At 46.4% G+C, this 139,738-nt stretch overlaps 55 non-coding genes across 55 annotated transcripts; all 55 read right to left on the reverse strand.

The window, feature by feature from the left end:
• Positions 1 to 40,565: 40,565 nt before the first annotated feature.
• trnaq-cug (transfer RNA glutamine (anticodon CUG)) lies at positions 40,566 to 40,637 on the reverse strand. Its single transcript has one exon. It is a non-coding gene; the product is annotated as a tRNA-Gln (tRNA).
• A 1,275-nt stretch (positions 40,638 to 41,912) lies between these two features.
• trnaq-cug (transfer RNA glutamine (anticodon CUG)) lies at positions 41,913 to 41,984 on the reverse strand. The gene has a single exon. It is a non-coding gene; the product is annotated as a tRNA-Gln (tRNA).
• Positions 41,985 to 44,618: 2,634 nt separating this feature from the next.
• On the reverse strand, positions 44,619 to 44,690 carry trnaq-cug (transfer RNA glutamine (anticodon CUG)). The gene has a single exon. It is a non-coding gene; the product is annotated as a tRNA-Gln (tRNA).
• A 1,277-nt stretch (positions 44,691 to 45,967) lies between these two features.
• On the reverse strand, positions 45,968 to 46,039 carry trnaq-cug (transfer RNA glutamine (anticodon CUG)). The gene has a single exon. It is a non-coding gene; the product is annotated as a tRNA-Gln (tRNA).
• Positions 46,040 to 46,643: 604 nt separating this feature from the next.
• Positions 46,644 to 46,715, reverse strand: trnaq-uug (transfer RNA glutamine (anticodon UUG)). The gene has a single exon. It is a non-coding gene; the product is annotated as a tRNA-Gln (tRNA).
• A 597-nt stretch (positions 46,716 to 47,312) lies between these two features.
• trnaq-cug (transfer RNA glutamine (anticodon CUG)) lies at positions 47,313 to 47,384 on the reverse strand. Its single transcript has one exon. It is a non-coding gene; the product is annotated as a tRNA-Gln (tRNA).
• Positions 47,385 to 47,990: 606 nt separating this feature from the next.
• On the reverse strand, positions 47,991 to 48,062 carry trnaq-cug (transfer RNA glutamine (anticodon CUG)). Its single transcript has one exon. It is a non-coding gene; the product is annotated as a tRNA-Gln (tRNA).
• Positions 48,063 to 48,669: 607 nt separating this feature from the next.
• trnaq-cug (transfer RNA glutamine (anticodon CUG)) lies at positions 48,670 to 48,741 on the reverse strand. Its single transcript has one exon. It is a non-coding gene; the product is annotated as a tRNA-Gln (tRNA).
• A 3,982-nt stretch (positions 48,742 to 52,723) lies between these two features.
• trnaq-cug (transfer RNA glutamine (anticodon CUG)) lies at positions 52,724 to 52,795 on the reverse strand. Its single transcript has one exon. It is a non-coding gene; the product is annotated as a tRNA-Gln (tRNA).
• A 1,277-nt stretch (positions 52,796 to 54,072) lies between these two features.
• On the reverse strand, positions 54,073 to 54,144 carry trnaq-cug (transfer RNA glutamine (anticodon CUG)). Its single transcript has one exon. It is a non-coding gene; the product is annotated as a tRNA-Gln (tRNA).
• A 2,634-nt stretch (positions 54,145 to 56,778) lies between these two features.
• On the reverse strand, positions 56,779 to 56,850 carry trnaq-cug (transfer RNA glutamine (anticodon CUG)). Its single transcript has one exon. It is a non-coding gene; the product is annotated as a tRNA-Gln (tRNA).
• Positions 56,851 to 58,127: 1,277 nt separating this feature from the next.
• trnaq-cug (transfer RNA glutamine (anticodon CUG)) lies at positions 58,128 to 58,199 on the reverse strand. The gene has a single exon. It is a non-coding gene; the product is annotated as a tRNA-Gln (tRNA).
• A 604-nt stretch (positions 58,200 to 58,803) lies between these two features.
• Positions 58,804 to 58,875, reverse strand: trnaq-uug (transfer RNA glutamine (anticodon UUG)). Its single transcript has one exon. It is a non-coding gene; the product is annotated as a tRNA-Gln (tRNA).
• Positions 58,876 to 59,472: 597 nt separating this feature from the next.
• On the reverse strand, positions 59,473 to 59,544 carry trnaq-cug (transfer RNA glutamine (anticodon CUG)). Its single transcript has one exon. It is a non-coding gene; the product is annotated as a tRNA-Gln (tRNA).
• Positions 59,545 to 60,829: 1,285 nt separating this feature from the next.
• trnaq-uug (transfer RNA glutamine (anticodon UUG)) lies at positions 60,830 to 60,902 on the reverse strand. Its single transcript has one exon. It is a non-coding gene; the product is annotated as a tRNA-Gln (tRNA).
• A 1,268-nt stretch (positions 60,903 to 62,170) lies between these two features.
• On the reverse strand, positions 62,171 to 62,242 carry trnaq-cug (transfer RNA glutamine (anticodon CUG)). Its single transcript has one exon. It is a non-coding gene; the product is annotated as a tRNA-Gln (tRNA).
• Positions 62,243 to 64,876: 2,634 nt separating this feature from the next.
• On the reverse strand, positions 64,877 to 64,948 carry trnaq-cug (transfer RNA glutamine (anticodon CUG)). Its single transcript has one exon. It is a non-coding gene; the product is annotated as a tRNA-Gln (tRNA).
• Positions 64,949 to 66,225: 1,277 nt separating this feature from the next.
• trnaq-cug (transfer RNA glutamine (anticodon CUG)) lies at positions 66,226 to 66,297 on the reverse strand. Its single transcript has one exon. It is a non-coding gene; the product is annotated as a tRNA-Gln (tRNA).
• Positions 66,298 to 66,901: 604 nt separating this feature from the next.
• trnaq-uug (transfer RNA glutamine (anticodon UUG)) lies at positions 66,902 to 66,973 on the reverse strand. The gene has a single exon. It is a non-coding gene; the product is annotated as a tRNA-Gln (tRNA).
• Positions 66,974 to 68,248: 1,275 nt separating this feature from the next.
• On the reverse strand, positions 68,249 to 68,320 carry trnaq-uug (transfer RNA glutamine (anticodon UUG)). Its single transcript has one exon. It is a non-coding gene; the product is annotated as a tRNA-Gln (tRNA).
• A 1,953-nt stretch (positions 68,321 to 70,273) lies between these two features.
• trnaq-cug (transfer RNA glutamine (anticodon CUG)) lies at positions 70,274 to 70,345 on the reverse strand. Its single transcript has one exon. It is a non-coding gene; the product is annotated as a tRNA-Gln (tRNA).
• A 1,283-nt stretch (positions 70,346 to 71,628) lies between these two features.
• Positions 71,629 to 71,700, reverse strand: trnaq-cug (transfer RNA glutamine (anticodon CUG)). Its single transcript has one exon. It is a non-coding gene; the product is annotated as a tRNA-Gln (tRNA).
• Positions 71,701 to 72,984: 1,284 nt separating this feature from the next.
• Positions 72,985 to 73,056, reverse strand: trnaq-uug (transfer RNA glutamine (anticodon UUG)). The gene has a single exon. It is a non-coding gene; the product is annotated as a tRNA-Gln (tRNA).
• Positions 73,057 to 73,654: 598 nt separating this feature from the next.
• Positions 73,655 to 73,726, reverse strand: trnaq-cug (transfer RNA glutamine (anticodon CUG)). The gene has a single exon. It is a non-coding gene; the product is annotated as a tRNA-Gln (tRNA).
• Positions 73,727 to 74,331: 605 nt separating this feature from the next.
• trnaq-uug (transfer RNA glutamine (anticodon UUG)) lies at positions 74,332 to 74,403 on the reverse strand. The gene has a single exon. It is a non-coding gene; the product is annotated as a tRNA-Gln (tRNA).
• A 598-nt stretch (positions 74,404 to 75,001) lies between these two features.
• Positions 75,002 to 75,073, reverse strand: trnaq-cug (transfer RNA glutamine (anticodon CUG)). The gene has a single exon. It is a non-coding gene; the product is annotated as a tRNA-Gln (tRNA).
• A 605-nt stretch (positions 75,074 to 75,678) lies between these two features.
• Positions 75,679 to 75,750, reverse strand: trnaq-uug (transfer RNA glutamine (anticodon UUG)). Its single transcript has one exon. It is a non-coding gene; the product is annotated as a tRNA-Gln (tRNA).
• A 3,304-nt stretch (positions 75,751 to 79,054) lies between these two features.
• trnaq-uug (transfer RNA glutamine (anticodon UUG)) lies at positions 79,055 to 79,126 on the reverse strand. The gene has a single exon. It is a non-coding gene; the product is annotated as a tRNA-Gln (tRNA).
• Positions 79,127 to 79,724: 598 nt separating this feature from the next.
• On the reverse strand, positions 79,725 to 79,796 carry trnaq-cug (transfer RNA glutamine (anticodon CUG)). The gene has a single exon. It is a non-coding gene; the product is annotated as a tRNA-Gln (tRNA).
• Positions 79,797 to 81,065: 1,269 nt separating this feature from the next.
• On the reverse strand, positions 81,066 to 81,137 carry trnaq-cug (transfer RNA glutamine (anticodon CUG)). Its single transcript has one exon. It is a non-coding gene; the product is annotated as a tRNA-Gln (tRNA).
• A 606-nt stretch (positions 81,138 to 81,743) lies between these two features.
• On the reverse strand, positions 81,744 to 81,815 carry trnaq-uug (transfer RNA glutamine (anticodon UUG)). The gene has a single exon. It is a non-coding gene; the product is annotated as a tRNA-Gln (tRNA).
• A 598-nt stretch (positions 81,816 to 82,413) lies between these two features.
• trnaq-cug (transfer RNA glutamine (anticodon CUG)) lies at positions 82,414 to 82,485 on the reverse strand. The gene has a single exon. It is a non-coding gene; the product is annotated as a tRNA-Gln (tRNA).
• A 2,633-nt stretch (positions 82,486 to 85,118) lies between these two features.
• trnaq-cug (transfer RNA glutamine (anticodon CUG)) lies at positions 85,119 to 85,190 on the reverse strand. The gene has a single exon. It is a non-coding gene; the product is annotated as a tRNA-Gln (tRNA).
• Positions 85,191 to 85,795: 605 nt separating this feature from the next.
• On the reverse strand, positions 85,796 to 85,867 carry trnaq-cug (transfer RNA glutamine (anticodon CUG)). Its single transcript has one exon. It is a non-coding gene; the product is annotated as a tRNA-Gln (tRNA).
• A 606-nt stretch (positions 85,868 to 86,473) lies between these two features.
• Positions 86,474 to 86,545, reverse strand: trnaq-cug (transfer RNA glutamine (anticodon CUG)). Its single transcript has one exon. It is a non-coding gene; the product is annotated as a tRNA-Gln (tRNA).
• A 1,278-nt stretch (positions 86,546 to 87,823) lies between these two features.
• Positions 87,824 to 87,895, reverse strand: trnaq-cug (transfer RNA glutamine (anticodon CUG)). The gene has a single exon. It is a non-coding gene; the product is annotated as a tRNA-Gln (tRNA).
• A 606-nt stretch (positions 87,896 to 88,501) lies between these two features.
• Positions 88,502 to 88,573, reverse strand: trnaq-uug (transfer RNA glutamine (anticodon UUG)). The gene has a single exon. It is a non-coding gene; the product is annotated as a tRNA-Gln (tRNA).
• Positions 88,574 to 89,171: 598 nt separating this feature from the next.
• On the reverse strand, positions 89,172 to 89,243 carry trnaq-cug (transfer RNA glutamine (anticodon CUG)). Its single transcript has one exon. It is a non-coding gene; the product is annotated as a tRNA-Gln (tRNA).
• Positions 89,244 to 91,876: 2,633 nt separating this feature from the next.
• Positions 91,877 to 91,948, reverse strand: trnaq-cug (transfer RNA glutamine (anticodon CUG)). The gene has a single exon. It is a non-coding gene; the product is annotated as a tRNA-Gln (tRNA).
• A 605-nt stretch (positions 91,949 to 92,553) lies between these two features.
• trnaq-cug (transfer RNA glutamine (anticodon CUG)) lies at positions 92,554 to 92,625 on the reverse strand. Its single transcript has one exon. It is a non-coding gene; the product is annotated as a tRNA-Gln (tRNA).
• Positions 92,626 to 93,231: 606 nt separating this feature from the next.
• trnaq-cug (transfer RNA glutamine (anticodon CUG)) lies at positions 93,232 to 93,303 on the reverse strand. Its single transcript has one exon. It is a non-coding gene; the product is annotated as a tRNA-Gln (tRNA).
• Positions 93,304 to 93,908: 605 nt separating this feature from the next.
• trnaq-cug (transfer RNA glutamine (anticodon CUG)) lies at positions 93,909 to 93,980 on the reverse strand. The gene has a single exon. It is a non-coding gene; the product is annotated as a tRNA-Gln (tRNA).
• A 606-nt stretch (positions 93,981 to 94,586) lies between these two features.
• On the reverse strand, positions 94,587 to 94,658 carry trnaq-uug (transfer RNA glutamine (anticodon UUG)). Its single transcript has one exon. It is a non-coding gene; the product is annotated as a tRNA-Gln (tRNA).
• Positions 94,659 to 95,256: 598 nt separating this feature from the next.
• trnaq-cug (transfer RNA glutamine (anticodon CUG)) lies at positions 95,257 to 95,328 on the reverse strand. Its single transcript has one exon. It is a non-coding gene; the product is annotated as a tRNA-Gln (tRNA).
• Positions 95,329 to 95,932: 604 nt separating this feature from the next.
• Positions 95,933 to 96,004, reverse strand: trnaq-cug (transfer RNA glutamine (anticodon CUG)). Its single transcript has one exon. It is a non-coding gene; the product is annotated as a tRNA-Gln (tRNA).
• Positions 96,005 to 96,609: 605 nt separating this feature from the next.
• trnaq-uug (transfer RNA glutamine (anticodon UUG)) lies at positions 96,610 to 96,681 on the reverse strand. Its single transcript has one exon. It is a non-coding gene; the product is annotated as a tRNA-Gln (tRNA).
• Positions 96,682 to 97,279: 598 nt separating this feature from the next.
• On the reverse strand, positions 97,280 to 97,351 carry trnaq-cug (transfer RNA glutamine (anticodon CUG)). Its single transcript has one exon. It is a non-coding gene; the product is annotated as a tRNA-Gln (tRNA).
• Positions 97,352 to 97,955: 604 nt separating this feature from the next.
• On the reverse strand, positions 97,956 to 98,027 carry trnaq-cug (transfer RNA glutamine (anticodon CUG)). The gene has a single exon. It is a non-coding gene; the product is annotated as a tRNA-Gln (tRNA).
• Positions 98,028 to 99,302: 1,275 nt separating this feature from the next.
• On the reverse strand, positions 99,303 to 99,374 carry trnaq-cug (transfer RNA glutamine (anticodon CUG)). The gene has a single exon. It is a non-coding gene; the product is annotated as a tRNA-Gln (tRNA).
• A 1,277-nt stretch (positions 99,375 to 100,651) lies between these two features.
• Positions 100,652 to 100,723, reverse strand: trnaq-cug (transfer RNA glutamine (anticodon CUG)). Its single transcript has one exon. It is a non-coding gene; the product is annotated as a tRNA-Gln (tRNA).
• Positions 100,724 to 101,328: 605 nt separating this feature from the next.
• On the reverse strand, positions 101,329 to 101,400 carry trnaq-uug (transfer RNA glutamine (anticodon UUG)). The gene has a single exon. It is a non-coding gene; the product is annotated as a tRNA-Gln (tRNA).
• A 1,952-nt stretch (positions 101,401 to 103,352) lies between these two features.
• On the reverse strand, positions 103,353 to 103,424 carry trnaq-cug (transfer RNA glutamine (anticodon CUG)). Its single transcript has one exon. It is a non-coding gene; the product is annotated as a tRNA-Gln (tRNA).
• Positions 103,425 to 104,029: 605 nt separating this feature from the next.
• Positions 104,030 to 104,101, reverse strand: trnaq-cug (transfer RNA glutamine (anticodon CUG)). The gene has a single exon. It is a non-coding gene; the product is annotated as a tRNA-Gln (tRNA).
• A 606-nt stretch (positions 104,102 to 104,707) lies between these two features.
• Positions 104,708 to 104,779, reverse strand: trnaq-uug (transfer RNA glutamine (anticodon UUG)). The gene has a single exon. It is a non-coding gene; the product is annotated as a tRNA-Gln (tRNA).
• A 6,298-nt stretch (positions 104,780 to 111,077) lies between these two features.
• trnaq-uug (transfer RNA glutamine (anticodon UUG)) lies at positions 111,078 to 111,149 on the reverse strand. Its single transcript has one exon. It is a non-coding gene; the product is annotated as a tRNA-Gln (tRNA).
• Positions 111,150 to 139,738: the final 28,589 nt, after the last annotated feature.

The raw sequence follows: 139,738 nt of genomic DNA on the forward strand, positions 1-139,738 counted from the left end.
GACTCACACACTCTCTCACACACTGTCTCTCAGACTCACTCTCTCACACACTGTCTCTCTCAGACTCTCTCACACACATTCTCTCTCAGACTCATGCTCAGACTCTCTCTCCGACTCAATCTCTCAGACTCTCTCAGACACACTCTTTCACACACGTTTTCTCTCAGACTCGTTCTCTCACACACTGTCTCTCTCACACTTTTCCTCTCTCAGACTCACTCTCTCACACACCATCTCTCTCAGACTCACTCTCTCACACACTCTCTCTCAGTCTCACTCTCTCACACACTCTCTCTCAGTCTCACTCTCTCACACACTTTCTCTCTCAGACTCACTCTCACACACACTGTCTCTCTCAGACTCAATTCAATTCAATTCAATTCAATTCAAATGCTTTATTGGCATGAAAGTTTACAGAGAACCATATTGCCAAAGCTTACATAGCAAAAAGGTACAGTTTTCCAACATTCTGTAGGTGTCAATCGATTTGACATTTGTTGGGTACATACAATATTACTTTTAACAATATTAATTTTAAACAGTCTTACTTTTAAACAGTCCTCAGGTTGTGACATGTTGTTACATATTTGGCCCCAAGGTATGGTCTGTCTCCTTCTCCCAGGACTAATCTCAATTTTGACAGGTCATCCAATTCCTTGAAATCTGGGGTTGTTTGGCTTAGCTTGTTGAATAATATGTTTCTTGATGTGTTGAATTTTTCGCATTTTAGGAGGAAATGCATTTCTGTTTCAACCTCGCCGGCCAGACATTGATCGCATATTCTATTCTCTCTAGGCTGCCAGGATTTCTTGTATCTGCCTTTTTCAATTTCCAGTTGGTGGTCGCTTAGTCTGTACCTGGTGAGGGTCTGTCTCTGTTTTGTGTCTCTGATGGTCGTGAGGTAGTCTGCCAGTTTATAATCTCTTTTTAGGGCCCGGTAACATTCTAATCTGCTTTGGCTTTCGGTTATTTTCTCACACACTGTCTCTCTCAGACTCACTCTCTCACACACTGTCTCTCAGACTCACTCTCTTGCACACTGTCTCTCTCAGACTCACACTCTCACACACTGTCTCTCTCAGACTCTCACTCTCACACACTGTCTCTCTCTGACTCACCCTCTCGCAGACAGTCTCTCTCAGACTCACTCTCTCACACTATGTCTCTCTCAGAGTCTCTCTCACACACACTGTCTCTCTCAGACTCACTCTCTCACACACTGTCTCTCTCAGACTCTCTCTCTCACACAATGTCACTCTCAGACTCACTCTCTCACACACTGTCTCTCTCAGACTCACACACTCTCTCACACACTGTCTCTCAGACTCACTCTCTCACACACTGTCTCTCTCAGACTCTCTCTCACACATTGCCTCTCTCAGACGTGCTCTCTCACACAATGTCTCTCTCAGACTCACTCTCTCTCACACATTCTCTCTCAGACTCATGCTCAGACTCTCTCCGACTCAATCTCTCAGACTCTCTCAGACACACTCTCTCACACACTGTCTCTCTCAGACTCACTCTCTCACACACTGTCTCTCAGACTCACTCTCTTGCACACTGTCTCTCTCAGACTCTCACTCTCACACACTGTCTCTCTCTGACTCACCCTCTCGCAGACAGTCTCTCAGACTCACTCTCTCACACTATGTCTCTCTCAGAGTCTCTCTCACACACACTGTCTCTCTCAGACTCACTCTCTCACACACTGTCTCTCTCAGATTCACTCTCACACACTGTCTCTCTCAGACTCACACACTCTTTCACACACTGTCTCTCAGACTCACTCTCTCAGACTCTCTCTCTCCGACTCACTCTCTCAGACTCTCTCAGACACACTCTCTCACACACGGTTTCTCTCACACATTTCCTCTCTCGGACTCACTCTCTCACACACCATCTCTCTCAGACTCCCTCTCTCACACACTGTCTCTCTCACACTCACTCTCTCACACACTGCCTCTCTCAGACTCTCTCTCTCTCTCTCAGACTCACTCTCTCTCTCACACGCGGTCACTCTCAGACTCACTCTCTCACACACTGTCTCTTTCAGACTCACTCTCACAAACTCTCTCAGACTCACTCTCACAGATTCACTCTCTCACACACTGTCTCTCTCAGACTCCCTCTCTCTCTCACTATCTCTCTCACTCTCTCACACGCTGTCTCTCAGACTCACTCTCTCACACACTGTCTCTCTCAGACTCACTCTCACACATTGTCTCTCTGACTCACTCTCTCTCACACACTCTCTCTGACTCACTCTCTCACACACACTCTCTCTCAGACTCACACTCTCAGACTCTCTCTCTCCGAATCTCTCAGACACAATCTCTCACACACGGTCTCTCTCAGACTCATTCTCTCACACACTGTCTCTCTCAGACTCTCTCTCTCAGACTCACTCTCTCACACACTGTCTCTCTCAGACTCAGTCTCACACACTCTCTCACACACTCTCTCACACACTGTCTCACTCAGACTCATAGATACATAGATACATAGAAGATAGGAGCAGGAGTAGGCCATTCGGCCCTTCGAGCCTGCTCTGCCATTCAATGAGATCATGGCTGATCATCCAAGTTCAGCACCCGGTCCCTGCCTTCTCCCCATATCCCTTGATCCCTTTAGCCTTAAGAAATATATCCAACTCTTTCTTGAATATACTTAATGAACTGGCCTCCACTGCCCTCTGTGGCAGAGAACTCCACAGGTTCACCATTCCCCAGTCCCGGACGAGATGTATCCCAGGCTGCTGTGGGAGGCAAGGGAGGAGATTGCAGGGGCTCTGACACTAATTTTCAGAACCTCTCTGGCCACAGGGGATGTACCAGAGGACTGGAGAACAGCTAACGTAGTACCATTATTCAAGAAGGGTAGCAGGGATAAACCAGGGAATTACAGGCCAGTGAGTCTAACATCTGTGGTGGGGAAATTATTGGAAAAAATTCTGAGGGACAAAATTAATCTCCACTTGGAGAGGCAAGGATTAATCGGGGATAGTCAGCATGGCTTTGTCAAGGGTAAATCATGTCTAACAAATCTGATCGAATTTTTCGAGGGGGTGACTAGTGGGGTGGATGAGGGAAATGCTGTGGATGTGGTTTACATGGACTTCAGTAAAGCTTTTGACAAAGTCCCGCATAGGAGACTGGTCAAGAAGGTAAGAGCCCATGGGATCCAGGGTGCCTTGGCGCGTTGGATCCTAAACTGGCTGAGTGGCAGGAGGCAGAGGGTGATGGTCGAAGGTTGCTTTTGTGACTGGAAGCCTGTGTCCAGTGGGGTACCTCAGGGATCGGTGCTGGGTCCCTTATTGTTTGTGATCTACATAAATGATTTGGATGAGAATGTAAAAGGTATGATCAGTAAGTTCGCAGATGACACGAAAATTGGTGGGGTGGTAAATTGCGAGGAGGAAAGCCTCCGGCTACAGGACGATATAAACGGGTTGGTCAGATGGGCGGAAAAGTGGCAAATGGAATTTAACCCTGAAAAGTGCGAGGTGATGCATTTTGGACAGACAAATAAGGCAAGGGAATACACAATGAGTGGTAGGACCCTAGGAAGTACAGAGGGTCAGAGGGACCTTGGTGTACATGTACATAGATCCCTGAAGGCAGCGGAGCAGGTAGATAAGGTGGTTAAAAAGGCATATGGGATACTTGCCTTCATTAGCCGAGGCATAGAATATAAGAGCAGGGAGGTTATGATGGAGCTGTACAAAACGCTGGTGAGGCCACAGCTGGAGTACTGTGTGCAGTTCTGGTCGCCTCACTATAGGAAGGATGTGATTGCTTTGGAGAGGGTGCAGAGAAGATTCACCAGGATGTTACCTGGGATGGAGCGCCTCAGCTATGAAGAGAGGCTGGACAGGCTGGAGTTGTTTTCCTTGGAGCAGAGAAGGCTGAGGGGGGACCTGATTGAGGTGTACAAAATAATGAGGGGCATAGATCGGGTAGATAAAGAGGAACTTTTCCCCTTAGTGGGGGGGTCAATAACAAGGGGGCATAGATTCAGGGTAAGGGGCAGGAGATTTAGAGGGGATTTGAGGAGGAACTTTTTCACCCAGAGGGTGGTTGGAATGTGGAACTCAATGCCTGAAAGGGTGGTGGAGGCAGGAACCCTCACAACATTCAAGAAGCATTTGGATGAGCACTTGAAATGCCATTGCATACAAGGCTATGGACCAAATGCTGGAAAATGGGATTAGACTGGACAGGGATGGATGGGCGGCGCAGACACGATGGGCCGAAGGGCCTCTTTCTGTGCTGTAAAACTCTATGACTCTATGACTCTCTGGGTGAAGAAATTCCTCCTCATTTCAGTCCTAAATGGCTTACCCCTTATCCTGGACTATGACCCCTGGTTCTGGACTCCCCGGCCATCAGAAACATCCTTCCTGCACCTAGTCTGTCCTGGCCTGACAGAATTTTATAGGTTTCGATGAGATCCCCTCTCAATCTTCTAAACTCCAGTGTGTATAAGCCCAATCGACACAATCTCTCCTCATACGTCATTCCTGCCATCCCAGGTATCAGCCTGGTGAATCTTCGCTGCACTCCTTCCATGGCAAGTACATCCTTCCTCAGGTAAGGCGACCAAAACTGCACACAATACTCAAGGTGTGGTCTCACCAAGGCCCTGTACAACTGCAGCAAGACATCCTTGTTCTTGTACTCGAACCCTCTTGCTACGAAGGCCAACATACCATTTGCCTTCTTTACCGCCTGCTGCACCTGCATGCTTACCTTCAGCGACTGGTATACAAGAATACCCAGGTCACTCTGCCTTCCCCTTCTCCCAATCTATTACCATTCAAATAATAATCTGCCTTCCTGTTTCTGCCACCAAAGTGGATAACATCACATTTATCCACATTATAGTGCATTTGCCATGTTTCTGCCCAATCACCCAACCTGTCCAAATCGTGCTGGAGTTTCACGACATCCTCCTCGCAGCTTACCCTCCCGCCCAGCTTTGTGTCGTCTGCAAATTTGGAGATATTACATCCAATTCCCTTGTCCAGATCATTAATATATATTGTGAACAACTGGGGTCCTAGGACCGATCCTTGAAGTACCCCACTAGTCACTGCCTGCCACTCGGAAAACGACCCGTTTATTCCAACTCTTTGCTTTCTGTCCGCCAACCAGTTCTCTATCCAAGTCAATACCTTGCCCCCAATCCCATTTGCCTTTATTTTGCACGCTAATCTCTTATGCGGGACCTTATCAAAAGCTTTCTGAAAGTCCAAATACACCACATCCACTGGTTCCCCCTTATCTATTTTGCCAGTTACATCCTCAAAAAATTCCAGTAAATTAGTCAAGCATGATTTACCTTTTGTAAATCCATGTTGACTTTGTCCGATCCAGTCACTGCTTTCCAAGTGCTCTGCAATTACATCTTTTATAATGGACTCTAGCATTTTCCCCACTACCGATGTCAAGCTTACCAGTCGATAATTCCCCGCCTTTTCTCTACCACCTTTTTTGAATAGTGGGGTAACATCAGCTACCCGCCAATCCATGGGTACCGTTCCAGAGTCTATCGAGTTTTGGAAGATGACCAGCAATGCATCTACTATTTCTAGGGCCACTTCCTTAAGTACCCGGGGATGTAGATTATCAGGCCCTGAGGATTTATCGGCCTTCAGTCCCATCAATTTTCCTAACACCATTTCCCTACAAATACTGATTTCTTTCAGTTCCACCCTTTCATCAGACCCTATGTTCCCCGGCATCTCTGGGAGGTTATTTGTGTCCTCCTTTGTGAAGACAGAACCAAAATATGTATTTAGTTGGTCTGCCATTTCTTTGTTCCCCATTATAAATTCCCCCGATTCTGACTGCAAGGGACCTACGCTTGACTTCACCAATCTTTTTCTCTTCACTTATCTATAAAAGCTTTTACAGTCAGTTTTTATGTTCTCTGCAAGCTTACTCTCATATTCTATTTTCCCTTTCTTAATTAATCCCTTTGTCCTCCTTTGTTGAATCCTAAACTGCTCCCAATCCTCAGGATTATTGCTTTTTATGGCCAATTTATATGCCCTCTCCTTGGACCTTATGTTACCCCTAATTTCCCTTGTTAGCCACGGTTGGGTCACCTTTTTAATTTTATTTTTATGCCAAAGTGGGATGAACAAATTCTGTAGTTCATCCATTCGGTCTTTGAATGTTTGCCATTGCCTATCCACCGTCAACCCTTTGAGTGCCATTCCCCAATTAATCCTACCCAACTCGCTCCTCAGACCATCATAGTTTCCTTTATTTAAATTGAGGACCCTAGTCTCCGAGTCAACTACTTCATTCTCCATCTTAATGAAGAATTCGATCATATTATAATCGCTCCGACCCAAGGGGCCTCTTACAACAAGATTGCTGATTAATCCTTTCTCGTTACATAATACCCAGTCTAAGATGGCCTGATCTCTGGTTGGTTCCTCGACATATTGGTCCAGGAAACCATCCCGTAAACACTCCAGGGATTCCTCCTCCACAGTATTGTTACTCATTTGGTTGGCCCAATCTATATGTAGATGAAAGTCACCCATGATGACTGCTGTTCCCTTATTGCACGCTTCTTTAATTTCTCTTTTAATGCCATCCCCAACCTCCGCCTTACTGTTTGGAGGTCTATAAACCACTCCCACTAACGTTTTTTTCCCCTTAGTATATCTCAATTCTACCCATACAGATTCCACCTCTTCAGAGCTAATATCCTTCATTAAAATAGTGTTAATCCCTTCTTTAACCAGTAATGCTACCCCACCTCCCTTTCCTTTTTGCCTATCTTTCCTGAATATCGAATACCCCTGGATGTTGAGTTCCCAGTCCTGGCCTTCCTTGAGCCACGTTTCCGTAATCCCAACCAAATCGTATTTGTTTACTTCTATTTGCGCAGCCAATTCATCCACCTTATTACAAATGCTCCTCGCATTAAGACACAAAGCCTTCAGGCTTGTTTTTTTAACGCTCTTAGACCTAATAGAATTATTATTTACTGTGGCCATGTTTGATTTAAACCGTTGATTTCTCTGACTGCCACTTTTGTTTTTCACAGAAATCACAGAAACCCCACAGTGCAGATAGAGGCCATTTCGGCCCATCGAGCCTGCACCGACACATATCCCACCCGATCCCCGTAACCCCTACACCAACACATATCCCACCCTATCCCCGTAACCCCACGTATTTAATCCCCCTAACACTAAGGGTCAATTTATCATAGCCAATCAACCTAACCCGCACATCTTTGGACTGTGGTTTTTCTCCTTCCTATCTTTTGCTTTTATCCTTGTTTCCCTTTCCTCTGTCTCCCTGCTCAGGTTCCCAACCTCCTGCCATTTTAGTTTAAACCCTCCCCCACAGCACTAACAAACACTCCCCCTAGGACATTGGTTCCAGCCCTGCCCAGGTGCAAACCGCCCGGTTTGAACTGGTCCCACCTCCCCCAGAACCGGTTCCAATGTCCCAGGAACTTGAATCCCTCCCCCTGGCACCATTCCTCCAGCCACGTATTCATCTGAAGTATCCTTCTATTTCTACTCTGACTAGCACGTGGCACTGGTAGCAATCCTGAGATTACTACCTTTGAGGTCCTGTTTTTTAATTTATCTCCTAACTCCCTATATTCCGCTTTTAGGACCTCATCCCGCTTTTTACCTATATCGTTGGTGCCTATATGCACCACGACAACTGGCTGTTCACCCTCCCCTTCCAAGATGTTCTGGAGTCGCTCGGAGACCTCCTTGACCCTTGCACCAGGGAGGCAACACACCATCCTGGAGTCTCGTTTGCGGCTGCAGAAACGCCTATCTATTCCCCTTACAATAGAATCCCCTATTACTGTAGCTCTACCCCTCTTTTTCCTCCCATTCCGTGCAGCAGAGCCACCCCTGGTGCCAGGAAGTTGGCTGCTGCTGCCTTCCTCTGATAAGCCATTCCCCCCCCCCCCCCCAACAGTACTCAAAGTGGTGTATCTGTTGGAGAGGGGGATGGCCACAGGGGACTCCTGCACTACCTGCCTGCGCCTAGTACTCTGCCTGTTGGTCACCCGCTCCTTTCTTCCTGTCCAACCTCTACCAGCGGTGTGTCCAACTCCGTAAATGTGCTATTCACATTGTCCTGAGCATCGTGAACGCTCCAGTATGTGTCCAATCGCAGCTCCAGCGCCGCAATGCGGTCTGTCAGTAGCTGCAGCTGGATGCACTTCCTGCACATGTAGTTGTCAGGGACACAGGAAGTGTCCCTGAGTTCCCACATATCGCAGGAGGAGCAGATCACGGGGCCCGGCTGTCCTGCCATGACTTACCCTTTAATTAATTGAATTTAAATTAAATCAATCAATCCCACTAATTACACTACAGTTAACTGGTTTACATAGAAACATAGAAGATAGGAGCAGGGGTAGGCCATTCGGCCCTTCGAGCCTGCCCCGCCATTCAATGTGATCATGGCTGATCATCCAATTCAGTAGCCTGTCCCTGCCTTTTCCCCATATCCCTTGATCCCTTTAGCCTCAAGAAATATATCCAACTCTTTCTTGAATATATTTAATGAACTGGCCTCCACCGCCCTCTGTGGCAGAGAATTCCGCAGGATCACCACTCTCTGGGTGAAGAAATTCCTCCTCATTTCAGTCCTAAATGGCTTACCCCTTATCCTTAGACTATGACCCCTGGTTCTGGACTCCCCGGCCATCAGAAACATCCTTCCTGCATCTAGTCTGTCCAGACCTGACAGAATTTTATAGGTTTCGATGAGGTCCCCTCTCAATCTTCTAAACTCCAGTGAGTATAAGCCCAATCGACACAATCTCTCCTCATACGTCATTCCTGCCATCCCAGGTATCAGCCTGGTGAATCTTCGCTGCACTCCCTCCATGGCAAGAACGTCCTTCCTCAGGTAAGGTGACCAAAACTGCACACAATACTCAAGGTGCGGTCTCACCAAGGCCCTGTACAACTGTAGCAAGACATCCTTGTTCCTGTACTCGAACCCTCTTGCTACGAAGGCCAACATACCATTTGCCTTCTTAACCGCCTGCTGCACCTGCATGCTTACCTTCAGTGACTGGTGCACAAGGACCCCCAGGTCTCTTTGCACTTCCCCTTCTCCCAATCTATTGCCATTCAAATAATAATCTGCCTTCCTGTTTTTGCCACCAAAGTGGATAACCTCACATTTATCCACATTATAGTGCATTTGCCATGTTTCTGCCCAATCACCCAACCTGTCCAAATCGTACTGGAGTTTCCCGACATCCTCCTCACAGCTTACCCTCCCGCCCAGCTTTGTGTCGTCTGCAAATTTTGAGATATTACATCCAATTCCCTTGTCCAGATCATTAATATATATTGTGAACAACTGGGGTCCTAGGACCGATCCTTGCGGTACCCCACTAGTCACTGCCTGCCACTCGGAAAACGACCCGTTTATTCCAACTCTTTGCTTTCTGTCCGCCAACCAGTTCTCTATCCAAGTCAATACCTTGCCCCCAATCCCATGTGCCTTAATTTTGCACGCTAATCTCTTGTGTGGGACCTTATCGAAAGCCTTCTGAAAGTCCAAATACACCACATCCACTGGTTCTCCCTTATCTATTTTACCAACAGTCGCTACGACACCAGAGAGACCTTAGAAACTATAAACCAGAGTTAAAGTTTAAAAAAAAAGAGATACACTCACCAACCAAATACTCACCAACCAATCACTTACCTGCTTCCTGGTGACGTTACACTTTGATTACTTTTTACCTCTCTCCCCTGCTCCTGACTCACTGCCACCGGTTTGAACTGCCGCCGATGCTGTGTTCCCACACAGGCCCACTCTAGTCGGGCTGCTCCTGACTCACTGCCACCGGTTTGAACTCACTCTCTCACACACGGTCTCTCTCAGACTCACTCTCTCACACACTATCTCTCAGACTCTCTCTCACACATTGCCTCTCTCAGACTCACTCTCTCATACAATGCCGCTCTCAGACTCACTCTCTCTCACTCTGTCTCTCTCAGACTCACCCTCTCACACACTGTCTCTCTCAGACTCACTCTCTCACACACTGTCTCTCAGACTCTCATTCACACACTGTCTCTCTCAGACTCACTCTCTCACACGCTCCCTCTCAGACTCACTCTCTCACACACTGTCTCTCTCAGACTCACCCTCTCACACACTGTCTCTCTCAGACTCACTCTCTCACACACTGTCTCTCTCAGACTCACTCTCTCACACGCTCCCTCTCAGACTCACTCTCTCACACACTGCCTCTCTCAGACTCACTCTCTATAAACACTGTCTCTCTCAGACTCACACACTCTCTCACACACTGTCTCACTCTCTCCCTCAGACTCACTCTCTCACACAGTCTCTCTCAGAGTCACCCTCTCACACACTGTCTCTCTCAGACTCACTCTCTCACACACTCTCAGACTCACTCTCACACACTGTCTCTCTCAGACTCACTCTCTCACACACTCTCAGACTCACTCTCACACACTGTCTCTCTCAGACTCTCACACACTGTCTCTCTCAGACTCACTCTCTCACACACTCTCAGACTCACTCTCACACACTGTCTCTCTCAGACTCTCACACACTGTCTCTCTCAGACTCACTCTCTCACACACTCTCAGACTCACTCTCACACACTGTCTCTCTCAGACTCTCACACAATGTCTCTCTCAGACTCACTCTCTCACACACTGTCTCTCTCCGACACTCTCTCTCACACACTGTCTCTCTCAGACTCACTCTCTCACACACTGTCTCTCTCAGACTCACTCTCTCACACACTCTCAGACTCACTCTCTCACACACTCTCAGACTCACTCTCACACAATGTCTCTCTCAGACTCTCACACAATGTCTCTCTCAGACTCACTCTCTCACACACTGTCTCTCTCAGACTCACTCTCTCACACACTGTCTCTCTCCGACACTCTCTCTCACACACTGTCTCTCTCAGACTCACTCTCTCACACACTGTCTCTCTCAGACTCACTCTCTCACACACTCTCAGACTCACTCTCACACACTGTCTCTCTCAGACTCTCACACACTGTCTCTCTCAGACTCACTCTCTCACACACTCTCAGACTCACTCTCACACACTGTCTCTCTCAGACTCTCACACAATGTCTCTCTCAGACTCACTCTCTCACACACTGTCTCTCTCAGACTCACTCTCTCACACACTGTCTCTCTCAGACTCGCTCTCTCACACACTGTCTCTCTCAGACTCACTCTCTCACACACTGTCTCTCAGACTCACTCTCTCACACACTGTCTCTCTCAGACTCGCTCTCTCACACACTGTCTCTCAGACTCACTCTCTCACACACTGTCTCTCTCAGACTCACTCTCTCACACACTGTCTCTCTCAGACTCGCTCTCTCACACACTGTCTCTCTCAGACTCACTCTCTCACACACTGTCTCTCAGACTCACTCTCTCACACACTGTCTCTCTCAGACTCACTCTCTCACACAATGCATCTCTCAGACTCACTCTCTCACACTCTGTCTCTCTCCGACTCACCCTCTCACACACTGTCTCTCTCAGACTCACTCTCTCACACTCTGTCTCTCTCAGACTCACTCTCTCACACAATGCCTCTCTCAGACTCACTCTCACACACTGTCTCTCTCAGACTCACTCTCTCACACAATGCCTCTCAGACTCACTCTCTCACACACTGTCTCTCTCAGACTCACTCTCTCACACACTGTCTCTCTCAGACTCACTCTCTCACACACTGTCTCTCTCAGACTCACTCTCTCACACACTCTCTCTCAGACTCACTCTCTCACACACTGTCTCTCTCAGACTCACTCTCACACACACTGTCTCTCAGACTCACTCTCTCACACACTGTCTCTCAGACTCACTCTCTCACGCACTGTCTCTCTCAGACTCACTCTCTCACACACTGTCTCTCTCAGACTCACTCTCTCACACACTGTCTCTCTCAGACTCACTCTCTCACACACTGTCTCTCTCAGACTCTCACACACTGTCTCTCTCAGAGTCACTCTCTCACACACTGTCTCTCAGACTCACTCTCTTGCACACTGTCTCTCTCAGACTCACTCTCTCACACACTGTCTCTCTCAGACTCACTCTCTCACACACTGCCTCTCTCAGACTCACTCTCTCACACACTGTCTCTCTCAGATTCACTCTCACACACTGTCTCTCAGACTCACACTCTCACACACTGTCTCTCTCAGACTCACACTCTATAAACACTGTCTCTCTCAGACTCACACACTGTCTCCCTCAGACTCTCTCTCTCACACACTGTCTCTCTCCGACTCACTCTCTCACACATTGCCCCTCTCAGACTCACTCTCTCACACATTATCTCACTCAGACACTCTCTCACACTGTCTCTCCAGACTTCCTCTCTCACACACGGTCTCTCTCAGACTCACTCTCACACACTGTCTCTCTCAGACTCTCACACACTGTCTCAGACTCAATTCAATTCAATTCAAATCGCTTTATTGGCATGATAAGGTACATCTTATGTTGCCAAAGCATCGATAAACATTTATGGTTGAACATATAAACGCAGATCTATCCATACAGTGTATAAACAGATATATCCCTGAGTGTATAAATATACATTCGTATAATTTGTATATACTCTTTTCTTAGGTTTACTGGTTGTCCCTCTGTTTATGGCAAGCTGTAACATAGTGTGCCGCTAAGGTTACACAATTTCTCTGTTCCCCTAGTAGGTATGGGAGTTTTTGGTCGTCATTCAAATTTCTGAATTCAGGGCATATTTTTGTGAATTTTGGGTAGAAATTCTCCCTGATGCCCTGATATTTTCCACAAGCTGTGAGGAAGTGCATCTCTGTCTCCACCACTCCCTGACTGCAGTGAGAGCATATCATGTCCTCTCTTGGCAGCCGGGTCTGTCTGTGTCTGCCTTTTTCGATGGCCAGGCTATGTTCACTAAGTCTGTACCTTGTCAAGGTTTTTCTCAGTTTGCTATCCTTTACCATGGTCAGGTATTCAGCCATGTTGTATTGTCAGTTTAGGGCCAAGTAGCAAATGAGTGTTTTGGGTTTTTGTTGTTTCTGCCCAAAATGACAGGTATTTTTCCTTTTGCTTAGTGACAATTGTGTTGGGTTGAATTCTCTGTGCTACGATGTCACTCTCCTGGGGCTGGTTATTGTTAGTAGTGTTAGTAGTTACTTCACTGAGTCCCAGGACTAGTTGACTGAGGGTATTCTTCTTTATGGTCCTCTCTTGGCATTTCAGGGCTTCGTAATGATAGCAGTGGGAGTTGCTCATTTTTAGGCGTTTCCAAAATTTGGTGGCTCTTTTTTGGATAGTAATTATTAATGGATATTGGCCTAGTTCTGCCCTGCATGCATTGTTTGGTGGCTCTTTTTTGGATAGTAATTATTAATGGATATTGGCCTAGTTCTGCCCTGCATGCATTGTTTACGGTTTTCCTTTGAGTCCGGAGGATACTTTTACAGAATTCTGCATGTAGGATCTCAATTAGGTGTTTGTCCCATTTTGCAAATTCTTGTTGTGTTAGCGGTCCCCACACCTCACTGCCATAGAGTGCAATTGGTTCAATTACTGATTTAATAATTTTGAGCCAAATGCTAATCGGGATTTCTATTTGGATTGATTTTTTTATGGCATAGAAAGCCCTTCTAGCTTTCTCTTTCAGTTCATTCACAGCCAGATGAAAATTTCCCGTAAAGCTGATTTTTAAGCCCAAGTATGTGTAGTTAGTGGTTTGTTCAATTTTAGTTGTTCCTAGTGTGAAATTTATTCTGGGTCCCTGATGTCTGGATCTTTGCTGGAACACAAGGACTTTGGTTTTTGGGGGTTTATTGTCAGGGCCCAGGTCTGACAGAATGACTCTAGCAGATCCAGGTTCTGCTGTAGACCCTCCTTAGTTGGTGAAAGCAGAACCAGGTCATCTGCATAGAGGAGGAATTTAACCTTGGATTCATATAGGGTGAGGCCGGGTGCTGTAGATTGTTCAAGTAGTTTTGCCAATTCATTTATGTAAATATTAGAGTGTCGGTGAGATGGGCGAGCCCTGCGTCACACCACGCCCCTGTGGGAAGTATTTTGTTTGTTTGTCTCCAATTTTAACTGCACATTTATTGTTTGTATACATTGATTTAATTACATCATATGTTTTTCCCCCTACACCACTTTCAATAAGTTTCAAGAATAGACCGTCGTGCCAGATGGAATCGAAAGCCTTCTGGAAATCTATAAAGCAGGCAAAAATTTTGCTTTTGTTTTGATGAACATGTTTGTCAATTATGGTCTGCAGGGTGAAGATGTGATCTGATGTTCTATAGTTTGGTAGGAATCCAATTTGGCTTTTACTCAAGACATTGTGCTCCTCAAGGAAGTTTATAAGTCTTTTGTTTATGATACTACAGAAAACCTTCCCCAGGTTACTGTTTACACAGATGCCTCGATAGTTATTTGGGTCAACTTTGTCTCCACTTTTGTATGTGGGCGTTATGAGTCCTTTGTTCCAGATATCAGGGGATGTAACCGACACTCAGAACCAAGTTGAAGAGTTTCAGTCTAGCCAATTTCATTTTATCGTCCGTGTGTTTAATCATCTCGCTTAGGATGCCGTCTGCACCGCAAGCTTTTCCTGGTCACAGGTCCTTGAGTTTTTCAAATAGCTCTTTTTCAGATATTATGGGGTCTATCGGGTTTTGGTTATCTTTTATGGCAAATTCGAGCTTTTCCAGTTTTTCGCATATTTGGTATTGCTCTGGGCTTAGTGTGTTTTTCTGGTATAATTTTTCAAAATGGTTTTCCCATGTGTCTCCATTTTGAATGGCCAATTCGTCGTGTTGTTTTTTGTGTAATGTATTCCAGTTGTCCCAGAAACAATTGGAATCAATGGATTCCTCAATGGAGCTGAGTGTATTCTTAATATACTGCTCTTTCTTGGTTCTGAGTGTGTTTTTGTATTGTGTTAGTGCCTGACAATAAGTAAGGCGTAATTCCTCGTTTTCTGGTTGTCTGTGTTTTTGGTTTGATATTTTTCTGAGTTTTTTCCTCGTGTTCTGGCAATCGGAGTCAAACCATTTTTCGTTGTTTTTTGTTTTGGGTTTGTTCTTGCGAACTTTCAAGTTTGACATTGATGCCAAATTATCAAAAATATTTTTTAGGTCATTCACTGCCCGGTTTACGCCTTCTTTATTGTGTGTGTATGTATTTTCCAGAAAGGTGTCCAAGAGAGCTTGAGTTGATTGATTGCTAATTACTTTCTGGTATTTTTCCGTGCTGTTTTTGGCCCATCTGTAGGATTTTTTTAATGTTGTACAGCTTACTGGGTTGTGTTTCTGTGTTGGTTGTTTCTGTCCTTTTAAGATATGCAGTAATTTGACTGTGATCTGACAGTGTTGTTTGTGGTTTGACTGTGAATGCTTTGAAAGAGGATGGGTCCAGATCCGTAATCATATAGTCTACGGTGCTGAAGCGAAGAGGTGAGCAATAGTTGGATCTTCCTAGGTAGTCTCCCATGAACCTACCATTGACAATGTACAGACCCAGGCTTCGACAGAGCTGCAGGAGCTGTTTTCCATTAGCATTTGTCTGTTTGTCGCAGTTATGCCTGTGTGGATGGGAAGGGAGATCAAAGTGGTTATTCCCAAATATGTAATTATTCCCCTGTCTCTCAGACACACTCTCTCTCTCACACTGTCTCTCTCAGTCTCACTCTCACACGCTGTCTCTCTCAGACTCACTCTCTCACACACTGTCTGTCTCCGACTCACTCTCTCACACACTGTCTCTCTCTCAGACTCTCTCTCTCAGACTCTCTCTCTCAGACTCACTCTCTCACACTCTGTCTCTCAGACTCATTCTCTCACACACTGTCTCTCTCAGACTCACTCTCTCACACTCTGTCTCTCTCAGACTCACTCTCACACACTGTCTCTCTCAGACTCACTCTCCCACACTGTCTCTCTCAGACTCACTCTCTCTCACACTGTCTCTCTCAGGCTCATTCTTTCAAACACGGTCTCTCTGAGATTCACTCTCACACACACTGTCTCTCTCAGACTCACTCTCGCACACACTGTCTCTCCAGACTCTCTCTCACACACTGTCTCTCTCAGACTCGCTCTCACACACAATGCCTCTCTCAGACGCACTCTCTCACACACTGTCTCTCTCAGACTCACTCTCGCACACACTGTCTCTCCAGACTCTCTCTCACACACTGTCTCTCTCAGACTCGCTCTCACACACTGTCTCTCTCAGACTCTCTCTCACACGCTGTCTCTCTCAGACACACTCTCTCACACAATGCCTCTCTCAGACGCACTCTCTCACACACTGTCTCTCTCAAACTCACTCTCTCACATACTGTGTCTCAGACTCTCGCACACACTCTCTCAGACTCACTGTGACACACACACTGTCTATCTGACTCACTCTCTCACCCGCTGTGTCTCTCTGACTCACTCTCTCAGACTCACTCTCTCACACACTGTCTCTCTCATACTCACTCTCTCATATACTGTCTATCTCAGACTCATGCTCTAACACCCTGTCTCTATCAGACTCACTGTCTCACTCAGACTCACTCTCTCACACTCACTCTCGCACACACTGGCCCCGATTTTCGGGCAGCTGTCGGGCGGCTTTTCATGCGGCCGTGGTCCGAAAATCGCGGAAAAAGCGAGTCGGGACCCCTCCCCCGTCTGATTCCACGCCCCTTCTGAATTTCGGACCGCCGTTTCCACGCACCCCGCTTCAGTCCCGCCCGCCGCTGGCGGGACTGCTCGTCGGAGCACTAATCACCAATGATCACCTTGTTAAGGACGATTTTCCCGTGCCGTTGCGACTTTGGGGCTTTCCCCACCTGAAACCCGCCTGCGGGGAACCCCGCCGATGAGAGCTGGCGTGAAAACAGCTGGCTTGCTTGCTTGCAGCAGCAGGTCGCTGAGGGCTGAAGATATTTAAAGAGGCAGCATTTGCAGGCTGCAGGACCTTGTTGATCAAAGCTTGGGGAAACTATTTGAAGCCTTAGGAGCAGCTGCAGAAAGTTGGAGCCTCACACACTTCTCCAGTGTGAGCTCCTGGAAAGCCGCTCTCACCACCCTAACTCAGGACCTCCTCAACCGAGGCATCTGCTAGAAGCATGGGAGGCCTTTGGCACCTTCCCTTCCTGGCATTAGAGGATCTCCAACAGCAGAGGTGGCAGCAGCAGAACCAGGAACAGCAGGATGAGCACCAGGAGCCTGCTCACTCACCTGAAGCTGCACAATCCAGAAGGGGCCAGCGCTTGGAAGTGGCTTGAGAGCACCTTGCTGCGCTTTAGGGGGCCAGTGGGACCCGTTTCTGCACTGGCAGTCCTACTCAGAAGGACTTCCATGAAGATCTGGTTTCTCTGTTCAACAGATGGCCAACGCTCCTCAAGAGATGTCATTCTCTTATGAGCACTCACCATGTTTTCCGTATGAAACATCGAAACGTAGAAACTAGGAGCAGGAGTAGGCCATTCGGCCCTTCGAGCCTGCTCCGCCATTCAACGAGATCATGGCTGATCATCCAAACCCTAGCACCTGGTCCCTACACCGACAGCCATCCCACCCAAGCCCTATCCCCGTAACCCCATAACCCCACATATTTAATCCCCCCTAACACTAAGGGCCAATTTTTATCATGGCCAATCAACCTAACCCGCACATCTTTGGACTGTGGGAGGAAACCAGAGCACCCGGAGGAAACCCACGCAAACACGGGGAGAATGTGGAAACTCCACACAGACAGTCACCCGAGGCCGGATTTGAACCCGGGTCCCTGGCGCTGTGAGGCAACAGTGCTAACCACTATGCTGGCGAGTTATCTCCTCCATGGAGGTTGCCAACCTTTCCATGGTGCTGCGTTCATGCACCAGTGACTCCACAAAGGCTCTGCTCATGGTCGCTATGGACTCCTCCATTCGCTCCACATTCGCAGCGACCCTGGAGACAAAACCTGCCAGAGACTCCTGCATCTGTGCATGGAGATCCATCAGCTCTTCTCTTGTGGATGGACCCAGAGGCAGAGGGTCGAGATGCAGCGCAGCTGAGCTGAGCTGGCAGAGCCCTGCGCCCTCCGACGAGGACTCTCCACTGCTGTCCCTGTCTCCAGAATCTGCTGAGGCTCACTTGTCAGCTGTGAAACACCAGGTGACAACACTACTCTATGTCCCAAAGGTCCTCCCGAGGTGTGAGTGTCTGCGCTGGTGCTGGGTGCGCTTACTTCTGCTGACGCTGCACCCTCAGAGGTTGGAGCTTCCTCTGAGGAATCTGGCTGCACAGCCTCTTCCTCCTCCACAGTGAGGACGGGGGCTCTGGATGGTACTGTGGGGGAGTCAAGGAAGGAGTTACAGATGTAATGCCAAGGTTCCTCTGGTGACTCCCAGCGAGTTGGCATCTGCTGACACCTGCATCCATGCAGCATTGGTCTCAGTGGGAGGCCTCTTCCTCCCTGACCTAGGGAAGAGGACCTCCCTGTGGGCCCTAGCCCCATCCAATAATGCCTGCAGTGAAGCCTCCTCGAATTTTATGGCAGCTCGGGGTCTGGCACTGGCCACAGCTGCTGCAGGCTCCTCTGCCATCCTGTATGGTTCATTTGGAAGCCTTCAGAGGATGCAGTGCTTGCCATGGACCTTGAAAGCACCACGAATGATGACATCATACTGTGGGGATTTCTGACTCGATTTAGACAATTAGCAAGGCTTCCCACATGCTTGGAATTAATTGGCCAATTGAGGGAAAATTGCATGGGGCGGGCTGACACTTTATTATGTGTGTCAGAAACCCCACATTTGGGGAAATCCGACCATTTCCCACAAGCCGAAAATCGGGGCCACTGTCTCTCTCAGACTCACTCTCTCACCCACTGTCTCTCTGACTCACTCTCTCACACACTGTCTCTCTCAGACTCACTCTCTCACACACTGTCTCTCTCAGACTCACTCTCTCAGACACTGTCTCTCTCAGACTCACTCTCACACACACTGTCTCTCTCAGACTCACTCTCACACACTGTCTCTCTCAGACTCACTCACACTGTCTCTCTGACTCACTCTCTGATACACTGTCTCTCTCTCACTCTCTCAGGCTCACTCTCTCATACACTGTCTCTCTCAGACTCACTCTCTCACACACTGCTTCTCTCAGACTCAATCTCTCACACTGTCTCACTCAGACTCTCTCTCTCACACATATAGAAACACAGAAGATAGGAGCAGGAGTAGAACATTCGGCCCCTCGAGCCTGCTCCGCCATTCAATGAGATCATGGCTGATCATCCAAATTCAGTACCCTGTCCCTGCTTTCTCCCCATATCCCTTGATCCCTTTAGCCTTAAGAAATATATCCAACTCCTTCTTGAATATATTTAATGAATTGGCCTCCACTGCCTTCTGTGGTAGAGAATTCCAAAGGTTCACCACTTTCTGGGTGAAGAAATTCCTCCTTATCTCAGTCCTAAATGGCTTACCCCTTATCCATAGACTGTGACCCCTGGTTCTTTACTCCTTGGCCATCGGGAACATCCTTCCTGCATCTAGTCTGTCCAGCCCTGTTAGAATTTTATATGTTTCAATGAGATCCCCTCTCGTTCTTCTAAATTGCAGCGAGTATAAGCCCAATCGATCCAATCTCTCCTCATACGTCATTCCTGCCATCCCAGGTATCAGTCTGGTGAATCTTCACTGCACTCCCTCCATGGCAAGAACATCCTTCCTCAGATAAGGCGACCAAAACTGCACACAATACTCAAGGTGAGGTCTCACCAAGGCCCGGTACAACTGCAGCAAGACATCTTTGTTCCTGTACTCGAATCATCTCACTACGAATGCCAACATACCATTTACCTTCTTAACCGCATGCTGCACCTGCATGCTTACCTTCAGCGACGGGTGCACAAGGACACCCAGGTCTCGTTGCACTTCCCCTTCTCCCAATCTATTGCCATTCAGATAATCTGCCTTCCTGTTTTTGCCACCAAAGTGGATAACCTCGCTTTTTTCCACATTGTACTGCATCTGCCATGCTTCTGCCCAATCACCCAACCTGTCCAAATCATACTGGAGATTCTCGGCATCCTCCTTACAGCACACATGCCCACCCAGCTTTGTGTCGTCTGCAAACTTGGAGATATTACATCTAGTTCCCTCGTCTACCTCATTTATATATATTGTGAATAGCTGGTCTCTCACGGTCTCTCTCAGACTCACTCTCTCACACACTGTCTCTCTGACTGACTCTCACACACTGTCTGACTCTCTCTCACACACTGTCTCTCTCAGACTCTCTCTCTCTCACACTGTCTCTCTCAGACTCTCTCTCTCTCACACTGTCTCTCTCAGACTCTCTCTCTCACACACAGTCTCTCTCAGACTCTCTCTCTCACACACTGTCTCTGTCAGACTTACTCCCTCACACACAGCCTCTGGGTCTCTCTCTCACACACGGTCTCTGTCAGACTCTCACTTCTTCTTAGGCAGTCCCTTGGAACAGAGGATGACTTGCTTCATTACTGATAATTAGTTCTCAAGTGACTGATGAGTCCAATGCAGGACCTCCAGTCTCTGTCACAGGTGGGGCAGACAGTGCTTGAAGGGGTGGGTGGGTGTGGTGCCTGGGTTGACGTGCGCTCCTTCCACTGTTTGCTCTTGGCTTCCGCTTTCTCCCGTCGAAGAGACTCGAGGTGTTTGGCGCCTTCCCGGATGCTTCTCCTCCACTTTGTGTGGTTTTGGGCCAGGGATTCCCAGGTGTTGGTGGGGATGTTGCACTTTTTCAAGGAGGTTTTTAGGGTGCCCTTGAAGCATTTCCTCTGCCCACCTGGGGCTCTCATGCCGTGTTGGAGCTCCGAGTAGAGCGCTTGTTTTGGGAGTCTCGTATCGAGCATGCGGACGATGTGGCCCATCCATCGGAGCTGATCGAGCGTGGTCAAAGCTTCAATACTGGGGATGTTGCCTGAGCGCGAGCACATACATTCATGCGCCTATCCTGCCAATGGATTTGCAGGATCTTGTGGAGGCAGCGTTGGAGGTACCTCTCCAGGGCTTTGAGTTGCCTGTTGGACATGGTCCATATCTCTGAAGCATACAGGAGGGCGGGAATCACGACTGCTCTGTAGACCATGAGCTTGGTGCCGGGTTCGACGCCCTGGTCTTCAAACATGCTCTTCCTCAGGCGACCGAAAACTGCACCGGCAAACTGAAGGTGGAGTTGGACTTCATCATCTGCCTCTGAGTCTCACTCTCTCACACACCGTCTCTCAGACTCACTCTCTCACACACTGTCTCTTTTAGACTCACTCTCTCACACACTGTCTCTCAGACTCACTCTCTCACACACCGTCTCTCAGACTCACTCTCTCTCAGACTCACTCTCTCACACACTGTCTCTTTTAGACTCACTCTCTCACACACCGTCTCTCAGACTCACTCTCTCACACACTGTCTCTTTTAGACTCACTCTCTCACACACTGTCTCTCTCAGACTCACTCTCTCTCACAGTCTCTCTCAGACTCACTCTCTCTCAGAAGGTTGTGATTTCAAGTCCCATTCCAAAGACTTGAGCACATAAAGCTATGCTGACACTCCAGTGCAGTGCTGAGGGCGTTCTGCACTGTCGGAGGTGCAGTCTTTCAGATGAGACGTTAAACCGAGACCCCGTCTACTCTCTCAGGTGGATGTAAATGATCCCATGGCACTGTTTCGAGGATGACCAGCGGTCTTGGCCAATATTTATCCCTCAACCAACATAACAGAAACAGATTATCTCGTCATTATCACATTGCTGTTTGTGGGAGCTTGCTGTGCACTAATTGGCGGCTGCGTTTCCCACATTACAACAGCAACTCCACTTCAAAAGTACTTCAAAGTACTTTCTTTGTTATTATTGCTATTGTCATATATTCCTATCGCAATTTTGCCCTGAATTACATTGAATTTGCAGCACAGAAACTGGCCATTGGGTCCAACTGGTGTACCGCGGTGTTTGTGATTGACACAAGCCTCCTCCCAGCCCTCTTCACCTCACCTTTCAGCATCTCCTTCTATTCCTTTCACCCTCAGCTGCTGATCAAGCTGCCCCTCAAATGGGCCTGTGCTGTTCGCCTCAACTACTCCTTGTGGGAGCGAGTTCCACATTCTAACCACTCTCTGGGCAAAGAAGTTTCTCCTGAATTCCCGGTGGGATTTATTAATGGCCGGCTTGTATTTATGGAGCCTAGTTCTGGTCTCCCCCCACAAGTGGAAGAATCTCTCCACATCTACCCTATCAAACCCTTTCATAATCTTACAGAACTCTGAGCTCACCCCTCAGCCCTCTCTTTTCTACAGGCCTGTTCTGCCTTTCCTGATAATTATAACCTCTTAGTTTTGATATCATCCTTGTAAATCTTTTTTGCACCTTCTTCAGTGTCTCTCCATCCTTTTTATAATATGGAGACCAGAACTGTGAAAATTAAAGTTAAATGTGGTCTAACCAAGGTTCAATACAAGTTTAACAAACCTTGTCTGCTTTACAATTCGATCCCTTTAGAAACAAACTCAAGGGCTTGGTTTGGTTTTTTTGGCCTTATTAACCTGCGTCACTACGTTTCGTGATTTGAGTATCTCTGCCCCAGATCGGTTTGCTTATCGACCCCAGTTAGACTATTAATTTCCAAGCAGTCTGTGGCCTCCTTATTCTTCCAACGAAAATGTAAAATCTCTCGCTTGAAATTAATTTGACAATTACACGTCTATTCTGCAAGTTTATTAATGTTCTCTTGTATTTTGTTGCAGTCTTTCCCAGTATTAACTAAACTCCCCCAATTTGGTGTCATCTGCAAATTTTGAAAATGTATTTCCGATTCTCAAGTCCTAATCGTTTGTGTAAATTGTGAACAGAGGTCCCAGCACCGATCCTTGTGGAACACCACTTCCCAACATTTTCCAGTCAGGGTAGCTCCCCTTAACCCCGACTCTCTGTTTTCCATTCTGCAGCCAGCTTGCTATCCATTCTGCTACCGGTCCCCTGACTCCACATGCTCTGACCATAGTCATGAGTCTACGATGCGGTACCTTATCGAAGGCCTTTGGAAAATCCAAATCTATTACATCTTCTGTATTATCCTTGTCTTCTCTTTGTTACTACTTCACAGAATTGAATAAGGTTAGTCATGCATGACCTTCCCTTTTGAAATCCATCCTGACTATTCTTTATTCCGTTTTCTGTTTCCACATGTTTTTCTACTGTGGGTACATTGCAGGATATTGTCATACATCCTTATTGGCCGTATGTGGGGGTATCATAGATATTGTTGACATGAATCAACTGAGCGGCCTGCGGTTGGCGCTGTCCAGGGAGAGTGCGAAAACTCGGGCACGCGCCCAACTTGCGCAGGACATACTTAACAGGAACTAGTGAAGGACACAACTGGACCTCCACCTTATAAAACATTTGATTAAAGCTTTGTTCAATGCTTAGACCAAGTGCCCAGTAGTTTTCTTACGTCAATTATCATATTGCTTTCCCTGTTCTGTGGAGGTATTGTATGATATGGGATACACCTCAATCATCCATTGCCTTTATTACCTCTAGACTTAACGATTCCAACGCTCTCCTGGCCAGCGTCCCACCTCCCCTCCGTAAACTTGAGGTCATCCAAAACTCTGCTGTCCGTGTCCAAATCGCACCAAGTCCTGTTCACCCATCACCCCTGTGCTCGCTGACCTACATTGACTCCCGGTTAGGCAACGGCTCAGTTTAAAATTCTCATCCTTGTTTTCAAATCGCTCCAGGGCCTCGTCTCTCCCTATCTTTGTAATCTCTTCCAGCCCCACAAAACTCCCTCCGAGGTATCTGTGCTCCTCTAATTCTGGCCTCTTGAACATCCCTGATTTTAATCACTCCTCCATTAGTGGCCGTTCCTTCAGCTGCCTAGGCCCTGAGCTCTGAATTTCCTCTCTAAACCTTTCTACTTCTCTATCCTCATTTTAAACCTTTGAACAACATTTTGGCCATTTACCCTAATGTGGCTCGGTGTCAAATTTTGTCTGAAATGCTCCAGTGAATTATCCTGGGAGTTTTTACAATTTCTACTACGTTAAAGACGCTATATAAATACAAGTTGTTGCTGTATTGCCCTCCTGTCAAAGCTTTGTAGAATATTGTCATATATCCCCATTGCCCTTATTGAGGTATTGGAGGACATTGCCATATATCCCTATTGCCCTTTTTGAGGTATTGTAGGATATTGCCATATATCCCTATTGCCCTTTTTGAGGTATTGGAGGATATTGTCACATATCCCTATTGCCCTTATTGAGGTATTGGAGGATATTGTCATATATTCCTATTGCTCTTATTGAGGGATTACAGGATATTGTTGTAGTTTATGTAACCGTCCACCTTTAAGAGAACTGTTTTAGGTGTTGCACTACTTATCTTGGCTGCGGTATACTGTAATACCGGTGGTGACCACACCGGTATATAAGTGCTGTGTAATGAGTGATTGGGCAGATTCGCCCTGACCTTCGAATAGTAAAGTCCTGTTAAAGTTTACTCTTGTAGTCTGTGTAATAATTTGCAATATAACACACAGATTTTACAGTGGCGACGAGTTCGCTCTTACCCTGCGGCAGCGATACATCCGAAGCAGTTACCGAGCGTCGAGAAGAGGCATCCGCCCTCGTCGTTCTGCTGAGAGAAGACTCGCGTCTGCAGAGCAAGGAAGAAGGAAGAATTCAGACACGAAGCCTTCCATCAGCAACAGGCAGTGGTCGTCCCTTCTGTCACGGTGGTGAGTGAGCCGATCAGCCACGAGAAGCAAGTCGGCCACGTTGACTGTGAGTAGGGGGGAAATAAAAAGAAACGGAGGATAAGGGCGGTGAACTCGACCACGGTCTGGGGAAAGGAGCCGGACAGAAGTCGGGGCCAGAGACGCTGAGACTGGGGCAGCGTAGGGCACGGAAGCCGCGGTACAAGCGGGAATGCAGCCGGTGTGAGAGACCGGGCTACAAGCGGGAACGCAGCCGGTGTGAGAGACCGGGCTACAAGCGGGCTGGGAGACGCAACAGCGTCGTGAGACAGCTCGACCGCTACCGGCGAAAAAGGCCGGGCAGCTACCGAGGCCGCGAGGCGCTGCGACCGGGATCGTAAGGCACGGGAAGAAATAAAAATAAATAAATAAATAAATAAATAAAACCGCGGAGAACTCAGCCGCAGCCGGGGGAGGAAAGGACCGGACTGAGAGGGCTGGGAGGCGCGATTGGAAGCCGCTGAGGGAGAGACAGAGCCCGAGCGAGCAGGAGAGACAGAGCCCGAGCGAGGGGGAATGGGACCGAGCGAGGGAGACCGAGCGAGATTCCGCCCAGCGGCTGGAACTGTTCGCCGCCAACGGGTTGTCCCCAGCGCCGGTTGCCCTGCCGAGAAAAGGGAACAAAGAACGCACTGAAGCCGGCGCGCAGGCTGCGAACCCCGAAAGCCAGCGGTCGTCGCCCGAGAGCAAAGCTTACCCCTCCCTCCAGGGGAAGAAACGCAGGAAGCCGCCAGTAGGCGGGGAAGAAGACAGGAGCGGGAAACCGCCATTTTGAAAGTGGGCGGGGAAGAAGACAAGCGCGGGAAACCGCCATTTTTGGGAAAAAAAAAAGTAACGAACAAATTCGTTGTTTCTCAGAAAGATAGTGAAGATGCCTAAGCATGGTAACATCAACCACTTCGATTCCGAGGTGGAAGATTGGGCCACGTATGTAGAACGCATCGAGATATATTGTGAGGCTAATAAAATAGCAGATGATGATAAAGCTCTAACCTTACTAAACTCAATGGGGGCGAAGACATACGGGCTATTGAAGCATCTTCTATCACCAGCTAAACCGGCGGATCAGACTTTCGCTAATATTGTTGCTGTCCTGAAGGATCATTTGAACGCCACACCGCTGATGTTGGCGGAACGATTCAAATTTTATGCGAGAACGCAACGGAAAGAGGAAAGCAACGCGGAATACTTGGTTGAACTGCGTAGATTAGTGAAATACTGTCAGTTTGGGGAAAATCTGACAGAGGCATTGAGAGACAAGTTCGTGTGCGGGTTGTCGAAGGAAGGAACACAAAAGCGACTGCTAGAAGAGAACGATCTTACACTTGATAAGGCTGTCCTTATTGCAGCATCGCACGAAGCCGCAGCGAGAGGCACTGCAGAAATGCAGCTGAAGGCAGCGGTACTCAGCGTGGATCAAATGACTTCGGGTACAACGAAATGGTATCATTGTGGGAAGACAACACACGACCAGAACCAATGCTGGTTTAAAAACCAGGAATGTAGAAAATGTGGCAAGCTTGGTCACATAGCTAAAGTATGCCGGTCAGGAAAGAAGACCAGCAACAAAAAAAAGTCACCGCAGGAAAAGTACAGCAAGGTACACAAGGTGGCTGAGAAGAGTTCGGATGAACAGAATTCGGATTCAGACCCAAACGACCAGGAACTGGGTAGTCTGAGAATTCACAATGTGAGTAAGGAAGCTGACCTACAAACTATCTGGGTCATGCTAAAAATAGCCGGAGTCCAAGTAAAAATGGAATTGGACACAGGATCAGCCCTATCAGTCATAAATCGAAGGGATTACAACCGGCTATTCTCACATATACCCTTGAGAGATACCAAGATCGTATTGCAGACATACACGGGGCATAAAGTATACCCCATCGGAAAGATAAAAGTCAAGGTGAGAGACAAGGGCAAAGAACACCAAGGAATGGACTTATATGTACTACCTGAGGGAGGTCCACCACTTCTGGGATGGGAGTGGATCAGGGAAATAAACATGGAATGGCACTACCTAAAAGCAATAACGAGTGAGAACTCGGTGAAGACAATCAGCTCAGACTCTGAAACTGATGACAATAAGACCAGCCCAGGTGCGAAAGACAAGTCTAAAATGGACTTGCTGACTAAGGTTGGAAAAATGAAGGAGCGCATAAATGCTTATGCTTCAGAGGAGAACAAAGTTTCAGAACAGAATTCCACTGAACAACAACAACATAGTTTGACAGAGAATTCTAAGTCTGTCCAGTTTACAGACATGCACAATTCTGAGGAACACCGGGCTCGAACTCAACTCTATTTCAAATTACAACAGCAATTAGAACAATTGAGTTGCCGTCTTGAGCAAGAGATGAAAGCAATGAAAAAGTTCTTTGACACAGAGTGGGAGAATCTGGAAAGACAACAGAAGCAGCTGATGGAGAAAAGGGAGCAGGAGCACACAAACCGTCTGCGCGAGGAGGCCAAACGAATCAAAGCTGATTCAGTTTCTGAAGGTGCGTGCTCTAATCTGGTGGAGCAAGATGTTCAGCAACTGAAGGCGCTTGTTAGCAGGTTGCAGGCAGAAAAGGCTGATTTGGTCGCCATGAATTCCGAGCTCCTACTGAAGTTGGGTGCAGCATCACCGGACGATTCATTTGTGGAAATTCGAATGGTGGAGGCTGCGGATGATGGCGAAGTAGAAACAGCAAAGGAGCCCCAGGGCAAGGTTATAAACATCCCTGCAGCTACTGGGAAACGGATGATGTCAGAAGAGTTAACGGTCAGCCAACTCCTTCATATGCTGAGGGACAAGACTCTGAAATGGGAACAATTTGAACATGAGCTTAAATCTTCAAAGGAGAGGGGGTTGGAGCTCTCAAAAGTTATGGAAATAGCTGAGGTTGCAACACAGACTGAGAAGATGGCAGCAGAGCAACCCTTGGATGCCAAAAGTACGCTGACTCACGTCAATGTTGAACAACAGAATGCTGAAACAACTGCTCCAGTAGAGGGATTGAATAATACGATCAATCAATCTCCGAATGAAGTTGAAGTATTGAAATCACGAATGAGGTCATTAGTAAGAGACTTGCAGGAAGCCCAGAAAAAGCTGGAGGAAGCTGAACACATGAAGAAGTCTCTTCAGGAGAGATGTCTGGAATTGGAACAAAAGCTGACTAACGTCCAGCTGGGCATGGAGGAAATAAAAGACCCTCGCTGGCCTAGCTCAGGACGACACCGATTATTACCACGTCCTGTTGAACGACACCGAATATAACGATGACCTGTTCTGCCCAGCTTGTGGGGAAATCTTCCGAAGTGCAAAAACCCTGAAGAATCACAAAAAGTCTAAGAAACACCGGGAGATGGTGGCGCTGCTAAGGCAAGAGGAGAAAGAGGAGGAGGAACTGTGCATGCGGCTGGCAGCGAAGCACAGAGAGTCTCCAAGAAGCAGGAAAGGAAAAGACGAAACAGAAGATGATGACCCATCTGAACCATTATCACCCCTACCAGATCACGCACGTGGTCCCTCCGAACGGAACCAAATCAGTTTGGAAGTAGAAAAACTTCCCAAGGTACTCAAGCTTTTAGAAGTCAGCAATGCTGGTTCAGAAGTGACGGAAGTTCAAGCTGTTAAGTCCAGTGAAGGACTATTGGATGAGTCACCCCAGCAAAGTGAACCGACGACACCACAGGGAACTGCTACACCACCGAGGCGTTGCCCAGACCGAGTCAAGAAGCACAGGAGGCGCCTCCACAGAGACTGAATCTGTGAACTGTTTTCCGCAGAGACTACATCTGTGAACTGTTTTTACATGAAGTTGGATATATGATATGATGTTATGTTTAATGGGGAATAAGTATGTTGTAAGTTAAAAAGGGAGGATTGTAGTGTATGTAACTTCTACCTTTAAGAGAACTATTGTATGTAACCGTCCACCTTTAAGAGAACTATTTTAGGTGTTGCACTACTTATCTTGGCTGCGGTATACTGTAATACCGGTGGTGACCACACCAGTATATAAGTGCTGTGTAATGAGTGATTGGGCAGATTCGCCCTGACCTTCGAATAGTAAAGTCCTGTTAAAGTTTACTCTTGTAGTCTGTGTAATAATTTGCAATATAACACACAGATTTTACAATTGTCATATATTCCTATTGCCCTTATTGAAGTATTGTAGGATATTGTCATATATTCCTATTGCTCTTATTGAGGTATCGGAGGATATTGTCATATATCCCTACTGCCCTTATTGAGGTAATGGAGGATATTGTCATATATCCCTATTGCCCATATTGAGGTATTGGAGGATATTGTCATATATCCCTATTGCCCATATTGAGGTATTGGAGGATATTGTCATATATCTGTCCAGTACGATTTGGGCAGGTTGGGTGATTGGGCAGAAACATGGCAAATGCACTATAATGTGGATAAATGTGAGGTTATCCACTTTGGTGGCAAAAACAGGAAGGCAGATTATTATTTGAATGGCAATAGATTGGGAGAAGGGGAAGTGCAAAGAGACCTGGGTGTTCTTGTGCACCAGTTGCTGAAGGTAAGCATGCAGGTGCAGCAGGCGGTTAAGAAGGCAAATGGTATATTGGCCTTCGTAGCAAGAGGGTTCGAGTACAGGAACAAGGATGTCTTGCTACAGTTGTACAGGGCCTTGGTGAGACCGCACCTTGAGTACTGTGTGCGGTTTTTATCGCCTTACCTGAGGAAGGATGTTCTTGCCATGGAAGGAGTGCAGCGAAGATTCACCAGGCTGATACCTGGGATGGCAGGAATGATGTATGAGGAGAGATTGTGTTGATTGGGCTTATACTCACTGGAGTTTAGAAGATTGAGAGGGGATCTCATCGAAACTTATAAAATTCTGTCAGGCCTGGACAGACTAGATGCAGGAAGGATGTTTATGATGGCTGGGGAGTCCAGAACCAGGGGTCATAGTCTAAGGATAAGGGGTAAGCCATTTAGGACTGAAATGAGGAGGAATTTCTTCACCCAGAGAGTGGTGAACCTGTGGAATTCTCTGCCAGAGGGCGGTGGAGGCCAGTTCATTAAATATATTCAAAAAAGAGTTGGATATATTTCTTAAGGCTAAAGGGATCAAGGGATATGGGGAGAAGGCAGGGACAGGGTACTGAATTTGGATGATCAGCCATGATCTCATTGAATGGCAGAGCAGGCTCGAAGGGCCGAATGGCCTACTCCTGCTCCTATCTTCTATGTCTATGTCTATATCCCTATTGCTCATATTGAGGTATTGGAGGATATTGTCATATATCCCTATTGCCCATATTGAGGTATTGGAGGATAGTTTCATATATCCCAATTGCCTTATTGAGATATTAAAGGATATTGTCATATATCCCTATTGCCCTTATTGAGGTATTGGTGGATATTGTCATATATCCCTATTGCCCTTATTGAGGTATTGGAGGATATTGTCATATATCCCTATTGCCCTTATTGAGGTATTGGAGGATATTGTCATATATCCCTATTGCCCTTATTGAGGTATTGGAGGATATTGTCATATATCCCTATTGCCCTTATTGAGGTATTGGAGGATATTGTCATATATCCCTATTGCCCTTATTGAGGTATTGTAGGATATTGTCATATATCCCTATTGCCCTGATGTGGAATATGAGAAACACAGGACATAGAAACAGGAAGAGGCCCTTCAGCCCATCGAGCCTGTCCCTCCATTCAATGAGATCGTGGCTGATCTGTGCCCTAACTCCATCCACCCGACTTAGCTCCAGATCCCTTAATACTCTTGGCGATGATAAATCTATCGACCTCAGATATGAAATTATTATTTGAGCCGACATCGACTGCTTTTTGTGGGAGAGGATTCCACACTTCTACCACCCTTTGTGTGAAGACCTGTTTCCTAAATTCTCTCCTGAATGGCCTGGCTCTGATTTTAAGGTTATGTCCCCTTGTCCGAGATTCCTCCACCAGTGGAAATAGTTTTTCTCTGTCTATCCGATCAATTCCTTTCAAAATCCTGGAAACCTCAATCAACTCGCCCCTTAACCTTCTATATTCCAGGAATAGAAGCCAGGTTTCTGTAATCTCTCCGTATAATTTAACCCTTTGGGCCCTGGTAACATTCTCCAAGGCCAGGATATCCTTCACAAGGTGCGGTGCCCAGAACTGTACACAGTGCTCCAGATGTGATCTAACCAGGGCTTTGTATAGCTCGAGCAATCCCCCTTGTATTCTGGCCCTCTCGATATAAAGGCTCACATTCCATTGGCTTTGTTGATTATTTTTTGTACCTGATCACTATATTTTAGTGATCTCTTTACACAAACCCCTAAATGTCTTTGGACCTTCACTGTTCCCAGCTTTCCACCATTTAAACAATACTCACATCTGTCTTTCTTTGGTCCAGAATGGATGACCTCACATTTAACTGTGTTGAAATCCAGCTGCCACAGTTTTGCCCACTCAGTTAATCTATCAATGTCTCTTTGTAATTTTATGCTCCCCTCTGCACTACTTACTGTGCCACCTATCTTTGTGTCATCGGCACACCTGGATATATGGCTCTCTATTATGTTATCCCTGTCATTAATAAATATAGTGAATAGTTGACCCCCAGCACAGATTCTTGTGGACACCACAAGTCACTTCCTTCCAATTCGAGTACATTTCCACTGTCCCCACTCTCTGTCTTCTACCACCTAACCAATCTCCTAACGAGCCCAATAATTTGCCTTCAATTCCATGACCTTTAATTTTAGCTAACAGTCTCTTATACGGAACCTCATTGAATCCATTCTGGAAGTCCATATACAACACATCCACAGACATTCCTCTGTCTACTACTTCAGCTAATTCCTCAAAATTAAATGAGGTTCGTTAGACATGACCTGCCCTCGACACATCCATATTGCCTCTCTCTAATCAACTCACATTTCTCTCTGTGCTCAGTCACTTTGTCCTTGGCTGTAGGAGATTGTCATATATTCCTATCCCCCTTATGGATGTATTACAGGATATTGTCAAACATCCTTTATCTCCAATACAAGCTCGAGGTGAAGGGAAACAGTGAAAAAACCTTTGACTTCGTTCAATAAAGTTATAATCAATCAGATACTGAAATATCACCCCTTCCATGCAGTGTATATGAGATATCGGTACCAATAAAACTCACACACCCCAGAGATACCGGCTTTGCTCCTCAAAGAGTCGATTTGAAGAGTTTCCCTTTTTTATTACTCTGAGCTTCAGATTGCTGTATTCTTATATTTTTCATATTGGGACACGTGTGGGAATCATAAACCATCACTCCCTCCCTGTGTGTATCCTGATGATACAGTGGTTCTCATTTGTTCGGGAAGCCTTGGATGTTTGATCGCTTCCAACCTTTATTGCAAAGACAACGTTTGTCTCTTCTCCACACGAGCAGTCGAAATTCCTGCTTCACACTCCCCCCTGCTGTGATAAAAGTCTGTCTCTTTCAGTGTGTGTCTTTCACTCGTGTGTTTTAAACTTGCTCAATCCGGAGGGACCACCCGGCATCGAACTCGGCACCAGCTAAGAACACGGCAATGGCACACCCAGCCCCGTCGACCCTGCAAAGTCCTCCTCACCATCATCAGGGGAATTGTGCCAGAATTGGGAGAGCTGTGACACAGACTAGTCAAGCAAAAGCCTGACATAGTCATAATCACAGAATCATACCTTTCAGCCAATGCCCCAAACTCCTCCATCACTATCCCTGAGTATGTCCTGTCTCACTGGCAGGACAGACCCACCAGGGGTGGCGGCACTGTGGTACACAGTCGGGAGGGAGTGGCCCTGGGAGTCCTCAACATTGACTCCGGACCCCATAAAAGTCTCGTTGCTTCAGGTCAAGCATGGGCAAGGAAACCTCCTGCTGATTACCACCTCCCTCCCACCCTCAGCTGATGAATCAGTGCTCCTCCATGTTGAACACCACTTGGAAGAAGCACTGAGAGTAACAAGGGCACAGAATGTACTCTGGGTGGGGGACTTCAATGTCCATCACCATGAGTGGTTCGGTAGCACCACTACTGACCGAGCTGGCCGAGTCTGGAAAGACATATCTACCAGTCTGGGCCTCCGGCAGGTGGTGAGAGAACCAACATGAGGGAAAAACCGACTTGACCTCGTCCTCACCAATCTACCTGTCGCAGATGGATCTTTCCATGACAACATTGGCAGCAGCGACCACTGCACAGTCACTGAGGAGACGAAGGCCCGTCTTCACACCAAGAACACCCTCCATCATGTTGTGTGGCACTACCACCGTGCTAATTGGGACAGATTCAGAACAGATCTAGCAGCTCAAAACTGGGCATCCATGCGGTGCTGTGGGCCATCAGCAACAGCAGAATAGTATTCAACCACAATCTGTACCACCAAGGCCTGGCCTGGTTCAATAAGGAGTGCAGAAAACCATGCCAGGAGTAGCAGCAGGCATACCAAAAATGAAGTGCTAAAAAGCGGAAGCAGCATGCTATAGACAGGGTGAAGTGATCCCACAATCAATGGATCAGACCAAAGCTCTGCAGTCCTGCCACATTCAGTCGTGAATGGTGGTGGACAATTAAACAACTAACGGGAGGAGGAGGCACCATGAATATCCCCATCCTCAATGATGGCGGAGCCCAGCACGTGAGTGCAAAAACACGGCTGAAGCGTTTACCACCACGTTTATCACCATCTCACCCCCTCTCACTCTCTCTTCGCCCTCTCTCTCTCCCTCCCCTCTCTCTCCCTCCCCTCTCTCTCCCTCCCCTCTCTCTCCCTCCCCTCTCTCTCCCTCCCCTCTCTCTCCCGCCCCCTCTCTCTCCCGCCCCCTCTCTCTCCCGCCCCCTCTCTCTCCCGCCGCCTCTCTCTCCCGCCCCCTCTCTCTCCCGCCCCCTCTCTCTCCCGCCCCCTCTCTCTCCCTCCCCCTCTCTCTCCCGCCCCCTCTCTCTCCCGCCCCCTCTCTCTTCCGCCCCCTCTCCCGCCCCCTCTCTCTCCCGCCCCCTCTCTCTCCCGCCCCCTCTCTCTCCCGCCCCCTCTCTCTCCCGCCCCCTCTCTCTCCCGCCCGCTCTCTCTCCCGCCCCTCTCTCTCCCCCCCTCTCTCTCCCGCCCCCTCTCTCTCCCGCCCCCTCTCTCTCCCGCCCCCTCTCTCTCCCGCCCCCTCTCTCTCCCGCCCCCCCTCTCTCCCGCCCCCCCCTCTCCCGCACCCCCTCTCTCCCGCCCCCCCCTCTCCCCCGCCCCCCCTCTCGCTCATCCTCTCTCTCCCTCCCCGCTCTCTCTCCCTCCCCCTCTCTCTCCCTCCCCACTCCCTCTCTTTCTCTCCCTCCCCCCTCCCTCTCTTTCTCTCTCTCCCTCGCTCCCCCCCTCTCCCACCCTACGATTCACACTGTTGTCTCCCTATTAATGTGTCCAGTTTTAGATGTGGCCGTGTAATAATACTGTGTAATGTCGATGTAATGAGTACAGACTCTGAACACAAAGCTTCCTGTGGGTAATTGGGGAGAGGAACACCAGCAGACTCTGCAGGAATTCCCACTGGGAGCACAAATTCATAACATCAACTAGTTTATGTCGATTAGATTTGATTGGCTTTCAGGGAAATATTTTTACATCAATTTAAACCTCAACCCACAGCTGTACGATGGGGTTAATTATGAGGTCATTGTGATGAAATATTCCATTCATCACTGCCTGTGACTGTGGTTGATTTCAGGTTCCCCCTTACCATTGTATTGCCTGTGACTGTGGTTGGTTTCAGGTTTCTCCTCACCATTGTATTGTGTATTGGAATGTGTTGTGTGTAGGGCTCCGCCCATACCTGGCCTCTATGTAAGCCAGCTCAGTCTGGCCTCACAGCCAGTACTGCAGACCTCCAGGGAAGATACCTTTCTCCACTGCGTGTTATCTTCTAAGTTAATAAAAGCCTTGTTTTGTTTCGCTAACATCGAGTCTCGGGATTATTGAGGCACATCAATTTTATTAACTTATTTTTCAACACAATGGATCAACTCCTGAAACCCGAACGTTTGGATTTGGATCAGCTTGCTCCGGACGCATCAGCACGCTTCGGACACTGGTTTATGTGTATGGAATTCTTCCTGGACAATTCCGCAGCCGTCAAAGATGCTACGGACGCTGCGAGTATGAAACTCGGAATTCTGCGGAATTGGGTAAGCCACCGGGTTTACCCCCTCATCCAAGACGCCGACACGTACCTGGCCGCCTGCGACATCTTAAAGGCGCATTACCAGCAGCCTACGAATGAGGTGTATGCTAGGCATCTGCTCGCCACTCGCGCACAGCGACCTGGGGAATCGGTGGAGGAGTTCCTAGGCATCCTGAAAATGCTTGGCAAAGACTGCAAGTGCCGAGATGTAAAAGCCGCAGTGTACACCGACGAGCTTGTTTGTGATGCCTTTATCACAGGCCTCAGCTCCACTTACATCCGGCAAAGACTGCTGGAAAAAACGGGATTGGACCTGAAACAGGCTGCGGACACCGCGCGATCACTGGATGTGGCCCAGAGAAACTCGGACGCCTACTCTCCAGCCCGTGCCGTCCACGCCACCACGTGTGCACCAAGGGCGCCGCCATCTTGGAAGGCATCTTCCCCGCCCGGCAGCCCGACACCGTTGGGGCCCCGCTCTCCCCCCCAGAAGCCCTACGACAGCCGCGTCGCGTCGGGGACCCAACTGCTACTTCTGCGGGCAGCCAAAGCACACCAGAAACCTGTGCCCGGCGAAAGGCACCACCTGCTTTAAGTGCGGTAAGAAGGGGCACTTTGGGAAGGTGTGCAGAGGGAACCCCGCTGGAAAACCAAAACCCGCCACCGCCGCGTGTGCGCCGTGGGAGCGGCCATCTTGGACGCCATCTTGCCCGACCTCGTGGGGTCGCCATCTTGTGAGCAGACAGCGCGGACGCCATCTTGTCTCGATCAGGGCCCTACAGTGGCATCGGTCACAGTGGACCAGACCAGGCCCCACCCGCTATCCAAATCAATGGTGGACATCGAGGTAAACGGGTGCGGGGTAAATATTTAATTGACAGTGGAAGCACGGAGAGTTTTATCCACCCGGAACTGGCACGACAACTCTCCCTAAAGGTGGTCCCTACTCGGGGTACCATCTCTATGGCTGATAAAACCCAGACATCGACCATTCTGGGTTACTGCACGGTACAATTGTCCGTTAACGGGACTGTATACGATAATTTTAAAGTATTAATCATGAAGAATCTATGCGCGAGCGTGATCTTGGGCCTGGATTTCCAGTGCAACCACCAAAGCATCACGCTCAAGTACGGTGGGTCCCAGCCGCCCCTCACAGTGTGCGGCCTGGCTACCCTGAAGGTAAAGCCGCCTTCGCTATTCGCGAACCTCACCCCTAACTGCCGGCATATAGCGACCAAAAGAAGGAGCTACAGCTGGGAGGACAGGCGGTTTATCGAAACCGAGGTAGACAGGCTCCTGAAAGAGCGCATTATTGAATGCAGCAATAGCCCGTGGCGCGCCCAAGTGGTGGTGGTAAGGGGTAGCGAGAAGAAATGGATGGTGATCGACTATAGCCAAACGATCAACAGGTACACCCAACTAGACACCTACCCGCTACCCCGCATATCAGAAATGGTGAACCAAATCGCCCAATACCGGGTGTTCTCCACCATCGACCTCAAGTCAGCGTACCACCAGCTCCCTATCAGACCAGAGGACCGCCCGTACACCGCCTTCGAGGCGAACGGACGCCTCTACCAATTCCTCAGAGTCCCCTTTGGGGTGACGAATGGGGTCTCGGTCTACCAGAGGGAGATGGATCGCATGGTCGATGACCACCACTTGCAGGCAACCTTCCCCTACCTCGACAACGTCACCATCTGCGGTCACAACCAGCAGGATCACGACTCGAACCTCGAGAGGTTCCTGAAAACCGCAGAAAAACTCAACCTCACCTACAACGAGGACAAGTGCGTTTTCAACACCACGCGCCTCTGCATACTAGGCAGTGTGGTGGAGAATGGGGAAATCGGACCAGACCCCGACCGATTGCGCCCCCTACGGGAGCTGCCCCTGCCCAACACTCCCAAAGCCCTGAAAAGGTGCCTGGGGTTATTTTTTTATTATTCCCAATGGGTCCCCAACTACTCCGACAAAGCCCGCCCCCTCTTGAAAGCATCCTCTTTTCCGCTCTCTGCTGAGGCCCACGCCGCCTTCAAAAGCATTAAGCAGGATACTGAGCGGGCCACGCTACAGGCAGTGGACGAGAACACTCCATTTCAAGTGGAAAGTGATGCGTCTGACTTTGCCTTGGCGGCCACCCTCAACCAGGCGGGGCGGCCCGTAGCTTTCTTCTCGAGGACCCTCCAAGGGCCCGAGATCAGACACTCCTCCGTGGAAAAGGAGGCCCAAGCCATCGTGGAGGCAGTGCGCCACTGGCGCCACTACCTAGCCGGCAAATGCTTCACCCTACTTACCGACCAGCGGTCGGTAGCGTTTATGTTCAATAACAAAACAGAGGGGGAAGATCAAAAATGATAAGATTCTTAGGTGGCGGATCGAGCTCTCCACCTTCGAGTATGACATCATTTACCGGCCAGGGGCCCTTAACGAATCCCCAGATGCCCTCTCATGAGGGATGTGTGCCAGCGCCACCGGGGATCGGCTACAGACCCTCCACAATGACCTCTGCCACCCAGGGGTCACGCGGCTGTTCCACTTCATAAAGTCCTGCAACTTACCCTACTCGATTGAGGAAGTTCGGTCTCTGACCAGGAACTGCCGCACTTGCGCTGAGTGCAAGCCTCGGTTCTACCACCATGATAGAGCCCACTTAATCAAAGCTACACGGCCCATTGAGCGGCTCAGCTTAGATTTCAAGGGCCCCCTCCCGTCCGTCGACCGCAATGTTTACTTCCTGAACATTGTGGACGAATACTCCCGGTTCCCATTCGCCTTCCCCTGCCCAGACATGACCAGCGCCACGGTCATTAAATGCCTCAACAGCCTGTTCTGCCTGTTCGGTATGCCGAGCTACATCCACACGGATAGGGGGGCGTCCTTCATGAGTGAAGAGCTACGCCAGTACATGCTGTCCAGGGGTATCGCCACGAGCCGTACCACCAGCTACAACCCCCGGGGTAACGGTCAAGTGGAGCGAGAGAACGGGACAGTATGGAAAGCAGTCACTCTAGCTCTCAGGACCAAGGGCCTCCCTATCTCCCGCTGGCAGGAAGTCCTCTCATATGTGCTCCATTCGATACGGTCGCTATTGTGTACTGCCACTAATGCCAATCCTCATGAACAAATGTTTAGCTTCCCCCGGAAATCCACCTCAGGCGTATCCATGCCGTCATGGCTCTCCACCCCAGGTCCGGTATTCGTGCGAAGGCATGTGAGGGGCCATAAGATGGACCCTCTCGTGGAGCCAGTGCACCTACTCCACACCAACCCCCAATACGCGTATGTCCGGCACGCCGACGGAAGGGAGGACACCGTGTCAATAAAAGATGTCGCCCCAGCCGGTAACGACAACAACCAGGGCAATAGCAGCAACAACGACCACAGCAACTCTTACCCACCCACTACTCTTTCATCACCCCCGGAAGAACATCGACCAACGACACCCCCACCAACTACCCCTTCAACAACCCTGGCGGCACCCCCGGCAGAGACCCAGGAGGCCACCGGGGACACCCAGCCGACACCCGCGACACCACAACAGCCACGTCGGTCGCAGAGGACTACCAAACCCCCGAACAGACTAAATCTATAGAAGGGGTGAATGTGATTAAATATTCCATTCATCACTGCCTGTGACTGTGGTTGGTTTCAGGTTCCCCCTTACCATTGTATTGCCTGTGACTGTGGTTGGTTTCAGGTTTCTCCTCACCATTGTATTGTGTATTGGAATGTATGGAATGTGTTGTGTGTAGGGCTCCGCCCATACCTGGCCTCTATGTAAGCCAGCTCAGTCTGGCCTCACAGCCAGTACTGCAGACCTCCAGGGAAGATACCTCTCTCCACTGCGTGTTATCTTCTAAGTTAATAAAAGCCTTGTTTTGTTTCGCTAACATCGAGTCTCGGGATTATTGAGGCACATCAGTCATCATCAGCAGTGAGGTCATCAGCTGGCAGGTCAGGTGACCGCTTGAGCCACAAGGCATCACAACCCGATCTGTGACTGGATTCAGAGCCCAAACCCTGTCACAATGGCCTTTTCAAATCAACTTACTGGCTGCTGGAAAACACAGCAGGTAAACTTTGTGTTTGACCGCGAGGAGAGCGAGTGAGAGATTTACAAAACACAATCAACTCTTGTGAAGATCAGTGAGTAAAGGCTGAGAGCTCTGTGCTAGAGCAGACCGTGAGTTTATCAATTGGAGATAGGCCGAGAAATTCCTTTCCCCGAGAATGGGTGCGGGGATCGGGATGGGCTCGCAACACAGGCCCGTTCGGAGGACTGCAGGCTGTTTGCCAACTTCGTGCTGCCGACTCTACTGAGCACTGAGCACGGGGGGGTGAATAACGCCAAGGGCGCGGGTCCGATCCCCGTACGGGCCATCAGCCTAATTTTATGGTCTTTCCGAAAATATAAAATACAAACTTTAGACAGAATCTCACGGGGGATTTATTTGGATTAACATCCACTGCACCTTTGCCACCGGGGCTGAGAGACACATCTTTCTGTTTATTTGTCTTTCTGGGTTTGCTGATGAAAGTTGAACAGGCGGCCTGTTCCAGATAATGGTCACAAGCAGGTAAGAGACAGACAGAGCGGCTCTGACCCCGCGAGATGGGCAAAAGGCTTCAGTTCAGGAGAAATGCATCAATGAATTGTTCGCCCAGCACCGAGAGAGACAACATCCAGAGAAAAACACAGGAGGAAATCGATTTCAAGTGGATGCCTACCCGCACTTGGTGCCGTGCTTTCGCAAACACGTCTTTTGTGTGCTCGTCTAAAAAATGTCATTTTGTCCGAACAGTTTGCCTGTCGCGAAAGGATCTGAATTGCAAAGGAGCAGGCAGGAAAAACTGCATTGCTGTGCTTGCTGGCAGGAGGCTTGCTGCAGCTTCCCTGGTGGTCTACTGGTTTGGATTCGGCGCTCTCATCGCCGCGGCCCGGGTTCGATTCCCGGTCAGGGAACAGTGCGTTTTGGGGCTGTTTGAATTGCCCGATTTGTAGAGCCTCTCAATCGAGCTTGAGCGCACCACAGTCCGGAAGGGTCAGCGCGCTACCTGCTTCCAGCACGATTCGCTGGAACCACAGTCTCTCCCGCAATTCTCCAAACACCGATGGATTCTTTGGGCGGTTGCCCTCGGTTGGCGCCCGTTGCTCAGACTACGACCTTCCAGGACCTTCCTTTCAGGTGAGATCCCCGTGAGATGATGCCACACTGCAGGTGAGTTCAAACTTACTCGTCGCCACTGTAAAGTCTGCACCTCAATAATACACGCACTTCGGGAGAACAGTTTAACAGGTACTTTACTGAACAAGCGGCAGCTTGAAACTGAAACTACAGAAGCCTGCTAGGGACTTTTATACAGGGGTGGTCACTGCCAGTACTGCAGGCTAAGACCAGTTATTCCCTTAAAGGTACATACACAACAGAGGACAATAAATCAACCATCATTGATTCAGGCAGCAAACGGTCCAGCAACCGTGGTTGGTACGCAGATGCCTTCACCCTGTATGTCCGAAATTTCCAGCAACTGGGACAACAAGAATTCAGGTTCCACAGAGATTTGAACTCTGATTGCTGGATTCAGAGTCCAGAGTGCTAACCATTACACCATGGAACCGTTGCTGAAGATTTCATTAGCTATTTTCTCAAAATCAACACCATTAACGTCTCCACCATTCAACTTTGTCTCGGCCAGGTCTCATCCTTAACTTCAGCTTGCCCAATTGCCCCTCTGCTAAGCCTCGGTTCTGAGCAAATCACACAGCCACCTTGATGGATCTTGGTTCTCAAAACGCTGCTTCTTTCTCACACTGCTCAGAGCAGCTTGTATTACAGTCCTGCCTGATAAAATGTGTATAAACCTTGCAAGGCACTGCTGCACTAAAGAAAAGCAATTGTTAACTTTTTTCGAGAATACGAAGTGCAATGCCTACATTTCAAGAAGCTGTGCTTTCAATTACAACAAGTATGCCAGCCGAATGCAGCTTGCAAAGAAAATATTGAGCAATCTTCTGTGGAATCAAACGAAGCACTGAACAACACATATCTTTCTGCTCCGCTCATTTGGAACAGGGAATGAGAGGTTGAGCCTATCATCTGATGTCGAGAACAATAAACCAACCGTCATTGATCCAGGTTGCAAACGGGCCCGTAACCGTGGTTGTTATGAAGATGCCAAGCTTGCATGTCCCAAATTTCCAGCAGCTGGGACAACAAGAATTCAGGTTCCACCGAGATTTGAACTTGGATCACTGGATTCAGAGCCCAGAGTGCTTACCATTACAACATGGAACCTTTGCTGAACAGTTCCCTAGATTCTTTTCTCAAAATCAACAACATTACCATCTCCACCATTATACTTTGTCTCGGCCTGGTCTCATCCTTCACTTCAGCTTGCCCCTCTGCTAAGCTTCGGTTCTGAGCAAATCACACAGCTGCCTTGATGGCTATCGGTTCACAAATCTCTGCTTCTTTTTCACACTGCTCATGGCAGATTGCATTGCAGCCCTGCCAGGTAAAATTAGTATAATCTTTGCAAGGCACAGCTGCACGAAAGATAAGCAATTGTTAACTTTTTTCGAAGAATACGAAGTGCAATGTCTACGTTTCAAGAAGCACTGCTTTCAATTTCAGCAAGTATGCCAGCCGAATGCAGCTTGCAAAGAAAATGTTGAGCATTCTGCTGTGCAGTCAAACGAAGCACTGGACAACACACATCTTTCTCCCCCTCTTATTTGGAACTGGGAATGAGAGGTTGAGCCTATCATCTGATGTCGAGAACAATAAATCAACCGTCATTGATTCAGGCAGCAAACGGTCCCGAAACCTTGGTTGGTATGCAGATACCAAGCTTGTCTGTCCCAAATTTCAGCAGCTGGGACAACAATAATTCAGGTTCCACCGAGATTTGAACTCGGATCGCTGGATTCAGAGCCCAGAGTGCTCACCATTACACCATGGAACCATTGCTGATAAATTTATTTGAATCTTTTCTTAAAATCAACAACATTACCGTCTCCACCATTATACTTTGTCTCGGCCAGGTCTCATCCTTAACTTCAGCTTGCCCACTTGCCCCCCTGCTAAGCCTCGGTTCTGAGTAAATCACACAGCTGCCTTGATGGCTATTGGTTCACAAATCTCTGTTTCTTTTTCACACTGCTCATAGCATCTTGTATTGCAGTCCTGCCAGGTAAAATGTGAATAATCTTTGCAAGGCACTGCTGCACGATAGATAAGCAATTGTTAACTTTTTTCGAGAATACGAAGTGCAATGTCTACGTTTCAAGAAGCACTGCTTTCAATTTCAACAAGTATGCCAGCCGAATGCAGCTTGCAAAGAAAATGTTGAGCAATCTGCTGTGCAGTGAAATGAAGCACTGGACAATACACATCTTTCTCCCCCGCTTATTTGGAACTGGGAATGAGAGGTTGAGCCTATCATCTGATGTCCAGAACAATAAATCAACCGTCATCGATTCAGGCAGCAAACGGTCCCGTAACCGTGGTTGGTATGCAGATGCCAATCTTGCATGTCCCAAATTTCCAGCAGCTGGGACAACAATAATTCAGGTTCCACCGAGATTTGAACTCGGATCGCTGGATTCAGAGCCCAGAGTGCTTACCATTACACCATGATACCTTCGCTGAACAGTCCCTAGATTCTTTTCTCAAAATCAACAACATTACCATCTCCACCATTATACTTTGTCTCGGCCTGGTCTCATCCTTAACGTCAGCTTGCCCACTTGCCCCTCTGCTAAGCTTCGGTTCTGAGCAAATCACACAGCTGCCTTGATGGCTATCGGTTCACAAATCTCAGCTTCTTTTTCACACTGCTCATGGCAGATTGCATTGCAGTCCTGCCAGGTAAAATGAGTATAATCTTTGCAAGGCACTGCTGCACGAAAGATAAGCAATTGTTAACTTTTTTCGAGAATACGAAGTGCAATGCCTACGTTTCAAGAAGCACTGCTTTCAATTTCAGCAAGTATGCCAGCCGAATGCAGCTTGCAAAGAAAATGTTGAGCATTCTGCTGTGCAGTCAAACGAAGCCCTGGACAACACACATCTTTCTCCCCCTCTTATTTGGAACTGGGAATGAGAGGTTGAGCCGATCATCTGATGTCGAGAACAATAAATCAACCGTCATTGATTCAGGCAGCAAACGGTCCCGTAACCGTGGTTGGTATGCAGATACCAAGCTTGTATGTCCCAAATTTCAGCAGCTGGGACAACAAGAATTCAGGTTCCACCGAGATTTGAATTCGGATTGCTGGATTCAGAGCCCAGAGTGCTTACCATTACACCATGAAACCTTCGCTGAACAATCCCTAGATTCTTTTCTCAAAATCAACAACATTACCATCTCGACCATTATACTTTGTCTCGGCCTGGTCTCATCCTTAACGTCAGCTTGCCCACTTGCCCCTCTGCTAAGCTTCGGTTCTGAGCAAATCACACAGCTGCCTTGATGGCTATCGGTTCACAAATCTCAGCTTCTTTTTCACACTGCTCATGGCAGATTGCATTGCAGTCCTGCCAGGTAAAATGAGTATAATCTTTGCAAGGCACTGCTGCACGAAAGATAAGCAATTGTTAACTTTTTTCGAGAAAACGAAGTGCAATGCCTACGTTTCAAGAAGCACTGCTTTCAATTTCAGCAAGTATGCCAGCCGAATGCAGTTTGGAAAGGAAATGTTGAGCATTCTGCTGTGCAGTCAAACGAAGCACTGGACAACACACATCTTTCTCCTCCTCTTATTTGGAACTGGGAATGAGAGGTTGAGCCTATCATCTGATGTCGAGAACAATAAATCAACCGTCATTGATTCAGGCAGCAAACGGTCCCGTAACCGTGGTTGGTATGCAGATGCCAAGCTTGTATGTCCCAAATTTCCAGCAGCTGGGACAACAAGAGTTCAGGTTCCATCGAGATTTGAACTCGGATCGCTGGATTCAAAGCCCAGAGTGCTCACCATTACACCATGCAACCTTTGCTGATAAATTTATTTGAATCTTTTCTTAAAATCAACAACATTACCGTCTCCACCATTATACTTTGTCTCGGCCAGGTCTCATCCTTAACTTCAGCTTGCCCACTTGCCCCTCTGCTAAGCATCGGTTCTGAGTAAATCACACAGCTGCCTTGATGGCTATCGGTTCACAAATCTCTGTTTCTTTTTCACACTGCTCATAGCATATTGTATTGCAGTCCTGCCAGGTAAAATGTGAATAATCTTTGCAAGGCACTGCTGCACGATAGATAAGCAATTGTTAACTTTTTTCGAGAATACGAAGTTCAATGTCTACGTTTCAAGAAGCACTGCTTTCAATTTCAACAAGTATGCCAGCCGAATGCAGCTTGCAAAGAAAATGTTGAGCAATCTGCTGTGCAGTGAAATGAAGCACTGGACAATACACATCTTTCTCCTCTTATTTGGAACTGGGAATGAGAGATTGAGCCTATCATCTGATGTCGAGAACAATAAACCAACCGTCATTGATCCAGGCAGCAAACAGGCCTGTAACCGTGGTTGTTATGAAGATGCCAAGCTTGCATGTCCCAAATTTCCAGCAGCTGGGACAACAAGAATTCAGGTTCCACCGAGATTTGAACTTGGATCACTGGATTCAGAGTCCAGAGTGCTTACCATTACACCATGGAACCTTTGCTGAACAGCTCTCTAGATTCTTTTCCCAAAATCAACAACATTACCATCTCCACCATTATACTTTGTCTCGGCCTGGTCTCATCCTTAACTTCAGCTTGCCCCTCTGCTAAGCTTCGGTTCTGAGCAAATCACACAGCTGCCTTGATGGCTATCGGTTCACAAATCTCAGCTTCTTTTTCACACTGCTCATGGCAGATTGCATTGCAATCCTACCAGGTAAAATGAGTATAATCTTTGCAAGGCACAGCTGCACGAAAGATAAGCAATTGTTAACTTTTTTCGAAGAATACGAAGTGCAATGCCTACGTTTCAAGAAGCACTGCTTTCAATTTCAGCAAGTATGCCAGCCGAATGCAGCTTGCAAAGAAAATGTTGAGCATTTTGCTGTGCAGTCAAACGAAGCCCTGGACAACACACATCTTTCTCCCCCTCTTATTTGGAACTGGGAATGAGAGGTTGAGCCTATCATCTGATGTCGAGAACAATAAATCAACCGTCATTGATTCAGGCAGCAAACGGTCCCGTAACCGTGGTTGGTACGCAGATACCAAGCTTGTATGTCCCAAATTTCCAGCAGCTGGGACAACAAGAATTCAGGTTCCACCGAGATTTGAACTTGGATCACTGGATTCAGAGCCCAGAGTGCTTACCATTACACCATGGAACCTTCGCTGAACAGTTCCCTAGATTCTTTTCTCAAAATCAACAACATTACCATCTCCACCATTATACTTTGTCTCGGCCTGGTCTCATCCTTAACGTCAGCTTGCCCACTTGCCCCTCTGCGAAGCTTCGGTTCTGAGCAAATCACACAGCTGCCTTGATGGCTATCGGTTCACAAATCTCAGCTTCTTTTTCACACTGCTCATGGCAGATTGCATTGCAGCCCTGCCAGGTAAAATGAGTATAATCTTTGCAAGGCACAGCTGCACGAAAGATAAGCAATTGTTAACTTTTTTCGAAGAATACGAAGTGCAATGCCTACTTTTCAAGAAGCACTGCTTTCAATTTCAGCTAGTATGCCAGCCGAATGCAGCTTGCAAAGAAAATGTTGAGCATTCTGCTGTGCAGTCAAACGAAGCACTGGACAACACACATCTTTCTCCCCCTCTTATTTGGAACTGGGAATGAGAGGTTGAGCCGATCATCTGATGTCGAGAACAATAAATCAACCGTCATTGATTCAGGCAGCAAACGGTTCCGTAACCTTGGTTGGTATGCAGATACCAAGCTTGTTTGTCCCAAATTTCAGCAGCTGGGACAACAATAATTCAGGTTCCACCGAGATTTGAACTCGGAGCGCTGGATTCAGAGCCCAGAGTGCTTACCACTACACCATGGAACCTTCGCTGAACAGTCCCTAGATTCTTTTCTCAAAATCAACAACATTACCATCTCCACCATTCTACTTTGTCTCGGCCTGGTCTCATCCTTAACGTCAGCTTGCCCACTTGCCCCTCTGCTAAGCTTCGGTTCTGAGCAAATCACACAGCTGCCTTGATGGCTATCGGTTCACAAATCTCAGCTTCTTTTTCACACTGCTCATGGCAGATTGCATTGCAGTCCTGCCAGGTAAAATGAGTATAATCTTTGAAAGGCACTGCTGCACGAAAGATAAGCAATTGTTAACTTTTTTCGAGAATACGAAGTGCAATGCCTACGTTTCAAGAAGCACTGCTTTCAATTTCAGCAAGTATGCCAGCCGAATGCAGCTTGCAAAGAAAATGTTGAGCATTCTGCTGTGCAGTCAAACGAAGCCCTGGACTGCACACATCTTTCTCCCCCTCTTATTTGGAACTGGGAATGAGAGGTTGAGCCGATCATCTGATGTCGATAACAATAAATCAACCGTCATTGATTCAGGCAGCAAACGGTCCCGTAACCGTGGTTGGTATGCAGATACCAAGCTTGTATGTCCCAAATTTCAGCAGCTGGGACAACAAGAATTCAGGTTCCACCGAGATTTGAACGCGGATCGCTGGATTCAAAGCCCAGAGTGCTTACCATTACACCATGGAACCTTCGCTGAACAGTTCCCTAGATTCTTTTCTCAAAATCAACAACATTACCATCTCCACCATTATACTTTGTCTCGGCCTGGTCTCATCCTTAACTTCAGCTTGCCCCTCTGCTAAGCTTCGGTTCTGAGCAAATCACACAGCTGCCTTGATGGCTATCGGTTCACAAATCTCAGCTTCTTTTTCACACTGCTCATGGCAGATTGCATTGCAGTCCTGCCAGGTAAAATGAGTATAATCTTTGCAAGGCACTGCTGCACGAAAGATAAGCAATTGTTAACTTTTTTCGAGAATACGAAGTGCAATGCCTACGTTTCAAGAAGCACTGCTTTCAATTTCAGCAAGTATGCCAGCCAAATGCAGCGTGGAAAGGAAATGTTGAGCATTCTGCTGTGCAGTCAAACGAAGCACTGGACAACACACATCTTTCTCCTCCTCTTATTTGGAACTGGGAATGACAGGTTGAGCCTATCATCTGATGTCGAGAACAATAAATCAACAGTCATTGATTCAGGCAGCAAACGGTCCCGTAACCGTGGTTGGTATGCAGATACCAAGCTTGTGTGTCCCAAATTTCAGCAGCTGGGACAACAATAATTCAGGTTCCACCGAGATTTGAACTCGGATCGCTGGATTCAGAGTCCAGAGTGCTTACCATTACACCATGGAACCTTTGCTGAACAGTTCCTTAGATTCTTTTCTCAAAATCAACAACATTACCATCTCCACCATTATACTTTGTCTCGGCCTGGTCTCATCCTTAACGTCAGCTTGCCCACTTGCCCCTCTGCTAAGCTTCGGTTCTGAGCAAATCACACAGCTGCCTTGATGGCTATCGGTTCACAAATCTCAGCTTCTTTTTCACACTGCTCATGGCAGATTGCATTGCAGCCCTGCCAGGTAAAATGAGTATAATCTTTGCAAGGCACAGCTGCACGAAAGATAAGCAATTGTTAACTTTTTTCGAAGAATACGAAGTGCAATGTCTACGTTTCAAGAAGCACTGCTTTCAATTTCAGCAAGTATGCCAGCCGAATGCAGCTTGCAAAGAAAATGTTGAGCATTCTGCTGTGCATTCAAACGAAGCCCTGGACAACACACATCTTTCTCCCCCTCTTATTTGGAACTGGGAATGAGAGGTTGAGCCTATCACCTGATGTCGAGAACAATAAATCAACCGTCATTGATTCAGGCAGCAAACGGTCCCGTAACCGTGGTTGGTATGCAGATACCAAGCTTGTATGTCCCAAATTTCAGCAGCTGGGACAACAAGAATTCAGGTTCCACCGAGATTTGAACTCGGATCGCTGGATTCAGAGCCCAGAGTGCTTACCATTACACCATGGAACCTTCGCTGAACAGTCCCTAGATTCTTTTCTCAAAATCAACAACATTACCATCTCCACCATTATACTTTGTCTCGGCCTGGTCTCATCCTTAACGTCAGCTTGCCCACTTGCCCCTCTGCTAAGCTTCGGTTCTGAGCAAATCACACAGCTGCCTTGATGGCTATCGGTTCACAAATCTCAGCTTCTTTTTCACACTGCTCATGGCAGATTGCATTGCAGTCCTGCCAGGTAAAATGAGTATAATCTTTGCAAGGCACTGCTGCACGAAAGATAAGCATTTGTTAACTTTTTTCGAGAATACGAAGTGCAATGCCTACGTTTCAAGAAGCACTGCTTTCATTTTCAGCAAGTGTGCCAGCCGAATGCAGCTTGGAAAGGAAATGTTGAGCATTCTGCTGTGCAGTCAAACGAAGCACTGGACAACACACATCTTTCTCCTCCTCTTATTTGGAACTGGGAATGAGAAGTTGAGCCTGTCATCATCTAATGTCGAGAACAATAAACCAACCGTCATTGATCCAGGCAGCAAACGGGCCCGTAACCGTGGTTGTTATGAAGATGCCAAGCTTGCATGTCCCAAATTTCAGCAGCTGGGACAACAAGAATTCAGGTTCCACCGAGATTTGAACTCGGATCGCTGGATTCAGAGTCCAGAGTGCTTACCATTACACCATGGAACCTTTGCTGAACAGTTCCTTCGATTCTTTTCTCAAAATCAACAACATTACCATCTCCACCATTCTACTTTGTCTCGGCCTGGTCTCATCCTTAACGTCAGCTTGCCCACTTGCCCCTCTGCTAAGCTTCGGTTCTGAGCAAATCACACAGCTGCCTTGATGGCTATCGGTTCACAAATCTCAGCTTCTTTTTCACACTGCTCATGGCAGATTGCATTGCAGTCCTGCCAGGTAAAATGAGTATAATCTTTGCAAGGCACTGCTGCACGAAAGATAAGCAATTGTTAACTTTTTTCGAGAATACGAAGTGCAATGCCTACATTTCAAGAAGCTGTGCTTTCAATTACAACAAGTATGCCAGCCGAATGCAGCTTGCAAAGAAAATATTGAGCAATCTTCTGTGGAATCAAACGAAGCACTGAACAAAACATATCTTTCTGCTCCGCTCATTTGGAACAGGGAATGAGAGGTTGAGCCTATCATCTGATGTCGAGAACAATAAACCAACCGTCATTGATCCAGGCAGCAAACGGGCCCGTAACCGTGGTTGTTATGAAGATGCCAAGCTTGCATGTCCCAAATTTCCAGCAGCTGGGACAACAAGAATTCAGGTTCCACCGAGATTTGAACTTGGATCACTGGATTCAGAGCCCAGAGTGCTTACCATTACAACATGGAACCTTTGCTGAACAGTTCCCTAGATTCTTTTCTCAAAATCAACAACATTACCATCTCCACCATTATACTTTGTCTCGGCCTGGTCTCATCCTTCACTTCAGCTTGCCCCTCTGCTAAGCTTCGGTTCTGAGCAAATCACACAGCTGCCTTGATGGCTATCGGTTCACAAATCTCAGCTTCTTTTTCACACTGCTCATGGCAGATTGCATTGCAGCCCTGCCAGGTAAAATTAGTATAATCTTTGCAAGGCACAGCTGCACGAAAGATAAGCAATTGTTAACTTTTTTCGAAGAATACGAAGTGCAATGTCTACGTTCCAAGAAGCACTGCTTTCAATTTCAGCAAGTATGCCAGCCGAATGCAGCTTGCAAAGAAAATGTTGAGCATTCTGCTGTGCAGTCAAACGAAGCACTGGACAACACACATCTTTCTCCCCCTCTTATTTGGAACTGGGAATGAGAGGTTGAGCCTATCATCTGATGTCGAGAACAATAAATCAACCGTCATTGATTCAGGCAGCAAACGGTCCCGAAACCTTGGTTGGTATGCAGATACCAAGCTTGTCTGTCCCAAATTTCAGCAGCTGGGACAACAATAATTCAGGTTCTACCGAGATTTGAACTCGGATCGCTGGATTCAGAGCCCAGAGTGCTCACCATTACACCATGGAACCATTGCTGATAAATTTATTTGAATCTTTTCTTAAAATCAACAACATTACCGTCTCCACCATTATACTTTGTCTCGGCCAGGTCTCATCCTTAACTTCAGCTTGCCCACTTGCCCCCCTGCTAAGCCTCGGTTCTGAGTAAATCACACAGCTGCCTTGATGGCTATTGGTTCACAAATCTCTGTTTCTTTTTCACACTGCTCATAGCATCTTGTATTGCAGTCCTGCCAGGTAAAATGTGAATAATCTTTGCAAGGCACTGCTGCACGATAGATAAGCAATTGTTAACTTTTTTCGAGAATACGAAGTGCAATGTCTACGTTTCAAGAAGCACTGCTTTCAATTTCAACAAGTATGCCAGCCGAATGCAGCTTGCAAAGAAAATGTTGAGCAATCTGCTGTGCAGTGAAATGAAGCACTGGACAATACACATCTTTCTCCCCCGCTTATTTGGAACTGGTAATGAGAGGTTGAGCCTATCATCTGATGTCCAGAACAATAAATCAACCGTCATCGATTCAGGCAGCAAACGGTCCCGTAACCGTGGTTGGTATGCAGATGCCAATCTTGCATGTCCCAAATTTCCAGCAGCTGGGACAACAATAATTCAGGTTCCACCGAGATTTGAACTCGGATCGCTGGATTCAGAGCCCAGAGTGCTTACCATTACACCATGATACCTTCGCTGAACAGTCCCTAGATTCTTTTCTCAAAATCAACAACATTACCATCTCCACCATTATACTTTGTCTCGGCCTGGTCTCATCCTTAACGTCAGCTTGCCCACTTGCCCCTCTGCTAAGCTTCGGTTCTGAGCAAATCACACAGCTGCCTTGATGGCTATCGGTTCACAAATCTCAGCTTCTTTTTCACACTGCTCATGGCAGATTGCATTGCAGTCCTGCCAGGTAAAATGAGTATAATCTTTGCAAGGCACTGCTGCACGAAAGATAAGCAATTGTTAACTTTTTTCGAGAATACGAAGTGCAATGCCTACGTTTCAAGAAGCACTGCTTTCAATTTCAGCAAGTATGCCAGCCGAATGCAGCTTGCAAAGAAAATGTTGAGCATTCTGCTGTGCAGTCAAACGAAGCCCTGGACAACACACATCTTTCTCCCCCTCTTATTTGGAACTGGGAATGAGAGGTTGAGCCGATCATCTGATGTCGAGAACAATAAATCAACCGTCATTGATTCAGGCAGCAAACGGTCCCGTAACCGTGGTTGGTATGCAGATACCAAGCTCGTATGTCCCAAATTTCAGCAGCTGGGACAACAAGAATTCAGGTTCCACCGAGATTTGAATTCGGATTGCTGGATTCAGAGCCCAGAGTGCTTACCATTACACCATGAAACCTTCGCTGAACAATCCCTAGATTCTTTTCTCAAAATCAACAGCATTACCATCTCGACCATTATACTTTGTCTCGGCCTGGTCTCATCCTTAACGTCAGCTTGCCCACTTGCCCCTCTGCTAAGCTTCGGTTCTGAGCAAATCACACAGCTGCCTTGATGGCTATCGGTTCACAAATCTCAGCTTCTTTTTCACACTGCTCATGGCAGATTGCATTGCAGTCCTGCCAGGTAAAATGAGTATAATCTTTGCAAGGCACTGCTGCACGAAAGATAAGCAATTGTTAACTTTTTTCGAGAAAACGAAGTGCAATGCCTACGTTTCAAGAAGCACTGCTTTCAATTTCAGCAAGTATGCCAGCCGAATGCAGTTTGGAAAGGAAATGTTGAGCATTCTGCTGTGCAGTCAAACGAAGCACTGGACAACACACATCTTTCTCCTCCTCTTATTTGGAACTGGGAATGAGAGGTTGAGCCTATCATCTGATGTCGAGAACAATAAATCAACCGTCATTGATTCAGGCAGCAAACGGTCCCGTAACCGTGGTTGGTATGCAGATGCCAAGCTTGTATGTCCCAAATTTCCAGCAGCTGGGACAACAAGAGTTCAGGTTCCATCGAGATTTGAACTCGGATCGCTGGATTCAAAGCCCAGAGTGCTCACCATTACACCATGCAACCTTTGCTGATAAATTTATTTGAATCTTTTCTTAAAATCAACAACATTACCGTCTCCACCATTATACTTTGTCTCGGCCAGGTCTCATCCTTAACTTCAGCTTGCCCACTTGCCCCTCTGCTAAGCATCGGTTCTGAGTAAATCACACAGCTGCCTTGATGGCTATCGGTTCACAAATCTCTGTTTCTTTTTCACACTGCTCATAGCATATTGTATTGCAGTCCTGCCAGGTAAAATGTGAATAATCTTTGCAAGGCACTGCTGCACGATAGATAAGCAATTGTTAACTTTTTTCGAGAATACGAAGTTCAATGTCTACGTTTCAAGAAGCACTGCTTTCAATTTCAACAAGTATGCCAGCCGAATGCAGCTTGCAAAGAAAATGTTGAGCAATCTGCTGTGCAGTGAAATGAAGCACTGGACAATACACATCTTTCTCCTCTTATTTGGAACTGGGAATGAGAGATTGAGCCTATCATCTGATGTCGAGAACAATAAACCAACCGTCATTGATCCAGGCAGCAAACAGGCCTGTAACCATGGTTGTTATGAAGATGCCAAGCTTGCATGTCCCAAATTTCCAGCAGCTGGGACAACAAGAATTCAGGTTCCACCGAGATTTGAACTTGGATCACTGGATTCAGAGTCCAGAGTGCTTACCATTACACCATGGAACCTTTGCTGAACAGCTCTCTAGATTCTTTTCCCAAAATCAACAACATTACCATCTCCACCATTATACTTTGTCTCGGCCTGGTCTCATCCTTAACTTCAGCTTGCCCCTCTGCTAAGCTTCGGTTCTGAGCAAATCACACAGCTGCCTTGATGGCTATCGGTTCACAAATCTCAGCTTCTTTTTCACACTGCTCATGGCAGATTGCATTGCAATCCTACCAGGTAAAATGAGTATAATCTTTGCAAGGCACAGCTGCACGAAAGATAAGCAATTGTTAACTTTTTTCGAAGAATACGAAGTGCAATGCCTACGTTTCAAGAAGCACTGCTTTCAATTTCAGCAAGTATGCCAGCCGAATGCAGCTTGCAAAGAAAATGTTGAGCATTTTGCTGTGCAGTCAAACGAAGCCCTGGACAACACACATCTTTCTCCCCCTCTTATTTGGAACTGGGAATGAGAGGTTGAGCCTATCATCTGATGTCGAGAACAATAAATCAACCGTCATTGATTCAGGCAGCAAACGGTCCCGTAACCGTGGTTGGTACGCAGATACCAAGCTTGTATGTCCCAAATTTCCAGCAGCTGGGACAACAAGAATTCAGGTTCCACCGAGATTTGAACTTGGATCACTGGATTCAGAGCCCAGAGTGCTTACCATTACACCATGGAACCTTCGCTGAACAGTTCCCTAGATTCTTTTCTCAAAATCAACAACATTACCATCTTCACCATTATACTTTGTCTCGGCCTGGTCTCATCCTTAACGTCAGCTTGCCCACTTGCCCCTCTGCGAAGCTTCGGTTCTGAGCAAATCACACAGCTGCCTTGATGGCTATCGGTTCACAAATCTCAGCTTCTTTTTCACACTGCTCATGGCAGATTGCATTGCAGCCCTGCCAGGTAAAATGAGTATAATCTTTGCAAGGCACAGCTGCACGAAAGATAAGCAATTGTTAACTTTTTTCGAAGAATACGAAGTGCAATGCCTACTTTTCAAGAAGCACTGCTTTCAATTTCAGCTAGTATGCCAGCCGAATGCAGCTTGCAAAGAAAATGTTGAGCATTCTGCTGTGCAGTCAAACGAAGCACTGGACAACACACATCTTTCTCCCCCTCTTATTTGGAACTGGGAATGAGAGGTTGAGCCTATCATCTGATGTCGAGAACAATAAATCAACCGTCATTGATTCAGGCAGCAAACGGTCCCGAAACCTTGGTTGGTATGCAGATACCAAGCTTGTCTGTCCCAAATTTCAGCAGCTGGGACAACAATAATTCAGGTTCCACCGAGATTTGAACTCGGATCGCTGGATTCAGAGCCCAGAGTGCTCACCATTACACCATGGAACCATTGCTGATAAATTTATTTGAATCTTTTCTTAAAATCAACAACATTACCGTCTCCACCATTATACTTTGTCTCGGCCAGGTCTCATCCTTAACTTCAGCTTGCCCACTTGCCCCCCTGCTAAGCCTCGGTTCTGAGTAAATCACACAGCTGCCTTGATGGCTATTGGTTCACAAATCTCTGTTTCTTTTTCACACTGCTCATAGCATCTTGTATTGCAGTCCTGCCAGGTAAAATGTGAATAATCTTTGCAAGGCACTGCTGCACGATAGATAAGCAATTGTTAACTTTTTTCGAGAATACGAAGTGCAATGTCTACGTTTCAAGAAGCACTGCTTTCAATTTCAACAAGTATGCCAGCCGAATGCAGCTTGCAAAGAAAATGTTGAGCAATCTGCTGTGCAGTGAAATGAAGCACTGGACAATACACATCTTTCTCCCCCGCTTATTTGGAACTGGTAATGAGAGGTTGAGCCTATCATCTGATGTCCAGAACAATAAATCAACCGTCATCGATTCAGGCAGCAAACGGTCCCGTAACCGTGGTTGGTATGCAGATGCCAATCTTGCATGTCCCAAATTTCCAGCAGCTGGGACAACAATAATTCAGGTTCCACCGAGATTTGAACTCGGATCGCTGGATTCAGAGCCCAGAGTGCTTACCATTACACCATGATACCTTCGCTGAACAGTCCCTAGATTCTTTTCTCAAAATCAACAACATTACCATCTCCACCATTATACTTTGTCTCGGCCTGGTCTCATCCTTAACGTCAGCTTGCCCACTTGCCCCTCTGCTAAGCTTCGGTTCTGAGCAAATCACACAGCTGCCTTGATGGCTATCGGTTCACAAATCTCAGCTTCTTTTTCACACTGCTCATGGCAGATTGCATTGCAGTCCTGCCAGGTAAAATGAGTATAATCTTTGCAAGGCACTGCTGCACGAAAGATAAGCAATTGTTAACTTTTTTCGAGAATACGAAGTGCAATGCCTACGTTTCAAGAAGCACTGCTTTCAATTTCAGCAAGTATGCCAGCCGAATGCAGCTTGCAAAGAAAATGTTGAGCATTCTGCTGTGCAGTCAAACGAAGCCCTGGACAACACACATCTTTCTCCCCCTCTTATTTGGAACTGGGAATGAGAGGTTGAGCCGATCATCTGATGTCGAGAACAATAAATCAACCGTCATTGATTCAGGCAGCAAACGGTCCCGTAACCGTGGTTGGTATGCAGATACCAAGCTCGTATGTCCCAAATTTCAGCAGCTGGGACAACAAGAATTCAGGTTCCACCGAGATTTGAATTCGGATTGCTGGATTCAGAGCCCAGAGTGCTTACCATTACACCATGAAACCTTCGCTGAACAATCCCTAGATTCTTTTCTCAAAATCAACAACATTACCATCTCGACCATTATACTTTGTCTCGGCCTGGTCTCATCCTTAACGTCAGCTTGCCCACTTGCCCCTCTGCTAAGCTTCGGTTCTGAGCAAATCACACAGCTGCCTTGATGGCTATCGGTTCACAAATCTCAGCTTCTTTTTCACACTGCTCATGGCAGATTGCATTGCAGTCCTGCCAGGTAAAATGAGTATAATCTTTGCAAGGCACTGCTGCACGAAAGATAAGCAATTGTTAACTTTTTTCGAGAAAACGAAGTGCAATGCCTACGTTTCAAGAAGCACTGCTTTCAATTTCAGCAAGTATGCCAGCCGAATGCAGTTTGGAAAGGAAATGTTGAGCATTCTGCTGTGCAGTCAAACGAAGCACTGGACAACACACATCTTTCTCCTCCTCTTATTTGGAACTGGGAATGAGAGGTTGAGCCTATCATCTGATGTCGAGAACAATAAATCAACCGTCATTGATTCAGGCAGCAAACGGTCCCGTAACCGTGGTTGGTATGCAGATGCCAAGCTTGTATGTCCCAAATTTCCAGCAGCTGGGACAACAAGAGTTCAGGTTCCATCGAGATTTGAACTCGGATCGCTGGATTCAAAGCCCAGAGTGCTCACCATTACACCATGCAACCTTTGCTGATAAATTTATTTGAATCTTTTCTTAAAATCAACAACATTACCGTCTCCACCATTATACTTTGTCTCGGCCAGGTCTCATCCTTAACTTCAGCTTGCCCACTTGCCCCTCTGCTAAGCATCGGTTCTGAGTAAATCACACAGCTGCCTTGATGGCTATCGGTTCACAAATCTCTGTTTCTTTTTCACACTGCTCATAGCATATTGTATTGCAGTCCTGCCAGGTAAAATGTGAATAATCTTTGCAAGGCACTGCTGCACGATAGATAAGCAATTGTTAACTTTTTTCGAGAATACGAAGTTCAATGTCTACGTTTCAAGAAGCACTGCTTTCAATTTCAACAAGTATGCCAGCCGAATGCAGCTTGCAAAGAAAATGTTGAGCAATCTGCTGTGCAGTGAAATGAAGCACTGGACAATACACATCTTTCTCCTCTTATTTGGAACTGGGAATGAGAGATTGAGCCTATCATCTGATGTCGAGAACAATAAACCAACCGTCATTGATCCAGGCAGCAAACAGGCCTGTAACCATGGTTGTTATGAAGATGCCAAGCTTGCATGTCCCAAATTTCCAGCAGCTGGGACAACAAGAATTCAGGTTCCACCGAGATTTGAACTTGGATCACTGGATTCAGAGTCCAGAGTGCTTACCATTACACCATGGAACCTTTGCTGAACAGCTCTCTAGATTCTTTTCCCAAAATCAACAACATTACCATCTCCACCATTATACTTTGTCTCGGCCTGGTCTCATCCTTAACTTCAGCTTGCCCCTCTGCTAAGCTTCGGTTCTGAGCAAATCACACAGCTGCCTTGATGGCTATCGGTTCACAAATCTCAGCTTCTTTTTCACACTGCTCATGGCAGATTGCATTGCAATCCTACCAGGTAAAATGAGTATAATCTTTGCAAGGCACAGCTGCACGAAAGATAAGCAATTGCTAACTTTTTTCGAAGAATACGAAGTGCAATGCCTACGTTTCAAGAAGCACTGCTTTCAATTTCAGCAAGTATGCCAGCCGAATGCAGCTTGCAAAGAAAATGTTGAGCATTTTGCTGTGCAGTCAAACGAAGCCCTGGACAACACACATCTTTCTCCCCCTCTTATTTGGAACTGGGAATGAGAGGTTGAGCCTATCATCTGATGTCGAGAACAATAAATCAACCGTCATTGATTCAGGCAGCAAACGGTCCCGTAACCGTGGTTGGTACGCAGATACCAAGCTTGTATGTCCCAAATTTCCAGCAGCTGGGACAACAAGAATTCAGGTTCCACCGAGATTTGAACTTGGATCACTGGATTCAGAGCCCAGAGTGCTTACCATTACACCATGGAACCTTCGCTGAACAGTTCCCTAGATTCTTTTCTCAAAATCAACAACATTACCATCTCCACCATTATACTTTGTCTCGGCCTGGTCTCATCCTTAACGTCAGCTTGCCCACTTGCCCCTCTGCGAAGCTTCGGTTCTGAGCAAATCACACAGCTGCCTTGATGGCTATCGGTTCACAAATCTCAGCTTCTTTTTCACACTGCTCATGGCAGATTGCATTGCAGCCCTGCCAGGTAAAATGAGTATAATCTTTGCAAGGCACAGCTGCACGAAAGATAAGCAATTGTTAACTTTTTTCGAAGAATACGAAGTGCAATGCCTACTTTTCAAGAAGCACTGCTTTCAATTTCAGCTAGTATGCCAGCCGAATGCAGCTTGCAAAGAAAATGTGGAGCATTCTGCTGTGCAGTCAAACGAAGCACTGGACAACACACATCTTTCTCCCCCTCTTATTTGGAACTGGGAATGAAAGGTTGAGCCGATCATCTGATGTCGAGAACAATAAATCAACCGTCATTGATTCAGGCAGCAAACGGTTCCGTAACCTTGGTTGGTATGCAGATACCAAGCTTGTTTGTCCCAAATTTCAGCAGCTGGGACAACAATAATTCAGGTTCCACCGAGATTTGAACTCGGAGCGCTGGATTCAGAGCCCAGAGTGCTTACCACTACACCATGGAACCTTCGCTGAACAATCCCTAGATTCTTTTCTCAAAATCAACAACATTACCATCTCCACCATTATACTTTGTCTCGGCCTGGTCTCATCCTTAACGTCAGCTTGCCCACTTGCCCCTCTGCTAAGCTTCGGTTCTGAGCAAATCACACAGCTGCCTTGATGGCTATCGGTTCACAAATCTCAGCTTCTTTTTCACACTGCTCATGGCAGATTGCATTGCAGTCCTGCCAGGTAAAATGAGTATAATCTTTGAAAGGCACTGCTGCACGAAAGATAAGCAATTGTTAACTTTTTTCGAGAATACGAAGTGCAATGCCTACGTTTCAAGAAGCACTGCTTTCAATTTCAGCAAGTATGCCAGCCGAATGCAGCTTGCAAAGAAAATGTTGAGCATTCTGCTGTGCAGTCAAACGAAGCCCTGGACTGCACACATCTTTCTCCCCCTCTTATTTGGAACTGGGAATGAGAGGTTGAGCCGATCATCTGATGTCGATAACAATAAATCAACCGTCATTGATTCAGGCAGCAAACGGTCCCGTAACCGTGGTTGGTATGCAGATACCAAGCTTGTATGTCCCAAATTTCAGCAGCTGGGACAACAAGAATTCAGGTTCCACCGAGATTTGAACTCGGATCGCTGGATTCAAAGCCCAGAGTGCTTACCATTACACCATGGAACCTTCGCTGAACAGTTCCCTAGATTCTTTTCTCAAAATCAACAACATTACCATCTCCACCATTATACTTTGTCTCGGCCTGGTCTCATCCTGAACTTCAGCTTGCCCCTCTGCTAAGCTTCGGTTCTGAGCAAATCACACAGCTGCCTTGATGGCTATCGGTTCACAAATCTCAGCTTCTTTTTCACACTGCTCATGGCAGATTGCATTGCAGTCCTGCCAGGTAAAATGAGTATAATCTTTGCAAGGCACTGCTGCACGAAAGATAAGCAATTGTTAACTTTTTTCGAGAATACGAAGTGCAATGCCTACGTTTCAAGAAGCACTGCTTTCAATTTCAGCAAGTATGCCAGCCAAATGCAGCGTGGAAAGGAAATGTTGAGCATTCTGCTGTGCAGTCAAACGAAGCACTGGACAACACACATCTTTCTCCTCCTCTTATTTGGAACTGGGAATGAGAGGTTGAGCCTATCATCTGATGTCGAGAACAATAAATCAACCGTCATTGATTCAGGCAGCAAACGGTCCCGTAACCGTGGTTGGTATGCAGATACCAAGCTTGTGTGTCCCAAATTTCAGCAGCTGGGACAACAATAATTCAGGTTCCACCGAGATTTGAACTCGGATCGCTGGATTCAGAGTCCAGAGTGCTTACCATTACACCATGGAACCTTTGCTGAACAGTTCCTTAGATTCTTTTCTCAAAATCAACAACATTACCATCTCCACCATTATACTTTGTCTCGGCCTGGTCTCATCCTTAACGTCAGCTTGCCCACTTGCCCCTCTGCTAAGCTTCGGTTCTGAGCAAATCACACAGCTGCCTTGATGGCTATCGGTTCACAAATCTCAGCTTCTTTTTCACACTGCTCATGGCAGATTGCATTGCAGCCCTGCCAGGTAAAATGAGTATAATCTTTGCAAGGCACAGCTGCACGAAAGATAAGCAATTGTTAACTTTTTTCGAAGAATACGAAGTGCAATGTCTACGTTTCAAGAAGCACTGCTTTCAATTTCAGCAAGTATGCCAGCCGAATGCAGCTTGCAAAGAAAATGTTGAGCATTCTGCTGTGCATTCAAACGAAGCCCTGGACAACACACATCTTTCTCCCCCTCTTATTTGGAACTGGGAATGAGAGGTTGAGCCTATCACCTGATGTCGAGAACAATAAATCAACCGTCATTGATTCAGGCAGCAAACGGTCCCGTAACCGTGGTTGGTATGCAGATACCAAGCTTGTATGTCCCAAATTTCAGCAGCTGGGACAACAAGAATTCAGGTTCCACCGAGATTTGAACTCGGATCGCTGGATTCAGAGCCCAGAGTGCTTACCATTACATCATGGAACCTTCGCTGAACAGTCCCTAGATTCTTTTCTCAAAATCAACAACATTACCATCTCCACCATTATACTTTGTCTCGGCCTGGTCTCATCCTTAACGTCAGCTTGCCCACTTGCCCCTCTGCTAAGCTTCGGTTCTGAGCAAATCACACAGCTGCCTTGATGGCTATCGGTTCACAAATCTCAGCTTCTTTTTCACACTGCTCATGGCAGATTGCATTGCAGTCCTGCCAGGTAAAATGAGTATAATCTTTGCAAGGCACTGCTGCACGAAAGATAAGCAATTGTTAACTTTTTTCGAGAATACGAAGTGCAATGCCTACGTTTCAAGAAGCACTGCTTTCATTTTCAGCAAGTGTGCCAGCCGAATGCAGCTTGGAAAGGAAATGTTGAGCATTCTGCTGTGCAGTCAAACGAAGCACTGGACAACACACATCTTTCTCCTCCTCTTATTTGGAACTGGGAATGAGAAGTTGAGCCTGTCATCATCTAATGTCGAGAACAATAAACCAACCGTCATTGATCCAGGCAGCAAACGGGCCCGTAACCGTGGTTGTTATGAAGATGCCAAGCTTGCATGTCCCAAATTTCAGCAGCTGGGACAACAAGAATTCAGGTTCCACCGAGATTTGAACTCGGATCGCTGGATTCAAAGCCCAGAGTGCTATACCATTACACCATGGAACCTTCGCTGAACAGTTCCCTAGATTCTTTTCTCAAAATCAACAACATTACCATCTCCACCATTATACTTTGTCTCGGCCTGGTCTCATCCTTAACTTCAGCTTGCCCCTCTGCTAAGCTTCGGTTCTGAGCAAATCACACAGCTGCCTTGATGGCTATCGGTTCACAAATCTCAGCTTCTTTTTCACACTGCTCATGGCAGATTGCATTGCAGTCCTGCCAGGTAAAATGAGTATAATCTTTGCAAGGCACTGCTGCACGAAAGATAAGCAATTGTTAACTTTTTTCGAGAATACGAAGTGCAATGCCTACATTTCAAGAAGCTGTGCTTTCAATTACAACAAGTATGCCAGCCGAATGCAGCTTGCAAAGAAAATATTGAGCAATCTTCTGTGGAATCAAACGAAGCACTGAACAACACATATCTTTCTGCTCCGCTCATTTGGAACAGGGAATGAGAGGTTGAGCCTATCATCTGATGTCGAGAACAATAAACCAACCGTCATTGATCCAGGCAGCAAACGGGCCCGTAACCGTGGTTGTTATGAAGATGCCAAGCTTGCATGTCCCAAATTTCCAGCAGCTGGGACAACAAGAATTCAGGTTCCACCGAGATTTGAACTTGGATCACTGGATTCAGAGCCCAGAGTGCTTACCATTACAACATGGAACCTTTGCTGAACAGTTCCCTAGATTCTTTTCTCAAAATCAACAACATTACCATCTCCACCATTATACTTTGTCTCGGCCTGGTCTCATCCTTCACTTCAGCTTGCCCCTCTGCTAAGCTTCGGTTCTGAGCAAATCACACAGCTGCCTTGATGGCTATCGGTTCACAAATCTCTGCTTCTTTTTCACACTGCTCATGGCAGATTGCATTGCAGCCCTGCCAGGTAAAATTAGTATAATCTTTGCAAGGCACAGCTGCACGAAAGATAAGCAATTGTTAACTTTTTTCGAAGAATACGAAGTGCAATGTCTACGTTTCAAGAAGCACTGCTTTCAATTTCAGCAAGTATGCCAGCCGAATGCAGCTTGCAAAGAAAATGTTGAGCATTCTGCTGTGCAGTCAAACGAAGCACTGGACAACACACATCTTTCTCCCCCTCTTATTTGGAACTGGGAATGAGAGGTTGAGCCTATCATCTGATGTCGAGAACAATAAATCAACCGTCATTGATTCAGGCAGCAAACGGTCCCGAAACCTTGGTTGGTATGCAGATACCAAGCTTGTCTGTCCCAAATTTCAGCAGCTGGGACAACAATAATTCAGGTTCCACCGAGATTTGAACTCGGATCGCTGGATTCAGAGCCCAGAGTGCTCACCATTACACCATGGAACCATTGCTGATAAATTTATTTGAATCTTTTCTTAAAATCAACAACATTACCGTCTCCACCATGATACTTTGTCTCGGCCAGGTCTCATCCTTAACTTCAGCTTGCCCACTTGCCCCCCTGCTAAGCCTCGGTTCTGAGTAAATCACACAGCTGCCTTGATGGCTATTGGTTCACAAATCTCTGTTTCTTTTTCACACTGCTCATAGCATCTTGTATTGCAGTCCTGCCAGGTAAAATGTGAATAATCTTTGCAAGGCACTGCTGCACGATAGATAAGCAATTGTTAACTTTTTTCGAGAATACGAAGTGCAATGTCTACGTTTCAAGAAGCACTGCTTTCAATTTCAACAAGTATGCCAGCCGAATGCAGCTTGCAAAGAAAATGTTGAGCAATCTGCTGTGCAGTGAAATGAAGCACTGGACAATACACATCTTTCTCCCCCGCTTATTTGGAACTGGTAATGAGAGGTTGAGCCTATCATCTGATGTCCAGAACAATAAATCAACCGTCATCGATTCAGGCAGCAAACGGTCCCGTAACCGTGGTTGGTATGCAGATGCCAATCTTGCATGTCCCAAATTTCCAGCAGCTGGGACAACAATAATTCAGGTTCCACCGAGATTTGAACTCGGATCGCTGGATTCAGAGCCCAGAGTGCTTACCATTACACCATGATACCTTCGCTGAACAGTCCCTAGATTCTTTTCTCAAAATCAACAACATTACCATCTCCACCATTATACTTTGTCTCGGCCTGGTCTCATCCTTAACGTCAGCTTGCCCACTTGCCCCTCTGCTAAGCTTCGGTTCTGAGCAAATCACACAGCTGCCTTGATGGCTATCGGTTCACAAATCTCAGCTTCTTTTTCACACTGCTCATGGCAGATTGCATTGCAGTCCTGCCAGGTAAAATGAGTATAATCTTTGCAAGGCACTGCTGCACGAAAGATAAGCAATTGTTAACTTTTTTCGAGAATACGAAGTGCAATGCCTACGTTTCAAGAAGCACTGCTTTCAATTTCAGCAAGTATGCCAGCCGAATGCAGCTTGCAAAGAAAATGTTGAGCATTCTGCTGTGCAGTCAAACGAAGCCCTGGACAACACACATCTTTCTCCCCCTCTTATTTGGAACTGGGAATGAGAGGTTGAGCCGATCATCTGATGTCGAGAACAATAAATCAACCGTCATTGATTCAGGCAGCAAACGGTCCCGTAACCGTGGTTGGTATGCAGATACCAAGCTTGTATGTCCCAAATTTCAGCAGCTGGGACAACAAGAATTCAGGTTCCACCGAGATTTGAATTCGGATTGCTGGATTCAGAGCCCAGAGTGCTTACCATTACACCATGAAACCTTCGCTGAACAATCCCTAGATTCTTTTCTCAAAATCAACAACATTACCATCTCGACCATTATACTTTGTCTCGGCCTGGTCTCATCCTTAACGTCAGCTTGCCCACTTGCCCCTCTGCTAAGCTTCGGTTCTGAGCAAATCACACAGCTGCCTTGATGGCTATCGGTTCACAAATCTCAGCTTCTTTTTCACACTGCTCATGGCAGATTGCATTGCAGTCCTGCCAGGTAAAATGAGTATAATCTTTGCAAGGCACTGCTGCACGAAAGATAAGCAATTGTTAACTTTTTTCGAGAAAACGAAGTGCAATGCCTACGTTTCAAGAAGCACTGCTTTCAATTTCAGCAAGTATGCCAGCCGAATGCAGTTTGGAAAGGAAATGTTGAGCATTCTGCTGTGCAGTCAAACGAAGCACTGGACAACACACATCTTTCTCCTCCTCTTATTTGGAACTGGGAATGAGAGGTTGAGCCTATCATCTGATGTCGAGAACAATAAATCAACCGTCATTGATTCAGGCAGCAAACGGTCCCGTAACCGTGGTTGGTATGCAGATGCCAAGCTTGTATGTCCCAAATTTCCAGCAGCTGGGACAACAAGAATTCAGGTTCCATCGAGATTTGAACTCGGATCGCTGGATTCAAAGCCCAGAGTGCTCACCATTACACCATGCAACCTTTGCTGATAAATTTATTTGAATCTTTTCTTAAAATCAACAACATTACCGTCTCCACCATTATACTTTGTCTCGGCCAGGTCTCATCCTTAACTTCAGCTTGCCCACTTGCCCCTCTGCTAAGCATCGGTTCTGAGTAAATCACACAGCTGCCTTGATGGCTATCGGTTCACAAATCTCTGTTTCTTTTTCACACTGCTCATAGCATATTGTATTGCAGCCCTGCCAGGTAAAATGTGAATAATCTTTGCAAGGCACTGCTGCACGATAGATAAGCAATTGTTAACTTTTTTCGAGAATACGAAGTTCAATGTCTACGTTTCAAGAAGCACTGCTTTCAATTTCAACAAGTATGCCAGCCGAATGCAGCTTGCAAAGAAAATGTTGAGCAATCTGCTGTGCAGTGAAATGAAGCACTGGACAATACACATCTTTCTCCTCTTATTTGGAACTGGGAATGAGAGATTGAGCCTATCATCTGATGTCGAGAACAATAAACCAACCGTCATTGATCCAGGCAGCAAACAGGCCTGTAACCGTGGTTGTTATGAAGATGCCAAGCTTGCATGTCCCAAATTTCCAGCAGCTGGGACAACAAGAATTCAGGTTCCACCGAGATTTGAACTTGGATCACTGGATTCAGAGTCCAGAGTGCTTACCATTACACCATGGAACCTTTGCTGAACAGTTCTCTAGATTCTTTTCCCAAAATCAACAACATTACCATCTCCACCATTATACTTTGTCTCGGCCTGGTCTCATCCTTAACTTCAGCTTGCCCCTCTGCTAAGCTTCGGTTCTGAGCAAATCACACAGCTGCCTTGATGGCTATCGGTTCACAAATCTCAGCTTCTTTTTCACACTGCTCATGGCAGATTGCATTGCAATCCTACCAGGTAAAATGAGTATAATCTTTGCAAGGCACAGCTGCACGAAAGATAAGCAATTGTTAACTTTTTTCGAAGAATACGAAGTGCAATGCCTACGTTTCAAGAAGCACTGCTTTCAATTTCAGCAAGTATGCCAGCCGAATGCAGCTTGCAAAGAAAATGTTGAGCATTTTGCTGTGCAGTCAAACGAAGCCCTGGACAACACACATCTTTCTCCCCCTCTTATTTGGAACTGGGAATGAGAGGTTGAGCCTATCATCTGATGTCGAGAACAATAAATCAACCGTCATTGATTCAGGCAGCAAACGGTCCCGTAACCGTGGTTGGTACGCAGATACCAAGCTTGTATGTCCCAAATTTCCAGCAGCTGGGACAACAAGAATTCAGGTTCCACCGAGATTTGAACTTGGATCACTGGATTCAGAGCCCAGAGTGCTTACCATTACACCATGGAACCTTCGCTGAACAGTTCCCTAGATTCTTTTCTCAAAATCAACAACATTACCATCTCCACCATTATACTTTGTCTCGGCCTGGTCTCATCCTTAACGTCAGCTTGCCCACTTGCCCCTCTGCGAAGCTTCGGTTCTGAGCAAATCACACAGCTGCCTTGATGGCTATCGGTTCACAAATCTCAGCTTCTTTTTCACACTGCTCATGGCAGATTGCATTGCAGCCCTGCCAGGTAAAATGAGTATAATCTTTGCAAGGCACAGCTGCACGAAAGATAAGCAATTGTTAACTTTTTTCGAAGAATACGAAGTGCAATGCCTACTTTTCAAGAAGCACTGCTTTCAATTTCAGCTAGTATGCCAGCCGAATGCAGCTTGCAAAGAAAATGTTGAGCATTCTGCTGTGCAGTCAAACGAAGCACTGGACAACACACATCTTTCTCCCCCTCTTATTTGGAACTGGGAATGAGAGGTTGAGCCGATCATCTGATGTCGAGAACAATAAATCAACCGTCATTGATTCAGGCAGCAAACGGTTCCGTAACCTTGGTTGGTATGCAGATACCAAGCTTGTTTGTCCCAAATTTCAGCAGCTGGGACAACAATAATTCAGGTTCCACCGAGATTTGAACTCGGAGCGCTGGATTCAGAGCCCAGAGTGCTTACCACTACACCATGGAACCTTCGCTGAACAGTCCCTAGATTCTTTTCTCAAAATCAACAACATTACCATCTCCACCATTCTACTTTGTCTCGGCCTGGTCTCATCCTTAACGTCAGCTTGCCCACTTGCCCCTCTGCTAAGCTTCGGTTCTGAGCAAATCACACATCTGCCTTGATGGCTATCGGTTCACAAATCTCAGCTTCTTTTTCACACTGCTCATGGCAGATTGCATTGCAGTCCTGCCAGGTAAAATGAGTATAATCTTTGAAAGGCACTGCTGCACGAAAGATAAGCAATTGTTAACTTTTTTCGAGAATACGAAGTGCAATGCCTACGTTTCAAGAAGCACTGCTTTCAATTTCAGCAAGTATGCCAGCCGAATGCAGCTTGCAAAGAAAATGTTGAGCATTCTGCTGTGCAGTCAAACGAAGCACTGGACTGCACACATCTTTCTCCCCCTCTTATTTGGAACTGGGAATGAGAGGTTGAGCCGATCATCTGATGTCGATAACAATAAATCAACCGTCATTGATTCAGGCAGCAAACGGTCCCGTAACCGTGGTTGGTATGCAGATACCAAGCTTGTATGTCCCAAATTTCAGCAGCTGGGACAACAAGAATTCAGGTTCCACCGAGATTTGAACTCGGATCGCTGGATTCAAAGCCCAGAGTGCTTACCATTACACCATGGAACCTTCGCTGAACAGTTCCCTAGATTCTTTTCTCAAAATCAACAACATTACCATCTCCACCATTATACTTTGTCTCGGCCTGGTCTCATCCTTAACTTCAGCTTGCCCCTCTGCTAAGCTTCGGTTCTGAGCAAATCACACAGCTGCCTTGATGGCTATCGGTTCACAAATCTCAGCTTCTTTTTCACACTGCTCATGGCAGATTGCATTGCAGTCCTGCCAGGTAAAATGAGTATAATCTTTGCAAGGCACTGCTGCACGAAAGATAAGCAATTGTTAACTTTTTTCGAGAATACGAAGTGCAATGCCTACGTTTCAAGAAGCACTGCTTTCAATTTCAGCAAGTATGCCAGCCAAATGCAGCGTGGAAAGGAAATGTTGAGCATTCTGCTGTGCAGTCAAACGAAGCACTGGACAACACACATCTTTCTCCTCCTCTTATTTGGAACTGGGAATGAGAGGTTGAGCCTATCATCTGATGTCGAGAACAATAAATCAACCGTCATTGATTCAGGCAGCAAACGGTCCCGTAACCGTGGTTGGTATGCAGATACCAAGCTTGTGTGTCCCAAATTTCAGCAGCTGGGACAACAATAATTCAGGTTCCACCGAAATTTGAACTCGGATCGCTGGATTCAGAGTCCAGAGTGCTTACCATTACACCATGGAACCTTTGCTGAACAGTTCCTTAGATTCTTTTCTCAAAATCAACAACATTACCATCTCCACCATTATACTTTGTCTCGGCCTGGTCTCATCCTTAACGTCAGCTTGCCCACTTGCCCCTCTGCTAAGCTTCGGTTCTGAGCAAATCACACAGCTGCCTTGATGGCTATCGGTTCACAAATCTCAGCTTCTTTTTCACACTGCTCATGGCAGATTGCATTGCAGCCCTGCCAGGTAAAATGAGTATAATCTTTGCAAGGCACAGCTGCACGAAAGATAAGCAATTGTTAACTTTTTTCGAAGAATACGAAGTGCAATGTCTACGTTTCAAGAAGCACTGCTTTCAATTTCAGCAAGTATGCCAGCCGAATGCAGCTTGCAAAGAAAATGTTGAGCATTCTGCTGTGCAGTCAAACGAAGCCCTGGACAACACACATCTTTCTCCCCCTCTTATTTGGAACTGGGAATGAGAGGTTGAGCCGATCATCTGATGTCGATAACAATAAATCAACCGTCATTGAATCAGGCAGCAAACGGTCCCGTAACCGTGGTTGGTATGCAGATACCAAGCTTGTATGTCCCAAATTTCAGCAGCTGGGAGAACAAGAATTCAGGTTCCACCGAGATTTGAACTCGGATCGCTGGATTCAAAGCCCAGAGTGCTTACCATTACACCATGGAACCTTCGCTGAACAGTTCCCTAGATTCTTTTCTCAAAATCAACAACATTACCATCTCCACCATTATACTTTGTCTCGGCCTGGTCTCATCCTTAACTTCAGCTTGCCCCTCTGCTAAGCTTCGGTTCTGAGCAAATCACACAGCTGCCTTGATGGCTATCGGTTCACAAATCTCAGCTTCTTTTTCACACTGCTCATGGCAGATTGCATTGCAGCCCTGCCAGGTAAAATGAGTATAATCTTTGCAAGGCACAGCTGCACGAAAGATAAGCAATTGTTAACTTTTTTCGAAGAATACGAAGTGCAATGTCTACGTTTCAAGAAGCACTGCTTTCAATTTCAGCAAGTATGCCAGCCGAATGCAGCTTGCAAAGAAAATGTTGAGCATTCTGCTGTGCAGTCAAACGAAGCACTGGACAACACACATCTTTCTCCCCCTCTTATTTGGAACTGGGAATGAGAGGTTGAGCCTATCATCTGATGTCGAGAACAATAAATCAACCGTCATTGATTCAGGCAGCAAACGGTCCTGAAACCTTGGTTGGTATGCAGATACCAAGCTTGTCTGTCCCAAATTTCAGCAGCTGGGACAACAATAATTCAGGTTCCACCGAGATTTGAACTCGGATCGCTGGATTCAGAGCCCAGAGTGCTCACCATTACACCATGCAACCTTTGCTGATAAATTTATTTGAATCTTTTCTTAAAATCAACAACATTACCGTCTCCACCATTATACTTTGTCTCGGCCAGGTCTCATCCTTAACTTCAGCTTGCCCACTTGCCCCCCTGCTGAGCCTCGGTTCTGAGTAAATCACACAGCTGCCTTGATGGCTATTGGTTCACAAATCTCTGTTTCTTTTTCACACTGCTCATAGCATCTTGTATTGCAGTCCTGCCAGGTAAAATGTGAATAATCTTTGCAAGGCACTGCTGCACGATAGATAAGCAATTGTTAACTTTTTTCGAGAATACGAAGTGCAATGTCTACGTTTCAAGAAGCACTGCTTTCAATTTCAACAAGTATGCCAGCCGAATGCAGCTTGCAAAGAAAATGTTGAGCAATCTGCTGTGCAGTGAAATGAAGCACTGGACAATACACATCTTTCTCCCCCGCTTATTTGGAACTGGGAATGAGAGGTTGAGCCTATCATCTGATGTCCAGAACAATAAATCAACCGTCATCGATTCAGGCAGCAAACAGTCCCGTAACCGTGGTTGGTATGCAGATGCCAATCTTGCATGTCCCAAATTTCCAGCAGCTGGGACAACAATAATTCAGGTTCCACCGAGATTTGAACTCGAATCGCTGGATTCAGAGGCCAGAGTGCTTACCATTACACCATGGAACCTTTGCTGAACAGTTCCTTAGATTCTTTTCTCAAAATCAACAACATTACCATCTCCACCATTATACTTTGTCTCGGCCTGGTCTCATCCTTAACGTCAGCTTGCCCACTTGCCCCTCTGCTAAGCTTCGGTTCTGAGCAAATCACACAGCTGCCTTGATGGCTATCGGTTCACAAATCTCAGCTTCTTTTTCACACTGCTCATGGCAGATTGCATTGCAGCCCTGCCAGGTAAAATGAGTATAATCTTTGCAAGGCACTGCTGCACGAAAGATAAGCAATTGTTAACTTTTTTCGAGAATACGAAGTGCAATGCCTACGTTTCAAGAAGCACTGCTTTCAATTTCAGCAAGTATGCCAGCCAAATGCAGCGTGGAAAGGAAATGTTGAGCATTCTGCTGTGCAGTCAAACGAAGCACTGGACAACACACATCTTTCTCCTCCTCTTATTTGGAACTGGGAATGAGAGGTTGAGCCTATCATCTGATGTCGAGAACAATAAATCAACCGTCATTGATTCAGGCAGCAAACGGTCCCGAAACCTTGGTTGGTATGCAGATACCAAGCTTGTCTGTCCCAAATTTCAGCAGCTGGGACAACAATAATTCAGGTTCCACCGAGATTTGAACTCGGATCGCTGGATTCAGAGCCCAGAGTGCTCACCATTACACCATGGAACCATTGCTGATAAATTTATTTGAATCTTTTCTTAAAATCAACAACATTACCGTCTCCACCATTATACTTTGTCTCGGCCAGGTCTCATCCTTAACTTCAGCTTGCCCACTTGCCCCCCTGCTGAGCCTCGGTTCTGAGTAAATCACACAGCTGCCTTGATGGCTATTGGTTCACAAATCTCTGTTTCTTTTTCACACTGCTCATAGCATCTTGTATTGCAGTCCTGCCAGGTAAAATGTGAATAATCTTTGCAAGGCACTGCTGCACGATAGATAAGCAATTGTTAACTTTTTTCGAGAATACGAAGTGCAATGTCTACGTTTCAAGAAGCACTGCTTTCAATTTCAACAAGTATGCCAGCCGAATGCAGCTTGCAAAGAAAATGTTGAGCAATCTGCTGTGCAGTGAAATGAAGCACTGGACAATACACATCTTTCTCCCCCGCTTATTTGGAACTGGGAATGAGAGGTTGAGCCTATCATCTGATGTCCAGAACAATAAATCAACCGTCATCGATTCAGGCAGCAAACAGTCCCGTAACCGTGGTTGGTATGCAGATGCCAATCTTGCATGTCCCAAATTTCCAGCAGCTGGGACAACAATAATTCAGGTTCCACCGAGATTTGAACTCGAATCGCTGGATTCAGAGGCCAGAGTGCTTACCATTACACCATGGAACCTTTGCTGAACAGTTCCTTAGATTCTTTTCTCAAAATCAACAACATTACCATCTCCACCATTATACTTTGTCTCGGCCTGGTCTCATCCTTAACGTCAGCTTGCCCACTTGCCCCTCTGCTAAGCTTCGGTTCTGAGCAAATCACACAGCTGCCTTGATGGCTATCGGTTCACAAATCTCAGCTTCTTTTTCACACTGCTCATGGCAGATTGCATTGCAGCCCTGCCAGGTAAAATGAGTATAATCTTTGCAAGGCACTGCTGCACGAAAGATAAGCAATTGTTAACTTTTTTCGAGAATACGAAGTGCAATGCCTACGTTTCAAGAAGCACTGCTTTCAATTTCAGCAAGTATGCCAGCCAAATGCAGCGTGGAAAGGAAATGTTGAGCATTCTGCTGTGCAGTCAAACGAAGCACTGGACAACACACATCTTTCTCCTCCTCTTATTTGGAACTGGGAATGAGAGGTTGAGCCTATCATCTGATGTCGAGAACAATAAATCAACCGTCATTGATTCAGGCAGCAAACGGTCCCGTAACCGTGGTTGGTATGCAGATACCAAGCTTGTGTGTCCCAAATTTCAGCAGCTGGGACAACAATAATTCAGGTTCCACCGAGATTTGAACTCGGATCGCTGGATTCAGAGTCCAGAGTGCTTACCATTACACCATGGAACCTTTGCTGAACAGTTCCTTAGATTCTTTTCTCAAAATCAACAACATTACCATCTCCACCATTATACTTTGTCTCGGCCTGGTCTCATCCTTAGCGTCAGCTTGCCCACTTGCCCCTCTGCTAAGCTTCGGTTCTGAGCAAATCACACAGCTGCCTTGATGGCTATCGGTTCACAAATCTCAGCTTCTTTTTCACACTGCTCATGGCAGATTGCATTGCAGCCCTGCCAGGTAAAATGAGTATAATCTTTGGAAGGCACAGCTGCACGAAAGATAAGCAATTGTTAACTTTTTTCGAAAAATACGAAGTGCAATGCCTACTTTTCAAGAAGCACTGCTTTCAATTTCAGCAAGTATGCCAGCCGAATGCAGCTTGCAAAGAAAATGTTGAGCATTCTGCTGTGCATTCAAACGAAGCCCTGGACAACACACATCTTTCTCCCCCTCTTATTTGGAACTGGGAATGAGAGGTTGAGCCTATCCCCTGATGTCGAGAACAATAAATCAACCGTCATTGATTCAGGCAGCAAACGGTCCCGTAACCGTGGTTGGTATGCAGATACCAAGCTTGTATGTCCCAAATTTCAGCAGCTGGGACAACAAGAATTCAGGTTCCACCGAGATTTGAACTCGGATCGCTGGATTCAGAGCCCAGAGTGCTTACCATTACACCATGAAACCTTCGCTGAACAGTCCCTAGATTCTTTTCTCAAAATCAACAACATTACCATCTCCACCATTATACTTTGTCTCGGCCTGGTCTCATCCTTAACGTCAGCTTGCCCACTACCCCTCTGCTAAGCTTCGGTTCTGAGCAAATCACACAGCTGCCTTGATGGCTATCGGTTCACAAATCTCAGCTTCTTTTTCACACTGCTCATGGCAGATTGCATTGCAGTCCTGCCAGGTAAAATGAGTATAATCTTTGCAAGGCACTGCTGCACGAAAGATAAGCAATTGTTAACTTTTTTCGAGAATACGAAGTGCAATGCCTACGTTTCAAGAAGCACTGCTTTCATTTTCAGCAAGTGTGCCAGCCGAATGCAGCTTGGAAAGGAAATGTTGAGCATTCTGCTGTGCAGTCAAACGAAGCACTGGACAACACACATCTTTCTCCTCCTCTTATTTGGAACTGGGAATGAGAAGTTGAGCCTGTCATCATCTAATGTCGAGAACAATAAACCAACCGTCATTGATCCAGGCAGCAAACGGGCCCGTAACCGTGGTTGTTATGAAGATGCCAAGCTTGCATGTCCCAAATTTCAGCAGCTGGGACAACAAGAATTCAGGTTCCACCGAGATTTGAACTCGGATCGCTGGATTCAAAGCCCAGAGTGCTTACCATTACACCATGGAACCTTCGCTGAACAGTTCCCTAGATTCTTTTCTCAAAATCAACAACATTACCATCTCCACCATTATACTTTGTCTCGGCCTGGTCTCATCCTTAACTTCAGCTTGCCCCTCTGCTAAGCTTCGGTTCTGAGCAAATCACACAGCTGCCTTGATGGCTATCGGTTCACAAATCTCAGCTTCTTTTTCACACTGCTCATGGCAGATTGCATTGCAGCCCTGCCAGGTAAAATGAGTATAATCTTTGCAAGGCACAGCTGCACGAAAGATAAGCAATTGTTAACTTTTTTCGAAGAATACGAAGTGCAATGCCTACGTTTCAAGAAGCACTGCTTTCAATTTCAGCAAGTATGCCAGCCAAATGCAGCGTGGAAAGGAAATGTAGAGCATTCTGCTGTGCAGTCAAACGAAGCACTGGACAACACACATCTTTCTCCTCCTCTTATTTGGAACTGGGAATGAGAGGTTGAGCCTATCATCTGATGTCGAGAACAATAAATCAACCGTCATTGATTCAGGCAGCAAACGGTCCCGTAACCGTGGTTGGTATGCAGATACCAAGCTTGTGTGTCCCAAATTTCAGCAGCTGGGACAACAAGAATTCAGGTTCCACCGAGATTTGAACTCGGATCGCTGGATTCAGAGTCCAGAGTGCTTACCATTACACCATGGAACCTTTGCTGAACAGTTCCTTAGATTCTTTTCTCAAAATCAACAACATTACCATCTCCACCATTCTACTTTGTCTCGGCCTGGTCTCATCCTTAACGTCAGCTTGCCCACTTGCCCCTCTGCTAAGCTTCGGTTCTGAGCAAATCACACAGCTGCCTTGATGGCTATCGGTTCACAAATCTCAGCTTCTTTTTCACACTGCTCATGGCAGATTGCATTGCAGTCCTGCCAGGTAAAATGAGTATAATCTTTGAAAGGCACTGCTGCACGAAAGATAAGCAATTGTTAACTTTTTTCGAGAATACGAAGTGCAATGCCTACGTTTCAAGAAGCACTGCTTTCAATTTCAGCAAGTATGCCAGCCGAATGCAGCTTGCAAAGAAAATGTTGAGCATTCTGCTGTGCAGTCAAACGAAGCCCTGGACAACACACATCTTTCTCCCCCTCTTATTTGGAACTGGGAATGAGAGGTTGAGCCGATCATCTGATGTCGATAACAATAAATCAACCGTCATTGAATCAGGCAGCAAACGGTCCCGTAACCGTGGTTGGTATGCAGATACCAAGCTTGTATGTCCCAAATTTCAGCAGCTGGGACAACAAGAATACAGGTTCCACCGAGATTTGAACTCGGATCGCTGGATTCAAAGCCCAGAGTGCTTACCATTACACCATGGAACCTTCGCTGAACAGTTCCCTAGATTCTTTTCTCAAAATCAACAACATTACCATCTCCACCATTATACTTTGTCTCGGCCTGGTCTCATCCTTAACTTCAGCTTGCCCCTCTGCTACGCTTCGGTTCTGAGCAAATCACACAGCTGCCTTGATGGCTATCGGTTCACAAATCTCAGCTTCTTTTTCACACTGCTCATGGCAGATTGCATTGCAGCCCTGCCAGGTAAAATGAGTATAATCTTTGCAAGGCACAGCTGCACGAAAGATAAGCAATTGTTAACTTTTTTCGAAGAATACGAAGTGCAATGCCTACGTTTCAAGAAGCACTGCTTTCAATTTCAGCAAGTATGCCAGCCAAATGCAGCGTGGAAAGGAAATGTTGAGCATTCTGCTGTGCAGTCAAACGAAGCACTGGACAACACACATCTTTCTCCTCCTCTTATTTGGAACTGGGAATGAGAGGTTGAGCCTATCATCTGATGTCGAGAACAATAAATCAACCGTCATTGATTCAGGCAGCAAACGGTCCCGTAACCGTGGTTGGTATGCAGATACCAAGCTTGTGTGTCCCAAATTTCAGCAGCTGGGACAACAAGAATTCAGGTTCCACCGAGATTTGAACTCGGATCGCTGGATTCAGAGTCCAGAGTGCTTACCATTACACCATGGAACCTTTGCTGAACAGTTCCTTAGATTCTTTTCTCAAAATCAACAACATTACCATCTCCACCATTCTACTTTGTCTCGGCCTGGTCTCATCCTTAACGTCAGCTTGCCCACTTGCCCCTCTGCTAAGCTTCGGTTCTGAGCAAATCACACAGCTGCCTTGATGGCTATCGGTTCACAAATCTCAGCTTCTTTTTCACACTGCTCATGGCAGATTGCATTGCAGTCCTGCCAGGTAAAATGAGTATAATCTTTGAAAGGCACTGCTGCACGAAAGATAAGCAATTGTTAACTTTTTTCGAGAATACGAAGTGCAATGCCTACGTTTCAAGAAGCACTGCTTTCAATTTCAGCAAGTATGCCAGCCGAATGCAGCTTGCAAAGAAAATGTTGAGCATTCTGCTGTGCAGTCAAACGAAGCCCTGGACAACACACATCTTTCTCCCCCTCTTATTTGGAACTGGGAATGAGAGGTTGAGCCGATCATCTGATGTCGATAACAATAAATCAACCGTCATTGAATCAGGCAGCAAACGGTCCCGTAACCGTGGTTGGTATGCAGATACCAAGCTTGTATGTCCCAAATTTCAGCAGCTGGGACAACAAGAATACAGGTTCCACCGAGATTTGAACTCGGATCGCTGGATTCAAAGCCCAGAGTGCTTACCATTACACCATGGAACCTTCGCTGAACAGTTCCCTAGATTCTTTTCTCAAAATCAACAACATTACCATCTCCACCATTATACTTTGTCTCGGCCTGGTCTCATCCTTAACTTCAGCTTGCCCCTCTGCTACGCTTCGGTTCTGAGCAAATCACACAGCTGCCTTGATGGCTATCGGTTCACAAATCTCAGCTTCTTTTTCACACTGCTCATGGCAGATTGCATTGCAGCCCTGCCAGGTAAAATGAGTATAATCTTTGCAAGGCACAGCTGCACGAAAGATAAGCAATTGTTAACTTTTTTCGAAGAATACGAAGTGCAATGTCTACGTTTCAAGAAGCACTGCTTTCAATTTCAGCAAGTATGCCAGCCGAATGCAGCTTGCAAAGAAAATGTTGAGCATTCTGCTGTGCAGTCAAACGAAGCACTGGACAACACACATCTTTCTCCCCCTCTTATTTGGAACTGGGAATGAGAGGTTGAGCCTATCATCTGATGTCGAGAACAATAAATCAACAGTCATTGATTCAGGCAGCAAACGGTCCCGAAACCTTGGTTGGTATGCAGATACCAAGCTTGTCTGTCCCAAATTTCAGCAGCTGGGACAACAATAATTCAGGTTACACCGAGATTTGAACTCGGATCGCTGGATTCAGAGCCCAGAGTGCTCACCATTACACCATGGAACCATTGCTGATAAATTTATTTGAATCTTTTCTTAAAATCAACAACATTACCGTCTCCACCATTATACTTTGTCTCGGCCAGGTCTCATCCTTAACTTCAGCTTGCCCACTTGCCCCCCTGCTGAGCCTCGGTTCTGAGTAAATCACACAGCTGCCTTGATGGCTATTGGTTCACAAATCTCTGTTTCTTTTTCACACTGCTCATAGCATCTTGTATTGCAGTCCTGCCAGGTAAAATGTGAATAATCTTTGCAAGGCACTGCTGCACGATAGATAAGCAATTGTTAACTTTTTTCGAGAATACGAAGTGCAATGTCTACGTTTCAAGAAGCACTGCTTTCAATTTCAACAAGTATGCCAGCCGAATGCAGCTTGCAAAGAAAATGTTGAGCAATCTGATGTGCAGTGAAATGAAGCACTGGACAATACACATCTTTCTCCCCCGCTTATTTGGAACTGGGAATGAGAGGTTGAGCCTATCATCTGATGTCCAGAACAATAAATCAACCGTCATCGATTCAGGCAGCAAACGGTCCCGTAACCGTGGTTGGTATGCAGATGCCAATCTTGCATGTCCCAAATTTCCAGCAGCTGGGACAACAATAATTCAGGTTCCACCGAGATTTGAACTCGAATCGCTGGATTCAGAGTCCAGAGTGCTTACCATTACTCCATGGAACCTTTGCTGAACAGTTCCTTAGATTCTTTTCTCAAAATCAACAACATTACCATCTCCACCATTATACTTTGTCTCGGCCTGGTCTCATCCTTAACGTCAGCTTGCCCACTTGCCCCTCTGCTAAGCTTCGGTTCTGAGCAAATCACACAGCTGCCTTGATGGCTATCGGTTCACAAATCTCAGCTTCTTTTTCACACTGCTCATGGCAGATTGCATTGCAGCCCTGCCAGGTAAAATGAGTATAATCTTTGCAAGGCACTGCTGCACGAAAGATAAGCAATTGTTAACTTTTTTCGAGAATACGAAGTGCAATGCCTACGTTTCAAGAAGCACTGCTTTCAATTTCAGCAAGTATGCCAGCCAAATGCAGCGTGGAAAGGAAATGTTGAGCATTCTGCTGTGCAGTCAAACGAAGCACTGGACAACACACATCTTTCTCCTCCTCTTATTTGGAACTGGGAATGAGAGGTTGAGCCTATCATCTGATGTCGAGAACAATAAATCAACCGTCATTGATTCAGGCAGCAAACGGTCCCGTAACCGTGGTTGGTATGCAGATACCAAGCTTGTGTGTCCCAAATTTCAGCAGCTGGGACAACAATAATTCAGGTTCCACCGTGATTTGAACTCGGATCGCTGGATTCAGAGTCCAGAGTGCTTACCATTACACCATGGAACCTTTGCTGAACAGTTCCTTAGATTCTTTTCTCAAAATCAACAACATTACCATCTCCACCATTATACTTTGTCTCGGCCTGGTCTCATCCTTAACGTCAGCTTGCCCACTTGCCCCTCTGCTAAGCTTCGGTTCTGAGCAAATCACACAGCTGCCTTGATGGCTATCGGTTCACAAATCTCAGCTTCTTTTTCACACTGCTCATGGCAGATTGCATTGCAGCCCTGCCAGGTAAAATGAGTATAATCTTTGGAAGGCACAGCTGCACGAAAGATAAGCAATTGTTAACTTTTTTCGAAAAATACGAAGTGCAATGCCTACTTTTCAAGAAGCACTGCTTTCAATTTCAGCAAGTATGCCAGCCGAATGCAGCTTGCAAAGAAAATGTTGAGCATTCTGCTGTGCATTCAAACGAAGCCCTGGACAACACACATCTTTCTCCCCCTCTTATTTGGAACTGGGAATGAGAGGTTGAGCCTATCCCCTGATGTCGAGAACAATAAATCAACCGTCATTGATTCAGGCAGCAAACGGTCCCGTAACCGTGGTTGGTATGCAGATACCAAGCTTGTATGTCCCAAATTTCAGCAGCTGGGACAACAAGAATTCAGGTTCCACCGAGATTTGAACTCGGATCGCTGGATTCAGAGCCCAGAGTGCTTACCATTACACCATGAAACCTTCGCTGAACAGTCCCTAGATTCTTTTCTCAAAATCAACAACATTACCATCTCCACCATTATACTTTGTCTCGGCCTGGTCTCATCCTTAACGTCAGCTTGCCCAATACCCCTCTGCTAAGCTTCGGTTCTGAGCAAATCACACAGCTGCCTTGATGGCTATCGGTTCACAAATCTCAGCTTCTTTTTCACACTGCTCATGGCAGATTGCAGTCCTGCCAGGTAAAATGAGTATAATCTTTGCAAGGCACTGCTGCACGAAAGATAAGCAATTGTTAACTTTTTTCGAGAATACGAAGTGCAATGCCTACGTTTCAAGAAGCACTGCTTTCATTTTCAGCAAGTGTGCCAGCCGAATGCAGCTTGGAAAGGAAATGTTGAGCATTCTGCTGTGCAGTCAAACGAAGCACTGGACAACACACATCTTTCTCCTCCTCTTATTTGGAACTGGGAATGAGAAGTTGAGCCTGTCATCATCTAATGTCGAGAACAATAAACCAACCGTCATTGATCCAGGCAGCAAACGGGCCCGTAACCGTGGTTGTTATGAAGATGCCAAGCTTGCATGTCCCAAATTTCAGCAGCTGGGACAACAAGAATTCAGGTTCCACCGAGATTTGAACTCGGATCGCTGGATTCAAAGCCCAGAGTGCTTACCATTACACCATGGAACCTTCGCTGAACAGTTCCCTAGATTCTTTTCTCAAAATCAACAACATTACCATCTCCACCATTATACTTTGTCTCGGCCTGGTCTCATCCTTAACTTCAGCTTGCCCCTCTGCTAAGCTTCGGTTCTGAGCAAATCACACAGCTGCCTTGATGGCTATCGGTTCACAAATCTCAGCTTCTTTTTCACACTGCTCATGGCAGATTGCATTGCAGCCCTGCCAGGTAAAATGAGTATAATCTTTGCAAGGCACAGCTGCACGAAAGATAAGCAATTGTTAACTTTTTTCGAAGAATACGAAGTGCAATGTCTACGTTTCAAGAAGCACTGCTTTCAATTTCAGCAAGTATGCCAGCCGAATGCAGCTTGCAAAGAAAATGTTGAGCAGTCTGCTGTGCATTCAAACGAAGCCCTGGACAACACACATCTTTCTCCCCCTCTTATTTGGAACTGGGAATGAGAGGTTGAGCCTATCACCTGATGTCGAGAACAATAAATCAACCGTCATTGATTCAGGCAGCAAACGGTCCCGTAACCGTGGTTGGTATGCAGATACCAAGCTTGTATGTCCCAAATTTCAGCAGCTGGGACAACAAGAATTCAGGTTCCACCGAGATTTGAACTCGGATCGCTGGATTCAGAGCCCAGAGTGCTTACCATTACACCATGGAACCTTCGCTGAACAGTCCCTAGATTCTTTTCTCAAAATCAACAACATTACCATCTCCACCATTATACTTTGTCTCGGCCTGGTCTCATCCTTAACTTCAGCTTGCCCCTCTGCTAAGCTTCGGTTCTGAGCAAATCACACAGCTGCCTTGATGGCTATCGGTTCACAAATCTCAGCTTCTTTTTCACACTGCTCATGGCAGATTGCATTGCAGTCCTGCCAGGTAAAATGAGTATAATCTTTGCAAGGCACTGCTGCACGAAAGATAAGCAATTGTTAACTTTTTTCGAGAATACGAAGTGCAATGCCTACGTTTCAAGAAGCACTGCTTCCATTTTCAGCAAGTGTGCCAGCCGAATGCAGCTTGGAAAGGAAATGTTGAGCATTCTGCTGTGCAGTCAAACGAAGCACTGGACAACACACATCTTTCTCCTCCTCTTATTTGGAACTGGGAATGAGAAGTTGAGCCTGTCATCATCTAATGTCGAGAACAATAAACCAACCGTCATTGATCCAGGCAGCAAACAGGCCCGTAACCGTGGTTGTTATGAAGATGCCAAGCTTGCATGTCCCAAATTTCCAGCAGCTGGGACAGCAAGAATTCAGGTTCCACCGAGATTTGAACTTGGATCACTGGATTCAGAGCCCAGAGTGCTTACCATTACACCATGGAACCTTCGCTGAACAGTTCCCTAGATTCTTTTCTCAAAATCAACAACATTACCATCTCCACCATTATACTTTGTCTCGGCCTGGTCTCATCCTTAACTTCAGCTTGCCCCTCTGCTAAGCTTCGGTTCTGAGCAAATCACACAGCTGCCTTGATGGCTATCGGTTCACAAATCTCAGCTTCTTTTTCACACTGCTCATGGCAGATTGCATTGCAGTCCTGCCAGGTAAAATGAGTATAATCTTTGCAAGGCACTGCTGCACGAAAGATAAGCAATTGTTAACTTTTTTCGAGAATACGAAGTGCAATGCCTACGTTTCAAGAAGCACTGCTTTCAATTTCAGCAAGTATGCCAGCCAAATGCAGCGTGGAAAGGAAATGTTGAGCATTCTGCTGTGCAGTCAAACGAAGCACTGGACAACACACATCTTTCTCCTCCTCTTATTTGGAACTGGGAATGAGAGGTTGAGCCTATCATCTGATGTCGAGAACAATAAATCAACCGTCATTGATTCAGGCAGCAAACGGTCCCGTAACCGTGGTTGGTATGCAGATACCAAGCTTGTGTGTCCCAAATTTCAGCAGCTGGGACAACAATAATTCAGGTTCCACCGAGATTTGAACTCGGATCGCTGGATTCAGAGTCCAGAGTGCTTACCATTACACCATGGAACCTTTGCTGAACAGTTCCTTAGATTCTTTTCTCAAAATCAACAACATTACCATCTCCACCATTCTACTTTGTCTCGGCCTGGTCTCATCCTTAACGTCAGCTTGCCCACTTGCCCCTCTGCTAAGCTTCGGTTCTGAGCAAATCACACAGCTGCCTTGATGGCTATCGGTTCACAAATCTCAGCTTCTTTTTCACACTGCTCATGGCAGATTGCATTGCAGCCCTGCCAGGTAAAATGAGTATAATCTTTGGAAGGCACAGCTGCACGAAAGATAAGCAATTGTTAACTTTTTTCGAAGAATACGAAGTGCAATGCCTACTTTTCAAGAAGCACTGCTTTCAATTTCAGCAAGTATGCCAGCCGAATGCAGCTTGCAAAGAAAATGTTGAGCATTCTGCTGTGCATTCAAACGAAGCCCTGGACAACACACATCTTTCTCCCCCTCTTATTTGGAACTGGGAATGAGAGGTTGAGCCTATCACCTGTTGTCGAGAACAATAAATCAACCGTCATTGATTCAGGCAGCAAACGGTCCCGTAACCGTGGTTGGTATGCAGATACCAAGCTTGTATGTCCCAAATTTCAGCAGCTGGGACAACAAGAATTCAGGTTCCACCGAGATTTGAACTCGGATCGCTGGATTCAAAGCCCAGAGTGCTTACCATTACACCATGGAACCTTCGCTAAACAGTTCCCTAGATTCTTTTCTCAAAATCAACAACATTACCATCTCCACCATTATACTTTGTCTCGGCCTGGTCTCATCCTTAACTTCAGCTTGCCCCTCTGCTAAGATTCGGTTCTGAGCAAATCACACAGCTGCCTTGATGGCTATCGGTTCACAAATCTCAGCTTCTTTTTCACACAGCTCATGGCAGATTGCATTGCAGCCCTGCCAGGTAAAATGAGTATAATCTTTGCAAGGCACAGCTGCACGAAAGATAAGCAATTGTTAACTTTTTTCGAAGAATACGAAGTGCAATGTCTACGTTTCAAGAAGCACTGCTTTCAATTTCAGCAAGTATGCCAGCCGAATGCAGCTTGCAAAGAAAATGTTGAGCATTCTGCTGTGCAGTCAAACGAAGCACTGGACAACACACATCTTTCTCCCCCTCTTATTTGGAACTGGGAATGAGAGGTTGAGCCTATCATCTGATGTCGAGAACAATAAATCAACCGTCATTGATTCAGGCAGCAAACGGTCCCGAAACCTTGGTTGGTATGCAGATACCAAGCTTGTCTGTCCCAAATTTCAGCAGCTGGGACAACAATAATTCAGGTTCCACCGAGATTTGAACTCGGATCGCTGGATTCAGAGCCCAGAGTGCTCACCATTACACCATGGAACCATGGCTGATAAATTTATTTGAATCTTTTCTTAAAATCAACAACATTACCGTCTCCACCATTATACTTTGTCTCGGCCAGGTCTCATCCTTAACTTCAGCTTGCCCACTTGCCCCCCTGCTGAGCCTCGGTTCTGAGTAAATCACACAGCTGCCTTGATGGCTATTGGTTCACAAATCTCTGTTTCTTTTTCACACTGCTCATAGCATCTTGTATTGCAGTCCTGCCAGGTAAAATGTGAATAATCTTTGCAAGGCACTGCTGCACGATAGATAAGCAATTGTTAACTTTTTTCGAGAATACGAAGTGCAATGTCTACGTTTCAAGAAGCACTGCTTTCAATTTCAACAAGTATGCCAGCCGAATGCAGCTTGCAAAGAAAATGTTGAGCAATCTGCTGTGCAGTGAAATGAAGCACTGGACAACACACATCTTTCTCCCCCGCTTATTTGGAACTGGGAATGAGAGGTTGAGCCTATCATCTGATGTCCAGAACAATAAATCAACCGTCATCGATTCAGGCAGCAAACGGTCCCGTAACCGTGGTTGGTATGCAGATGCCAATCTTGCATGTCCCAAATTTCCAGCAGCTGCGACAACAATAATTCAGGTTCCACCGAGATTTAAACTCGGATCGCTGGATTCAGAGTCCAGAGTGCTTACCATTACACAATGGAACCTTTGCTGAACAGTTCCTTAGATTCTTTTCTCAAAATCAACAACATTACCATCTCCACCATTATACTTTGTCTCGGCCTGGTCTCATCCTTAACGTCAGCTTGCCCACTTGCCCCTCTGCTAAGCTTCGGTTCTGAGCAAATCACACAGCTGCCTTGATGGCTATCGCTTCACAAATCTCAGCTTCTTTTTCACACTGCTCATGGCAGATTGCATTGCAGCCCTGCCAGGTAAAATGAGTATAATCTTTGGAAGGCACAGCTGCACGAAAGATAAGCAATTGTTAACTTTTTTCGAAGAATACGAAGTGCAATGCCTACTTTTCAAGAAGCACTGCTTTCAATTTCAGCAAGTATGCCAGCCGAATGCAGCTTGCAAAGAAAATGTTGAGCATTCTGCTGTGCATTCAAACGAAGCCCTGGACAACACACATCTTTCTCCCCCTCTTATTTGGAACTGGGAATGAGAGGTTGAGCCTATCACCTGATGTCGAGAACAATAAATCAACCGTCATTGATTCAGGCAGCAAACGGTCCCGTAACCGTGGTTGGTATGCAGATACCAAGCTTGTATGTCCCAAATTTCAGCAGCTGGGACAACAAGAATTCAGGTTCCACCGAGATTTGAACTCGGATCGCTAGATTCAGAGCCCAGAGTGCTTACCATAACACCATGGAACCTTTGCTGAACAATCCCTAGATTCTTTTCTCAAAATCAACAACATTACCATCTCCACCATTATACTTTGTTTCGGCCTGGTCTCATCCTTAACGTCAGCTTGCCCACTTGCCCCTCTGCTAAGCTTCGGTTCTGAGCAAATCACACTGCTGACTTGATGGCTATCGGTTCACAAATCTCAGCTTCTTTTTCACACTGCTCATGGCAGATTGCATTGCAGTCCTGCCAGGTAAAATGAGTATAATCTTTGCAAGGCACTGCTGCACGAAAGATAAGCAATTGTTAACTTTTTTCGAGAATACGAAGTGCAATGCCTACGTTTCAAGAAGCACTGCTTTCATTTTCAGCAAGTGTGCCAGCCGAATGCAGCTTGGAAAGGAAATGTTGAGCATTCTGCTGTGCAGTCAAACGAAGCACTGGACAACACACATCTTTCTCCTCCTCTTATTTGGAACTGGGAATGAGAAGTTGAGCCTGTCATCATCTAATGTCGAGAACAATAAACCAACCGTCATTGATCCAGGCAGCAAACAGGCCCGTAACCGTGGTTGTTATGAAGATGCCAAGCTTGCATATCCCAAATTTCCAGCAGCTGGGACAACAAGAATTCAGGTTCTACCGAGATTTGAACTTGGATCACTGGATTCAGAGCCCAGAGTGCTTACCATTACACCATGGAACCTTCGCTGAACAGTTCCCTAGATTCTTTTCTCAAAATCAACAACATTACCATCTCCACCATTATACTTTGTCTCGGCCTGGTCTCATCCTTAACTTCAGCTTGCCCCTCTGCTAAGCTTCGGTTCTGAGCAAATCACACAGCTGCCTTGATGGCTATCGGTTCACAAATCTCAGCTTCTTTTTCACACTGCTCATGGCAGATTGCATTGCAGTCCTGCCAGGTAAAATGAGTATAATCTTTGCAAGGCACTGCTGCACGAAAGATAAGCAATTGTTAACTTTTTTCGAGAATACGAAGTGCAATGCCTACGTTTCAAGAAGCACTGCTTTCAATTTCAGCAAGTATGCCAGCCAAATGCAGCGTGGAAAGGAAATGTTGAGCATTCTGCTGTGCAGTCAAACGAAGCACTGGACAACACACATCTTTCTCCTCCTCTTATTTGGAACTGGGAATGAGAGGTTGAGCCTATCATCTGATGTCGAGAACAATAAATCAACCGTCATTGATTCAGGCAGCAAACGGTCCCGTAACCGTGGTTGGTATGCAGATACCAAGCTTGTGTGTCCCAAATTTCAGCAGCTGGGACAACAATAATTCAGGTTCCACCGAGATTTGAACTCGGATCGCTGGATTCAGAGCCCAGAGTGCTTACCATTACACCATGGAACCTTCGCTGAACAGTCCCTAGATTCTTTTCTCAAAATCAACAACATTACCATCTCCACCATTATACTTTGTCTCGGCCTGGTCTCATCCTTAACGTCAGCTTGCCCACTTGCCCCTCTGCTAAGCTTCGGTTCTGAGCAAATCACACAGCTGCCTTGATGGCTATCGGTTCACAAATCTCAGCTTCTTTTTCACACTGCTCATGGCAGATTGCATTGCAGCCCTGCCAGGTAAAATGAGTATAATCTTTGCAAGGCACAGCTGCACGAAAGATAAGCAATTGTTAACTTTTTTCGAAGAATACGAAGTGCAATGTCTACGTGTCAAGAAGCACTGCTTTCAATTTCAGCAAGTATGCCAGCCGAATGCAGCTTGCAAAGAAAATGTTGAGCATTCTGCTGTGCAGTCAAACGAAGCACTGGACAACACACATCTTTCTCCCCCTCTTATTTGGAACTGGGAATGAGAGGTTGAGCCTATCATCTGATGTCGAGAACAATAAATCAACCGTCATTGATTCAGGCAGCAAACGGTCCCGAAACCTTGGTTGGTATGCAGATACCAAGCTTGTCTGTCCCAAATTCCAGCAGCTGGGACAACAATAATTCAGGTTCCACCGAGATTTGAACTCGGATCGCTGGATTCAGAGCCCAGAGTGCTCACCATTACACCATGGAACCATTGCTGATAAATTTATTTGAATCTTTTCTTAAAATCAACAACATTACCGTCTCCACCATTATACTTTGTCTCGGCCAGGTCTCATCCTTAACTTCAGCTTGCCCACTTGCCCCCCTGCTGAGCCTCGGTTCTGAGTAAATCACACAGCTGCCTTGATGGCTATTGGTTCACAAATCTCTGTTTCTTTTTCACACTGCTCATAGCATCTTGTATTGCAGTCCTGCCAGGTAAAATGTGAATAATCTTTGCAAGGCACTGCTGCACGATAGATAAGCAATTGTTAACTTTTTTCGAGAATACGAAGTGCAATGTCTACGTTTCAAGAAGCACTGCTTTCAATTTCAACAAGTATGCCAGCCGAATGCAGCTTGCAAAGAAAATGTTGAGCAATCTGCTGTGCAGTGAAATGAAGCACTGGACAATACACATCTTTCTCCCCCGCTTATTTGGAACTGGGAATGAGAGGTTGAGCCTATCATCTGATGTCCAGAACAATAAATCAACCGTCATCGATTCGGGCAGCAAACGGTCCCGTAACCGTGGTTGGTATGCAGATGCCAATCTTGCATGTCCCAAATTTCCAGCAGCTGGGACAACAATAATTCAGGTTCCACCGAGATTTGAACTCGAATCGCTGGATTCAGAGTCCAGAGTGCTTACCATTACACCATGGAACCTTTGCTGAACAGTTCCTTAGATTCTTTTCTCAAAATCAACAACATTACCATCTCCACCATTATACTTTGTCTCGGCCTGGTCTCATCCTTAACGTCAGCTTGCCCACTTGCCCCTCTGCTAAGCTTCGGTTCTGAGCAAATCACACAGCTGCCTTGATGGCTATCGGTTCACAAATCTCAGCTTCTTTTTCACACTGCTCATGGCAGATTGCATTGCAGCCCTGCCAGGTAAAATGAGTATAATCTTTGCAAGGCACTGCTGCACGAAAGATAAGCAATTGTTAACTTTTTTCGAGAATACGAAGTGCAATGCCTACGTTTCAAGAAGCACTGCTTTCAATTTCAGCAAGTATGCCAGCCAAATGCAGCGTGGAAAGGAAATGTTGAGCATTCTGCTGTGCAGTCAAACGAAGCACTGGACAACACACATCTTTCTCCTCCTCTTATTTGGAACTGGGAATGAGAAGTTGAGCCTGTCATCATCTAATGTCGAGAACAATAAACCAACCGTCATTGATCCAGGCAGCAAACAGGCCCGTAACCGTGGTTGTTATGAAGATGCCAAGCTTGCATGTCCCAAATTTCCAGCAGCTGGGACAACAAGAATTCAGGTTCCACCGAGATTTGAACTTGGATCACTGGATTCAGAGCCCAGAGTGCTTACCATTACACCATGGAACCTTCGCTGAACAGTTCCCTAGATTCTTTTCTCAAAATCAACAACATTACCATCTCCACCATTATACTTTGTCTCGGCCTGGTCTCATCCTTAACTTCAGCTTGCCCCTCTGCTAAGCTTCGGTTCTGAGCAAATCACACAGCTGCCTTGATGGCTATCGGTTCACAAATCTCAGCTTCTTTTTCACACTGCTCATGGCAGATTGCATTGCAGTCCTGCCAGGTAAAATGAGTATAATCTTTGCAAGGCACTGCTGCACGAAAGATAAGCAATTGTTAACTTTTTTCGAGAATACGAAGTGCAATGCCTACGTTTCAAGAAGCACTGCTTTCAATTTCAGCAAGTATGCCAGCCAAATGCAGCGTGGAAAGGAAATGTTGAGCATTCTGCTGTGCAGTCAAACGAAGCACTGGACAACACACATCTTTCTCCTCCTCTTATTTGGAACTGGGAATGAGAGGTTGAGCCTATCATCTGATGTCGAGAACAATAAATCAACCGTCATTGATTCAGGCAGCAAACTGTCCCGTAACCGTGGTTGGTATGCAGATACCAAGCTTGTGTGTCCCAAATTTCAGCAGCTGGGACAACAATAATTCAGGTTCCACCGAGATTTGAACTCGGATCGCTGGATTCAGAGTCCAGAGTGCTTACCATTACACCATGGAACCTTTGCTGAACAGTTCCTTAGATTCTTTTCTCAAAATCAACAACATTACCATCTCCACCATTCTACTTTGTCTCGGCCTGGTCTCATCCTTAACGTCAGCTTGCCCACTTGCCCCTCTGCTAAGCTTCGGTTCTGAGCAAATCACACAGCTGCCTTGATGGCTATCGGTTCACAAATCTCAGCTTCTTTTTCACACTGCTCATGGCAGATTGCATTGCAGCCCTGCCAGGTAAAATGAGTATAATCTTTGGAAGGCACAGCTGCACGAAAGATAAGCAATTGTTAACTTTTTTCGAAGAATACGAAGTGCAATGCCTACTTTTCAAGAAGCACTGCTTTCAATTTCAGCAAGTATGCCAGCCGAATGCAGCTTGCAAAGAAAATGTTGAGCATTCTGCTGTGCATTCAAACGAAGCCCTGGACAACACACATCTTTCTCCCCCTCTTATTTGGAACTGGGAATGAGAGGTTGAGCCTATCACCTGTTGTCGAGAACAATAAATCAACCGTCATTGATTCAGGCAGCAAACGGTCCCGTAACCGTGGTTAGTATGCAGATACCAAGCTTGTATGTCCCAAATTTCAGCAGCTGGGACAACAAGAATTCAGGTTCCACCGAGATTTGAACTCGGATCGCTGGATTCAAAGCCCAGAGTGCTTACCATTACACCATGGAACCTTCGCTAAACAGTTCCCTAGATTCTTTTCTCAAAATCAACAACATTACCATCTCCACCATTATACTTTGTCTCGGCCTGGTCTCATCCTTAACTTCAGCTTGCCCCTCTGCTAAGATTCGGTTCTGAGCAAATCACACAGCTGCCTTGATGGCTATCGGTTCACAAATCTCAGCTTCTTTTTCACACAGCTCATGGCAGATTGCATTGCAGCCCTGCCAGGTAAAATGAGTATAATCTTTGCAAGGCACAGCTGCACGAAAGATAAGCAATTGTTAACTTTTTTCGAAGAATACGAAGTGCAATGTCTACGTTTCAAGAAGCACTGCTTTCAATTTCAGCAAGTATGCCAGCCGAATGCAGCTTGCAAAGAAAATGTTGAGCATTCTGCTGTGCAGTCAAACGAAGCACTGGACAACACACATCTTTCTCCCCCTCTTATTTGGAACTGGGAATGAGAGGTTGAGCCTATCATCTGATGTCGAGAACAATAAATCAACCGTCATTGATTCAGGCAGCAAACGGTCCCGAAACCTTGGTTGGTATGCAGATACCAAGCTTGTCTGTCCCAAATTTCAGCAGCTGGGACAACAATAATTCAGGTTCCACCGAGATTTGAACTCGGATCGCTGGATTCAGAGCCCAGAGTGCTCACCATTACACCATGGAACCATTGCTGATAAATTTATTTGAATCTTTTCTTAAAATCAACAACATTACCGTCTCCACCATTATACTTTGTCTCGGCCAGGTCTCATCCTTAACTTCAGCTTGCCCACTTGCCCCCCTGCTGAGCCTCGGTTCTGAGTAAATCACACAGCTGCCTTGATGGCTATTGGTTCACAAATCTCTGTTTCTTTTTCACACTGCTCATAGCATCTTGTATTGCAGTCCTGCCAGGTAAAATGTGAATAATCTTTGCAAGGCACTGCTGCACGATAGATAAGCAATTGTTAACTTTTTTCGAGAATACGAAGTGCAATGTCTACGTTTCAAGAAGCACTGCTTTCAATTTCAACAAGTATGCCAGCCGAATGCAGCTTGCAAAGAAAATGTTGAGCAATCTGCTGTGCAGTGAAATGAAGCACTGGACAATACACATCTTTCTCCCCCGCTTATTTGGAACTGGGAATGAGAGGTTGAGCCTATCATCTGATGTCCAGAACAATAAATCAACCGTCATCGATTCAGGCAGCAAACGGTCCCGTAACCGTGGTTGGTATGCAGATGCCAATCTTGCATGTCCCAAATTTCCAGCAGCTGCGACAACAATAATTCAGGTTCCACCGAGATTTAAACTCGGATCGCTGGATTCAGAGTCCAGAGTGCTTACCATTACACAATGGAACCTTTGCTGAACAGTTCCTTAGATTCTTTTCTCAAAATCAACAACATTACCATCTCCACCATTATACTTTGTCTCGGCCTGGTCTCATCCTTAACGTCAGCTTGCCCACTTGCCCCTCTGCTAAGCTTCGGTTCTGAGCAAATCACACAGCTGCCTTGATGGCTATCGCTTCACAAATCTCAGCTTCTTTTTCACACTGCTCATGGCAGATTGCATTGCAGCCCTGCCAGGTAAAATGAGTATAATCTTTGGAAGGCACAGCTGCACGAAAGATAAGCAATTGTTAACTTTTTTCGAAGAATACGAAGTGCAATGCCTACTTTTCAAGAAGCACTGCTTTCAATTTCAGCAAGTATGCCAGCCGAATGCAGCTTGCAAAGAAAATGTTGAGCATTCTGCTGTGCATTCAAACGAAGCCCTGGACAACACACATCTTTCTCCCCCTCTTATTTGGAACTGGGAATGAGAGGTTGAGCCTATCACCTGATGTCGAGAACAATAAATCAACCGTCATTGATTCAGGCAGCAAACGGTCCCGTAACCGTGGTTGGTATGCAGATACCAAGCTTGTATGTCCCAAATTTCAGCAGCTGGGACAACAAGAATTCAGGTTCCACCGAGATTTGAACTCGGATCGCTAGATTCAGAGCCCAGAGTGCTTACCATAACACCATGGAACCTTTGCTGAACAATCCCTAGATTCTTTTCTCAAAATCAACAACATTACCATCTCCACCATTATACTTTGTTTCGGCCTGGTCTCATCCTTAACGTCAGCTTGCCCACTTGCCCCTCTGCTAAGCTTCGGTTCTGAGCAAATCACACTGCTGACTTAATGCCTATCGGTTCACAAATCTCAGCTTCTTTTTCACACTGCTCATGGCAGATTGCATTGCAGTCCTGCCAGGTAAAATGAGTATAATCTTTGCAAGGCACTGCTGCACGAAAGATAAGCAATTGTTAACTTTTTTCGAGAATACGAAGTGCAATGCCTACGTTTCAAGAAGCACTGCTTTCATTTTCAGCAAGTGTGCCAGCCGAATGCAGCTTGGAAAGGAAATGTTGAGCATTCTGCTGTGCAGTCAAACGAAGCACTGGACAACACACATCTTTCTCCTCCTCTTATTTGGAACTGGGAATGAGAAGTTGAGCCTGTCATCATCTAATGTCGAGAACAATAAACCAACCGTCATTGATCCAGGCAGCAAACAGGCCCGTAACCGTGGTTGTTATGAAGATGCCAAGCTTGCATATCCCAAATTTCCAGCAGCTGGGACAACAAGAATTCAGGTTCCACCGAGATTTGAACTTGGATCACTGGATTCAGAGCCCAGAGTGCTTACCATTACACCATGGAACCTTCGCTGAACAGTTCCCTAGATTCTTTTCTCAAAATCAACAACATTGCCATCTCCACCATTATACTTTGTCTCGGCCTGGTCTCATCCTTAACTTCAGCTTGCCCCTCTGCTAAGCTTCGGTTCTGAGCAAATCACACAGCTGCCTTGATGGCTATCGGTTCACAAATCTCAGCTTCTTTTTCACACTGCTCATGGCAGATTGCATTGCAGTCCTGCCAGGTAAAATGAGTATAATCTTTGCAAGGCACTGCTGCACGAAAGATAAGCAATTGTTAACTTTTTTCGAGAATACGAAGTGCAATGCCTACGTTTCAAGAAGCACTGCTTTCAATTTCAGCAAGTATGCCAGCCAAATGCAGCGTGGAAAGGAAATGTTGAGCATTCTGCTGTGCAGTCAAACGAAGCACTGGACAACACACATCTTTCTCCTCCTCTTATTTGGAACTGGGAATGAGAGGTTGAGCCTATCATCTGATGTCGAGAACAATAAATCAACCGTCATTGATTCAGGCAGCAAACGGTCCCGTAACCGTGGTTGGTATGCAGATACCAAGCTTGTGTGTCCCAAATTTCAGCAGCTGGGACAACAATAATTCAGGTTCCACCGAGATTTGAACTCGGATCGCTGGATTCAGAGCCCAGAGTGCTTACCATTACACCATGGAACCTTCGCTGAACAGTCCCTAGATTCTTTTCTCAAAATCAACAACATTACCATCTCCACCATTATACTTTGTCTCGGCCTGGTCTCATCCTTAACGTCAGCTTGCCCACTTGCCCCTCTGCTAAGCTTCGGTTCTGAGCAAATCACACAGCTGCCTTGATGGCTATCGGTTCACAAATCTCAGCTTCTTTTTCACACTGCTCATGGCAGATTGCATTGCAGCCCTGCCAGGTAAAATGAGTATAATCTTTGCAAGGCACAGCTGCACGAAAGATAAGCAATTGTTAACTTTTTTCGAAGAATACGAAGTGCAATGTCTACGTGTCAAGAAGCACTGCTTTCAATTTCAGCAAGTATGCCAGCCGAATGCAGCTTGCAAAGAAAATGTTGAGCATTCTGCTGTGCAGTCAAACGAAGCACTGGACAACACACATCTTTCTCCCCCTCTTATTTGGAACTGGGAATGAGAGGTTGAGCCTATCATCTGATGTCGAGAACAATAAATCAACCGTCATTGATTCAGGCAGCAAACGGTCCCGAAACCTTGGTTGGTATGCAGATACCAAGCTTGTCTGTCCCAAATTTCAGCAGCTGGGACAACAATAATTCAGGTTCCACCGAGATTTGAACTCGGATCGCTGGATTCAGAGCCCAGAGTGCTCACCATTACACCATGGAACCATTGCTGATAAATTTATTTGAATCTTTTCTTAAAATCAACAACATTACCGTCTCCACCATTATACTTTGTCTCGGCCAGGTCTCATCCTTAACTTCAGCTTGCCCACTTGCCCCCCTGCTGAGCCTCGGTTCTGAGTAAATCACACAGCTGCCTTGATGGCTATTGGTTCACAAATCTCTGTTTCTTTTTCACACTGCTCATAGCATCTTGTATTGCAGTCCTGCCAGGTAAAATGTGAATAATCTTTGCAAGGCACTGCTGCACGATAGATAAGCAATTGTTAACTTTTTTCGAGAATACGAAGTGCAATGTCTACGTTTCAAGAAGCACTGCTTTCAATTTCAACAAGTATGCCAGCCGAATGCAGCTTGCAAAGAAAATGTTGAGCAATCTGCTGTGCAGTGAAATGAAGCACTGGACAATACACATCTTTCTCCCCCGCTTATTTGGAACTGGGAATGAGAGGTTGAGCCTATCATCTGATGTCCAGAACAATAAATCAACCGTCATCGATTCAGGCAGCAAACGGTCCCGTAACCGTGGTTGGTATGCAGATGCCAATCTTGCATGTCCCAAATTTCCAGCAGCTGGGACAACAATAATTCAGGTTCCACCGAGATTTGAACTCGAATCGCTGGATTCAGAGTCCAGAGTGCTTACCATTACACCATGGAACCTTTGCTGAACAGTTCCTTAGATTCTTTTCTCAAAATCAACAACATTACCATCTCCACCATTATACTTTGTCTCGGCCTGGTCTCATCCTTAACGTCAGCTTGCCCACTTGCCCCTCTGCTAAGCTTCGGTTCTGAGCAAATCACACAGCTGCCTTGATGGCTATCGGTTCACAAATCTCAGCTTCTTTTTCACACTGCTCATGGCAGATTGCATTGCAGCCCTGCCAGGTAAAATGAGTATAATCTTTGCAAGGCACTGCTGCACGAAAGATAAGCAATTGTTAACTTTTTTCGAGAATACGAAGTGCAATGCCTACGTTTCAAGAAGCACTGCTTTCAATTTCAGCAAGTATGCCAGCCAAATGCAGCGTGGAAAGGAAATGTTGAGCATTCTGCTGTGCAGTCAAACGAAGCACTGGACAACACACATCTTTCTCCTCCTCTTATTTGGAACTGGGAATGAGAGGTTGAGCCTATCATCTGATGTCGAGAACAATAAATCAACCGTCATTGATTCAGGCAGCAAACGGTCCCGTAACCGTGGTTGGTATGCAGATACCAAGCTTGTGTGTCCCAAATTTCAGCAGCTGGGACAACAATAATTCAGGTTCCACCGAGATTTGAACTCGGATCGCTGGATTCAGAGTCCAGAGTGCTTACCATTACACCATGGAACCTTTGCTGAACAGTTCCTTAGATTCTTTTCTCAAAATCAACAACATTACCATCTCCACCATTATACTTTGTCTCGGCCTGGTCTCATCCTTAACGTCAGCTTGCCCACTTGCCCTTCTGCTGAGCTTCGGTTCTGAGCAAATCACACAGCTGCCTTGATGGCTATCGGTTCACAAATCTCAGCTTCTTTTTCACACTGCTCATGGCAGATTGCATTGCAGCCCTGCCAGGTAAAATGAGTATAATCTTTGGAAGGCACAGCTGCACGAAAGATAAGCAATTGTTAACTTTTTTCGAAAAATACGAAGTGCAATGCCTACTTTTCAAGAAGCACTGCTTTCAATTTCAGCAAGTATGCCAGCCGAATGCAGCTTGCAAAGAAAATGTTGAGCATTCTGCTGTGCAGTCAAACGAAGCCCTGGACAACACACATCTTTCTCCCCCTCTTATTTGGAACTGGGAATGAGAGGTTGAGCCGATCATCTGATGTCGATAACAATAAATCAACCGTCATTGATTCAGGCAGCAAACGGTCCCGTAACCGTGGTTGGTATGCAGATACCAAGCTTGTATGTCCCAAATTTCAGCAGCTGGGACAACAAGAATTCAGGTTCCACCGAGATTTGAACTCGGATCGCTGGATTCAAAGCCCAGAGTGCTTACCATTACACCATGGAACCTTCGCTGAACAGTTCCCTAGATTCTTTTCTCAAAATCAACAACATTACCATCTCCACCATTATACTTTGTCTCGGCCTGGTCTCATCCTTAACTTCAGCTTGCCCCTCTGCTAAGCTTCGGTTCTGAGCAAATCACACAGCTGCCTTGATGGCTATCGGTTCACAAATCTCAGCTTCTTTTTCACACTGCTCATGGCAGATTGCATTGCAGCCCTGCCAGGTAAAATGAGTATAATCTTTGCAAGGCACAGCTGCACGAAAGATAAGCAATTGTTAACTTTTTTCGAAGAATACGAAGTGCAATGTCTACGTTTCAAGAAGCACTGCTTTCAATTTCAGCAAGTATGCCAGCCGAATGCAGCTTGCAAAGAAAATGTTGAGCATTCTGCTGTGCAGTCAAACGAAGCACTGGACAACACACATCTTTCTCCCCCTCTTATTTGGAACTGGGAATGAGAGGTTGAGCCTATCACCTGATGTCGAGAACAATAAATCAACCGTCATTGATTCAGGCAGCAAACGGTCCCGTAACCGTGGTTGGTATGCAGATACCAAGCTTGTATGTCCCAAATTTCAGCAGCTGGGACAACAAGAATTCAGGTTCCACCGAGATTTGAACTCGGATCGCTGGATTCAGAGCCCAGAGTGCTTACCATTACACCATGGAACCTTCGCTGAACAGTCCCTAGATTCTTTTCTCAAAATCAACAACATTACCATCTCCACCATTATACTTTGTCTCGGCCTGGTCTCATCCTTAACGTCAGCTTGCCCACTTGCCCCTCTGCTAAGCTTCGGTTCTGAGCAAATCACACAGCTGCCTTGATGGCTATCGGTTCACAAATCTCAGCTTCTTTTTCACACTGCTCATGGCACATTGCATTGCAGTCCTGCCAGGTAAAATGAGTATAATCTTTGCAAGGCACTGCTGCACGAAAGATAAGCAATTGTTAACTTTTTTCGAGAATACGAAGTGCAATGCCTACGTTTCAAGAAGCACTGCTTTCAATTTCAGCAAGTATGCCAGCCAAATGCAGCGTGGAAAGGAAATGTTGAGCATTCTGCTGTGCAGTCAAACGAAGCACTGGACAACACACATCTTTCTCCTCCTCTTATTTGGAACTGGGAATGAGAGGTTGAGCCTATCATCTGATGTCGAGAACAATAAATCAACCGTCATTGATTCAGGCAGCAAACGGTCCCGTAACCGTGGTTGGTATGCAGATACCAAGCTTGTGTGTCCCAAATTTCAGCAGCTGGGACAACAATAATTCAGGTTCCACCGAGATTTGAACTCGGATCGCTGGATTCAGAGTCCAGAGTGCTTACCATTACACCATGGAACCTTTGCTGAACAGTTCCTTAGATTCTTTTCTCAAAATCAACAACATTACCATCTCCACCATTCTACTTTGTCTCGGCCTGGTCTCATCCTTAACGTCAGCTTGCCCACTTGCCCCTCTGCTAAGCTTCGGTTCTGAGCAAATCACACAGCTGCCTTGATGGCTATCGGTTCACAAATCTCAGCTTCTTTTTCACACTGCTCATGGCAGATTGCATTGCAGTCCTGCCAGGTAAAATGAGTATAATCTTTGAAAGGCACTGCTGCACGAAAGATAAGCAATTGTTAACTTTTTTCGAGAATACGAAGTGCAATGCCTACGTTTCAAGAAGCACTGCTTTCAATTTCATCAAGTATGCCAGCCGAATGCAGCTTGCAAAGAAAATGTTGAGCATTCTGCTGTGCAGTCAAACGAAGCCCTGGACAACACACATCTTTCTCCCCCTCTTATTTGGAACTGGGAATGAGAGGTTGAGCCGATCATCTGATGTCGATAACAATAAATCAACCGTCATTGATTCAGGCAGCAAACGGTCCCGTAACCGTGGTTGGTATGCAGATACCAAGCTTGTATGTCCCAAATTTCAGCAGCTGGGACAACAAGAATTCTGGTTCCACCGATATTTGAACTCGGATCGCTGGATTCAAAGCCCAGAGTGCTTACCATTACACCATGGAACCTTCGCTGAACAGTTCCCTAGATTCTTTTCTCAAAATCAACAACATTACCATCTCCACCATTATACATTGTCTCGGCCTGGTCTCATCCTTAACTTCAGCTTGCCCCTTTGCTAAGCTTCGGTTCTGAGCAAATCACACAGCTGCCTTGATGGCTATCGGTTCACAAATCTCAGCTTCTTTTTCACACTGCTCATGGCAGATTGCATTGCAGCCCTGCCAGGTAAAATGAGTATAATCTTTGCAAGGCACAGCTGCACGAAAGATAAGCAATTGTTAACTTTTTTCGAAGAATACGAAGTGCAATGTCTACGTTTCAAGAAGCACTGCTTTCAATTTCAGCAAGTATGCCAGCCGAATGCAGCTTGCAAAGAAAATGTTGAGCATTCTGCTGTGCATTCAAACGAAGCCCTGGACAACACACATCTTTCTCCCCCTATTATTTGGAACTGGGAATGAGAGGTTGAGCCTATCACCTGATGTCGAGAACAATAAATCAACCGTCATTGATTCAGGCAGCAAACGGTCCCGTAACCGTGGTTGGTATGCAGATACCAAGCTTGTATGTCCCAAATTTCAGCAGCTGGGACAACAAGAATTCAGGTTCCACCGAGATTTGAACTCGGATCGCTGGATTCAGAGCCCAGAGTGCTTACCATTACACCATGGAACCTTCGCTGAACAGTCCCTAGATTCTTTTCTCAAAATCAACAACATTACCATCTCCACCATTATACTTTGTCTCGGCCTGGTCTCATCCTTAACGTCAGCTTGCCCACTTGCCCCTCTGCTAAGCTTCGGTTCTGAGCAAATCACACAGCTGCCTTGATGGCTATCGGTTCACAAATCTCAGCTTCTTTTTCACACTGCTCATGGCACATTGCATTGCAGTCCTGCCAGGTAAAATGAGTATAATCTTTGCAAGGCACTGCTGCACGAAAGATAAGCAATTGTTAACTTTTTTCGAGAATACGAAGTGCAATGCCTACGTTTCAAGAAGCACTGCTTTCAATTTCAGCAAGTATGCCAGCCAAATGCAGCGTGGAAAGGAAATGTTGAGCATTCTGCTGTGCAGTCAAACGAAGCACTGGACAACACACATCTTTCTCCTCCTCTTATTTGGAACTGGGAATGAGAGGTTGAGCCTATCATCTGATGTCGAGAACAATAAATCAACCGTCATTGATTCAGGCAGCAAACGGTCCCGTAACCGTGGTTGGTATGCAGATACCAAGCTTGTGTGTCCCAAATTTCAGCAGCTGGGACAACAATAATTCAGGTTCCACCGAGATTTGAACTCGGATCGCTGGATTCAGAGTCCAGAGTGCTTACCATTACACCATGGAACCTTTGCTGAACAGTTCCTTAGATTCTTTTCTCAAAATCAACAACATTACCATCTCCACCATTCTACTTTGTCTCGGCCTGGTCTCATCCTTAACGTCAGCTTGCCCACTTGCCCCTCTGCTAAGCTTCGGTTCTGAGCAAATCACACAGCTGCCTTGATGGCTATCGGTTCACAAATCTCAGCTTCTTTTTCACACTGCTCATGGCAGATTGCATTGCAGTCCTGCCAGGTAAAATGAGTATAATCTTTGAAAGGCACTGCTGCACGAAAGATAAGCAATTGTTAACTTTTTTCGAGAATACGAAGTGCAATGCCTACGTTTCAAGAAGCACTGCTTTCAATTTCAGCAAGTATGCCAGCCGAATGCAGCTTGCAAAGAAAATGTTGAGCATTCTGCTGTGCAGTCAAACGAAGCCCTGGACAACACACATCTTTCTCCCCCTCTTATTTGGAACTGGGAATGAGAGGTTGAGCCGATCATCTGATGTCGATAACAATAAATCAACCGTCATTGATTCAGGCAGCAAACGGTCCCGTAACCGTGGTTGGTATGCAGATACCAAGCTTGTATGTCCCAAATTTCAGCAGCTGGGACAACAAGAATTCAGGTTCCACCGATATTTGAACTCGGATCGCTGGATTCAAAGCCCAGAGTGCTTACCATTACACCATGGAACCTTCGCTGAACAGTTCCCTAGATTCTTTTCTCAAAATCAACAACATTACCATCTCCACCATTATACATTGTCTCGGCCTGGTCTCATCCTTAACTTCAGCTTGCCCCTCTGCTAAGCTTCGGTTCTGAGCAAATCACACAGCTGCCTTGATGGCTATCGGTTCACAAATCTCAGCTTCTTTTTCACACTGCTCATGGCAGATTGCATTGCAGCCCTGCCAGGTAAAATGAGTATAATCTTTGCAAGGCACAGCTGCACGAAAGATAAGCAATTGTTAACTTTTTTCGAAGAATACGAAGTGCAATGTCTACGTTTCAAGAAGCACTGCTTTCAATTTCAGCAAGTATGCCAGCCGAATGCAGCTTGCAAAGAAAATGTTGAGCATTCTGCTGTGCATTCAAACGAAGCCCTGGACAACACACATCTTTCTCCCCCTATTATTTGGAACTGGGAATGAGAGGTTGAGCCTATCACCTGATGTCGAGAACAATAAATCAACCGTCATTGATTCAGGCAGCAAACGGTCCCGTAACCGTGGTTGGTATGCAGATACCAAGCTTGTATGTCCCAAATTTCAGCAGCTGGGACAACAAGAATTCAGGTTCCACCGAGATTTGAACTCGGATCGCTGGATTCAGAGCCCAGAGTGCTTACCATTACACCATGGAACCTTCGCTGAACAGTCCCTAGATTCTTTTCTCAAAATCAACAACATTACCATCTCCACCATTATACTTTGTCTCGGCCTGGTCTCATCCTTAACGTCAGCTTGCCCACTTGCCCCTCTGCTAAGCTTCGGTTCTGAGCAAATCACACAGCTGCCTTGATGGCTATCGGTTCACAAATCTCAGCTTCTTTTTCACACTGCTCATGGCAGATTGCATTGCAGTCCTGCCAGGTAAAATGAGTATAATCTTTGCAAGGCACTGCTGCACGAAAGATAAGCAATTGTTAACTTTTTTCGAGAATACGAAGTGCAATGCCTACGTTTCAAGAAGCACTGCTTTCATTTTCAGCAAGTGTGCCAGCCGAATGCAGCTTGGAAAGGAAATGTTGAGCATTCTGCTGTGCAGTCAAACGAAGCACTGGACAACACACATCTTTCTCCTCCTCTTATTTGGAACTGGGAATGAGAAGTTGAGCCTGTCATCATCTAATGTCGAGAACAATAAACCAACCGTCATTGATCCAGGCAGCAAACGGGCCCGTAACCGTGGTTGTTATGAAGATGCCAAGCTTGCATGTCCCAAATTTCCAGCAGCTGGGACAACAAGAATTCAGGTTCCACCGAGATTTGAACTTGGATCACTGGATTCAGAGCCCAGAGTGCTTACCATTACACCATGGAACCTTCGCTGAACAGTTCCCTAGATTCTTTTCTCAAAATCAACAACATTACCATCTCCACCATTATACTTTGTCTCGGCCTGGTCTCATCCTTAACTTCAGCTTGCCCCTCTGCGAAGCTTCGGTTCTGAGCAAATCACACAGCTGCCTTGATGGCTATCGGTTCACAAATCTCAGCTTCTTTTTCACACTGCTCATGGCAGATTGCATTGCAGTCCTGCCAGGTAAAATGAGTATAATCTTTGCAAGGCACTGCTGCACGAAAGATAAGCAATTGTTAACTTTTTTCGAGAATACGAAGTGCAATGCCTACGTTTCAAGAAGCACTGCTTTCAATTTCAGCAAGTATGCCAGCCAAATGCAGCGTGGAAAGGAAATGTTGAGCATTCTGCTGTGCAGTCAAACGAAGCACTGGACAACACACATCTTTCTCCTCCTCTTATTTGGAACTGGGAATGAGAGGTTGAGCCTATCATCTGATGTCGAGAACAATAAATCAACCGTCATTGATTCAGGCAGCAAACGGTCCCGTAACCGTGGTTGGTATGCAGATACCAAGCTTGTGTGTCCCAAATTTCAGCAGCTGGGACAACAATAATTCTGGTTCCACCGAGATTTGAACTCGGATCGCTGGATTCAGAGTCCAAAGTGCTTACCATTACACCATGGAACCTTTGCTGAACAGTTCCTTAGATTCTTTTCTCAAAATCAACAACATTACCATCTCCACCATTCTACTTTGTCTCGGCCTGGTCTCATCCTTAACGTCAGCTTGCCCACTTGCCCCTCTGCTAAGCTTCGGTTCTGAGCAAATCACACAGCTGCCTTGATGGCTATCGGTTCACAAATCTCAGCTTCTTTTTCACACTGCTCATGGCAGATTGCATTGCAGTCCTGCCAGGTAAAATGAGTATAATCTTTGAAAGGCACTGCTGCACGAAAGATAAGCAATTGTTAACTTTTTTCGAGAATACGAAGTGCAATGCCTACGTTTCAAGAAGCACTGCTTTCAATTTCAGCAAGTATGCCAGCCGAATGCAGCTTGCAAAGAAAATGTTGAGCATTCTGCTGTGCAGTCAAACGAAGCCCTGGACAACACACATCTTTCTCCCCCTCTTATTTGGAACTGGGAATGAGAGGTTGAGCCGATCATCTGATGTCGATAACAATAAATCAACCGTCATTGATTCAGGCAGCAAACGGTCCCGTAACCGTGGTTGGTATGCAGATACCAAGCTTGTATGTCCCAAATTTCAGCAGCTTGGACAACAAGAATTCAGGTTCCACCGAGATTTGAACTCGGATCGCTGGATTCAAAGCCCAGAGTGCTTACCATTACACCATGGAACCTTCGCTGAACAGTTCCCTAGATTCTTTTCTTAAAATCAACAACATTACCATCTCCACCATTATACTTTGTCTCGGCCTGGTCTCATCCTTAACTTCAGCTTGCCCCTCTGCTAAGCTTCGGTTCTGAGCAAATCACACAGCTGCCTTGATGGCTATCGGTTCACAAATCTCAGCTTCTTTTTCACACTGCTCATGGCAGATTGCATTGCAGCCCTGCCAGGTAAAATGAGTATAATCTTTGCAAGGCACAGCTGCACGAAAGATAAGCAATTGTTAACTTTTTTCGAAGAATACGAAGTGCAATGCCTACTTTTCAAGAAGCACTGCTTTCAATTTCAGCAAGTATGCCAGCCGAATGCAGCTTGCAAAGAAAATTTTGAGCATTCTGCTGTGCAGTCAAACGAAGCACTGGACAACACACATCTTTCTCCTCCTCTTATTTGGAACTGGGAATGAGAGGTTGAGCCGATCATCTGATGTCGAGGACAATAAATCAACCGTCATTGATTCAGGCAGCAAACGGTCCTGTCACCTGAGTTGGTATGCAGATACCAAGCTTGGATGTCCCAAATTTCAGCAGCTGGGACAACAATAATTCAGTTTCCACCGAGATTTGAACTCGGATCGCTGGATTCAGAGTCCAGAGTGCTTACCATTACACCATGGAACCTTCGCTAAACTGTTCTTAGATTCTTTTCTCAAAATCAACAACATTACCATCTCCACCATTATACTTTGTCTCGGCCTGGTCTCATCCTTAACGTCAGCTTGCCCACTTGCCCCTCTGCTAAGCTTCGGTTCTGAGCAAATCACACAGCTGCCTTGATGGCTATCGGTTCACAAATCTCAGCTTCTTTTTCACACTGCTCATGGCAGATTGCATTGCAGCCCTGCCAGGTAAAATGAGTATAATCTTTGCAAGGCACAGCTGCACGAAAGATAAGCAATTGTTAACTTTTTTCGAAGAATACGAAGTGCAATGCCTACTTTTCAAGAAGCACTGCTTTCAATTTCAGCAAGTATGCCAGCCGAATGCAGCTTGCAAAGAAAATGTTGAGCATTCTGCTGTGCATTCAAACGAAGCCCTGGACAACACACATCTTTCTCCCCCTCTTATTTGGAACTGGGAATGAGAGGTTGAGCCTATCACCTGATGTCGAGAACAATAAATCAACCGTCATTGATTCAGGCAGCAAACGGTCCCGTAACCGTGGTTGGTATGCAGATGCCAAGCTTGTATGTCCCAAATTTCAGCAGCTGGGACAACAAGAATTCAGGTTCCACAGAGATTTGAACTCGGATCGCTGGATTTAGGTCCCAGAGTGCTTACCATTACACCATGGAACCTTCGCTGAACAGTCCCTAGATTCTTTTCTCAAAATCAACAACATTACCATCTCCACCATTATACTTTGTCTCGGCCTGGTCTCATCCTTAACGTCAGCTTGCCCACTTGCCCCTCTGCTAAGCTTCAGTTCTGAGCAAATCACACAGCTGCCTTGATGGCTATCGGTTCACAAATCTCAGCTTCTTTTTCACACTGCTCATGGCAGATTGCATTGCAGCCCTGCCAGGTAAAATGAGTATAATCTTTGCAAGGCACTGCTGCACGAAAGATAAGCAATTGTTAACTTTTTTCGAAGAATACGAAGTGCAATGCCTACTTTTCAAGAAGCACTGCTTTCAATTTCAACAAGTATGCCAGCCGAATGCAGCTTGCAAAGAAAATGTTGAGCATTCTGCTGTGCAGTCAAACGAAGCACTGGGCAACACACATCTTTCTCCCCCTCTTATTTGGAACTGGGAATGAGAGGTTGAGCCTATCATCTGATGTCGAGAACAATAAATCAACCGTCATTGATTCAGGCAGCAAACGGTCCCGTAACCGTGGTTGGTATGCAGATACCAAGCTTGTGTGTCCCAAATTTCAGCAGCTGGGACAACAATAATTCTGGTTCCACCGAGATTTGAACTCGGATCGCTGGATTCAGAGTCCAGAGTGCTTACCATTACACCATGGAACCTTTGCTGAACAGTTCCTTAGATTCTTTTCTCAAAATCAACAACATTACCATCTCCACCATTCTACTTTGTCTCGGCCTGGTCTCATCCTTAACGTCAGCTTGCCCACTTGCCCCTCTGCTAAGCTTCGGTTCTGAGCAAATCACACAGCTGCCTTGATGGCTATCGGTTCACAAATCTCAGCTTCTTTTTCACACTGCTCATGGCAGATTGCATTGCAGTCCTGCCAGGTAAAATGAGTATAATCTTTGCAAGGCACTGCTGCACGAAAGATAAGCAATTGTTAACTTTTTTCGAGAATACGAAGTGCAATGCCTACGTTTCAAGAAACACTGCTTTCAATTTCAGCAAGTATGCCAGCCGAATGCAGCTTGCAAAGAAAATGTTGAGCATTCTGCTGTGCATTCAAACGAAGCCCTGGACAACACACATCTTTCTCCCCCTCTTATTTGGAACTGGGAATGAGAGGTTGAGCCTATCACCTGATGTCAAGAACAATAAATCAACCGTCATTGATTCAGGCAGCAAACGGTCCCGTAACCGTGGTTGGTATGCAGATACCAAGCTTGTATGTCCCAAATTTCAGCAGCTGGGACAACAATAATTCAGGTTCCACCGAGATTTGAACTCGGATCGCTGGATTCAGAGTCCAGAGTACTTACCATTACACCATGGAACCTTTGCTGAACAGTTTCTTAGATTCTTTTCTCAAAATCAACAACATTACCATCTCCACCATTATACTTTGTCTCGGCCTGGTCTCATCCTTAACGTCAGCTTGCCCACTTGCCCCTCTGCTAAGCTTCGGTTCTGAGCAAATCACACAGCTGCCTTGATGGCTATCGGTTCACAAATCTCAGCTTCTTTTTCACACTGCTCATGGCAGATTGCATTGCAGCCCTGCCAGGTAAAATGAGTATAATCTTTGGAAGGCACAGCTGCACGAAAGATAAGCAATTGTTAACTTTTTTCGAAGAATACGAAGTGCAATGCCTACTTTTCAAGAAGCACTGCTTTCAATTTCAGCAAGTATGCCAGCCGAATGCAGCTTGCAAAGAAAATGTTGAGCATTCTGCTGTGCAGTCAAACGAAGCCCTGGACAACACACATCTTTCTCCCCCTCTTATTTGGAACTGGGAATGAGAGGTTGAGCCTATCATCTGATGTCGTGTACAATAAATCAACCGTCATTGATTCAGGCAGCAAACGGTCCCGTAACCTTGGTTGGTATGCAGATACCAAGCTTGTATGTCCCAAATTTCAGCAGCTGGGACAACAAGAATTCAGGTTCCACCGAGATTTGAACTCGGATCGCTGGAATCAAAGTCCAGAGTGCTCACCATTACACCATGGAACCTTCGCTGAACAGTCCGTAGATTCTTTTCTCAAAATCAACAACATTACCATCTCCACCATTATACTTTGTCTCGGCCTGGTCTCATCCTTAACGTCAGCTTGCCCACTTGCCCCTCTGCTAAGCTTCGGTTCTGAGCAAATCACACAGCTGCCTTGATGGCGATCGGTTCACAAATCTCAGCTTCTTTTTCACACTGCTCATGGCAGATTGCATTGCAGTCCTGCCAGGTAAAATGAGTATAATCTTTGCAAGGGACTGCTGCACGAAAGATAAGCAATTGTTAACTTTTTTCGAGAATACGAAGTGCAATGTCTACGTTTCAAGAAGCACTGCTTTCAATTTCAGCAAGCATGCCAGCCGAATGCAGCTTGGAAAGGAAATGTTGAACACTCTGCTGTGCAGTCAAACGATGCACTGGACAACACACATCTTTCTCCTCCTCTTAATTGGAACTGGGAATGAGAGGTTGAGCCTATCATCTGATGTCGAGAACAATAAACCAACCGTCATTGATCCAGGCAGCAAACGGGCCCGTAACCGTGGTTGTTATGAAGATGCCAAGCTTGCATGTCCCAAATTTCCAGCAGCTGGGACAAAAAGAATTCAGGTTCCACCGAGATTTGAATTTGGATCACTGGATTCAGAGCCCAGAGGGCTTACCATTACACCATGGAACCTTTGCGAAAGAGTTTCCTAGATTCTTTTCTCAAAATCAACAACATTACCATCTCCACCATTATACTTTGTCTCGGCCTGGTCTCTTCCTTAACTTCAGCTTGCCCCTCTGCTAAGCTTCGGTTCTGAGCAAATCACACAGCTGCCTTGATGGCTATCGGTTCACAAATCTCAGCTTCTTTTTCACACTGCTCATGGCAGATTGCATTGCAGCGCTGCCAGGTAAAATGAGTATAATCTTTGCAAGGCACAGCTGCACGAAAGATAAGCAATTGTTAACTTTTTTCGAAGAATACGAAGTGCAATGCCTCCTTTTCAAGAAGCACTGCTTTCAATTTCAGCAAGTATGCCAGCCGAATGCAGCTTGCAAAGAAAATGTTGAGCATTCTGCTGTGCAGTCAAACGAAGCACTGGACAACACACATCTTTCTCCCCCTCTTATTTGGAACTGGGAATGAGAGGTTGAGCCCATCATCTGATGTCGAGAACAATAAATCAACCGTCATTGGTTCAGGCAGCAAACGGTCCCGTAACCTTGGTTGGTATGGAGATACCAAGCTTGTGTGTCCCAAATTTCAGCAGCTGGGACAACAATAATTCAGGTTTCACCGAGATTTGAACTCGGATCGCTAGATTCAGAGCCCAGAGTGCTTACCATTACACCATGCAACCTTCGCTGAACAATCCCTACATTCTTTTCTCAAAATCAACAACATTACCATCTCCACCATTATACTTTGTCTCGGCCTGGTCTCATCCTTCACGTCAGCTTGCCCACTGGCCCCTCTGCTAAGCTTCGGTTCTGAGCAAATCACACAGCTGCCTTGATGGCTATCGGTTCACAAATCTCAGCTTCTTTTTCACACTGCTCATGGCAGATTGCATTGCAGTCCTGCCAGGTAAAATGAGTATAATCTTTGCAAGGCACTGCTGCACGAAAGATAAGCAATTGTTAAATTTTTTCGAGAATACGAAGTGCAATGCCTACGTTTCAAGAAGCACTGCTTTCAATTTCAGCAAGTATGCCAGCCGAATGCAGCTTGCAAAGAAAATGTTGAGCATTCTGCTGTGCAGTCAAACGAAGCACTGGACAACACACATCTTTCTCCCCCTCTTATTTGGAACTGGGAATGAGAGATTGAGCCTATCATCTGATATCGAGAACAATAAATCAACTGTCATTGATTCAGGCAGCAAATGGTCCCGTAACCTTGGTTGATCTGCAGATACCAAGCTTGTGTGTCCCAAATTTCAGCAGCAGGGACAACAATAATTCAGGTTCCACCGAAATTTGAACTCGGATCGCTGGATTCAGAGCCCAGAGTGCTTACCATTACACCATGGAACCTTTGCTGATAAATTTATTTGAATCTTTCCTTAAAATCAACAACATTACCGTCTCCACCATTATACATTTTCTCGGCCAGGTCTCATCCTTAACTTTAGCTTGCCCACTTGCCCCTCTGCTGAGCCTCGGTTCTGTCTAAATCGCACAGCTGCCTTGATGGCTATCGGTTCACAAATCTCTGTTTCTTTTTCACACTGCTCATAGCATCTTGTATTGCAGTCCTGCCAGGTAAAATGTGAATAATCTTTGCAAGGCACTGCTGCACGATAGATAAGCAATTGTTAACTTTTTTCGAGAATACGAAGTGCAATGTCTACGTTTCAAGAAGCACTGCTTTCAATTTCAACAAGTATGCCAGCCGAATGCAGCTTGCAAAGAAAATGTTGAGCAATCTGCTGTGCAGTGAAATGAAGCACTGGACAATACACATCTTTCTCCCCCGCTTATTTGGAACTGGGAATGAGAGTTTGAGTCTCTCATCTGATGTCCAGAACAATAAATCAACCGTCATCGATTCAGGCAGCAAACAGTCCCGTAACCGTGGTTGGTATGCAGATGCCAATCTTGTATGTCCCAAATTTCCAGCACAATAATTCAGGTTCCACCGAGATTTGAACTTGGATCACTGGATTCAGAGGCCAGAGTGCTTACCATTATACCATGGAACCTTTGCTAAACAGTTCCCTAGATTCTTTTCTCAAAATCAACAACATTACCATCTCCACCATTATACTTTGTCTCGGCCTGGTCTCTTCCTTAACTTCAGCTTGCCCCTCTGCTAAGCTTCGGTTCTGAGCAAATCACACAGCTGCCTTGATGGCTATCGGTTCACAAATCTCAGCTTCTTTTTCACACTGCTCATGGCAGATTGCATTGCAGCCCTGCCAGGTAAAATGAGTATAATCTTTGCAAGGCACAGCTGCACGAAAGATAAGCAATTGTTAACTTTTTTCGAAGAATACGAAGTGCAATGCCTACTTTTCAAGAAGCACTGCTTTCAATTTCAGCAAGTATGCCAGCCGAATGCAGCTTGCAAAGAAAATGTTGAGCATTCTGCTGTGCAGTCAAACGAAGCACTGGACAGCACACATCTTTCTCCCCCTCTTATTTGGAACTGGGAATGAGAGGTTGAGCCTATCATCTGATGTCCAGAACAATAAATCAACCGTCATCGATTGAGGCAGCAAACAGGCCCGTAACCGTGGTTGGTATGTAGATGCCAATCTTGTGTGTCCCAAATTTCCCGCAGCTGGGACAACAATAATTCAGGTTCCACCGAGATTTGAACTCGGATTGCTGGATTCAGAGCCCAGAATGCTTACCATTACACCATGGAACCTTTGCTGATAAATTTATTTGAATCTTTTCTTAAAATCAACAACATTACCGTCTCCACCATTATACTTTGTCTCGGCCAGGTCTCATCTTTAACTTCAGCTTGCCCACTTGCCCCTCTGCTAAGCCTCGGTTCTGAGTAAATCACACAGCTGCCTTGATGGCTATCGGTTCACAAATCTCAGCTTCTTTTTCACACTGCTCATGGCAGATTGCATTGCAGTCCTGCCAGGTAAAATGAGTATAATCTTTGCAAGGCACAGCTGCACGAAAGATAAGCAATTGTTAACTTTTTTCGAAGAATACGAAGTGCAATGCCTACGTTTCAAGAAGCACTGCTTTCAATTTCAGCAAGTATGCCAGCCGAATGCAGCTTGCAAAGAAAATGTTGAGCATTCTGCTGTGCAGTCAAACGAAGCCCTGGACAACACACATCTTTCTCCCCCTCTTATTTGGAACTGGGAATGAGAGGTTGAGCCTATCATCTGATGTCGAGCACAATCAATCAACCGTCATTGATTCAGGCAGCAAACGGTCCCGTAACCGTGGTTGGTATGCAGATACCAAGCTTGTATGTCCCAAATTTCATCAGCTGGGACAACAATAATTCATGTTCCACCGAGATTTGAGCTCGGATCGCTGGATTCAAAGTCCAGAGGGGTCACCATTACACCATGGAGACTTTGCTGAAAAAATCATTAGAATCTTTTCTTAAAATGAACAACATTACCGTCTCCACCATTATACTTTGTCTCGGTCTGGTCTCATTCTTAACTTCAGCTTGCCCACTTGCCCCTCTGCTAAAGCTCGGTTCTGAGTAAATCACACAGCTGCCTTGATGGCTATCGGTTCACAAATCTCTGCTTCTTTTTCACACTGCTCATAGCAGCTTGTATTGCAGTCCTGCCAGGGAAAATGTGAATAATCTTTGCAAGGCATTGCTGCACGAAAGATAAGCAATTGTTAACTTTTTTCGAGAATACGAAGTGCAATGTCTACGTTTCAAGAAGCACTGCTTTCAATTTCAACAAGTCTGCCAGCCGAATGCAGCTTGCAAAGATAATATTGAGCAATCTGCTGTGCAGTCAAACGAAGCACTGGACAATACACATCTTTCTGCCCCGCTTGTTCGGAACTGGGAATGAGAGGTTGAGCCAATCATCCTGATGTCGAGAACAATAAATCAACCGTCATTGATTCAGGCAGCAAACGGTCCAGTCACCGTGGTTGGTATGCAAATGCCAAGCTTGTATGTCCCTAATTTCCAGCAGCTGGGACAAGAAGAATTTAGGTTCTGCCAAGATTTGAATTCAGCTCGCTGGATTCAGAGTCGCGAGTGCTCACTCTTACACCATGGATCCGTTACAGAAAAGTTCTTTAGATTCTTTTCTCAAAATCAACAACATTACCATCTCCACCTGATGTGCCTCAATAGTTCCGAGACTCGATGTTAGTGAAATAAAACAAGGCTTTTATTAACTTAGAAGGTAACACACAGTGGAGAGAGGTATCTTCCATCTGGAGGTCTGCAGTACTGGATATGATGCCAGACTGAGCTTGCTTACATAGGGGCCAGGTATGGGCGGAGCCCTACACACAATACATTACAATATACAATACAATGGTGAGGAGACGGAACTGAGGTAAGGGAACTGAAACCTGAAACCAACCACAGTCACAGGCAGTGATGAATGGAGTATTTGATCACACCACCATTATACTTTGTCTCGGCCTGGTCTCATCCTTAACTTCAGCTTGCCCACTTGCCCCTCTGCTAAGCCTCGGTTCTGAGTAAATCACACAGCTGCCTTGATGGCTATCGGTTCACAAATCTCTGCTTCTTTTTCACACTGCTCATAGCAGCTTGTATTGCAGTCCTGCCAGGTAAAATGTGAATAATCTTTGCAAGGCACTGCTGCACGAAAGATAAGCAATTGTTAACTTTTTTCGAGAATACGAAGTGCAATGCTTACGTTTCAAGAAGCACTGCTTTCAATTTCAACAAATATGCTAGCCGAATGCAGCTTGCAAAGAAAATGTTGAGGAATCTGCTGTGCAGTCAAACGAAGCACTGGACAACACATATCTTTCTTCCCCGCTTATTTGGAACTGGGAATGAGAGGTTGAGCCTATCCTCTGATGTCGAGAACAATAAATCAACCGTCATTGATTCAGGCAGCAAACGGTCCCGTAACCGTGGTTGGTATGCAGATGCCAAGCTTGTATGTCCCAAATTTCCAGCAGCTGGGACAACAAGCAATCTGGTTCCACCGAGATTTAAACTCGCATCGCTGGATTCAAAGTCCAGAGTGGTCACCATTACACCATGGAACCTTTGCTGAAAAAATCATTAGAATCTTTTCTTAAAATGAACAACATTACCGTCGCCACCATTATACTTTGTCTCGGTCTTGTCTCATCCTTAACTTCAGCTTGCCCACTTGCCCCTCTGCTAAGGCTCGGTTCTGAGTAAATCACAAAGCTGCCTTGATGGCTATCGGTTCACAAATCTCTGCTTCTTTTTCACGCTGCTCATAGCAGCTTGTATTGCAGTCCTGCCAGGGAAAATGTGAATAATCTTTGCAAGGCACTGCTGCACGAAAGATAAGCAATTGTTAACTTTTTTCGAGAATACGAAGTGCAATGTCTACGTTTCAAGAAGCACTGCTTTCAATTTCAACAAGTATGCCAGCCGAATGTAGCTTGCAAAGAAAATGTTGAGCAATTTGCTGTGCAGTCAAACGAAGCACTGGACAACACACATTTTTCTCCCCGGCTTATTTGGAACTGGGAATGAGAGGTTGAGCCTATCATCTGATGTCGAGAACAATAAATCAACCGTCATTGATTCAGTCAGCAAACGGTCCCGTAACCGTGGTTGGTATGCAGATGCCAAGCTTGTATGTCCCAAATTTCCAGCAGCTGGGACAATAAGAATTCAGGTTCCACCGAGATTTGAACTCGGATCGTTGGATTCAAAGCCCAGAGTGCTTACCATTGCACCATAGAACCTTTGCGTAACAGTTCCCTAGATTCTTTTCTCAAAATCAACAACATTACCATCTCCACCATTGTACTTTGTCTCGGCCTGGTCTCATCCTTAACGTCAGCTTGCCCACTTGCCCCTCTGCTAAGCTTCGGTTCTGAGCAAATCACACAGCTGCCTTGATGGCTATCGGTTCACAAATCTCAGCTTCTTTTTCACACTGCTCATGGCAGATTGTATTGCAGTCCTGCCAGGTAAAATGAGTATAATCTTTGCAAGGCACTGCTGCACGAAAGATAAGCAATTGTTAACTTTTTTCGAGAATACGAAGTGCAATGCCTACGTTTCAAGAAGCACTGCTTTCAATTTCAGCAAATATGCCAGCCGAATGCAGCTTGCAAAGAAAATGTTGAGCATTCTGCTGTTCAGTCAAACGAAGCACTGGACAACACACATCTTTCTCCCCCTCTTCATTTGGAACTGGGAATGTGAGGTTGAGCCTATCATCTGATGTCGAGATCAATAAATCAACCGTCATTAATACAGGCAGCAAACGGTCCCGTAATCGTGGTTGTTATGAAGATGCCAAGCTTGTATGTCCCAAATTTCCAGCAGCTGGGACAACACGAATTCAGGTTCCAGCGAGAATTTGAACTCGGCTTGGTGGATTCAAAGTCCAGAGGGCTCACCATTACACCATGGAACCGTTGCTGAAGATTTCATTAGATTCTTTCCTCAAAATCAACAACATTACCGTCTCCACCATTGTAATTTGTCTCGGCCTGGTCTCATCCTTAACTTCAGCTTACCCATTTGCCCCTCTGCTAAGCCTCGGTTCTGAGTAAATCACACAGCTGCCTTGATGGCTATCGGTTCACAAATCTCTGCTTCTTTTTCACACTGCTCATAGCAGCTTGTATTGCAGTCCTGCCAGTTAAAATGTGAATCATCTTTGCAAGGCACTGCTGCACGAAAGATAAGCTATTGTTAACTTTTTTCGAGAATACGAAGTGCAATGCCTACGATTCAAGAAGCGCTGCTTTCAATTTCAACAAGTATGCCAGCCGAATGCAGCTTGCAAAGAAAATGTTGAGGAATCTGCTGTGCAGTCAAACGAAGCACTGGACAACACATATCTTTCTTCCCCGCTTATTTGGAACTGGGAATGAGAGGTTGAGCCTATCATCTGATGTCGAGAACAATAAATCAACCGTCATTGATTCAGGCAGCAAACGGTCCAGTCACCGTAGTTGGTATGCAAATGCCAAGCTTGTATGTCCCTAATTTCCAGCAGCTTGGACAAGAAGAATTTAGGTTCTGCCAAGATTTGAATTCAGATCGCTGGATTTAGAGTCCCGAGTGCTTACCCTTACACCATGGATCCGTTACAGAAAAGTTCTTTAGATTCTTTTTTCAAAATCAACAACATTACCATCTCCACCTGATGTGCCTCAATAATTCTGAGACTCGATGTTAGTGAAATAAAACAAGGCTTTTATTAACTTAGAAGGTAACACACAGTGGAGAGAGGTGTCTTCCATCTGGAGGTCTGCAGTACTGGATATGAGGCCAGACTGAGCTTGCTTACATAGGGGCCAGGTATGGGCGGAGCCCTACACACAATACATTACAATATACAATACAATGGTGAGGAGATGGAGCTGAGGTAAGGGAACTGAAACCTGAAACCAACCACAGTCACAGGCAGTGATGAATGGAGTATTTGATCACACCACCATTATACTTTGTCTCGGCCTGGTCTCATCCTTAACTTCAGCTTGCCCACTTGCCCCTCTGCTAAGCCTCGGTTCTGAGTAAATCACACAGCTGCCTTGATGGCTATCGGTTCACAAATCTCTGCTTCTTTTTCACACTGCTCATAGCAGCTTGTATTGCAGTCCTGACAGGTAAAATGTGAATAATCTTTGCAAGGCACTGCTGCACGAAAGATAAGCAATTGTTAACTTTTTTCGAGAATACGAAGTGCAATGTCTACGTTTCAAGAAGCACTGCTTTCAATTTCAACAAGTATGCCAGCCGAATGCAGCTTGCAAAGAAGATGTTGAGCAATCTGCTGTGCAGTCAAACGAAGCACTGGACAATACACATCTTTCTCACCCGCTTATTTGGAACTGCGAATGAGAGGTTCAGCCTATCATCTGATGTCGAGAACAATAAATCAACCGTCAGTGATTCAGGCAGCAAATGGTCCCGTAACCGTGGTTGGTATGCAGATGCCAAGCTTGTATGTCCCAAATTTCCAGCAGCTGGGACAACAAGAATTCAGGTTCCACCAAGATTTGAACTTGGATCGCTGGACTCAAAGTCCAGAGTGGTCACCATTACATCATGCAACCGTCGCTGAAGAATTCATTAGAATCTTTTCTTAAAATCAACAACATTACCGTCTCCACCATTATACTTTGTCTTGGTCTGGTCTCATCCTTAACTTCAGCTTGCCCACTTGCCCCTCTGCTAAGCCTCGGTTCTGTGCAAATCACGCAGCTGCCTTGATGGCTATCGGTTCACAAATCTCAGCTTCTTTTTCACACTGCTCATGGCAGCTTGCATTGCAGTACTGCCAGGTAAAATGTGAATAATCTTTGCAAGGCACTGCTGCACGAAAGATAAGCAATTGTTAACTTTTTTCGAGAATACGAAGTGCAATGCCTACGTTTCAAGAAGCACTGCTTTCAATTTCAACAAGTATGCCAGCCGAATGCAGCTTGCAAAGAAAATGTTGAGCAATCTGCTGTGCAGTCAAACGAAGCTCCTGATTCTTATGTAACTTATGTAACAGGTTACGAAGTTGGGGATAATTGGTGTAGGGCTTCCAGACGTCATTGGGTCCCCATTTTAAAGTCCCCACATTGTGGTTTACAACAAAGCTTAGAATAATATGCCAGGTAGCTACAGTGGGTTGAACCAGAGAATGGTGGACAATGAGAAGCTGGGGCAGGTAAATCTGGACGGCTGCAGTGGCACCAACTGGTGACATAGAGAGTTCCCTTTATCATTATTATTATTGACAGAGCAATTTATTGCAGAAAAGTTGGCACAGAAGTGTGACAAAATAGGGACAGGAGGTTTTGTAATAAGGAACTGGCGCAGATGAAATGTTTTTATTACATTTTATTGAACCGATACATATATGGAATGAGTGATACAGTAATTTGATACATTTGAACATATATAAAGTGCACGTGGGGATATTGAGAGTATTTGGATATAATCATTCTTGCATATTATGGACATTGTGCCCGGGTACGAGAACTAATTCAAGCAGGTTATCGTTCCTCAACATGTAAATGAAATCAAATGTAATTAGTCCTGCCTCTCGTCAGAAGTCAATTCAAAGTGGATTTGTGTCATATATATCTGTGTATATATAAATCAATTTAATATTTACTTAATAGTTGTTTCAAGACCTGCAAAACACAGAACACTGGGCATAACGGCATGAGATCATGGGGCAACCGTAACTTACAGGATATAATAGTTAATCCATCCTAGGATCACAGCCATCTAACAACTCTGCCCAGAACTGAATACAATACTCCAACTGAGGCCTAAACAGGGCTTTGTATAGCTGCAGCATAACTTCTGCCCCGTTGTATTCTAGCTTTCTAGATATTAAGGCCAGCATTCCATTTGCCTTTTTGATTATTTTCCATACCTGTTCATGAGATTTTATTGATCTATGTACATGGAACCTCGAGTCTCTTTGGACAGCAAAGGGGTGCAAAAACACTGTAGAAAGGGAATGCAAGAATAAACCTGTGAAAAGTTTTTACTGGTATAGTATGATAAAGAGGGAGGCGAAGGAGAATGTGGGCCCCTTAAAGACAGAGTCCTTTCTACAAAACTTCCTATCACTTTTTTGTCACACTTCTGTGCCAACTTTTCTGCAATAAATTGCTCTGTCCATAAGAATAATGGCAACTCTCTATGTCACCACTTGGTGCCGCTGCAGCAGCACAGATTTACCAGCCCAGCTTCTCAGTGTGCACTCGTCTCTGGTTCAACCCACTGTAGCTACCTTGCATATTACACTAAGCTTTGTTGCAAACCACAATGTGGGGACTTTAAAATGGAGAACCAATGAAGTCTGGAAGCCCTACTCCAATTAACCCCAACTCCCTAACCCTGTCATGTAAGAAACATAAGAATCAGGAGCAGGATTAGGCCTTTCAGCCCCTCAAGCCTGCTCCGCCATTCAATTAGATCATGGCTGATCTTCGACCTCAACTACACTTTCCCACCCGATCCCCATATTTCCTGATTCCCTCAGGGCCCAAAAGCACTGACAATTGCAGGGATGAGAGACTTACTCCTCACTTTTATATTCCAAACCCCTTGCAATAAAGGCCAAAATGCATCCACCTTCCTAATTTTTTGGTGTACCTTCATATTGTAGGCAGGCATTCTTTACCTGCTTTATGGCAATTTACCTTCCTTTACCTGGTTTACGGTACTTTACCTGGTCAGACAGCCTTTTTGCCACTGCACTTTGACCAGCTCCAAACAGCGGTCTCGAATCGCTATAGCCCTCCTTCGAGTTCTGACGGGAGGAACTTATAATTAATGATATATTAAAACGGACAAATGGTCTGGATGCAAGAAAGTCAAACTTTATTAAAACAAAGAAACTACACCACACGATCTTGTAATCAGGCTAAAATTGCTTAAAGAGGGGAGGAAAAAACGGACACAACGAGGGAAATCGACTAAAATACAATTCTAATGAAATCCCCACTTTACTCCCACCCCTAAGCCTATCCTAAGTTGCCTTGTGGAAGACCAGAAAAATATATGCTCACCACTGCAGTGCCAGCTGCGTGTCCCACGAGATCTTCACTGTCCTGAAGTAAAGAAACACCCCAGTGTTTTAAAAGCAAACTGCTGGTGTTACTTCTTCAGACAGACTGCCACACTGTAGAGAGCACATGGAGGCAAGCCAGAGAGAGAGAGATGCCTCTGAGAAGCTATCTCTTACACCCCAGTTTTGGGGCCGAAATGTTCCCGCCCAGATCCGCAAGTTTCTGGGCTAAAGCAAAAGGGATCCAACTGTCCCCATTGTCCAGAAATGGGTGCTTCAAACCCATTCATTTTAAACTGTTCCCTTCCTCAGTTTAAGTGTTTCTTTTCAAATGTCTGTGCTGAGCCTTCGAACCATCTCCATTCACCCTGATGGGTTTTGAATGGAGTTGTATTACTATGTAAACAGAAACCCATTATCTTGTGGTCACTGCAACCGCAGTCAATTGGTTTAATCCCTTGTGCAAATAGCCTTTTGCAGTTTCTGTAAACAAACATCGATTGTCTCTGCAGGGAGGGAACCTCCCCTTCTGATTGACAGAATTTGACTGCCGTTGCTTCACAGACACAGAAAGCTGCTTCCAGGCCCTTTGTCCTTGGCCACGCAGTCTGACGGCCATTTTATCCCTGGGCAATTTACCAAACTCAAGAGTACCTTTTTTTAATAAAAATGTGCTGTCTTAAGGTGTGCGATTTTTTTACAAAGTTCTTTGATTCCGGTGTTGTCCAAGTGCTGCCTAGCTTAACGCAGACTTCTTGCGGTTCTGGGTATGTTATAAAAAAAATCCAACCCAGAGACAATTTAAATCACGCAAACTCTTCGTCCACGATGTGGGTTAATATTTCCCGATCTTCGGGGGCTGAGGGGATTTTGCAAACCCCTACATTCGCACCTTGGATACTTCCAACTTGCTTGTAGTATCCTCTTGAAGAAGTGAGCAAAGATTTCTGACACCCGACAAACAACCATCCCCTGTATTTACCTATAGCTACCTATCACTGATTCCCCGACCTGTCTATTCCCCTCAAATCCGAGAAAACCGTGGTACGGTAGGCATCTACAGATACATCAATTACAAAATGTTACAATAAGGGTCTCATACCCCTGCACCACTTGTTACATTATAACATATTACAAAATGTTGCAATCTTGGTTGTACAATGTAATCAGAATGATTTCAAGCACGTAGAGTGTCCTACGCCTCTGCAGCACTTGGAACTGTAAAACAAAATACAAAAATCTCCATTAAACATTTGAAACAAAATGCTGAAATAAACCCCGACCATCACGTGCCAATGAAGGGCCACGAAATTCGAGTGAGTATTGCTCCTCCCACCCGGGCAGTAAATGTTCCTTCCACCCCCCCTTTTAATGGTCTTAAACTTTTAAAACATACAGAATGGATTTTACAGAACAGTCTGCTCCGCCAGCCCCAAGCCATTCCCTTCTCCCTTTGTGGAGGCGGGGTACCCCTCATGTTTCACAGACCGAGACCGGGGAGTATGGGATCGCAACTCCCAGTCCCTCCCCCTCCCATCTTCCCTTGACTGGCTGCAGAAAATGATGGGTGCCTGTGTGGCGTCTCTCACTGGCCCCACACTCAAATCCTGGATCCCAGATCCGGCCACTCACTCATCCTTCCCAGCCACAGTTAGACTCCAACTTTGCCTGTGGGCCCCGGGTGAGTTCCTCCCTTCCCCGAATGCACCCATGCGACTCTTGAGTCTCCCCCTCCCCTTTACAATCCTTCCCGGGCCATCACCACCCAGTCCCCGGGGAACGCTTCCCTATCTGACAAGGCGCCTGTGCTTCCCCACCATGACTCCTCAATGGCGAGGTCTCCAGCAAGTGAAATTCGGTCAGGATAGTGCTGGGTTGCAGCTGTGCCCCACCTAGCTGGGGCCATCACTACCACGTAGGATGAATCACACACAGAATCTACAGTGCAGATAGAGGCCATTTCAGCCCATCGAGCCTGCACCGACACATATCCCACCCTATCCCCGTAACCCCACGCATTTAATCCCCTAACACTAAGGGTCAATTTATCATAGCCAGATCAACCTAACCTGCACATCTTTGGACTGTGGGAGGAAACCGGAGCACCCACAGGAAACCCACGCAGACACAGGGAGAATGTGCAAACTCCACACAGACAGTCACCCGAGGCCAGATTTGAACCCGGGTCCCTAGCGCTGTGAGGCAACAGTGCTAACCACTATGCCACCGTGCCCCCCTTGAGTAGGCAGGTTCCTCCGGACTCTGTCCAGTTTCTCCCGAAGGTCACTGTGGGGCCTCCTTCTCGATTTGTCCAATGGCGAGGTGATCACCAGCATTCTGTATAACCATATCTTCATTCGATGCCCAGCTCGGGCTGGGCGAACAGGTCTGCTCCTTTGTCCACTCTCCTGCAAAAGAACTTAAAAGGACATGCAGCCAAGTCTCTCACTGACCTGCTGCCTTAGGTGGAGACATGGTCGGGTCCCTTGACCTCGGACCAAAATACAAATATTTGGCACACTTACAAGCTTAAACTTTAAACTACTAGTTACATTCTAAACTTAAAATTTAAACACCTTAAAAGCAAGCTATAAACACTGGTAACTTAACACAAAGCTATAATACAAATGCCGCCCGTCTCCGGACGGCCAGGCTAATCTCTGGTGTCCCTGTCGCAGATTACTGCTGCCTGCAGTGAAGCTGGACTGCCTCCTGCTTCTCGTCCCTGGCAGCTTATGGCTGCTAGTTGGGGACCTCTGTGATCTGTTTCCTCCCGGCTCGGAAGATTGCTCTTTGTGACAGGTACCCTGGTGACCATCTTATATTAGGCTTGTGGACCCGCTGAGACTTTCTGAGGGTCGTCTCTGCGGGGAAACTTTGGCTGACAGACCCTGAGCCTGGGTCACAGCCCTAGCTGGCTAGGAACTTTCTCCCCCTGATGCAAACAGACCGCACTGTTTAATATACCTGGCAGCCTGCCAGTAATCCGGGTTTGTCTCCTTTTCCCTACCCACTCCTGTACTGGGGGCAGGCATCCCCTCACCACCCGCTGCTGGTGACTGAACATCTTCCTCTCCAGGTCCAAAACCTGGTACCGGCTCCTTCCATATGTCCCCCACAAGAGGAATTTCAATCCTTTCCTCCCTAGAGTCCCACACCATAGGGGGAACCACTCTAGAAGCGGGCTGGGAAGTTTGTCCCTTGAAACAGGCAACTGCGCCTGCACGAACCTCCTCCCCTGAGTCCCCCGGCAGAGGCTGTGAAATCTCTGTATTCAAACAGGCGACAGCGCCTGCGCGGGAAAACTGAAGAGGAGCCGCTGGGGTCACAGGCTGGGGAACTGCACCTGTGCGAACCTGGTGTTGGGAAACCTCTCCCCGTGAACCTCCTGTTCAAAAGACTGGGGAATTCCTGCCTCCAGACCAGCAACTACACATATGCGGGCAGTCTCTTCTGGGAATGAACTCGCAGCACCCTGCAGAATTTTACTCTCAGGCGGCTGTTTCTCTGTTTCTGAACTAGATAACTGGTTCAAATTTAAACTTAGGCCAAAACTTAGGTCCCACTGGGGCGGGGAAGTGTCCCAGTTGGTGGGCCGGACAACTTTTCCCTTGGAACAAGCCACAGTGCCTGTCTTTACAGCCTGTGAACTTGAACTTGTTACAATTTACATTGGTTGGCGTGGAACTACTTTGTGCACCGGGGTAGTTTTACTGCATTGACCATGGGGCTGTCCCTATCAACTATAATAGTATAGTCCCATGTAGAGTGGCTCTAAACTTCCCACCTGGGCATTGTATCTTACCATCACTAGGTCTCCTATCTCCCACTGGTGGCTCCTGCTAGGCTCCAGCAGCAGCCGGTTATTCCAATGCTGCTTCCTCATGCTGTCTGCTGCCTGCAGAAAAAATTCCCTTTTCCCATCTATCGCTCCAAGGGCTGCTGCGGTCTGCAGGTCTCCCATTAACTTAACAAATGCTGCCTGGCATCCCTCAACCCAGGACCACTCCACTCCCTTGTGTAGGAGACGGAGCAGAGGGGCCGCTGTGGCTGCATAGTCCTCTATAAATTCCCTGCAGTACCCCGTCAATCCCAGGAACGACCTCAGCCCTCTTACTGATTTGGGAATCGGTAACTCCTGGACCGCTTCCATCCTTGCCTTATCTATCGACCTCTCTCCTGTGCGGACAGTCAGACCCAGGAATTAAACTTCTTGCTGACCCATCTGCGCCTTCTTGGGGTTGACTTTAAACCACTTTCTCTGCAGCAGCTCAGCCAGCAGTGGGCCATGCTCCCCGACCGAGTCGGTAAATAAGAGCAGATCATCCACATACTGCAGTAATTGAGTGGTTTGACTGAACTCCTTTAAACTATCCTTCATGCATTGGTGGAAGATGCCGGGGCTGTTGTAGAAACCCTGTGGCAGACAGGTCCAGGTATACTGCTGCCCCTTAAAGGTGAAGGCAAACTTATATTGCACCTCCCATTTTAAAGGGATGGACCAGAACCCATTCGAAATTTCCAGCACCGTGAATGTGTTCGCGGATTCTGGAATACTGCTAATAATATTAGCCACTGCTTCTACTGTGGGGGCACACACGGTGATATTGCTGTTAAGCACCCGATAGTCCACCGTGGCTCTCCATGAATTGTCCGGTTTCCTAACCGGCCAAAGTAGAGAATTAACATGAGTGGCTATGGGCCTCAACACTCCTTGTTTAACTAAGGAGGTGATGGCTGCCTCCATGTCGGGTTCTGCCTCCTTGGGGAAATTGTACTGCTTCTGTGGTCGGGTCATGGGTTCCCCATTCATTTTAAACTCAAACCCTGTGATCCTTCCGCAGACGTGTTTATGGGTGGCAAAGGCTGTGAGGTTTGCCTGCACGACTGCCTGCAGTGCCTCCGGGACACCATTTACCATGAGCCTGAGGTCGTAACCTTCTTTGGGCTTCACAGTACACAAGGTCCCCTTACCCTCCTTGGCCGGGATGACCACTACACCTTCTTCCCTGTCTGTGCTAGCCCCCCAAAGGCAATGGTTGCGGAGATCCACGAGGATCCCGTGGCCCACCAGGAAGTCGGCTCCTTGGGTCCCGTTTCCTTCCTCCTTATTCCACTTTGCCAGGATGCACGTCCACTTAGTTAGGAGCATGCCCAGATGGACGGAGAGGGATCTGGAGTATACCCCCGCCTGCTACTGACTGGTGAATTCCGATAGTATGTTTGGAACCCCATCAAACAGAGGTGTGGTGGTGGGATTATCCATATGGATCACGATGCATGATGCCCCCGTATCCAATAGATAAGTCCCTGTAACCTTCTCTGTCTCCATCTGTACGAGCGGTCTCTTCCATTCATCTAACCGGAGATTACACAGACGGACAGGCTGCGTGTGCTCCAGTCATTGTGGGGAGGCAAAGGTGGGCAAGGGGTTTGCAGCACCACTGATGGCTGCTACCATTCCCTGATTGGCCCTGAGTAACGGTTTTATCGACTCCATGATGGACTCGACTGTATCGGGAGGAGTTTCTGTCTCTGCCTTCTGAGTTGGGGCTGCGGGGGTGCTGGCTTTATCGTCTCTCCAGGCTTTTTACAATCCCTGCGCCAGTGGCCATCCTCCCCGCTCCTGTAACAAGTGACCTTGTTCTTGGAGGGTCGGCTCCCCTCCTGGCGACGCTATTTCTTGAATTGAGTCCCAGGTTTAACCTCGTGGACCTTACCCTTTTGCTGGGGCTCCCACTATTCCTACTGTTCCTATATGCTACTGTGAGCTGCCGGATTACAGTCTCTTCGGTTGCTAGGGGGTCTCGGTGGTCAAACCAAGTATCAGCCTTTGCTTTTATCTGGGGCAGACAATTGGACACCAGGCAACAAAGCCATTGGGTCCGCTGCTGCGGGTTCAGGCGTGCCCTATTTTGTCCGCCTGTACATGCACTGTTGTAGACTGGCTACCGCCTGTCTGCAAATGTCTGTGGGGTCTCCCCTTCCTTCTGCGGTGTTTTTCCTATGCGATCGAACGGACTGCCGTCGTTCGCACCCATGGCTTCCAGTATTTCCTCCTTTAGGTCCTCAAAACCATTCTGCCCTCTCTTAGCCTCATCTGAAAGGGTCTGATAGAGCTTAGTATCTACAGAGAAAAGCAACATTTTGGCTTTCTCTTCATCATCACAGCCATTAACACAGGCTGCCTGTTCTATCCCTTGCAAGTGCACTGAGGGGTCTCTCTTTTCGGAGAGCAGGGGAATATGTTTCACCAGGCCTCTGAGCTGTGGGGTATCATAGGGCACCAGATAGGTATGCTGAGCAGTCCCTGGGTCTTTATCGTTCACGGGCGGCCCGTACCTCCGTTGTGGGAGGGGGTACACTGGTCCTGATCCCCGCCTGCCTAGCGGGACCTGCTGGCGTTCTCCTACCACCCCATTGTCCACCCCTTCTTGCTGCCAGAGCTCCTCAAAACTCGGTGCCGTGGGCTGCTGTCTTGGGATCTCTAATTCCCTAGCAAGCTCTGTTCTGGGTGCTGCCTGTGGGGAGGTTTTATTTGGGCTGCTGGTACTGTCCAATGGACTTCCCTTCGGACTTATGAGACATTCCATCCCTTCAGTCCTTAATAACTCCATACCCAAACTCTCAATCATTCTGTTACATGGGGTATGATCTGCTCCACTAAACCTTTGGTCGCAGGCCAGCTTATAAGCTGCCTTTACCTCCTTAACCTTTTCCTCCTGCTCTGTTACTTCTGAGGTGAGGTGGGTATTCTCTTCCCGCAGTCTCATCTCGTTCCTCCTTGCTTCTGTAATTTGGCACTTTAGGAACTCTATCTTGTGCCTCGCGTGGCTTTTGCCATCACTAGTTTCTTGGGTGAGGTGTGCGTTTTCCTCCTGTAGCTTCATCTCACTGTCCCTAGCCACTGTGGCTTCCTGCACAAGGCGCTCTATCTCAGCCTGGCATTTCATGACCTCTAGTGTAAGGCGTGCATTTTCTTCCCGCACCCTCATCCCACTATCTCTGGCCTTATTCACCTCTCTTATGAGGCATTCTACCTCCGCCTGGCATTTTTCAAACTCTGACTCCCGATTCTTGGCCTCTTTAACCTCCTCCCGCACCCTCATCTCACCCTTCTTAACCCAGCCACCTATACCATAAACGGTGAGCTTACACACTGCCGCTAACTTCTGCAGGGCTACCTACAGACTAAAAGCAAGAAAAGCAAGCGCTGGTACTTTCTCCAGATCCAGACCACTTATCATATCAAAAACTGCCTCCAGTCCTGCCACGGTCGCAAATTTGAAGGGGGCATTCTTTACCTGGTTTACGGTAATTTACCTTCCTTTACCTGGTTTACGGTAATTTACCTGGTCAGGCAGCGTTTTTGCCACTGCACTTTTTGCACTGCACAGCGGTTTCAAATCACAAAACCCCTCCTTCCAGTTCTGACTGGAGGAACTTATAATTAATGATATATTAAAATGGACAAATGGTCTGGATGCAAGAAAGTCAAACTTTACGAAAACTAAGAAACTACTACACACGATCTTGTAATCACGGTAAAATTGCTTAAATAGGGAAGGAAAAAAACGGGCACAACGAGGGAAATCGACTAAAATACAATTCTAACGAAATCCCCACTTTACTCCCACCCCTAAACCTATCATAAGTTGCCTTGTGGAAGGCCAGAAAAATATATGCTCACCACTGCAGTGCCAGCTCCATGTCCAACGAGATCTTCACTGTCCTGAAGTAAAGAAACACCGCAATGTTTTAAAAGTAAACTGCTGGTGTTCTTACTTCTTCAGACAGACTCCCACGCTGCAGAGGGCACACGGAGGCAAGCCAGAGAGAGAGAGATGCCTCTGAGAAGCAATCTCTTATACCCCAGTTTTGGTGCCGAAATGTGCCCGCCCAGATCCGGAAGTTTCTGGGCTAAAACAAAAGGGATCCAACTGTCCCCATTTTCCAGTAATGGGTGGTTCAAACCCATTCATTTTAAACTGTTCCCTTCCTCAGTTTAAGTGTTTCTTTTCAAATGTCTGTGCTGAGCCTTCGAACCATCTCCATTCAGCCTGATGGGTTTTGAATGGAGTTGTATTACTATGTAAACAGAAACCCATTATCTTGTAGTCACTGAAACCGCAGTCAATTGGTTTAATCCCTTGTGCAAATATCCTTGTAGCAATTTCTGTAAACAAACATCGATTGTCTCTGCAGGGAGGGGAAACTCCCCTTTTGATTGACAGAATTTGACTGCCTTTGCTTCACAGACACAGAAAGCTGCTTCCATGCCCTTTGTCCTTGGCCATGCAGCTTGACAGCCATTTTATCCCTGGGCAATTTACCAAACTCAAGAGTTCCTTTTTTTAATAAAAATATACTGTCTTAAGGTGTGCGATTTTTTTACAAAGTTCTTTGAATCCGGTGTTGTCCAAGTGCTGCCTAGCTTAACGCAGCCTTCTTGCGGTTCTGGGTATGTTTTAAAACATTGTCCAACCCAGAGACAATTTAAATCACGCAACGTCTTCGTCCACGATGTGGGTTAATATTTCCCGATCTTTGGGGGCTGAGGGGATTTTGCGAACCCCTACAATGTTACCTCTCTGTGTTTCGTGTACAAGGCAGACAAAGCCCTCTGAGCACCAACATTTAACAGTTCCTCGCCGTTTAATAAAATGTTCTGTTTTCTGATTTTACCTACCAAAGTGAATAACCTTACATTTCCCCACAGTATACTCCGTCTGCCACCTTATTGCACACTCACTTAACCTGTCTATATCCCTTTGCAGGGTCTTTGTGTCCTCCTCACAGCTTACTGTCCCACCTATCTTTGTATCGTCAGCAAACTTGGCCACATTACACTCGCTCCCTTCATCTAACTTATTGATATAGAGTGTTTCGCCTTAATACCACACCTAGGGGGAAAATTCAGTTGTTTGCACCTCCCGTTAGCGCCTTAAGAGGGCACTAAATGGGCGTAAAGCAACTAGTGCCCGGGCGCGGCGATGCTTGCGCCACTCGCGAAATTAACTAGACTTTTGCGGCGGCACTAAACACTACCACCATGATCTCTTGGGCCGGCAGATCGTGACGTCAGTCAAGTGCACAATGCCCCGGTAGTGCCCCGGACCAGATATTTAGTGGCGCCCCCTGCCTTACCGCCTGCCGCTAGCAACAACAGTTTGAGGAGAGCGTTATGCAGTCAGAAAGGGACTGGGGGAGCGCTACTTAAAGGCGACCGCTTCCTGCCTTTTTTGGTTGGTGACATTTTTGCACCACGCATTCTGAGAGAGAGAGCGAGAGAGACTTCTGGAGAGATTCAATGCTGTGTGAAGGAGTTTTGGGTACAGAGCAGCACTTTGCAGGTTTATTTTGGTTTGCCCTTCCTTGCTTCGCCAGCGCTCTGAGGTACCGCATCACTCCTCGGGCTTTTTGCCTTAAGACTGGTGTGAAGCACCTGATTTAGCGCTCCAATCACCTCCAGGGGCAATAAAAGCCAAGTTTGCCGTCGGAGGTGATAATTAGTGCGCCAGGCACTAAATTTTGCGCATGGCCGATAATGCCGCCCCAAGCGGGGCGATACTGAACTTTTCCCCCCTAGTCACAGTGCCCCGTGTGTGGCACTAATGGAGATTAACTGATAATAATCGAATGCTATTGAAAGATATAAATATAGTCAGTATCCTAAGGTACTGCACATGGCAAGGTTCCTCTTCGCTGTGTGTGCTATTTCTCTCTGTCTCCTCCTTTGCTTCTTTCTCCCTATTTCCCTTCTCTTCAATCCTCAATTCCTATGTTCGCTTCTCTTTTTCTCCTTTTCTCCCCCTACCCTTTTTCTTTTTTCCTTTCGCATGGGAGCTGCTGGTTTGCATCATGTGGTGGTGCACAATAAGCAGCCGCCAATGTGTTCCGGAAGCAATTTGTGGGTAGGACTTGGCCGGAATTCCCTCCCGACCCATCCCCAAACACTCACGCCTCCCACCCCTCATTCCCATTGCATCCCCTGTACCGTTACCTTCCCACTGAACCCGCCCATTATCTTCCCCTCTCAAGAACATGAGAAATAGTAGCAGGAGTCAGCCATATGATCCCTCAAGCCAGCTCCGCCATTTAATAAGATCATGGCTGATCTTCGACCTCAACTCCACTTTCCCACCTGATCCCCATATCCCTTGATTCCCCTAGAGTCTAAACAGCTATCGATCTCAGCCTTGAATATACTCAACGATTCAGCATTCACAGCCATCTGGGGTGGAGAATTCCAAAGATTCACCACCCTCAATGAAGAAATATCTCCTCATCTCAGTCGCCCCCTCCTTCTGGACTCTCCAGCCAGGGGAAGCAGCTTCTCAGCATCTACCCTGCCAAGCCCCTTAAGAATTTTACACGTTTCAATGAGATCACCTCTCATTCTTCCAAACCCCAGAGCGCATAGTCCCAATCTACTCAATCTCTCCTCATAGGACAGCCCTCTCACCCCAGGAATCAATCTGCTGAACCTTCATTGCACTCCCTCTAAGGCAAGTATATCCTGCCTTAGGAAAGGAGACCAAAACTTTGCACAGTACTCCAGGTGTGGTCTCAGCAAGGCCCTCTACAATCGCAGTGACACTTTCCTCACTCTTACATTCAAACCCATTGAATTTCGTCTGCCATGTGCTCGCCCATTCCACCAGCCTGTCAATGACCTCCGTGTACACAGGGAAAAATAAACATAGAAACATAGAAGATAGGAGCAGGAGTAGGCCATTCGCCCCCTCGAGCCTACTCCGCCATTCAATGAGATCATGGCTGATCATCCAAACACAGTACCCTGTCCCTGCCCTCTCCCCATATCCCTTGATACCTTTAGCCTTAAGAAATATATCTAACTCCTTCTTGAATATATTTAATGAATTGGCCTCAACTGCCTTCTGTGGTAGAGAATTCCACAGGTTCACCACTCTCTGGGTGAATAAATTCCTCCTCATCTCAGTCCTAAATGGCTTACCCCTTATCGTTAGACTGTGACACCTGGGTCTGGACCGCCCCGCCATCGGGAACAGCCTTCCTGCATCTAGTCTGTCTAGTCCTGTTAGAATTTTATAAGTTTCAATGAGATCACCTCTCATTCTTCTGAACTCCAGCGAGTATAAGTCCAATATAACTCATACGTCATTCCTGCCATCCCAGGTATCAGTCTGGTGACTCTTCGCTGCACTCCCTCCATGGCAAGAACATCCTTCCTCAGATAAGGCGACCAAAACTGCACACAATACTCAAGGTGTGGTCTCACCAAGGCCCTGTACAACTGCAGCAAGACATCCTTTTTCCTGTACTCAAACCCTCTCGATATGAAGGCTAACATACCATTTGCTTTCTTAACCGCCTGCTGCCCCTGCGTGCTTACCTTTAGCGACTGGTGCACAAGGACACTCAGGTCTCGTTGCACTTACCCTTCTCCTAGTCTATTGCCATTCAGATAATAATCTGCCTTCATGTTTTTGCCAGCAAAGTGGATAACCTCAAATTTATTCACATTATACTGCGTATGCCATGCATCTGCCCAATCAGCCAACCTGTCCAAATCATCCTGGAGTTTCTCGGTATCCTCCTCACAGCACACACACCCACCCAGCTTTGTGTCGTCTACAGACTTGGAGGTGTTGGTTGAAGGATAAACATTTGTCCAGGAGAATACCCCGGTGTTCTTCCAAATACAACTGTGGAATCTTTTACGTCCACCTGAGGTGGAAAACAGAGCCTCGGTTTAACATCTCATCCAAAAGACGACACCTCCGACAGTGCTGCGCTCCCTCAGTACTATTTCACAGGAATTTGTGCTTCAGTCAAGTGGAGCTTGCACCTACGACTCACGCGAGCACGCGAACAACTGAGCCGAGGCTGACACCCAACATCAACCAGAAAGCCCCCTTAGAACAGAATAACCTAAGAATTAGGAGCAGGAGTCAGCCATACGGCCCCTCGAGCCTGCTCCACCATTCAATGAGATCATAGCTGATCATCGAGCTCAACTCCACTTTCCCGCCCGATCACCATGTCCCTTGATTCCCCTACAGTCCAAAAATTATATCTATCTCAGTCTTGACTATGCACAAAGACTCAGCATCCACAGCCCTCTGGGGCAGAGAATTCCAAAGATTCACCACACTCTGAGTGAAGAAATTCCTTCTCATCTCAGTCTTAAATGGCCGACCCCGTTTCCTGAGACTATGCCTAGTTCTATACACTCCAGCCAGGGGAAACAACCTCTCAGTGTCTACCCTGTCAATCCCCATGGAACATAGGAACAGGAGGAGGCTATTCAGCCCCTCGAGCCTGTTCCGCCATTCAATGAGATTATGGCTGATCTGTGATCTAACTCCATCTATCCGCCTTTGCCCATACCCCTTATTACCTTTGGTTAACAATTATCGATCAATCGCAGATTTAATTTTAACAATGGACCCAGCATCAGTTGCTGTTTGTGGAAGAGAGTTCCAAACTTCTACCACCCTTTGTGTGTAGAAATGTTTCCTAACTACACTCCTGAAAGGCCTGGATCTAATTTTTAAGCTATGTTCCCTAACCCTAGACTCCCCAACTGGGGGAAATAGTTTATCTCTACCTACCCTATCAGTTCCCCCTTAAATATCAAACCAAACTTGGGGGTGTGGCAAACATTGAGGTTGATACCAATCGACGGCAACAGGAAATAGAAAGGCTAGCAGAATGGGCAGATGGAATTTAATACAGAGAAGTGTGAGGTGATGCATTTTGGCAGAAGGAACAGGGAGAGGCAATATACACTTAATGGCACAGTCTTAAAGAGTTTTCAGGGACAGAGGTACCTGGGAGTTAATGTACATAGGACACTATGGAGGGATTTTCTAGATTTAATATGATAATTTCTAGCAGGCATTTGAGAAGATTTCACACAAGCGACTGTTAGCAAAAATTTAATTCTACGTTAAATTAGTAACTGTTAATAATATATTGCATTGATAACTTTAAGTAGGTACATCTTAGTCTTAATATTCTGTAAAGTTAGTTAATAGTCGAATAAATAAAGGCAGGGCAGCTCAGTCCCACGGAATGTGCATCCTGTGCCATGTGGGAAATCCAGGATGTATCCCATGTCCTGGACAACCACGTGTGCAGGTCGTGTCGTCAGCTGGAGGAGCTCGCGGTTTCGGAGCTTGATCAGCAGCTGGCATCACTGCAGTGCATCCGCGAGGCTGAGAGCTACGTGGACAGCACGTTTCAGGAGGTGGTCACCCCGCAGCTAAGGAGTGTACAGGCAGAGAGGGAATGGGTGACCGTTAGACATAAGAGGAGAACAGACATGACTCCAGGATGGGGAGACAGGGACTGAATTTATATGGCTAGAGTTAAGATATAATAGAGGGGCCGTTACACTACTAGATGTATTCTATAGGCCACCAACTAGTGAGAAAATATGGAGAAGCAAATTTGCAGAGAAATTACAGAGAGATGTAAGAACTATTCAAGAAAGGCTGTAAGGATAATTCTAGTAACTACAGGCTGGTCAGTTTAACATCAATGGTGGGTAAAGTTCTAGAAACAATAATCAAGGAAAATATTAACAGCCAGTTGGAGAGGTTTAAGCTAATTAAGGAGAGCCAACATGGATTTGTAAAAGGCAGATCGTGTTTGACTAATATAATTGAATTTTTTGATGAAGTAACAGGGAACATTGATCAAGAGAATGCAATGGATGTTGTCTGCATGGATTTTAGGAAGGCGTTTGATAAGGTACCACGTAGAAGGCTGGATAACCAAATTGTGGCTCATGGAATAGATGGGTCAGTGGCAGCTTGGAGAAGGAATTGGCTTAAGGATAGAAAACAGCGAGTTGTGGTAAATGTGTGTTTTTTCAGACTGGAGGATGGTAGACAGTGGTGTTCCCCAAGGGTCAGTGCTGGGGCCACTGCTTTTTATGATATATATGTAATTGACCTGGATATTGGAATACAGAGTAGAATTTCTAAATTTACCGATGACAACAAACTTTGGGGTGTGGCAAACAGTGAGGATGATACCAGTCAAATACAGCAGGATATAGAAAGGCTAGCAGAATGGGCAGACAAATGGCAGATGGAATTTAATACAGAGAAGTGTGAAGTGATGCATTTTGGTAGAAGGAACAGGGAGAGGCAATATACACTTAATGGCACAGTTGTAAAGATTGTGCAGGGACAGAGGGACCTGGGAGTTAATGTACATAGGTCTCTGAAGGTGGCAGGACATATTGAGAGAGTGGTTAGCAAAGCATATGGGATCTTGGGCTTCATAAATAGAGGTATTGTGTACAAAAGTAGAGAAGTTATGCTGAACCTTTATAAAGCGCTGTTTAGGCCACGACTGGAGTATTGCGTCCAGTTCTGTTCACCACACTTTAGGAAGGATGTGAAGGCCCTTGAGAGGGTGCAGAGGAGATTTACCAGAATGGTTCTGGGGATGGGGCATCTTAGCTACAAGGACAGGTTGGAGAAGCTGGATTTGTTTTCATTACCACAACAACAACAACAACAACCTCTATTTATATAGCACCTTTAACGTAGTAAAACGTCCCAATGCGCTGGGCAGGATGATTTTAAGGCAAAGGAGGTTGAGGGGTGATTTGATAGACGTGTACAAGATTATGGCGGGTTTGGATACACGAGACGGGAAAAGGCTGTTCCCACTAGTTCATTGTACAAGGACTGGTGGACACAGATTTAAGGTTTTGGGCAAGAGACACAGGAGGGATGTGAGGAAAACTTTTTTACTCAGCGAGTGGTGAGGACTTGGGACTCGCTGCCAACGGAAGTCGTAGAAGCAGAGACACTCAATGTTTTCAAGGGGAGACTGGTTAGAAACTTGAGGGAAATAGACTTGCAGGGCTTTGGGGATAGAGCGGGGGAATGGGACTGAATGGATAGCTCCACAGAGAGCTGGAACAGAATCAATGAGCCGAATGGCCTCCTTCTGTGCCGTTACGACTCTATGACAATGAAGTATAGACTAGTGATAATGGGGGCTTCAACTATCCTAATATATCTGACTATAGAGAGTTCAGATTAGAAGTGAAAAGGAAAATAAGAGGGGCAAAGAGAGGGTCTGAGAAAAGAATGGCAGCTAACATAAAAGGTAATCCCAAAGTCTTCTATAGGCATATATTACCAAGTTTAACGACACTAAGTTAGTGGCAGAGTAAGTAGTGCGGAAGGGAGCAGAAAATTGCAAAGGGACATTGGTTGAGTGGGCAAAACTAGAGACGTCAGATTCAGAGGGAAGGAAATTCGGGATTTAACGAGTTTGAATGGAACATTTTTGACTTGTGCAGTTCGGTCAGAGAAATGCCAGTGAAAGGAAATCATTGCAGAAAGAGCGATTCTGTAGTGTCCCTTCTGTCTGAACAGTGCTTTGTCGATAATTAACTAAGCAGAGGTCTCCAGAGTGTAGCGGTTATCACGTTCGCCACACACGTGAAAAGTCCCTGGTTCGAGCCCGTGCGGAAACATTATGTTCCTGATGATTTTTTCTCTGTAATAAATTTAATAGGTTTCTTGTGTCAGGAAAAATGAACAATTTTAAACAGACTCCTAAAATACAGAGTGCGTAAATTCTGATAGGGTATGAATCTTCGTCAATGAATAAACTTTCACAAATTAATAAAGTTAAATTACTCAACTTTTGACTGTCCCTTACTGTGAGCATTTCTTTCATTCTGCAAAACAACGCTTTCGGTTAATGAATGTTGATTAAAGCAATTAAACCACTAAACTACCAGAACACACATTAAAGAGTTGAACACAATTGCTGATATTTCTTATCTTTTTTCTTGTGTTTTTTCAGCTCTTGGTCCTTTTCAGCTACTGACTGCGGATATTCCTCTGATTAAACGTAAACAAAATGAAATATCTCGCAGCCCCGGCCTCGGTTAATACCAACAGATCTAAGCCGCATTTCAGGCCCGAAAACAAACCCATTAGTTATTCGCTCTTCCCCAGCTCCAGAGTTCAGATTGTTACTGCCCATCCCTGGAGCTGCAAGATACCAGGGACCCAGGGCAAACCACCCCATGCACCGAGCACAGGCTCAGGAAAACCCCGGGGGAGAAGATATCCCGGTCACTGAGCCTTCAACATCACTGAACAAGCACCTGGACTGAAACGTTCTTCATGTGGAAATGATGAGATGCACAAATTAATCAAATAAGTCAGGATGACCGAGCGGTCTAAGGCACTGCGTTCAGGTCGCAGTCTCCTCTTGGAAGCTGTGGGTTCGAATCCCACTTCTGGCAGTTTCTACTTTTAATTACAAAGCGGAACTGATTTATTTTCACACCACTGTCAAGCACTTTGGGACACCCCTTAAAAGTGGGATTCAGCGGTTCACCTGCTCCATTCACATAGAAACATAGAAGATAGGAGCAGGAGTAGTCCATTCGGCCCCTCGAGCCTGCTCCGCCATTTAATGAGATCATGGCTGATCATCCACATTCAGTACCCTGTTCCTGCTTTCTCCCCATATCCCTTTATCTCTTTAGCCTTAAGAAATATATCTAACTCCTTCTTGAATATATTTAATGAATTGGCCTCAACTGCCTTCTGTGGTACAGAATTCAACAGGTTCACCACTCTCTGGGTGAAGAAATTCCTCCTCATCTCAGCCCTAAATGGCTTACCCCTTATCCTTAGACTGTGACCGCTGGTTCTGGATTCCCGTACCATCGGGATCATTCTTCCTGAATCTAGTGTGTCTAGTCCTGTTAGAATTTTGTAAGTTTCAATGAGATCCCCTCTCATTCTTCTAAACTCTAGCGAATATAAGCCTAATCATCTCAATCTGTCTTCATACGTCATTCCTGCCATCCCATGTATCAGTCTGGTGAATCTTCGCTGCACTCCCTCCATGGCAAGAACATCCTTCCTCAGATAAGGTGACCAAAGCTGCACACAATACTCAAGTTGTGGTCTCACCAAGGCCTTGTACAACTGCAGCAAGACATGCTTGCTCCTGTACTCGAATCCACTCACTATAAAGGCCAACATTTGCCTTCTTAACCACCTGCTGCACCTGCATGCTTACCTTCAGCGATTGGTGCACAAGGACACCCAGGTCTCATTGCAGTGCCCCTTTTCCTAATCTATTGATGTTCTGATAATAAGCTGTCTTCCTGTTTCTGCCACCAAAGTTGATAACCTCACATTTATCCACATTATACTGCGTCTGCCATGCATCTGCTAAATCACCTAACCTGTCCACATCATACTGGAGTTTCTCTGCATCCTCCTCACAGCACACATGCCCACCCAGCTTTGTGCCGTCTGCAAACTTGGAGTTATTACATCTAGTTCAACCTTCTACATCATTAATATATATTGTGAGTAGCTGAGGTCCTAGCACTTATCCCTGCCCTACCCCACTAGTAACTGCCTGCCACTTGGAAAAAGACCCGTTTAGACATACTCTTTGCTTCCTGTCTGCCAACCAGTTCTCTATCCAAGTCAGTACCTTACCCCCGATCCCATGTGCTTTAACTTTGCACGCCAATCTCTTATCTGGGACCTTATCGAAAGCCTTCTGAAAGTCCAAATACACCACATCCACTGGTGCTCCCTTATCTATTCTACCAGTTACATCCTCAAAAAATTTTAACATTTCCATCTGACCTGGTGATGCGCTATCAATTACTCAAAAGAATGAGGTTAAGCGAGTAACTAACAGGCTTTTATTAACAAGAGAATGAAGGTGTGCCTCGAGTGGTCGACCAGTCCAGAAAACAGAGGGACTGTGGAGCAGTCACCTTTATACCTGGACTCGTGGGAGAAGTCAGCCGAGGCATGTACAGACATGTACACAGTGGAATACAAACACCCACACAGGCAGGTATAACAGTGGTTTACCACATTCACCCCTTGTTTAAGAATGAGTCCAGCGGGGTGAAGTGTACTAAAAGTTTGTGTATTGGAGTCTCTCCGGAGGTCTTGTCTGCCGCTGTGATCGACGTGGCGATGGCAGGGGTAGTGAAGCTTCCGGCGTCGACTCCCGCGTAGGCTGGGGCACTGGTGTGTAGTCCTCGTGGGTGTCGAGCGGGTCGCGGGGCCCAGGCATGCCATCTGCTGGGGTTGGATATTGGATCGTGGGGGGGGCGGTGGTAGTGGGTAGTGGGTTACTGGGGCCACCGAGGGTGCGAAGTCTCGTATGGAGACTGTGTCTTCCCGCCCGTCCGGGTACGCAATTGGGGGTTGGCGTGGAGGAGGTCGACCCTCTCGACGAGGGTGTCCGTTTTATGGATCCTCACGTGTCTTCTCAGTAGGACCGGCCCTGGGGACGTCAGCCATGGCGGTAGCGATGTCCCCGATGTGGACTTCCTTGGGAAGACAAACATTTTCTCATGACGGGTGGCATTAGTGGCAGTGCAGAGCAGTGACCGAATAGAGTGGAGCACATCGGGGAGTACATCCTGCCAGCGGGAGGTCGGAAGGCCCCTAGACTTTAAGGCTAGCAGGGCGGCCTTCCAAACTGTCGCATTCTCTCTTTCCACCTGTCCGTTCCACCGGGGGTTGTAACTGGTGGTCCTGCTTGTGGCAATACCCCTAGCCAACAGGTACTGGTGGAGTTCGTCGCTCATAAATGATGAGCCCCGGTCGCTATGGATATAGCTGGGGAAACCGAACAGGGTGAAGAGGTCGTTCAGACATTTAATGACGGTGGCACTGGTCATGTCCGGGCAGGGGATGGCGAATGGGAAACGGGAGTGCTCATCAATAATTTTGAGGAAGTACACATTGCAGTCGGAGGAGGTGAGATGCCCTTTAAAATCAACACTCAGGCACTCGAAGGGGCGAGTGGCTTTTATTAAGTGAGCCCTGTCTGGTCTATAAAAGTGCGGTTTGCACTCAGCGCAGACTTGGCAGTTCCTGGTCATGGTCCTTACCTCCTCAATGGACTAAGGCAGGTTGCGGGCCTTGATGAAGTGGAAGAACCTGGTGACCCCCGGGTGGCAGATGTCATTGTGGAGGGCCCGCAGTCTATCGATCTGCGCGCTGGCGCAGGTGCCACGTGATAGAGCATCCGAGGGTTCATTGAGCTTCCCGGGCTGGTACAAGATCTCGTAATTGTAGGTGGAAAGTTCGATTCTCCACCTCAAGATCTTGTCGTTTTTGATTTTGCCCCTCTGCTTGTTGTTAAACATAAAAGCAACTGAACGCTGGTCAGTGAGCAGGGTAAATCGTTTTCCGGCCAGGTAGTGCCTCCAATGACGCACAGCCTCCACAATAGCCTGTGCCTCCTTCTCAACAGCGGAGTGTCTGGTCTCCGGGCCCTGGAGGGTTCGTGAAAAGAAGGCCACGGGTCTCCCTGCCTGATTAAGGGTAGCGGCCAGGGCAAAGTCGGACGCATCGCTTTCCACCTGGAAGGGGATGGATTCATCCACTGCGTGCATGGTGGCTTTGGCAATGTCTTCCTTGATATGGTGGAAGGGTAAGCGGGCCTCTGCCATCAAGGGGAAAGAGGTGGACTTGATCAGCGGACGGGCCTTGTCCACATAGTAGGGGACCCACTGGGCGTAATAGGAGAAAAGCCCTAGGCACCTCTTCAGGGCCTTGAGGCAGTGGGAGTTCCATAAGGGGACTCATCCGGTCGGGGTCGGGACCGATGACTCCGTGTTCCACAATGCAGCCAAGGATGGTGAGGCGGGTTGTGCGGAATATGCACTTCTCCTTGTTATACGTCAGGTTCAGGAGTTGGGCGGTGCAGAGGATTTTTTCGAGGTTTGCGTCATGGTCCTGCAAGTCATGGCCGCAGATGGTCACATTGTCCAGATATGGGAAAGTGGCCTGCAACGCATTTTGATCGACCATCTGGTCCATCTCCCTTTGGAAGACGGAGACCCCGTTGGTGATGCCAAAGGGAACCCTAAGGAAGTGATAGAGGCGGCCGTTTGCCTCAAAGGCAGTATACTGGCGGTCCTCAGGGCGGATAGGGAGCTGGTGGTACGCTGATTTCAGGTCAATGGTCGAGAAGACGTGGTACTGCGCGATCTGGTTGACCATATCAGCTATGTGGGGGAGTGGGTAAGCCTCCAGCAGGGTGTAGCGATTTATTGTCTGGCTGTAGTCGATGACCAGGCGCTGCTTCTCGCCGGTCTTAACGACCACAACCTGGGCTCGCCAGGGGCTGGTGCTGCCCTCAATAATCCCCTCCTTCAGGAGCCGCTCCACTTCGGTTTTAATGAAAACCCTGTCCCCGGCACTTTATCGCCTGCTCTTTGTGGCGATGGGCTTACAGTCGGGGGTGAGGTTAGCAAACAGTGGGGGTGGGGGTGACTCTGAGTGTGGAGAGGTTGCACCTGGTGCGCAGCGGGCAGTTTGGAAGCTGCTGGCTGTGGACTGTGAGTAGGGGGAGGGGTCCACCGTACGCCATCGTAACACTTTTAAGGTGGCACTGAAAATCTAGCCCCAGTAGAACGGCAGTGCAGAGGTGGGGCAGGACCAGAAGTTTAAAATGATCATACACAGTCCCGTCTACTAAGAGTGTCACCATGCAGTAGACGCCAATGTCCGCCGACTGGGACTCGGAGGCCATAGAAATCCGCTGGTGCACAGGCAGGACTGGGAGAGAGCAACACCGCACCGTGTCGGGGTGGATGAAGCTCTCCATGCTCCCAGAGTCAAAAAGGCAGGTTGTTTTGTGTCCATTTACCTTAATGTCCATTGTGGACCGGGCCAGTTGGTGCGGTCTCGCTTGGTCCAGCGTAACAGAGGCCAGCGTAGGGGTCGGTGTGTCGCTGCGGGTATCAGATGAGGCGGTGTTGGGGGCCTGCTGCGTCCCGGCTGGCATCCAAGATGGCGGCGTCCATTGTCCCCATGTGGCTGGAGGTGTCCAAAATGGCTGCTGTTCTGGTGGTTCGCGCATGGCTGGGGAGGCCCAAGATGGCGGCCCGCACGGCCCACACACAGGCTTTGGCCCTGCAGACGCTGGCGTAGTGTCCCTTCTTCCCGCAGCCCGAGCAGATGGCATTTTTCGTCGGGCAGCGCGTTCTGGGGTGTTTGGCCTGGCCACTGAAGTAACATTTCTGGCCTTGGGACACTGCTGCGGTAGTTGGGCCGTTGCTGGAATGTGGCTGGTGTGGCACGGCGCTATGAGACGGTCCTACCATGTCCCAGGCTGTCGTTCCCCGCGGCGTCCACGTTGCAGAGGAGCAGGCATCCATGCCCCGTTAGGCTGCGTCCAATGATAGTGCGAGTTCGGAGGCCTTGTTGAGGTCGAGGTCACTCTGCTCCAACAGTCGCTGTCGGGTGTAATTGGACCTGTGGCCCGCTACAAAAGCGTCCCGGATAAGTTCCTCTGTGTACACGGTGGCCTTTACATCCTTACAACCACAGGCCCGGCCAAACACAGACAGTGCCTGAAGGTATTCCTCGGTCGATTCCCAGGTTGTTGTTTACGACTCCCCAGGAGGTGCCTGGCGCACAGCTCGTTCACTGGGCACGTGTACTGGTCCTTGTGGAGCTTGAGAGCAGCCGTGTATGAGGTCGCATCCTGGATGACCGAGTACGCTCGGTGGTTCACTTTGGAGGTCAGGACATCCAGTTTGTCCTCATCCGATTTGACCGTTGCAGCGGAGGCGATCAGGAATTTTTCAAAGCACCTAAGCCAGTGAGCAAACTTGGTGGATGCGTCCGCCTCCCGATGGTCTAAGTCCAGGCATGCTGGTGTGAGGATCTTCTCCATTATAAAACATCTTGTTAATAAAATTGATGCGCTATCAATTACTCAAAAGACTGAGGTTAAGCGAGTAACTAACAGGCTTTTATTAACAAGAGAATGAAGGTGTGCCTCGAGTGGTCGACCAGTCCAGAATACAGAGGGACTGTGGAGAAGTCACCTTTACACCTGGACTCGTGGGAGGAGTCAGCCGAGGCATGTACAGACATGTACACAGTGGAATAAAAACACCCATACAGGCAGGTATAACAGTGGTTTACCACACCTGGTACTGAAAGTGGAGACGGTTCCACAGTATAGCAGATATCCCGTTTGCGGAATCATTTTGTTGGAACTTGCTCCTTCTGCTTGTCCAGGGGCGAGATTGCTCTCCTGTGTGAGGAAATAACAACTAAGAACAAAAGAATTAGGAGCTGGAGTAGCCCATATGTTGTGTAAAATGAGATATGGGTAACAGTTAACAGTTAACATGCAAAGCACAAAACATGCTGACAAGGGTGGTGCTGTTGCTGTTTGGCGAACCGACCTCTACCTAGTGGAAGCTGTACGCCAACTCTCCAACACCTCCTCCTACCTCCGCCTGGACCATGACCCCACTGCCGAATATCAAGCCACCATTTGCAAGACTGTCACTGACCTCGTATGAGAAGAGATTGAGTAAACTAGGCCTGCAATCTCTTGAATTCGGAAGAAAGAGAGGGGATCTCATTAAGCATGCAAAATTATTACATGGTTTGATCGGTTGGATGCTGGGAGAATGTTTCCCTTGGCTGGGGAGTCTAGAACCAGGGGCCACAGCCTCAGGATAAAGGTTAGGCCATTCAGGACTGAGAGGAGAATAAATTTCTGCACACAGAGGGTGGTGAATATTTGGAATTCTCTACCCCAGAGGGCTGTGGAGGCTCAGTCATTGGGTATGTTCAAAACAGAAGTCGGTAGATTTCTGACTGGTAAGGGCATCAATGGATATGGCGATAGGGCCGGTGAATGGAATTGAGGCAGGAGATCAGCCATGATCTCATAGAATCCCCTACACTTGCTTAAAAATCTGTTCCATTACCTCTTTTTTCCAGTTCTGACGAAAGGTTATCGACCTGAAACGTTAACTCTGTTTCTCTCTTCGCAGAAGCTGCCTGACCTGCTGAGTACCTCCAGCATTTTCTGTTTCAATTCAGATTTCCAGCATCTGCAGTATTTTCTCAGTTCGCATTTCTTTCATTGTGCAAAACGAGGTTATCGCTCAATTAATGGGCCAGAAATTCGTGAGCAAATGCGTGACTACGGTCGGGGTACTCACGGATCTGGCCGTTGGAAATGCCAGCGTTCAGAATGCACAGCGCATGCGGGGAACGCCGGCATTTCCAGTGCTCAGAACAAAGGGGTTCATAAGCACAGCGCATGCGACTGCACAGGCAGCGCTTGCGCAGTGAATTTCGTAGATTTCATTCATGGATTCAGTGAGGGTAAGTCCTTACAAGTTACACTTGAAAAAAGCAGGTGTAATGTTGTTCCAAGGCTGCGGAGGAAGATATATTTTATCGTGGAGCTTCTGAAAGGCAATATTTTTGTTTGGGAAAGGGAGGGAAGTTATTTTAAGAAATTTTAAGTAAGTTTTAAAGTTAAAATTTTTTTTTTAAACGGGTTTTCAGAACGGTAGGTAGAAGGAGCAATTGTGGCTGTGTGAATGGAATGTGAAAATGAGTGTTCTAAAATGAGTAATGTAACATTTCCAGCACTTTTAAGAAAGAAACTTTTCATCAGTAATAAGTAATTCTGTATGTATGTCCGCATATATTCCTTTACATATATGTATGTATGTTTTATATTCCTTTACTTATGTGTATGAATGTATGTTTTTAATTATGATTTTCCAATAAGTTACTTTCTCTGAAAGTCATAATTAAATAATACATTCATACACATAAGTAAAGGAATATATACATAACACGCAAAGGAATATATACAGACATACATACTTTCAGAAGCTCCACGATAAGAAATATCTTCCTCCGCAGCCTCTGGAGCAAATGTACCCATGCTTTTTTCATGTGTAAGTTGTAAGGACTTGACCTCACTGAAAGCATGAAT

The sequence above is a fragment of the Somniosus microcephalus genome, unplaced genomic scaffold, assembly GCF_052327205.1.
Source record: "Somniosus microcephalus isolate GS21.2 unplaced genomic scaffold, FLI_Smic_1.0 unresolved_chr4, whole genome shotgun sequence".
Lineage (NCBI taxonomy): Eukaryota > Metazoa > Chordata > Chondrichthyes > Squaliformes > Somniosidae > Somniosus > Somniosus microcephalus.